Source organism: Platalea leucorodia (genome assembly GCF_965183815.1).
Source record: "Platalea leucorodia genome assembly, chromosome: 3".
Taxonomy (NCBI): domain Eukaryota; kingdom Metazoa; phylum Chordata; class Aves; order Pelecaniformes; family Threskiornithidae; genus Platalea; species Platalea leucorodia.
The window spans coordinates 9,445,148-9,588,710 of NC_138825.1; the positions used below are offsets into that span (position 1 = coordinate 9,445,148).

Sequence of the window (143,563 nt, forward strand, 5' to 3'; positions counted from 1 at the left end):
AATCAGCAGCATTTAATCTCCAGACAAGTTTGTTCTTTATACACCTTTTTCTAATTAATATTTCCATTTTGGGGCAGAACGCCAAAATTCAGAACAGGCCACAATACACTAAGCTTAAATATATATATTTTTATCCATTACAATGTCAGAAGATGCTGACAATGTGTCAATCCAGCTGAAGCCACAAAGCACTCTCATCTGAAGGTTTTATACATGAGAGACTTCCAGACTTTTCTCATGAAGCATCCAGCTTTCCTTTTCATAAGAAAGATTGAAACAAATATACTGAATCTTTCAGAGTCACTTTTTCATCTGTATTTAGGTAGCAGTTAGCACTTTCAGACTGCTGAGTAAAAGGATCCAAGAGCAAGTTATTACTCATGATTATTAGTTGCAATCCTGCATACAGCTTGCATTAGATCATTAGCGTTTGCGCAAGGCTTTCTGTTTAGTGCAGCTACTACAGGCTTTGGTATCTCCCACCATCTGAAAAAGAAGTAATACTGCTAAAGTCTCCATGCCCTACTAACACAAGTTAGGGAGGTTTTACCGGCTTCAGCTGAGGCTCTGTCCATTGGCTTGCAGATGCAGAGTGACCCTTAGTGATTCCAGACTAGTAGAGTATCAGAAAAACTCATTTATTACATTCTTCCTATAAAAGATGTGAACAGAACTTCTGTACAATGACGTTGTAAGTTTTGTAATACAAGGCTTTTATGTGCCTGCAGAGGTTGGTTTCCATTTGGTTAAGAGTACCTACCTCACTTGCTATGTAAAATTTTGACGCATGTGCTATGTTGAACAGTTCTGTTATTCTAGAGTCTCCCTGTAAAGCTTTGATTAAATAAGGACGTGGCACGTTGTAACTGCTAACCTCTTTTTGAGATCTGAAACAAGTGATGTGGCTTTCAGAATTCAAAGCATTGAGCATTGCCTTAATCGCTGTGTCAACCCTGAAGCACAAAGCAGCAGTATAATGAGTCTTAAAACATTCATGTTTTCCCTTAGCTCTACAAAGCTCACACGTGACGACTGGAAAGTCCCCTTAGTGCAGCTAATCCAGATCTTTGGCCAAGAGAGACACAGGCACTCCTGCCCACAGGCCTTCCCTGCTGCATGCTTGGCAGCTTTCGCCAGCATTCCTCGGACTGCTTCCTTTTCCCCTCTCCCCGAGACCAGCATTTAAGGTTTCAAATCCCTGTGAGTCCTGGCTTTCAGCCTTAGGAAGACAAGGCTACGTCAACCCTGGAAGAGTCAAACCAGTCTTGGCATCGTTTTCTCTGTCCCTACCTCAAAGCTGTTGATTATTTCTCTTATTAGTCGATACAGCTTAGTTCTGTGCACTCAGGAAGGATAATCCCATGACTGACCTTGTACATTACATATAACCTTCTCTGCCTCTTCCCACAGAAGAAATTCACAGGGATTCCAGCTGTATCCCAACTATAAATAAGAAGAAAATTACCAGCTACTGAAAAAATAAAGAAGTGAAGCTGGACTGCAGAAAGCACTACTGATGGTTAGTGGTGGAGGTCCTGCAGTGCCTGCCATTACAGTGCTGGAGAACTCGGACAACTACGTAGACTATTTCCACAGCGCTCTAACACTCACTGAATTTCTCTGTATAGTAAGATATACACAAGTGAGGAATCATAAGCTTTTGTGAGTTTGCCCACTGCAATCATTGGAGTTTGTAATCGTTTGACCTGCAGTGAGTTGCACCACCCAGGTATGAGTACACAGATGCAAACAGATCTCCATTGGAGACAAGGCTTAAAAGCAACAACAGCTTTTCCATCAATGTTGATGCCAAAAATCTTAAATTAAAAAATAATTCATAACAGCACATCTGCACTGACCAAGCGTAAGGCTCTGATAGTCTGTTTTTCCTCATTTGGACAAACTTGAGTCTCAATGCTGCTCAATACAAGTTCTTCATATGCTATTCATAAGGCCTTTGTTTCCCTCCCCCAGAGGGCAGACACTCCTAGTCCCTTTATCCCAAATAGCAAGCAACAGCCTGGTATCCCATCTGGTAACTTCTGCAGCCTTTGAACAATCCTGAGAGAAGCAATAATAAACTATCAGTTGATAGCGATGAAGGCAGCACAGGCAAGAACCATACGACTGTGTCGGAGGTAAGACGGACCTTCTGCCCGTTCTCAGCATGGTAACTGCAAGGTTAGGTGCCATCCTGCTGCTATGGGAGCGACTGTGATAACATCGTCGGTAATATCTACATCAAGCTACAGCGTATGTGCTACAGGGACCAAATGTTCTCAGAAGCTTGAACTGAATTGTTATGAGTTTAACGTGAATCCCAGAGGGCCTTATCTGCAGAGAAATGGCAGTAGCATGCAATAATATCACAACATATACTATTTTCTGACTATGATGGCACTCTTCCACTCAGTCTAAGTTGCTATGCCAATAGATTCACTTAAGGTACTTCCACGTTTCAGACTTACTGTAGAGAACAAGCCCTGGCCAGTTCTATGTATAGAATATATAGACTAAAGTTGGTGGTTTTCTTCTTTTTTTGTTTGTTTGTTTGTTTTTAATTAACTGTATTATTTTTATTTCTGGCTTCAGAGACATCTCTCTCCCTAAATACTACACTACAGGCAAGCTGATCAAATGCAAGAAATACCACTGTAAAAATACAACTGCATTCATCCCTGTTCTATATGGAAACTATGTGACTGCACTCCAAAGATTTAACAGCATTAAAACAAACAAACAAGCCTTCATGCATCTTTCGGTTCTGTTGCAGACTCCACCCTGTTCAAGAGGCTTGCAACATTTTGTCTATCAGAACAAGTCAATAGTCATATATATAAATGGGCTGATCATCTTATTTTCAAATGCACAATGCTTACACTGAACTTTGCTACCCTTGAGGCAGATGGTTAAGAAACCAAGAAAAGGTGCCAAATGCACTCCTGGTGCAAAGTTCCACCAAAGCGTATGGAGTTAACACGAGGGACAAATTTGCCCCAATATGCTAATACGTGGATTAACTGCCCTTGCTTAAAACAGAACTGTAAGAATTCAGACCTGTCCATCTTAATATAAATGAAATATAACTCACTGAGGGAATACTTCCAGGGAGGTTTTTTTTTGTTTTAAATACAGTGAAAAGATTTCCTCTACAGATCGTTTGCCCTATCTTAGAAAACCTTTCTTTTTCTCTAAGGATCAAGAACTAACATTTTGTCCTTGTATACAGGTACAGAATCAGTTACATAATGAGCTACCAGAGCTGAAAAGTTTCTTGCAGGTGTTGTTTTTAAAATAAAACCAGCTATCAATTCTTACTTCCTTCTGCTTCAGCCCTGCAATGCCAGCAGCAGCAGCCCTCAAGCACAAACAAGCAAGCAAAGAAGGAATGCTGCCACATACTTAGCTCCAGGACTGAGAAATGATTCAAACAGCACAGGAAGGGCAGATTATTGGCCACCTTGTCAGTCCTCCTATAGCCTTTATTCTTGGAGAACCATGACTAGGACAGGTAAGTACACTTTTTTTCCATGCACTCTCTTCTACAAATCCACAAGCGATCATGCCTCATCCGAGACACCAGCTTCTGCCCAGATATCTAAAGGGAAAACAGTGGAGGGGCATGAGCTTGGAGTCATGGTATTATAGAAGACACTGAGCTTTTGATGCACAGGCAGTGGGGGAAACAGTCACTAGGAGCCTTCATATGAAAATATAACAATACGAGAGAATCCCCTCCAAAAATTCTTTTGGTAGCCTCCATCGCTGTCACCTCTAACACACCTTCCAGGTTCTGCTAGAAAGACTGTTCCTAACCTCAAAAATCTCCTACAGAACTACCCATGGTTTTTATTGGTAAGTAGCTTTAAGCTTCTGGCTCACCAAGCTCAGTGTCAGTAACTTTCCACAGATTTCATACGAATCTCAAAACTTTCCAGATCTCACTAGAGAATTGTCCAGGCAGTCAGTAGTTGGTAGTGAATATTGTCACGGCTTACCTACCATCCCCTAATGTCCTGTGCCTCATCTTTTATCTGTAATGGAGAGACAGAAAAGGCTTTCTCTTCTCTCACCATTTGCTGTTTAATCTATTACTCGTTTGCCTTGAAGGCTCTTCAGTAAGTAGCTATTTACAAAACTTGTAAGGTCCTCAGTCATTCAATAACTTTTAATGTAATAATCCAAGGGGGTGGGGGAAGCAGCACTATATTCCATATTATGGGATGGGCAAGGAAGCCCTTATGCGGAGGGCATACCAACTGAGTACATCAATACCCTGTCAAAGCAGAAATTGGCACAGCTTGGACAGGCAGGGTTCATTGCTCTGATTTTGTGACAGCACCTACTCTGGTTCAAGTAGCACCACTGCGGTCTTTGAGCTGCATTCCTGCGAGGCACAGCTACAACACAAAAAGAACAAGTGGCTCTCAGAGAGCACTTGGTAGTTCCCAGGTCAGGGTACATGCCCTGCCTGAATCCAAATTCAACACCAGGATAAAATCTGGATGTGCAGCAGCCCCCTTCCTCCAACTGCTGCATCCTATTTTCTTACAGAAATGAAACCTTGGTGAACAGTTCAGGTGTAAATCAAGACTGAGGGACTTGCTATATTCTTACAGGGAAGCCTGGAGAGAACACAGTGTTAACCTATATCATACCATGGCCAGGCTAGCCTCTTAGCAACTGTCTCACCCGTCTTCATTCTAATCAAAATACCAAAAATCTAGGCATTAACCATGTTACCATCACAGCCGCCTTACCTGCTTTTTCACTATTGATTCTCTGGAAGAGCGCACTATGAAGAGAATAACCTTATACTGGAAGGGGCGGCACAGGTTCTTCCTGGTCAGCACACACTACCTGTTTTTATTCCTTTCTCTCTCCAAAGAAAAGATAAATCTAAACTGTTTACCAATCCACCTTCTGACAAGTACTTCACGCAACCTACATTTGGCTGTGAAAAATCAACAAACTGGAATCCTAAAATCCAAAGCGGTTAGTCCTGCAGAAGGCATCATTTTTACTTTGTTCTCCCTATAGAAAGGAAGTGTTTTCTCTGTCAAGACAGTGTGAGATAGGCCAGGAAAACTCAGACAAATTTCACTGTCACTGTTCCCATTTGCTTGTTCTAAAGACTGTATTCATCGTCTTGTATTTTTCAGCTTCTTCATTTCTGCATGCTGCAAATCTTGATGTAAGCTGATAATTTGTGTGGACAAACAAAGCAATTACTTAATAGCCAACTAGTTTTCTCATTTGCAATACATCCAGGTCTCACTTTCTGGAGAGAAAGATGACAAGAACTCACATACTTATATGTACGTTCATAGGCACAAGCACATGAAAAGAAGTGTTTTATGTGTTGAACATTAGCCCCAATTTTAAAGACTATTTACAAATAAAAAGGGGCAAAACCCAAGTTAACAGCAAATTTGAGTGTCAAATCCAGGAAATCTTCCTCCTTTATGTGCTCATTACAAGTGTTACGCAAACACCTCCCATTCGTCGAGGTTCAAGCTTGGTTTACTCCACATTTTGTTTTATGCTGGAGAACTTTGAGAAGAAAGAAGGTGGAATCAATTTTAGTCCATTTCCTTCTTACCTTCTGTGCCTTTAATGAAAATCATAGAAATGAAAGATTAAATGAGGTAATGGTCCTTAGGATGATGTGAAAAAGTAAGCTGGGTCTGTCATCTCTCAGATCAGTTATGAGTTACCTGCTGTGTAGCCCCTTTGATGCAGAATTCCTGAAGGAGGACAAGGCTTTAGTGCAATCTGCATCAGGTAATCCAAACCAGGGCTTTAAATTACTGCAAAAATACCAGAACATTTCTCTGCAGTTGTGTTTCATGTATGGTCTACAAATTTTCAAACGAGACTTCATTTAAAGTGAGCGGGTACAAATTATTAGTCATTACAGTCAAGAATAAATGCCCAGCTCTGGTAAGTTTTCTCCCCTGTATTTTTAGCATTATTTCAGTTCCCCCAGCTTCAGTAAAAGAAAATTAACTGCTGAGGATTCAGGGATTTGAAGCAATGTTCTTCCAGCTCACAGTTGCTTCACAGAAATCACTGCCATGTGAATACTAAAAACATAGTAAAACTTTTACTTTACTTTTGTTCTCGGTAGTATATCACAATGAAACATGGAACTTATGGAGACTAAATTTCCTGTCCGTCTCCTGTGGATTCTCCGCTGTTTTAATATTATGGTTCAACTCATATTGCAGCCCCTCTGTCATTAGGGACACTAGTTTCAACCACTGCACTCTGTTAAGATATGTAATTTCATAAAACTTGAAGCAACTCGCTATGGGACCTCAGCCTCTCTTTCGATTTTCAGGAAAAATATTTAACGTTGTGGGTGGAGGGGTGCAGAGGAGAAAGAAGAGCAAGACAAAAATGTGCTCAACACAAGCTTCAATTTCTTAAAGAAACCAGACTAGAATTGCCAGAGGGGAAAAAGCAGCAATCGAAAATACTCCAGGCAATCACTAGATGGTGCTACTAAGAGGAAATATGTACCACGAAGGAACCTTAAAAACCCAGAAGCCATCCGTAAGCTGTAAGCCACATGAAAAAGACTCCCCATCCCATTTGTAACTGTGTAGGCCACTTCTCCTCCCACGCAAACACACTCCAATCTTGCAGAACCTAGTGCAAGTACTTATACGCAAAAGGGACTCCCCTTCACTATTGCTGAGTTTCTTTTAATTCAAATTGGCACCTGAAGAGCAGCAGCCACTGAGTGCTCTGTGGTCCAGAAGGAGATCAGAGACAGACAGAGGTCCAGGGAGCTCACACACTACTGAACCTCACTAACAGGGCACTTCTGCCAGCATCCCTCATTACCCTGACTTTAGCTTTTGTTGCATGCAGCCTCATGAGAAGTTTCTGCTTTTCCACAAGTTCAGGAGCTTGCATTTCTTGACATGCACAACCATAAGGACTATTCATCCAAGCTATAGCACCTTCACAGTTCTTATAAATGAGGATACTACTTCCTTAATAGAGCAACTATTCCCCACTTGCAAGATAACTCCGAACTGTATCAAAATGAGCAGGTACACCATAAATTTCTAAAGACATAACCAAATTTCACTTCACCATTACATATCACAAAGAACGTGCCAAATCGCATGCTTCTGTAACCAAAGTTAGGTCCACGTTTCTGTGTGCCACAAGCTAGAACCCAGCTAGCTCTGAACAAGACCATAATTTAGCATTTTGCCATTTAACAGGTTCCCAATACCCAATCTCAACACGGCATTTTTCTGCAGTGGGTCAGCACGCTCTGTGCTGTCTCAGTCCTCTACCTGGCAATGAATCCGAGTTGGTAAATTTAAATCTCCACTGTAATGCTAAATGATCTGTCTCTCTCCCCACCCCCTCTGAAGTGCTTCATTCTCAGGGGAATAACATTAGCATTTATGGAAGTAAATGCCTCAGGGTTTTGCTAATGTGCTAATGAGCTAGAGCCTTCCACCTTCAGATCACAAGCATGAATCCTATATTCAGCTCAAAGGTAAAAATACTGTTTCTAGCAGAAATTTGATATCAAGATGAGTTCTAGTTCCAGCTCCTCCATCACAAACTCATCTTTATGCTTTCTGTGCAGTTGTATTTTCCAAGTCAGACGGGGCTTTGTGGTCAGCAGAGCCTTCTACCAAGGACCCCCAACTGAAGCAAGATTCAAAATCATTTTGATACAGATCTTCAGGGTATACAGATTATCACACTTAGAAAAGGGAAAAATAAAAAGAATTTTAAATAAAAAGTAATGTAAGTTCTACAAACTGGAATTCACCGAAGTGCCCAAAATACTGAGGTTTTTCAGCAAAGAGCTACAGAAAGCAAAATCTGTATAAATATCAGCCGCTTTAGACCCTTTAACACTAAAGATCCCACTGTGGCCACATTATATTATTTAAACTATCCAATTTTGCTTACACACAGCAATCAGCCATAACTGATATAGATTTTTAGAAAGAAGTCATACAAAATCTGAAGAACTTGCTTTGGGAAAAAATAACAGGGATCAGGGTTTTGAATTCCAGCATCTGCAAACCCCTACAGGGCTTGTGCCCTTTTTTCCTGCTAATTTAAAATCACAGTATTATGCGCTAACATTGCTCCTAGTCACTGCAGAGGTTCCTCTCTTCCACAGGAGGGAGCTTTTCTCTTGCAAAGATGACAATCTATTTCGCAGTTCTCATTTTGGAAACGTGTAGGAGCTCTAAACAGTTCTGGAGTGCCCCACGCCTGACAGCTTCCACATCGGATTAGCAAAGAAGATTCAGAAAATGAATAGGAAAAAAAAACAGAAAACGACAGATCAAGTATTTATAAGCTAAACCATTCTTGGACCCTTGTGTTACATCATGCTATTACTCCCCCCACCTCGCTAAGGCAATTACTTACATAGCAGAAACCCCTGAGAACATCAAGTCCAATGTCCAGACCTATCTGACATATATAAACTTCACTCATGTGACTGAAGGTATCAGCTATCCAGACAGCACTAGAAGAGGAACAATAAATCACAGTAATTCAAAGAACATAACAACCTTGAGACGAAATCTGGCCTAAGAGCTGAAAGAAATAACTGAATGTAAATTTGAAAATATATTTTAAAAGACATAGATGAAAAATCCTCTCTCTGGACAACCATTTATTAATCCAGCAAGTGACAGTCAGCTTTTACTAGGGTTAACCTGGATGGCTGCTTTTTCCAGAAAAATGGCTCTCTCCATCATTCAAAATTCTGTGCCACACTTGATCTGCAGCTGTGAGCTGCAATTTCTATCAAGGTAGCACCGTGCTATCATCACGTTTCACAGCTGCTACTTCCACTACTGTTTTCTTAGCAAAAAAAAAAAAAAAAAAAAATCACAAAATGCAGAGGTGACATGCCAAGAGGGAGAGATGCTTAAGTTGTGCTGATCTCACCACCTAATAGCTAGAGAATTTCATATTCCCTGCTGTCTAAGTTCTAATCCAACGGGTATACCCTCCTCCTGATGTGCATAGCTAATTCCCATCGTCAACAGCGGGAATAACACATGCACACAAAGGGGACAATGAGCCCTTGAGGCCTGTTGTAGTAGCAATTTCAAAATATCAGGGTAAACATATTTTGCATGTGATAGCTAATAAGCCTGGGCACCAGTTTCTGTGTTTAAGAATCTGTTATGGGTTTGTACACTCAGAGCACTAGAGAGACCCTACTCACCTCGTTTTCAGCTTTGTACGAGTTTCAAGAAACGGTTCTGCCATGAATAACTAACTGCTATACATACAGATCTATACACGCAGATCTAATCACAGATCAAAGCTCTGTGGAGCAAAATGGGGTAGAAAGGATTAGGCGAAATACATCTGCTCCAAAGGTCTTACAATCTTGATTTATGACTAGCCACATAAAAAATAGCATGTGCTGCTCAGAACTCTTTCCTCCTATTAAAGTCATAACTTAAAAAAATATTACCACTCTTCCCTGTCTCTCAATACTTGCTGTTACTTCAAAGCCAACTATGGTATAAGCATGCGGGCTGTGTTTTGGCTTACACATAATCAACACTAGTAAAGACAGATTCAGCTGCAGGCCATGGTCAGCTAAACAGAAGGCTAAATGTTAAGTCAGAAAAGCCAGCTCTGGTGTGATAACTTAGTAGTGTTAAAATTTCCTTTCAAAAAAGCCCTATCTAACATTTTAGAAAAAAAAAAAAAAAACCATCCAAACAATCTGCAGACCACATCAGATCACACTATGCTCAGGGTAATTTTTCCGAACAAAACTTTTCCTGTTCACAGGTAATTAACCCTGCAAAATTATCATGCTAGATGATAAATGTAAATTGCTAAAAAATATTAATAATGAAACAAAACAGGCCAGACAGCACAGTTTGAGAAAAGACCGCAAGTCCCAATACAAGCAAAGGCAACCAGAGAGTCTTGTTTGTATAATGCTTAATAAGTCCCAGAGGGAAAAGGGACAGCTGTGTAAAGCTGCCTTCGTTGTCCCTTTTTTTTTCAGCATAATTACATCTGTTGCTGATGTTTCATAAAATGAAATGTCCAGAGAATCTCCTGAAAGTTCAGTGTGAATACTGATAAAGCTTGAACATAGAAAGCAGATAAAAAAGCATCCTCAGTGATACATTTTGGAAAGTAGCCAAGATCATCTTGGAAGGTTAAATCTCCTCAGGTCAAGTAAAAATCTTTACTGAGGAACACTGCATTTTCAGCACTCATTTGACTTATTTTGAGTACAAGGTCTTAAAGTGAACTTGACATCAAGTTTCCCAGTAGGACTTGTAGATTACAAAGACAGCATGTCAATATTTACACTCACTCCATGACTCCTGTTCTATTTCTTTAAGTAGATTTTTTTTTTTTTTTTGCTACATTTGCAAAGAAATTATGGACTTTTTAAAGATCCTGAAAAGAATCACTCTCTTACAGCTTGAAACTGCAACTGAGAAACACAAAACACTGGAGTACATTTTACTCTAAGTTAAAAAGGCAAAGGATAGAGTACAAGGTAGGTAATTAGAATTCAAGTCTGGGAAACAAGAATTACTTGGTTCCACTCCAGTTCCAATAACCACTCTTATAAACTGATCCAGAATGTTTTAACCAAAGCTAGATACCTAGATATATAGCCTGAATTTCAGAATTGCTAAGCATCTCGCTGCTTTACTTGACTTGAAAGAAAAAGGGACGTTAGAAGCTGTAAGAATCAGAAAAATCTCAGACAGTTCTGAAAAGGGAACAATTGTCCCTTGTTATTTGAAGCATTTCCTAATATTAAAGATCCTTCAGGAGTTACTTTTCAAAGAAAGTTTAGAAAAACTCATGCCAACTTCAACTAAAACCTTACCAAAACCTTTTTATTTTCAAGCATATTTAGCACAAATGAAATATTTACACACAAAAAGTTAACTGGAAGTTTGGGATGCTTAATTTGTTTGATCTAGTAGCTGGAAATTCTTGTAACAGAACATTTTCTACAAAAACCTGTTTTGGTCTAAGGAGCTCCATAAACAGTATTTCATAACTAGGATTGTATATAACTAAGTAATATTCTAGACTACTTACCTCTGTATCATGCCTGCAAAATTACTATGGCTCATAGACATAAGTGATAAACGTCAAGTGTGGGTTTTTTTTTTTCTCCTTCTAAATATTGCTTTCTAACAAGATGAAGGATTAAAATAATCATTTGGCTCTCTAAAGTTCTCTTGGCCTCAACCCTTTCTCTTATTCCAAATTAGCAAAAATAAATGATAGGGTATAATTATTACTAAGCTACATATCTGCTTAACCCTGAACATTAATGAGTACCAGATCTTTTATCCCAATATGGTTCCTTTTTGTGCTCCTCTTGCATAGGAAGCATACCACAATTTTAACTAAAGAAAAGGGGATGTGACTGGAGAGTCCAACTGCAGTCTCCAGAGGGCATGATTTAACTCCTGCTTGGCAAAGCAAGCACAGAAAACCAGAACAGTTAGACTTTTCTGCTTCAATTAGACTGCTATTTGAGTGTGAAACTTGAACTTTGGCAACTACAGTGCCTCCAGCTCAGGAGCAAAGTCAATATATTGATTTGGAAGCTCACTTTTATGGAACATGAAACACTCACATGATGCTTGGACATCATTACAACACATATGAAGCTTTACAGAAGGCACTGAATCCTTTTAAACGTTTTACAATCCAGAATGGGCTTTATTTAAGGTATTTGATCTGCCTGGTAAGAGAGAGCATTTACAACATTCTATGTGACACACTGCCATTTCTGAGTAATTTGCATCTGTGAAGTATCAATGGAGACAAAAGCATTCTTACTTTCCATACTTTGAATATGACAATTAAATAAGAGCAGGAACCTGCAAATGTGCCTGCACTGAAGTGTAAGTGTAAGTAAATAAAATTAAAATTCTCCACATAAATACCTGATATTTAAGAAAAATTATTTAGAAAGCATATGGGCATCTTCACTGAGATTTGAAACATATTGATCATACTGAAGCAGAGGAATCAAAATTGATCCCTTTTTGGTAGTTCAGTTCCTTCCTGATGCACGTGAGTATCGGAATTATTCCGAATTGCTTTTAATCATGTCTATAATGGGAAATAACACTAAACCAAAAATAGATCAGCAAAAGTAACTGACAGCAGAAAAAAGGGCTAAGTCCAGTCGCAATAAAAGGTTTCAGACCCCATCAGGTTCACTGGGATTTGAGAGTACGCAAACCATACCGAGTCAGGCCGCAACTCTATTATATCTCCAATTCTAATACTGTTCTCTGAACTTGTGCACTTGTATTTGCAACACACCAGAAAGCTAGCACAATCATCCCCCCAAATACCAGTTGTCTCAACTCTTCAGGAACTGAAAACTGGGAAAAAAATGTCTCTCCATAGTACCAGAAATAAAGAAGTTTTGTTTCCCACACACTAATATGCTATATTTGGTTGACTCGTTTTTAAAAAGTTGAGACCTCCAGTTGAAGTTATACAAGTGGGACAATAAGGTGTTAGTCCTCCATGGATTTTTGGTGTTTAACAAAAATTAGGTTTATATATCTTCCCTCCCGTAAGGATAATACAAAAATCTTTCTCCTCTGCTCTGTGGCCCATTTTCACAGGGAACTTAGTATTTTGGAGAATTTTTCTTGTCAAATGCAGCTGATCATCACTGCATACACCTTGTTCCTTAAAGCTAGCTAAAAAAGGCTTCCCAAAGTGTCAGTGGCAGAATACTCCATCCCTTGGCTGTAGTTTGTTGGTTTGGTTTTTTTAAAGCTCAAATAGTTACTGGCATTCACACCAGCAAAGATGCATCTATCTATGAGATTTTAAAACAAAAAGGGCTATGTGGGTGTGGATGTCTAATCCAGAACGGTTATAGCCATAATGTAAGCTCCATCGCAGCTCACTGCTAGCATACTTCAACCCTCATCTGGGACGACCACATTTAGCCTTTGTATCCCTTCCCTGGAAGAGTAACAGGAACTCAAATGTTCCAGCAACAGCATTCTTTTCATCAGCAGTGCCAGAAATTTAATGTGCACAGTTCTTTTAGGAGGCTACCAGATCACTCAATCTGGCTAATAGATGAAAACCTTGCACAGTACTAACGCCACGTATGGAGAGCTGCAGACTCCAGTTTTCTTACATCTATGTTCTTTTTTAAACAGTACTCAGAACATGCACAAGGTGTTTTTAGTCGAGCTGCAGTCAAGGACGCATCAGCTATAATGAAACAGTAAAATTTAACTGCTGCCAACAACATTCTGCTTTGGTCTGCAGTCAGTTTGAGCTTCTGCCCAACATCCACTTGCTATCAGGCTCCCACAGAGTGACACTAAGCTGCTTCATCAAGAGTCTTAAAGTTTATTTTGCTTTTACTGAAACTCTTCACTACGCAGTTGCGCAGTAGTAAACATGACCTTAACATAGAGTAGAAGTTTGGCAACAACTTGATTGCAAATGTAATCTACAACAGCCACAGAAGTTAACCAAGCCAAAAGCAGAGCTACAGCTCTTAAAAACTCAGACTATAAATGGCCATACAAGATCACATTTCATGCTGCAGTTCGCTAGCATGATTAACTGTAGTGCTGTGTTACACCTGCAAATCATTTATCTTTTTGCAAATACTACAGAAGTAATGTAGATGCCCCAGTACCTGACTGTCTTCAAATCAGGTAACAGTACAGGAAGAGTAATAAATCAGTGGTACAGCTTGAAACATCCGTTGTTAAACAAGTGTGCAAGTCTCCATGGGATCAGGACCTTGGATGGAGAAACGATGATCTAAAGTGCGCTGGAAAATAAAATGGAACCATAACTTTAAAGGCTCAAAATGAAGGCCTGGTTAATGTAGCAGATAAAAAGTAAAAGCCCTCATTAAGTTTTTAGGATAAATATGCTTCAGAAGCTGAGTCTGTAAAGTTTTGTAGTTATAAAACACAATCTATTGCAATGGTTTATAAGGCAGAGGGAGCAGCCACAAAAGGAATACAACTGAGATTTATTTACAAATAGACTACAGAAGTAGCTAGCTATGACCCTTGCTGCTGTTAAAAAGAAAGCTGAAGTAAAAAGATAAGACATCTCTGAAAGCAATTGTCTATGTACAGATAAAAAAAAAAAAGACAAAACTGAAGATAGAGATGCAGTAAGTTGATTTTAACAGAGCTCCTGAAGTGAACATTCTGATAAAATACTGTGGCCACTTTTCAGAGGTCTGCATATGAGAAGAGACATCGAATTTCCATCTTTTTAGCCTTTTTCTTTCTCAGAACAGCACTTCTGTATAGGCAGTAGATACACTTGGCTCAGGAATATACTGCTAAAATCACAAAACCACTTCAAAATTAATGAGTTACATCATTTCCTCACTTAAACTGGCCTAACTCCCAACCCAATACCTGTTTTTCAATGATTTCAGCTACAGCATAGTCAGGCCCTACACAAGTAGCTTCAGCAGCAGCTTTGTAATCAGCTTAATTTGCAGCTGTCTCTCCCCACACTTATCACAATCACACATTCTTGACTCTTCCCAGTGCCTCACTAATGCTCATGCAATCACATGGTCGGCCAGATCAGAAGGACGATTTGGTGTACACTAATTTTTGGGGAGGTTATTTTTCAGTCACATTAGCTCCCTGATTCGACCACGCTTGCAGCTACAGGAATACAAATAGTGACACAAGGGAGAGGTCAAGAAGGTGTAGCAGGGACCGGCTGTGCCTCAACTAACTGTGAAACTGCACTTCCATACAGAAGTTCAGGCCTTGGCTCACTACGGTATTTGCAACCCTGCTCAGCAAAGCACGCTGACATGAGGCCTCAGTTACTATGGTGATGAGCATGGAATAAATGTTTATATATAATTGAATAAATTCTCCCTTCCAAGAAAGCAGTTGTCCTTCTCACAGGCAGCTACTCATTTTAACTAAACGGATGTAAAAAACGTATTAAAATTTTAAAGCTTAACAATCACTATTATTCATTAGTAAGTTAATGATAATTTAAACCTATGGCAAGAATTAAAAAAGCACATGCAAAATTAGTCAATGAGAATCCCATCTCTTCTGAAAACTAAACTGCTAAGCTCTCTAGAGATGAAGTTAGTGCTTGGTTTTATACATTTCAGGTTTTTGCTTAAGAAAAACAGGAATGATTAATAAAACTATCTCATTGTTTAACAAAGCTTAAGAAATACTTATCTGAATAAAAAAAAATGAATGTATGAGTCCTTTTCTTCTACGCAATCACTAAATCACCCCACTGGTAAAATATAAGCAGTATTTCCTAACTCTAAGCTTACTGTAAAAGCAGTAAGCTGATATAAACAAGTTAACTTAGTTGAAATGCTGAATTCATAAACTCATAACAAGTAGCCCACTTCCTTTTTCAAAAGATTATGCATCAGTAATTACAGTAGAACCATCTGCTACAAAGATGAATATTCTGCTTAGCATTTTGGGGAACCCTTTGCTACAACATTTATGTATAAGTTGGACTTTTTTTTGATTAAGAAAATCCAGTCCTAAAATGTGATCACTAGTCATATTCTTTAGCATCTAAAATCGCTTTAAATTTAAGGAATACTAAATACAGAGTAGACAAGATGATTTCCTAGGATTAATGACTATAAAAACCAATGGCAAAACTTAACCAAACACTGAACTCCTCCCTGAAGAAAAACAAATAATTGGCAAAATGTGGCAGAAGCATTGCCAGCTGATGAGCTGCCTCATTCTTTCCACTATGATGCCATCTGTTGCCAGCTCTTCCCTGTCCACATGCACTACACTCCCTCCAACTCTCAGCCTGACCCAGATCCAGCCCTGGTCTCAAGTCTGATAATGAAATCCAGTTTTACCCACCCAATGGGTGTCAATAACTACACTTGTGGTTGGAGGTGGTGCTTTGGTGACAGTGGGCAAGTAAAGAGGCTTCTACTCCCAGCCACTTATTACTGCTCCTTTCTTTCACTGAAATTTCCCTTCCTTCTCCCCAGTCTGCCAACATAACTATGTGTGTATTCGCTCCCCAACCCAATTGTCAGAGTAATTAACTTTAGAAAAACTTCTACATAAAGTGTTTAAGCTAAGAGGGATAATATTTCAAGAACTGAGTTAGGAAGCAGCCACACATGCTGGTTCATGCAAGTAGATCATGTGGGGGAAACTTCCAGCAAGAAGGGCAAATCCAACAGTGTATACTCTTCTTTTCCTGCAGCACAGCAGGAGCCAACGTACATACCTGGCATCTGTCTGCACACTATAACCTCGTGGTAAAGAATAGCGAGATCTTAACCCTAATAAAATCATTGAATAACATTTCAGCCTTTACCTTTAGGAGGCTGTGAATTCCTCCAAGGCAAAGACTTTCTTCTGTGCTTTGCACACACTGTCGATACACAAGAGATAATAGGAAGATGTACAGCTGTTCATGAAGAAGCAGAGCGTAATTTTGACTTGCTCTAAGAATAGGCCAAACGCCTTCCTCCAGTTCGCATGCAAATTTATTACTGAAGACAATGCAGGTCTTTGAGGGAAGAAACTCAGCTTAGAATCTGAATATCTCTTCACAGACCATCCAAATCAAAACCAGATCTTCTGAAACACCAAGGTTTACAGCTTTAGCATCTTCTATCAAAGGATTTTTGAGTGACAAACATTTACATATTTATAGAAGAGATCTTTGTTTCAATTGAGTATTTAACTATAGATGCAGGGAGCAGCAATGTTCTTGCAAAAGGCAGTAACTAGATAATTAGGTCAAACTAAATCTCCTTTTATCCTTAAAAAACATGCGTTACTATTAATTCACAAAGCATTCGTTTATGTTTATGAGATAATCCATAGCAAGGGACCAGACATCCCCAAACACTGATGCTAGAGCTATCAGTGCTGAGAGTCAGGTAAATTGCTTATTGTACAGCTAACCAATCTCAAAGTGGATTTCTTAATTAATACCTTTAATATTTTGAGTTGTTTTCAAACTTTTATGGTACACAGTCTTAGAGATCATGTTTTCATTTAAACATGAAACAGTAAAGACCTTAGTTCAGTATCTTTACTTAAAAAACTGGATTCACCATGAATTTAGACTGCAGTACTGAAGCAAAGAAAATATGCAGCTTTTAAGATTTTTCTCCCTTTTAATACCTGAAATTTTATTAGTGAGCTATTCTGTTTCTCTCTTATGAAGATTTTTGCAGATAATAAAAAAATTCACCTAACACTGTTGATACTACACTTTGAAACTTTTAAAAGTCAAGAAGAATCCTTAGGGTTTTTTTGTTTGTTTGTTTGTTTTTGTTTTTTTGTTTGTTTGTTTGTTTTTTGTTTGTTTGTTTGTTTTCTCTACAAAGAAAAGTAGTTAGGCTGGACATGTCAAGCAATGTTGGATTTACCATATATTGTACATATTTGAATATCATGGGTTTTTTGTAAGTAATTATGGATTATACTATGTAAATATCAATGCACATATAAATACACTACGTATTTGTATAATAATTTCTGAATCCTCCATCTAGTAGTGCTATTGCCTTTCAGAGGACATTTCAAAAGAGGCCTTAAAGGTTACATGCCCATGTGAGATACCTAGTGTGTAAGGTCACATAGCAAATGAGTGACAAATTTCGTGGTAAAAATCCTCTATTTAAACCCAGCGGTGTGAACAGAGTATGGAGTTGTCCCCAAAGTGACATCCAGAAAAGCACGTATACTAGAGAACTTGTCTTAGCCTTTGGAGTTAACACTTATCCACCTCCCAGATGTTAAAGTGATTGATTTGTTAATAGTTGTAGCAAAGAATCACTGTGGTCCTGATCTAGGTTTGGCATCCCCAACTCTACAGGAAACTTAGTACTGAAGTGCTTAATAATCCCATAAAACAGAACAGAAATACCAGGGCGTAAGCTAAACCTTATGCAGATAAGAACGTCTGGACCTGTTTGGTGGTCTTCATCCCCACAGCAGCAGGCAGGAGCACATTACTACAGATTAGGACACATTTGACCAAGATGTGGTTTCTGAGCCACACTTGGGGACAGTAAGGATGCTGGAGAGCCTATACACTAGCTCTAAGGGAGTGGGCAACAGGGGCTGCTCACAGCAACAGCCTTTCATCGGTCTGCCCAGGGATTCAGCACACTTCCAGCTCAATCTCATAGCTCAGTGGAACCAGACAATCCCTGGGAAACTATTTTCATCTCTTAACTGGAAGTTATCTGCAGAGTTACCCCCAACCCAAACTCTCTCAAATTATAATTATCCCAAAACTGTCATGAGATACACAGGAGAAGACTCAAAGCTGGCTACTCATGAATGGAGATCTTGAGCAAACACTTAAACTGGCTACTATGATGCCAAGAACTGAGTATTTTAAGCTTCCATTATGTTCTATAGCATGCATCTACAGATGTATGCATTCAGTCAGAACAAACACCCACATATTCAGAACAATATAAATGTACATGTTGACGAACAAATTAACCATTTGAGCAGTAAAATGTGCACTGAATGTTACTAATACCAATAAACTAAAGGACTTGCCACTGGGGAGGCGAGTTCTTCCTTAATGATTATACAAACCAGATACTTAATTGAACACTGTACAAACAAGCTATATTCCCAAACCTGGAGTTACAGTACTGCAAGTTCTTTTTTTTTTGTTTGTTTTTAATCCTTATACACATTTCACTCCACATTAACATGAATTAAAAGATGGCACAGTCCCTGGTTAAGTTGTATTTTAGTTCAGTTAAAGAACTCCCAAGAATCTAGTGCTTTATCCACATATCCCAAGCGCTTTAGAAGATTCCAGCTCTGACTGCTTCAATGATGGATGTTTTTCATCTTAGTACCACAAGCTTTACTGGCTTTAGACATTCTCTGCTGTTTCTTAGCACCTTCAGGGGCCTTGATCAGCTAGCAACATTTTCTCTTTAAGAAGTCCATTTGCAGGGTCACTCAGACTTTGCAGGAACTGGGAGGCTCTGAAAGGAACACAGCTCAGATCTGGGGAAGTCTTTTGTTTTATTTTTAAAAACACTGCTTACTCCACACAACTATTTCAAAGGCTCTGACCTCCCAAGGTTTGCAACAAACAGTTTTAGGCTGTATCCAAAGGCTTCTGAGTGTTGACAAGGAGATTATACTGAAAATTATTTCCCTGGAGAATTCATCTAAAATATGCTCAAATAGAGAACAGCAGTGCTTAAAAAAAAAAAACTCTAACAGCCCACACAAGAAGGGCTGCAGGTTGTTCAACATGAAAGGTAGATTTCCATTTATGTGTCTGAGAAAAAGAGGAAGGCTCCATACACACTGGACAAATTCTCTCGCTGTACCAGATGTGGGTACATCTAGCGCGTTATCAATCCAGACTGTACTGGTCAGCAGAGGGAGAAAGGGGTTCAGTCCCAAGATTACATACGTGCTCCTCCTCCTCCCTAACAGCATTCCTTCCCTCTTCCCTGACCCTAACTAAATCCAGTAGTAACTGCTACTCTATTGGATCAGCAGAAGACTAGGTATGTATTCCCTGGTATTGAGGCATTAATTAGTCATCCTAGGGTATGATCACAGGATACAGGCACAGGGAAGGAAAGCTCTCAGTTGTTTGCTAGTGAGGTCTTGCTCGAAGTATTGCTAGAGCTGGAGAGTTCATATCTAGCAGAGCAAGACAGTATTGATGACCTGTATTTATTCTTTGCTAGGTATACTGAAATCAGTAAGTAGCATGCTGCCTCACCATGCCATGAGGTGTGTTTCTCAGAATGGTTTCTATTCACAAGAGGGCCTGAACATAAACATTTCCCAGACATGTCCTACACTTTTAGCTCTGCTGGTTAGCAACAGGAAGATAGCAAAATACTCCTGTGAGCACAAATCAGCCAGAAAACTGCACATTACGTTGACCAAAAAGCCACTAAAGTGTTGTTTATTCTAGTCCAAAATTGGTGTGAGCTATAAGAGGAAAAATACACTGACTGCAACTACATTCAGACAGTTTGTCAGAATGGCAGTACTGTCTTATCCACCCCTGCTGTTACCTTGGGAATAGCGGATCCAGCAGAGCTGCATACACCTCACTAAATCTTTGTCCAGTTTCAACCCATGCAGTTGTAACACTACTCAGAGGTAACACGCTTATTATAACACTAAACAAGTTTCCGTATTTTTTTAATACCGAGATTTACATGCATTACAGAGCTCTCACAGCATTGTGAAGTACAGTTGTGTACTTCCCCTACCTATGCATTAACTCTCCATTGCAATTTTACCAGCTATCCCTAAGTCTGCAGAAAGGGTCAGGTGGCAACTTCAGCTAAATGGGAAAACACAAAGGTGAAGTTCTTTACACAATAATATGATTTTTTTTTCAACACAAACAGGTGTCGAAAATCTCATCTCATTGGTATTATCCTAATAATGAGTAATCTGCACTATTCTTTTCTGTGTGATACTGTTCTCTTAAACCTCTGTTTGGTTATTTATGCACAAACACATGCACCCAAGCCACAAAATGTTCTGTTGAGTTCCCCACCAGCTGAAAAGCTTTAGAATCACTACTGGTGTTATGCTTCTTGCCACAGACAAGGCTTACAGGAGCGGGTTTTTTGAAACTAGATTTCACATTGAGGACAGCCTGGACTATCTCTTGTTGTACGATATATGCTGCTTAAACTAGAGACAGCACATTTGAGGAGATTATCATCCAGTGGTAAAAGTGTTTGGGCTGTAGTAAAATTCCAGTGGTGGTGCTTTATATTACAAAATCTGAAGTTGTTTGCAGTGTGCAAAGCAGGCTCCAAAATAAAATGCACAATGTCCAGAGAGCAGAATTCTTCCCTATTGACAGAGGAAAGAATAATAGTACTCTATGACTAAGTCACCCAAAATTTCATGGTGTTTACTTAGAAATTTCACTTTCATTATGCATACCTCTTGTCTGCAGGGAGACAGAAATAGTGAGGGGGGGGAAGTCTGATATGAAAATATGAGCAAATGTCGTCATTCTGACTTTTGAAATCTCCTCTGGAAACTCTGCAGGTCCTTTCAGAAAAGGAAAATCTCCATTTTTCTTGTGGGAAATTTCTTGTGGGAGGATTCAGCAACAGCACGATTGATCAGAAGCTAATGTTAAATCCACTGAAATTATAAATCCATTCCACACCAGAAAGTAGATGGTACTTTGCCAAATAGGTAGGAGGCAGAAGCATCATGACTTACAGCGTACCACAGTAACAAGCTGCACCCCATCCCTGGCAAGTGCCCCTTTTAATTAGGCAGTCTTTTGCAACACGAAGGCCCAAAGACTTAAATCACACAAGATCTTCAGATTAACACAGATTAACAGCAAGTCCAGCCAAGTTATAATTCCTGTAAGGGATTCTTTAACCTCTGTGCAAAGCAAGAGCTCCCAGCAGCTGTAAGTACTTGGCACAAAAAAAGTTGCTGTCTTTTCACTACTCTTTCTCTGAGGAAGAGGAGGATGCCAGGAAGCTAAACCTTTTTATGATTCCTTAGGTGACTGTACTATGCTAAAAGTGCAAAGACCAAGCATTCAGTGGCAGAATCTATCCCTTCTGGCATCAGGGTGAAAGAATAAAACCTAGGATGTCCAAACACTTTGGATTCAGGGCCTGAACCTGCTTTATGGGAACAAAACACAGAATCCCCATCCAGCAGTGTGAGAGTAACTTCACTCTTCTACTGAAAGCAGCAGAGCAGGACTGCATCTTCACCCACCACCAAAGACCTGAAGCAATTTTCTAGTCCCATGATGCAGATCCAGAATATCTGAAGACTACCATGGTAAGAAAAAGGCAGTATCCAATGATGATCCAAACACTGACAGACAGGCACAGATGATAGACTAAATGTTTTGCACCTTGAGAACATCACCAAACCCAGTTTCACCATGTCTAAAGTAGTAAAACCTGTCACAGCTACAAAAATACAGGTGATGTTCTGTGTTAGCACCAAATTAGTTCCTTGGGAGTTCTTAGATGCACTTCTGAATTACTGTGGCAAAAAACTACATCCTGTGGCAAACAAGCCTAGTTGGGGTTATACATCCTCCTGTTTCTCGAACTGAAACTACAAACCACACAGGCCTCAATACAACCTCCTAAGAAAATCTCTGTATGGAACAGAGGCACAGAGTGGAGAATCACACGTGCACAGTGCTTACCTCAGTGTGGTCACATCTCCTTAGCTGAGGGGGCCTTGAACATCTACATGAATACACGTGATCATGCTGCATCATGTTCTCCTTGAAAGCTCTAACAAGCTACTTGATTTTTCACACAGATGACAGCACTGTAAATGAAAACAGATGACATGAGCACTGAGATCATGGCAATCAAAGCTATGGAAAAATGCATAACTAAGACGGATGCAATTTACCATATCATACCACAGACAGCATTTGTTAATGCAATTATTTTTCTCTTCCATGACAACAAAAAGGGTTAATAGACAGAGAACTTCACACTACATTCATTAAACTTCCCACAACACATACTGATATGCTAAAAGGTACTCCATGGGACAACAACATCTATTTTGATTAGTTTTGAAAGAGTCAGGTTACTTACTGGTATTCAAAACTTGTCCCCAACTCAAACTGTTAGGGGATCAACAATCAAGCAATTCCCCAGTTTTGTCTCTGCCACAAGAAAAAGAACGAACAAATTAAGACCTTTTGGCATTGTTTCAGTTCAGACTCTGTTGTTTCACTATTAAATTACCAGTCTAGTTTGCTGCCCGAGTCATCACCTTCAGAATTTGTACTGGCCCGAACCTGAACCGGTCAGCCGACACATGACCACTGATAAAACAGGTACCACGTTAAAATAGTTCAAGTGATTGTTTCCACAAGATTGAAGTTACATACATTAATAGCTCATTAATATCCTGTGCAGGCCAATCTCTACTGCCTAATCAGTTACTGCAGGAAGATAAGAACTTCACAAGTCAGACCGATGCATGTGTATCTCTAGCAGAGTTAAACAAAAGAAATAAGCCTTTACAACAGTGGTAGACAAGCACATCAGTGAAAAAAAATCAACACTGTACTTGTGCTTGCAGCACTTACTTCCAGTTGTTGCAAGGTCTTTGAGCAGTCAGCCCACAGCTCTTATCAGAGTTCCCAAGAACAAATGTCTTCAGAAAAAAGCAGCCAATTATACCACCCCTAGCTACAGCTGGATGCCATCAAGAAATCTTATCAGCTGCTAGGCAAATAAGATCACTACATGAAATTATTATGCAAACAGAAGAGTCTCAAGAAAAATGTAACCTTTTAGTCTCAATCTTTCTTGCAAATTGTCTCCATGTATTTGTTCTGCAGAGAGCTATCCGATACAGTGATGCGATTACAGGCACAGGGTCAAAGATACAGAAAGCATTTTTATCCCAAGTTTATCCTAGCCAGAACTGGCAGTAAGTCTAGGAAATGAGAAGACCACTCTTTATAACCCAGTTAAGAAAAAAATAAAGTTTCATGCAGTTATTTTCAATCTGTGGCTTCAAGTCCTTGGGGGCTGTTAATTACCACCAAGAGCTGAAAAGGGTACCCAAAGAAATAAACCTACTACCAGGACATTCAATTCACACCACCTTGGGCAGCAAGGTCCACAGATCAGAAGCATTTACAACCGCTGTTTCAGTAAATGCACATATGCTAGAGACAACTACACATCTGCACTTGCTCTAGCAATTTGAAATCCAGCATCCTGCAGTGATGCAAAATGAACCAACGGGTAACCAAAAATCACCCTATTAACCTACAGCTTCACAAGGCTTCTGTGGCCCACACCTTTCCTCTGGTCTTAAGGAGAGTCCTGTTCTTCATTTGCTAGGTAAAGACAGCAGGGTTCCCTTGCATCCCTAACCCTTTCATTTGACCAGTTTTTTCAGCTGTGCCTTACTGGATCTGAAATGTATCATCTCCTCCCAAATCTTGGCAATTTATACGTGCTCTCACAAATATGCAAGAAAATAAGGGCAGACTCCCTTTGATTTCTTTCAACTGAAACGACAGATGTAGGTGTAAGAGAAATACAATGAGAGGCACTTTATCTTTCCAATCATTTGTCAGTTCTAGTCAGTATTGTATCTTTAGATTTGCTTATTATTCTGCCTGTTATTACAAATGAAATGAGATTAATAAATATGGTGCATCAGTTTTACAGACATTAGAGTTGAGGACCTGCACTATTAGAGCTATTCAAACATTCTGAGAAAGGACAGTTTTCATTTCTATCTAAAAAGGCTTCCTCTTTTGCTGATAAAATACAGCTTCCCCCACCCACTGTAGCCGAAAGCACTTTCCCTCAAAGCCAGTTCACAAAAGGTATTTTCCTTTTTTCCTTCTAGAGCACTAAAGAAGAATAAGAGTTTATTTATTTTTATAAAACACTTCTGGAGCCCACAAGAACACACATATGCTTAAAAATCGTGTATTTTCAAGCTTTACTGCACTGTCCCAAGAGTCTACCTGCTTTGCTGGGAAAAGCTGCTTACAGCCTGTTAAGGGTCAGGGCAGAAGATTATTTAATTAGGTGGCAGCCCTCACCCTGGGTTAACAGAGAGGGGAATGCTCCATACAATTTGCATCCAGCTAGGTTTGTGAGTAAGGAATGTTCATATGAAAACCAGCACAAGGCAAGACAAAGAAGGATATGCTCAGGGGATCAAAGATACATAATATATTAAAAACCCTCAAAACTCAGAAACAGATAAGGCATCACAAATAACACTTTAAAAGAAGCATGCTATGAAAAGAACTGCAGCTAGAGTCCAGACACATAAGCAGGAGCACAGAAGTTGTTTTCCAGACATTAGGACAAGCACTATGCAAGCCACATCATTACTGTTAATAACACTGAAGAACCAAACAGGTACAGAGTTTACATACCTGTTTGTTTATCTGTAGCTAAACCAGCTTCCAATTACATGGAGATACATATTTATCCTAGTTTGAATGATTGTAATTATGTTGCAGAGGAGCTTTACTAAAATCAGAAACTAACAAAACACCTAATTGTCTGAAACTTACTCTAAAAAAACCACTCAAATATCAATATCTGCAAAAAATACTAGTCAGAAATACAGATAATATAATGCAAAGTGTTAAATGCAAGTCATGGTTTTTTACAGCCTCTTAACTACACACTAACAAATACCATCTTGCATTTTCCACCTTTTAGAAGTCAGATATGAAAGAAAAGCAACTATGACGCATTCACACAACAGAAAAATGAATTATAAATTAATTAGCTCATCTGCATACTGCATCTAGAGCTTCACAACTACTAGCAGTGACATAACTGCATTACAAGATAAAAATTATATTTTCCCAAGTTCTTGGCTCTTTCTACTTGGAACTTAAAAAGGTAACAATTTAGGTATTGTATTCCTCATTTCTGTTTATTTTAGTCCCACTACATTATGCAATAGAAATTCTAGCCATATTCAACTTCATTTAGCTGATTTTACTCCAGATTTGCATCTGCTAGATAAGGCTGCAGTGACAGAGCTGTAAGCAGCAAGACTGTTTTACATCAGAATTTCTTTTCCTTTTGGCGATCTTAAGTTATTACTTTTTATTTTTTGGCTAGAGTCCAGTCAGTTTTAATACTAGTTTTCAATGAAATCTAGAAATGTTTTATCCTGAGACATCCTAGCAACTAGAATTCTTTTTCCCCCCAAAGAAGAGTTGTCCTAGCCACCTGTATCTGTTAATAAAAAAAGCAGGAAATTCCTTCCCTGGATCAGACCATTTTACCATGTATAACCTCTCACTGTGGCCAGGCCCAGGTTCTTACCAGCAAGGCCTGTTTTCCTGATTTGCTATTAACTCAAAGCTTACAGTTATGCATTAGTGTTTGTTCTGCTTTCTTCTGGTGCAAATTACCTTTTGTTCACCACCACTTAGTTTCACTCATCACCACGTTCTTCATTTACTTATTTTTGCTAGATTTTTCTGTCCAATCTCTCTAATCCACTCTTCATTCTTCCCAGTCAAGCTCACCCATTTCTGCAGATATGAAGGCATGCTGAATATCAGTTTCTGAACAGAACCTTCGTCAGTCATTAATAATTTCTAAGAACTGCACATTTATTGCCGTGCATTGCTTCAGTCTTTTAGATGAGAACTTCTAATCTGTTCTTGAACTTCACGGTCACTCTTTATTTATCTAGTTTCCTGAGCAGGCTTCCGTATAGGAGATTCCCCATTCATCTTAGCATTTGCACATCAGCATTTGATTTCAAGATGTCAGGTTTCTCCAGGAACTCTTAAGGTAACCTTTGCTAGCCTTAGACCAGCTCCCACAGACAGGGCAACAGTGATGAGGCAGTTCCTTTTCCAGAAGAAGCTGAGGGGAGAGGAAATGACCTTTTTAGACTGGAAAGCTCATGCTTGGCTATGGTCCTAAAAAATTAACCTGGTTTTAATGTAATAATCCAGTCTTCCCTTCCCCCACAAATTAGGTTGCCATTCACCTTGAACTTGGCAGGACCTATTTGCATTTCCCTGGCAAAGTGTCGAGCTATTGTGAGCCAAATACCAAATGCCTGAAAAAAACAACATCAACATGGTACTGGATCTTCTCTTTGGCAGTATTAACACAACAATATTTTATATTAATTATTACTTTCACTTCACCACTTCATTTGTCACTGTGTTATGCGCTGTGTCATGGTGCTCCAAAATAAACATATTCAGCACAGTGAGCACAGAAAGAAGGGCAAAAACAGCAAAGGGAACGTGAAATCAACCCATCTTCACTCACTATTTTACTTTACCCTTCACAGAGGTTTTTAAAGGTGTCATCTGGCCTACTTAAAACTTTACAATATATAGAGATCACTCCCTGAGGGTCAGCCTTACTTATGCAAGCAGTTGCATTGCCCTAAATCTTGCCTCAAAGGGGTTACTAAGATGACATCTTCCATCTTAGTTTGCATTCAACTTTATCAGTCATTTTATTTTGTAAACTATCCAGGGCTACAAAACATTAACTACTGGCACAAAACCACAAACATACACGTAAACACTTTTAAGAATTATCTCATCACAGCACAATTCCTTTAGTTTTGTATAACTACCTATTAACACTACTGAAACACAATACCCTAAAAATCTGTTCAGTACTGATCACCTTCCAGCCTGGATAGCCTCTTAAAATATAAGATTAAAAACCTGCGGAAAATAACAGCCAGAACATAAGGAGAGCAGGCACCACTCAGAGCCACACTTCCAACAGCCCACCTGTGCTGAGCTTTCTCCCTGCCTTGAGTCTTTTTTCTTTTGCAGAGAGCAGAAGTAACACAAGGAGGAAGGAAGGAAGCTAGAGCAGCAAGGGCTCCAGCAGCACAGCTTATGAAGGAGCTGAGTGGAACCAGCCTAAGCAGAGGGTGTGTGGGAGAACAAGGACAACCAGCAGCTCTAACAGCTCCTGAAGTGCCTGAGGGAACCTTTCCCTAGGCAGAGGCCTAAGGGAGCAGGCACAGACCTATCTTCTGGTAACACTCAACATCCAGGGCCTTGCAAAAGGGACCTCCTGGCAGCAGAGCAGCCCCTCAGCCGAGACTCCCACGTCCCAACTTTCACAAAGCCTGTCCCCCGCTCTTGGGGAGCCCGGCAGAGCGGTCACAGCCGCTCCCGCCTACCTACACCCCCTCCCGCCCTCACCCCGCCGCCATTTTGTCCCCCCCTCCTCTCCCTTCCCGCCCCCGCCTCGCTCCCTGACGTCACAGCCGCGCCCCGCCCCCCCGCGAGGGCGGTGCTCGGCGCGGCGGGTGCCCGGATGTGGGAGGCTCCGCCCCCGCTGCTGAGCGTTAGCGCCGCTCGCGCCCCCCTCCCTCGCTCGCTGCGCGCCGTTGCGGGTCAGCGCGAGGCACTGCCGCAGTGAGGGGAGCCGGAGCCGGAGGCAGCGGCGGGCCCGGGGCGCGGCGGCGGCGACGCCGAACACGCTACAGCGAGGCCGGGGCTCGGTGGATTCAGCTGCGGGGGAGACGCCTGACGCCCACCCGCCGCCATGGTGAGGACCCTCCCTCGCTTCCCCTCCCCTCAGAGCCCCCCGCTCCCGCCCCGCCGGAATATTCCAGACCGGGACGGGCCGCGGGGGTGGGGGGGGTGTGGGGGGGCGAGGTAATGGCCCCGCGGCCCGGCCCGACCGCCGCTCCGCCTCGCTGCTGCTGCCCTGCCTCTGACCCGTCTCCTCCGCCTCCCGCCCCTGAGCCGTCCACGTCCTCCTGCGGGGGAGAGCCTCGCTGGGCTTCCCCCTCCCTCCGGGCCGCCGCTGTGGCCGCCCCGCGCCTCTCCCCGGGGGCAGGCGCGTCCCCCCGCTTCCCCTCCGCCGCCCACGGCCGCTGCCTCGCCCCCGTGCGCCCCGCTGCCTGCCCGCCTACTCCCTCCGCCGCCTCCCCCCCCGCCCCGGCAGCGCTCGTCGGGCTCGGCCCTTCCCTTTCTCCCCTCGTCCGTCGTCCCCGCCTCGCTCCCCGGCACCCCCTCACCGCACCCCCGCCCCCTCTTCCCCTCAGTCCGGGGGTTCGCCTTCCCCGGCCTGCGCTTCAGCTGCTTTCCAGATGTATCGGCAGCGCCCTAAGCGAGCTCGGCATTTTGGTAGCGGTGTCTTGTGGGGGTTGTTTTGCAATCTCAATAGGGTGCCCCCCCCCGACACCACCACCCCCCCGCCTTTGGTGCAGCAGCGTTTTTCTGTTCATGTGCAGACCGGAAAGCTATAATGCACGTAGCCCATGGCAGGGAGACAGGCTAGATAATGTCTGCTTTAATTGGTCCGGGTTTAGAAAGCTGACGCTTCAAATATGATAGGCATGTGGGTTTTGAGACTGCAGGAAGAAGGTATGCGGTATGTCCAGGTGTGTGTGTTTGAGTTGCTCTGTTTTTGAAATCATGACGATTTAAATTTCCCTTTGACTGCCGTAAAATTAACCCAGAGATACAGTATGGAGTCCTGTAGTATTTTACGTCGACACTAGGGGTGTCTCCTGCTTTTCACTGCTGCCAAGAAATCAACGCCCTTTTTTAATAAACATTTATTTTAGCCTAAATTATCCAGTACCCTGGCTGCAGGAAGACTCTGGCAATATTTTGGTTTTACAGCTGAAGAAATAGAAGTGCTTTAAGCTTTTTCGTTCTTAACACTTTAAGAGCAAGGCCAGCTGTTTATCACATTTCACATTAGACCTCACAGGGCCTGGGAGCTGAAAATGGGTTTCCTTTTGGTTTTAAGCAGGGGATTGCAGTCTTTCTTTTAAAAAAATAAAGTTGTAGCAGAAACTGATGCGTCTGCTCAGGCTGTCTTTGCGTGTACACTTGAATGCCTGTTAGATGTGCATTTGGAGAAATATTTTGAAATATATAAAAGTTTGGTTTCAACTGGGGACTAAACCAATGTGTTTGCTGAATGTCTTCACGCAGTCTTGGAGTACGTTAAGACTGTGAGAAAAGAAGGCTCTTATGTTGACAACAAGGTATTAATGAAGTTGAGACTTAAAAAGAAAAAAGTTATGATTGGAAATTACGCCATGGTTGCAATACTGCTAATTGCTGTGACTATATAGATGGAAAGCGATCGTCTTCCACACAACCGTTGTGCTCATACTGCCATTAGTTGGGTCTTCCGTGAAAATTTTGTTCTCAAAGACTTGCCTGCTGAGACATGCTAACATGCATAAAAGGAAAGAAAAAACTATTTAACCATGATGGCCGTGTGTGTTAGTGACTGGTAATGAACCTAACTTTCATGTACGATTAACTTTATTTTTTTTCCTCCATTCTGACTAAAGTTGTCCTAGCATCTTTTGATGGTATAATCATGTTGATTATTACTTTGTGACTTCTTGAACAGTATTTGTGTATGATCGATTGCAATGTGTAAATGCAGATGCTGGAAAAAAAGGTATGCTGGATATTATCTCTACCAGTAAAGGTGTGTGTTTGCTCATATAAGCAGTAACAACACCAGGAGAATTTTCACTGTATCAGTATGCTGGTTCTGATAACACCTGATCTTAGGTGCCTTGTAGTCTGAAAAACAAACTAAAACTAAACAGGTGATAAACATTAAAAAAAAAAAAAACCACAACATTTCATTTCAGTTGCCATTCTTTTTTACTGTCATTACCCTGTGGATGTTTTCACTGAAAGAGTTAACTTTTAATGAAGTAGTAGAGTAGACCTTGTTTCAGCCTTTGCTTTGTTAGAGTAGAGCAATGCTTTTTTCACAGTTCGGAGTAACATTTCTGTTCTCACAGGACCAGAGAGCTGACAGTTACAGCAAAGAAAGAGGTGAATGTATTGTTGTGTTCATAGTAGGTAGCTTAAGATAAAACATAAACATCTAATGAGTCAGAGAATGTAGTTCTGCATGTTTTGGTATAGCCAGTTCTAAAATAATCTATCAGGCAGAGCATAAGATGATGAGTCCATTACATAATGCTAGAAGTAATGTTGATATGCTATTTCTGTCAGATAGCAAGTTTTTCCTATGAGTAGTATTTTCTAGGAAAGGGTAAATAGCACAGATAGCTGCTATTAAATAATCTTGGTTTTAGATAGATGAATTCTGTTTTCTTGGGGTGGTCTGTATTCTGGTTCATATCCAGCTCTTGAGCTTTATAGTTGTAGGACAGAAGACGCAGAATTCCACTGGAATCACCCAAACCATGTTACACAGTGCACCCATCTTTTTAGCTAGACACTATTCAGTTGTTTCGACTCGCTTTACTTGAGTAATGGTGCTTCTGGTGCATTTTCTCCAGCTGAAGCTGATCTAACAGTGTTTCTAAATTGCTGAAGCCAAGAATCACCAAAGCATTTTTTGCAATAAAACAAAAAAACCCCAGAAGACCATCTTGAATCACTGTTTATTATTCAGCAGGGAGGGTATTAAATAAGTTGGTTTCTTCTAGCTGAAGAAAAAACTAGTTATTCCATTACCAAATCATAATTTCACTGCTATCATTACAAACATCTGAATAGTCACTTGAGTTTTGTAACAGGTGGCAGGAACTGAGAGGCACTCACATGGTCTGTCTTATGTCTTACAGCCTACTGGTGGAATAACTGGTCTAGGATTCAAACTGTGAAGCTCATGTGTAGGTCTTAAGAAGTATTTGGTAGGCTTATTTAAGCCAGTTTGTTTAATAAAATCTTTTATTTTGGAAATAATTTTCAGAGGCATAGTTTAGAGGCCAATTTGAATATGCAAGCTTACTTAACTCTGTGACCTACAAAGGAAGACAGCTCCTGTTGATGGAGGAGGAAAGAGACTCTTTAAAATGTAATTATATTTTTTCACTGTTTCTGCGGTAGAAGTAGAATTCTGTCTTTATATGGTTAAACTATTAATTTAACAATAGGAAGGAATGAAAATTGAGTAGTTTAAGGGAAAATGGTTTGTGGTGGGCATGCCTCAGGAGCTTCAGAATATTCATCTACTAAGGCATCTGACTGAACACTGAAAGGGAACCGTTAAGGGAGTGAGATTAATAACATCTAAACTGGGGTTTTTATTCATATCTGAAAGGAGATGGGACTATCTTCTGTTGGTCAGTGCCAGAAAAGGAGGCTTCAGTAATTCTGGTATTTCTCGGGAAACAAGTGAGGCAGAAATGCACGTTTTGGTGCCAAACCATTTCTTGGTCTGCTTCTGCCTCCTTATTTCCCTCATTTTTGTATGTCAGGAAGACACACAAAAAGCTGTTAAGCTGTAGCCAGGCTACTGTAAGAAAATTATTTATCAGTTTTGATTGACATAATACATACTTTCAAGAAGAAATGCATCTAGCAATGAATATCTCACAGCTTTCTTGCAGCTGGATGTTGAATCAGTGCTTACCTGACAGCGTTGCAGAAGGAATAGCTTTTTTTAATTGTCGGTATGCTTAATAGTGTTCTCCTACTGTAATTCATAAATTACACTTGCATAAGATTTTTCAACATTGCTTTGATTGCCCTGCTAGTAAAAGAATTCTTTTGGTTTCCCTCCCCTTTTTTACTGCCTGTGTTTAACTGAGTTTTGTTAAAGAAAATTGTATCCTCTCCTAAAATGTAAGTCTGAATGGTAGTTGAGCATGAAACTGTTAAGACTTTGGTTTAGCTATATGAAATGGTGACCAAAAGTTGTGTTCATAGGAAAAACTTTTTTGTAATTTGAGCTAATATATGACTTCCTGAAAGCAATTTGCTCTTGATTTCCTTGCCCCTCCTCTTTCATTCCAATCCTGTTCTCCCTGCTCTGGGTAGTATAATTTGTGAATTTCTAATTGGGAAGAAAATGACACTGCACTGTTCTTTGTTGATTAGCAGCCAATTAATTTAGTGACACATTTCCCTGTTTTCCATCCTTTCCTTCTTCTGGCCTATGTTTTTCTCTTCTCCTGAGGTTGTTTATTCCTCCGCGTTCCCTACAGAAAGACCACAGGGGCAAAGGGGGCTGGCTGTTCCCATGCTTCCTACGTGCTAGTTCTTTGCCAGAATCATCAGCAGAAATAGGGAAGGTGCTACTGTGTGATGTCCTTGTCACGATGAAACTCCTCTGCTCTGGAGGAGCGAGCACTGCAAGGATGGGGGAGTAAAGATTGAAGTGATGGGGAAGGAATGATGAGAGGTATGGATCTACATCAAAAGAGAGAAGTGAAGAGTGCTTATACTTTAAAGGTTATGCAGTTGGAACCTTCTGAGCAGGCTATTGTAAGAAAATAAGTATCTTGTTTTACTTGCATACCCCTGTTAATTAAAACAGAAAAAAAGGTGGAACACCTGGAAATGGTAAGAATTTTATTGGCTGACTCGATGATATAAATTACTTAAACATGTTCTTTCTTTCGCAGAGACCATAAGAGCTTATCTTGCTGTGCTTTTGTGAAGCTGGTAAATATTGTCCTTGTTCTACAAATGAAAGAGGTTGAGGTCGTGGCAGCGTAATAACTTATCCCATAACTTATACCTTTTTATTGTTTAGAAGTTAACATTAGTATGTGATGTCGGAAATGGATAACGTGTTTGTAGCGCTGAAAATAAAATACGAAGTCTAAATCAAATTGACTGCTACGAATTTTGATGTCTTGGGGCTGATGATTTATTGGAGTTAGAATGCAGCCACTAGAAAACGTGCTGTACACTGTCCATTCAGCTTAAGGCATGTGATGGTGTGTAGTGGTTGAAAGCTTGGTCATACACTACCATCTTTCAACATCTTTGTAGCATTGCGGTAGCCACTTAAAGGGACTTCTTTTAGAGATTAGACCTGGAAGTGGGCCTTTTATATCCCATAAAAGCTAATCGGTTTCTTAAACAGTGGCCTAAAGTAATCTTGACGCCAGCAGTTTGAGAAAGATCTGCTACAAAGGTTGCCTTAATGTGCTGAATGAAGTGGGACAGTCTTGGATACGGACTGACATCTTTTAACCTGGAATAGATAGATCTTTCAGTATACCAGTTGAAGTATTTTGGGAATGTTTTCACAGCTCTTCCCCTGGATCAATGATCAGGGAGCTTAAATGACTTGAAATTCATGATTTTGTAATGATTTAAGTACAAGACTAGAAGAAATATTTTCTGCTTGATGTATGATGTAGCTAGATTATTTTGGGCACCATTTGAAATACTATATTTCCTTAGTAATATTGAATATCGAGATAAGTTTAACCAGGGTTAAGCTTAAACTATGGCTTGTCTTCCTATTCAGGTCTGTTCTATATAATTTGAATAGCAAAAGTCTGCGGAGAGGCTAGGGTTTTTTTGTTTGTTTGTTTTCAAAAGTTTCAGGTGTGTGTAAGAATAAAACCCACATCTTACAAGTGAATTAATTCTTGGAATGACAGTTCTTCTAGGAAAATTTAATCTTGACATTTTATGTAGCTTCCTAAATGTGTAACTTGAAAATTTTAATTTGGTAACTATACTTTATTAGGCCTTTTCCACATACAGAAAGACTGTTGAAATGTTTTATATGTTGCTTTTAGATTGTACCTAGCACAGTCACAAGCACATTGTTACTTTAGCTGCTTGGGCAAACTACGTAGATGGTGCAAAACAGGCTGGAGACTATATCTGACTTGCTTGTAACTTGACAGTGAGTTGGCCCTGCTATTGATACTCTGTTCCACAAATAAGGAAGAATCCCTAGCGATATAAATAATAATCTTGAACTGTCTTAAAGAAGTCTCAGAAACCCTTTAAATGCTTTGGATTAAAGGACAGCATTGCTCATGAGCTGCCAATAAAAATCTTGGCTTCCAAGCTGTAAACAGGTTGTGCCAGTTAATACGCTCAGGTGAATGTTTGTGAGGTCTGTGTTGATGGATGTTTTTAAGCAACCTGTTAAGGCAAAGAACCGGAACTCCCCCGGTAAGCTGATACTGTGCCTATTTTAAAAAGCTTATGCAGTCGGCTTGAAGTTCACAAACACTTTATATCATTGTCTAGGTTAGGTAAAGTAGGAATTAAAAAATGTAGTAAGACACTTGTTAGTTAAAGAACTTCAGTCAGAATTTGGGAGGGGCAGGAGAGGGAGGGATGGGGTAACAGATAGGAAGCCAGGGTTAATGTGTTTCTGGGAAGAAACCCAGCTACTGGAAAAGTGTATTCAGCTGTGATTCTCACAGGAATATAATCTTAGGATCATCTTTAAATGCTGTGGAACTTCTTTTCTTCCTCCGGTATATTTGTGACAAATACAGAGGCTTTTTACCCTTTGTTTTAAGCAGCTGGAAACTTTGGGAAGGAAGACCTCAGCTACATCTCTCTTTTTTTTACCCCTTCTCCATTGTCACCCTGTGAATGCCTCCTCTGTGTACGTTTATCAGGTGTTTTGTGTTTTTTGTAATAGGTAGTAAAAGACAAAACAACTGTTGTTTCATTGCTGACTGTGTAGGTTCTGAATAGCATCACTGAAGGTGAAAGAAGTAATTTGAATTCCCTGTGCTCAGTGGTACTATGGCTTGCAGAGGGGACTTTAAAGGGAGTTTTTTTGAAACAAACTCCACGAATACGACTTTAGGCCTGAACTTACGAAGGAGAACTCATGTACTTTGTAGGCATGATGACTGAACAGCTTTTTCAGTGTTGTGTATGTAATGATGTTCTCTTGGGGAAGTTTAATTTAGTACTGAGCTGCTGCTTACCAGGCTTAGCACCTTGGTGTCATGGGTCAATTTTGTTGATAACAGTGAAGGAACACTTTGTAGATAGAAGATGCAATGTAGATCTGCTAACAAGTCTAGCAAAAAAATCATGATAAATAGGAGAACTTCTAAACAGCAATAAAAAAGGCCATATGAATAAATAGACTTGATTTTTATATTTGACTTAAGTAGACTGTCTTAGCACTCTAATCACTGTTCTTCATAGGGGTCTCTGGTGAAATATCTGCTCCCTACTTATTCTTAAACTTTTTTCAGGGATTCTTATAAAAAGGGTGTTAGTTTTCCTGAAGTATTTTATTCAAAACACTAAGTTTGGTTATTTTAGTAGTAAGATTAAAACATTTGCATTGTGTACTGCTGGCGTTGGTTTTTTATTTCAGACAGTACGTTGAAAAATCAGATTAGTGGCAAATGTAATTTATAAAATGTGAAAGGTTGGTAAGTTTGGATCTTGTAGTCTTGAATGTTAGAGTGCAACTCTGGTGTTGGTGCAGCTGAGTTTGCCAGAGTTCAATTCTGAAAAATTCTCTTTTGAGAGGCTTTGAAAAAATGAACAGTGAGCTAGAAGGTGGCCAAATTCCCTGTCTTGGTGAGAAGACAAAAAGTCACGTGAGTAAAAGGGACTAAAATTGAGGGGAAGTAGATGGTGGTTTAAGATTTAGGCATTGCATGTCATGATGTTGTAGTACTGTAATGCTCTATAGTGGGGGGCAGAGCAGCTAAAGATTCCAGAAAAATTGGGAAGAATCAATTTGAGTGAGAAAGTGGGTGATTTTTCGCAATAGTTTTATCTTGGTCACTTTCTCAGAGGTATTGTTTACCATCTGTGCAGTGTCATAAATATTTTGGGAAGTCAGTCCATGTTACCCAGCATCTCACAAAGAGCAGTTAAAACACTTATTTTAAAATTAGAGGTGTTCTTTGATTTGCAGTTCATATTACAGACTGGTGTACAAATGTATACATATTATATGCTGCCTTTAAGGTTTGCAAGCAGTCAATTTTGGGAAGTATAGCCTATGAAGAGATAAGATGGTAGCCTGTGGTTCTGTGGGCAGATGGTGTGTACGTGCACAGTTGTGTCAATTAGTCTTTAGGGGGTGGATGCAGTTATTTTTACTGGGCCTTGGACTAGGGTGACTAGATTCTTGATGGTGAGCCTCCAGAGCAACTGGTAATTATTACTGGAAGCCACTGGAGCTCTGCAGGGGTGCATCTACTTGACTTATTTTGGGACCTGTGGACCCTATAAATTGCAATAATTTTTCTAATGCTGCTTTGTGTGTACTTTTATGCCTGCTTTTATGTACATTTACAACTTATGAAAATTCATAGCTCTTCAGGACAGCTGTTTTTAATTGTATTGCTAGTTAAGGCAATTAATAAGCTTTGATTTCTGACAGGATGAAGGAATTTTTTTTTCTTTAGCAAATGCTATGAATCTTTACCAAAAATAATGCTAACATCTATAAGTAAATGATATTTTGGATAGTTCTTCAAAGATTTGACATGTGATTGTTTATAAGCTACTGACACTGTGTTGGAATTCTAATTTAATCTTTTGAGTACCCTATTATTAGCTTGGAGCAAAAGTGCTAGATATCTCTATTTGATAATGAATGTTAAATATTTGCATTCCTGTACATAAATATAAGAAACAAGTTGGTTCCTGCCCTGAAGAACTTAACCTAAAATATTCTATCTTTTAAATTGCATTTGAATATTACTTCATATAACCAACTCCTGAATGGACATCGCCTCAGCGTTATGATTAAAAAAAAAAATCAGTATTTTCTCCCGTGACACAGGTCATATAAGGAAAACTGTTTCAAGATTTTGGAATATTCTATAGCAGTGAAAACCTTAATTGAAAGCAGCGTGGTATTTTTCTGTGTTTTACTATGTTTCATTTTGCTTTCCTTTGATCGGATGCAGTGCATCTTTTTCAGAAAAACAATTCCAGAACAGTTTGTACCGAGAGAACTTCACCAGCTACGTTGGGAACAAATACGTTAATTTGTATGTTTGTCGGTTGCTGTCGGGGGATAACATGCTCCATTTCATTTCCAGCTAGGTTCTCATCTTTCATATTTGCCTCAGCCTGATACATATGTGAGATATATCTGATCAGTCACAAGGAGGCCTGTAGCCATTTCTTGCAGAAGTTAGGGAGGAGGTTTGTTTTCTCTACTGGGAGTTCTGTGACTACTGTACCTCCTTCTCTGCTTTTGGAAAACCCTCTGCAAAGAGAAGTATTATTACTCCTTTTTAATGCTCGCAGCGTTGCTGAGGAGCAGTAGTGTGAAACTGATCTAATGATTATCAGTTTTCTTCCTGCCTGTAGAGTTAGGGCTTTGTGTTACATCTGATCTTCTTAGTACAAGCAAAAATCAGGAAGTTCAGAAACTTCAGAAGACTGAGCCACCCTTAGTTTTATTCACTTTTTTGTATTTGGAGTGTCACAAATCATATTTCTAAGAGAGTTTTTGATTCTACAAATGTTGAGAACACTTGCCTTTAGCTTTTTGAAAATAACTCCAAAAGCAAGTTTAAATTTGCAAGCATGGTAACAAGTATTATATCTTTCAGTGACAGTAAGTTCCACAACATACTAAAGCATGTTTAAAAAACAACGCAGAGAAAAGAAAGCCTACCTTTCACACCCCTCATCAATCCGGTGACAAGACTGCTTGACTGGAAGTATTATTGAGAAAATAACAAATTTTTTGACTGTTTCTGTTAACTTTGGAGGGAGGTATTGAACTACCAATTAACCTGGCAGAGTTTTTACTGGGATTGTTCTAGAGAGCTGTTTGCTGAAGCTCCCTAGTTCTTCTTGGGTTTATAGTACCTGGAAGTGCTGAGAATTAAATTGGTGCAATTGAAAGCAGTCTCATGAGAGTATATCTATAGATAGCAAATTATATTTCAATGTGGCTTTAGGTCAAGTTCCTATCTTCTTGTAAAGTAACTGCTTGTTCCTATTTCTATGTAGGTCAGCCAGTGATTAATTCTCAGTTTTGCTGGACCACTGTTTTATTGCTTTGTGTTGGAGTGGAAGTTTTGAACGTTGTCTGTTTTCTGGGAAGGTACTTCAGAAAAACACTGTTCTATCTCCAAATAGTTGTGGAGAAAGGGAGAAGCTGAAAGAGCTTTAATTGCCTAATAAATATTTTACCTGTAGAATGGGTGTTTTGACTCTTTTGGGTAGTTTTGTGTTTCTTCATTTGACAGGCTATAAGATGCTAAATAATAGCCTAAGTATAATCTGTTAATTACTAGTGAAAACTGTGTGACTTTGTTCGTAGTCCCTCCAGGTTCTTTGTGATGCTTGCATACTTTGGCTTGATGTTGAGAATGAAGTTTTATTTCCTTTGTTCTATGTATTACTTTATTTTTCCAAATCTCAAGTTGTTCTCTCAGGCAAGCATGTACACAATTTACTGCTTGCAGTTGCTTGGATTTTCTATGTTCATATTCACCAGTGAAGAGAAAACATTCCTTTTTATCAATCAGACAAACCAGAGAAAATTATATATGGCTGATACCCAATTTATACCCATTACTGTCCCTAAGAACAAGATCAACATGATATGCTTTGGGTTTTGTGTCCCTTTAGTATTCCCTCAAGTGTAAGTTGTCCTTGATTTTGAAAGAATTTGTGGCCTATTTGACACCCTACCTGTTGTCATTTCTTTGTTATTAAGATGTTGACTGTTAACTCTGATAATCCCATGACACCTTAGTTACTTGTTATCATCTTCAGTCACGTTTTATGCTTTCTCACATACTGTTTATTATAAGCTTTTGCACTATATACTTACAAGCAAAATTTCCTTCTTTGAAATGCTCTCTAAAACTCTTCAACTCTACTTCTGTTATGCATAAAGATTTATGGTTTGTTTGTTTTTTTAAATTTGTCATTGATCTGTCTGTTGCCTTGCAATCTTAGCTGTATCTTCTGTCTTGTTTTGTACTTGGATTAAAAATTTTCTGGTTGGACAAGCGTGGTCTTGTTTTCTTTTTCACTAGCATGGTCTTTGTCAATGTGACAGCACAGTCATGGAGTGGATTGGTTGAGAAGATTTATTGCAATTATCTTTAAAGTTGGGAAAGAAGGCTGCTGTGGTCTCTTTAGCTAAGGAAATTGAATAAACTTCAGTGAAGAGCCTTGTGTAGTAAACCTAGTAAGAGGTTTTGTGGGTGAAACCAATATGTTAACGTAAGTGGAACAAATAAACGAGTGTCTTGCAAATTTTTTGTGACTTCTCCAGAAGCAATGGAGGACCAACCTGTCTCACCCCAAAGACTTAGTAATGTGAACTCTTAATTACATCAGAACTTACTTTGATTTAGTGGTGACAGAACTTTATTGTTCCCCTACCGAAGGTTGAGTTGCTTCAGAGTCTTTCTGGGAAACTCCTTTCCTTGGCTTTTGAAGAGTTCATTATTCATTTATGCACTTAAAATTACAGGGTTCTGAGAATTTTCAAGAGTGATGCAAGCTTTAGAAATGCCGCTCTGTGGTGATTGCATAAGTAGACTGGGTCATTGCCTCTAAAGGGTGGTAGCTGGGAACTGCTGAAAGTTAAATTCTCTACTAGCACACATAGAATCATATCTTAGCTCATAAAGTTAACGCTTTTGTTCCCGTGACTCTTTCTCTCAAGTTCTATTTGCAGACTGCGGTGCTTATGCAAGTTTTTGCAATGAGAGATCTTGTTATTTTGTATGAGAGTGTGTGGTTTCTCATATATACGAGGGTTTGCTTTTCTTCAAATAATGAGATTTATTTGTTAGTTTTCTAAATGTGGCGCAATCTTTTCTCTGCTTCACCTTGTTTTAAAAACTGCACTATGTTTGCCTCCAGCATTGATAATTATCTCTACCTGACATTGCAAGCTCTGTCAGTGAGATCATTAAATAGAGCAGAAAACCTTAATATTCACACATTACAGATGCCACAATGGACTTAAGTTTAAAGCAATCCAGTTATCCGTTAATTTTGTCTTATGTCTACATCAAGCTTGTGTAAGATAACTTCTGGGGGATAGACACCTATCTAGTGAATGATACTATCAGTGCTAACTGTACGCTCTGACTTGGTGGCTCCTTCTCTCCCCCAAATTCAGGAAAGGGAGTTTGCAGTAAAACTGTTATCCACCTATGGTTATGCCTTCTTCTTCAGCAATTTTACGAACTGTTTTATTTGGTGTTTCTACTGGGTCCTTATGTCTCATTCTGTCTTAGGTGACAATTTTTTTCTTGAAGACGCTTTTAGTTTGTCTGCAGATGAGTAAATAGTGTTGTGTGTATGTATAGGTATGTGATTAAACCAAGTACTTTATTGTACCTTCAAGGTCATGCAAGTTTAGATTTTTGCGGAAAGCTCTGCAGTTGTAACAGAGTTCAGACAGGAAAAGCTATGGCATTTATAGATATGAATATAAATCATATAATCCCTCCTATAACTGGACAGACTTTACAGATTGGTTTTTGATCCTGAACACTTCAAATTCAAAACATTAAAATTCAAAACGAGTGTTTTTATTCTGTTTGACTAGATACATGTTTTATTTCTATCTTTCCTTTAATATTAATAAAGCAAAAGGGCATATTAAAGATAAAGGTTGAACCCTCTTATAATTACACTCTTGATTCCTTTAGTTTTCCTGTCTGATAGAGGCTTTGGCAACAGTAGCTATCTCTAGTTTCGGGTTCGCTTCTTGCTTCTTTGGTCTAGGGCTTCCCTGTGGGATCCTAGAATAGCTACTTGACTGTGATGGCCTTAAGCCATTAATATCTCATTTTGGAGGAGACCCGTGGACAGTGGAGGATTTAAATAAAGCATAGCAGAAGTGACTGGCCAACTGCCAGCCAGAGGACAAGTGGCTTCCCTTAAAATGACTGACAGAGCTTGAGCAGAGCCATGGCTGGATTAGATGGTGACTAAGGAGTAAACTGCAGGCTTTTCCTAAGACTTGTACAGTCGTTCTTGCCTTCTGCATCCTGAGGGGGGGATGTGGTAGAACCCGATGTACATCCGAGAGGGGAGAATCTTCTAAAGAATCGTCACTTCTTTTGTTATGAGCAAATTGAATAAATGTATCCAAAATAAGGTGTTTTGTAGTAAGACTTTTTCTTTTTTTAAATGTGGCAAAGGGAATTGTAATGCTTATTCTGCATACTTGCAAAGAACAACAATGCCAGAATGCTGTAACAGCTTTAACCTGACCTGATCTCTACTGTAATCCCAAATCCTGCAATCCCCTTTGCCTGGGTTCATTATCTCTGATGTCTGCAATTTAAATGCCATGTTCAAGAATTAGGTATTAATCTTTTTTTGAGTTCCTTCAGTACTGAAGGTCACAAGAGTGTTTTCTTTAGAGGCAGGATTAACAAATTTAGGCTACTTTGGAGATAACACATGTAAAACTTGAAATCTTCTCCTTCCAAAGGTAAGTTAAAACAAGCTGTGTTTCTTTTCCAGCAGTGCCCTTTTTTGACTACAAAATGCTTGTAGCCTTCCTTAATGTTTGCTGCTGATTAGCATTCAGGTGAGATACTGAGTCAGAATATTAACAGCAGCTGTAAGACCCATCCCTTGTACCTTTGTATTTTCACCTTTGGGTTAAGGTCATACATAAAAACTGAGCACTGATACAAGTTCAGCGGTTTATCAGAATTCTAGTAAACCTTCCAAGAAGTGTAACTGAAAGTGTTGGGCAAAAAGTTACGTAGCTTCAAGGGACAATGATAGAACTGATCAGCCGGTATGGGGTAGAGTACAGTTTATGACGTAGTCCCAGAATGGAGGCTGCAACAAAAGGTGAAGGTGGAACGGGAGAGTATGTTGGCAGGCTTATGTCATTGGTTTTAAACAGCTAGGTGGAATTGTAAGAGAGATGCTGAGGAGTTGTGGATGTATCGCACTAGGTAGTTGTATCCTCTGGAAAATTGTGGCAGCCAGAAAATGGAAAATGCCTCTGCCTCCTCAAAGTAAACCATAAATTGATTGGACAGCAGTGTATTAGCTAAATATAATGGTAAGATTTTTTTAATCCCAAGTGAAACTCCTCCATTTTCTCTGGCTCTATTTTTTTTAAAGAGAAAAGGTTATTAGACCTTCTAAAGCATTTGGCACTTCAGTTATTACATTGTCTGGGCCATTAAAAACATGCTTCTCAGTTTTTTCAACTCTTGTAGAATCAACATTTGGATAATATTTGTGTATGTGAATAAAAAGTAGAGGACAACATGTTAGCAATCCCTTGGCAAATTTAGAGTTGAAAAATGTGTACATTTTTGCATTAAGGTACAAGAATTAGATGATAACAGTTCTCAGTTTCTCTCTGTTTATTGGACATGTTTGGTTTACTGTCTTCAACATGAGAAGCTTCAAGTATTGGGTTGTAGCTGAATCAGAGAAGTTAAAAATCATTAGAGAAATTCCTAAATAAAATAAACTCTTGGTACTAGAATAAATAGCCTTCCTGCAACTTTTTTTCCTCATGCTTCATGGGTTTTACCAGTGACCAACAGTCATAGCTGGGAAAGCAAATGTGTCCCAGAAACACTTGGAATAACTTAAAAGCAAGTTCGAGTAGTAACTAAATACCAAGATTTAAGGTCAATACATAAATTTTAGTTTGCTTCTGTAGATGTATCTTGTGTTCAAAGGTCCAGGAGAAAATACTGTAATGCATTGCTGTAATACGCACCTTATTAGTGGTTGACTGAAGAATTAAAGGAACAAATGGATACTCTTCCATAACAATACTTTTATTTATAACTGTTTATTCTTTTGCTTACATAACATTGCAAGATTTATTTGGTAAAGAGCATGTTCTGTGTTTTTCATGACCCATGCCATTCTGTGAGTTCAATATATGATGGCAATTCTAGCTGTTGGAGTATTGTTAATAATAAAAATTACCCATTTCAATGGGAAGTTTTACTTGAGTTATGCTCTCCTGCTCTTCTTCAAGTACCTTCTGAATACCTGAGTCATTTACTGTCACACTTGTGGTTTGTGCTACTTACTTGGTACCATTACTGCTGCTTCTATGTTTGTCTTACTTGCCTTTTCTTCCCTTATTTTTTTTTTTTTCTGTAACCCCTTGCTTTTCTGGATACCCTGTAAGAATTCCTTGCTCGCTTGTAACTTGTTTCATTCCTTCTGTTGCGCACCTGGACAGCTGAATGTTCACACCAAAGGGTAATGAGGTGCCCAGATTTGACAGTCCAAATACCAGAAGGGAAATGAGATGGTTTCCAGCTTCCAGGTACGATGTTGGACTTTTGGACAGACAGGGTGATGGCAATGAAATACGTGGTGGGACTCTTCCACAGCGTTGGTTCCAACAATGAGTGGGGCATGAGCTGAGGTTGTGAAAATTGTGTAATTGTGAGGGTTCAATAAATTATCATCTTAGTTGGATTCAGCTTGGAAGTCCTGCATCTTAAACTGCTGTCGTACTATTTTAGCTCCAGGATTACAGGGGCAAGGAATTAGGCTGCCCCTCAGAAGAGTGAATGGATTCGTTGACGGCCTGGAAAAGTAACGTAAGATTGGGAAGTGTAGTACAGCATACTGCTAGGAGATATTTAATTTTGGAACTTGCTGAATGTGAGGCAGGTGTCAGGTATTTGTATGTATTTCTTTAATTCCTTCTGATCGTGATCTTAGAAACTAGGTTGAGAATTTGGGGTCAACAGGGAAATGTCACTGCTCTTCAGTTGCTCGAACTTGTACATGTCTTCTAATGTAATGCCGTCTAATTTCTTGGCTTCGCTTAATTCTTCTGCATCACAATATCTGACTCAACGTTAGTATGATCGTAAGAATGTCAGAGGTAGATTTATTCTCTTAGTATTTGAGTAGAAGTCTTGTGCTAGAGAGCTGCTAATTCTGAGGAGCTAGTATTTGGGGGAGTTGCACTTTCTGTGCCTGGAATACTTTTACGCAAAGCAGGTACCTAGTAGTTGCTTTGCATAAAACAATGTAAAAGTCACCAAGTTGTTTTAAATGTTGATTTCTACATTTTGACAGTTAGTCTGCACTATTATCGGCTCTTGAATTAAGTCCAGTCTTGTTTTCGGGTAACCGTGTGGTGATACCCCAGTTTTACGTAGATTTCTTTTAGTGGCTGCAATGAAAAGCCTAAAAGGTGACTTAATTACTCCGAGTCAAACACAGATGCCAAATTCCTTAGCAATCTTATCTATGACATCTGCTTTACAAGTTTCGTTTTGTAGTGTGCAAATAGATATTCCTGTTAAATATACCGGAAGATAATCAGTGACATGTTTTTCTTGATTCACAGGCGCCTCTCAGGCCTGTATTGTATCTCGGGCCACACAACTTCTCTGTATTCAGTAGTTTGTTTGATGAGGGTATTTTGTCTTTTTCTAATCAGATTTAACCAAAAAAAGGCAAAGTATATTCACACCGTTTCTGAATGGGGTAGATGAAGGTGTTTTTATTGCTGCTTTTTTTCCAGTCAAACCTTATTCCTGTTTTTCTTGGTTTAAGCCATATTTGTTGTGGTGTCTACAGAAACCTTGGGCATGTCTTTCATGTGTGCTCTGGTAAACTTTTTGTAGGCTTTAATTGCTCTGGTAAGCTGCATGTGAAATGTACAAATTACACGAGGTGAGATCTTGCATATTTTTCTGATGATCGGTTAATTCAGAAATTCAAATATTAAAGTGGCTTAAAGCCTCTGGGCTTTGTCTGAAATTCATTTTAACAGATATTTAAACCACTGTGGTTGTGTCTGTGTGGCATGTTCTATTCGTGCAAAAGTTTTTGCAGCCTTGATAACAAATACCATCCTTTTCAGTTTGCCAACTTGCCTGGTGGTTGTTGATGAAGAATACAGTGCCAAACTATGACAACCAAAGTTCTAGTAACTTGGTGAACAAGGGCTATTAAAAAACAAACAAACAAACAAAACCCCAACCAACCAACCAAAAAAAAACCCCAAACTTCTCTTCACCAAGCTGGCAGTTCTTCATTGTTAAAGCTTTGTGAAAATCGCAGTGCATGGAAGATGAGCTCAAAGGACGACGAGGAGGAGAAAGAATTCTCTGCAACAGGTAATTTTCATTAATTGTTAATTTTGGTGGTATGGAGAAGAATGAGACGAGAGAGAGAAGCATTTTGTGTGTTTGTGGAAGAGGAAGAAGGGTCTTTTGAGTAGGCTCTTTTAAAATGCTGACTGCCAGCCTCTGCCATCTTTCTTCTTAACACTTCTTTTCTAGTTGTAGTAGTGGATGATGGAAGACAGCTTTTTTGTGTAACTTGAGAATCGAACTTGATTGTCTTGGTAATCCCTAGTTCTGACCCCCAGCTGACATGGCTTGGTTAACTGTTTCACTTGTACACTGTCGTTTCTTTCTTGTGATAACAAAGATAATGAGTAATGTAGAAGGTGCAGGAGCAAATGCAGGAAGCGCAACATAGGGCGTGTTGACAGCACCCCATGAGGTGCCCACGCATCAAAAACACGAACGCAGAAACATTAGTCATGGTGCGTTTCTGTGGGAAGCTTTGGTGCGTAGGTCTAACAGCCAACTGCAACGTCAAGGCAGTTTGCACGTTTAAGGCCATTTACAACGCGGATGAGCTTATTACACGGCTTTGTGTGTTGCTGCAGAAATCGTAGTCAATCTCGGACAGCTACTGCTGTACATGTGCTAAACAGATCTTAGGAGACCACTGTTGCTACTTGTTGAATTAATTCATTGTCTGGCTGTGGAAACAAATAAACTTTGAAACAGTCTCAATTTTAACCTGTTCCAGGAGACCATTTGTATTTGTAGTCCCTCGCACACCACCTTTTGAGAACTAAAATTGAGATGAGTCCTCAGCTGACATTGTGGCTTGCTGGCATTTAAACACGTTTTCTGCTTTTATAAAAGCAGAAAACTAATTGAAGGCTGACATAAAATTTAAGTCTCTGAACTATTTACCAGAAGAGGTACATCATGCAGAAAAGTAACATACAATTAAACAGTTCTAGAAAGTGTATTCTACTAATGTATGCTGAAGAACTGTTTTGCAGTCTGATGTCTTACTGTGTACAAGCTGTTTTGTATAAACAACTTGAGCTAAGAATTTAGCTTCTGTTAATGTTGCTAATTGCAAATTTCCTTTTTTATTTTCTAGCCACAGCTCTTCATGTCTTTCACTAAGAGGAAACTTGTCAAGATAATTGCCCTTAACTGACCTTGGAGGAGCATGTATAAAACTGATCTTAAGAAGAGAGAGCGATTAGTACTTGAAGTAACTGCCAAAGAAGGAGAAATCAAGAAGCACATTTTTATGGATAATCTACAGAAGAAATAAGACTAAAGCCCATTAATAGGTTATCCTTAATCAGTAAAAAGGCACAGCAGCTGAAAGGAGAAAAGGAAAATAATTAGTAGAGAATAAAATTGCAAAGAACATTTTTATTCTTAAAGGAACAAACTACATGTCATATGAACTTCTGAAATACTTTAGTGACATGTTTTGACTTCTCTCTAGTGAGCTGGTATTTCTGCAGTATTCAGAATTTGGTCAGCCTTCTGTTAGTAGACTCTGGACTGTTCCCTGATCTGTAATTATTTCTGTCTATAAGCCATGATTTTGCTGCTGTTTAACCAGGAATTAACTTGTAGGGATCTAACAGGATTAAAAAAAAATGTCAAGACTATTCTAAATGGATAAGGCTATTCAAAATATCTGTAATATTCCAGCTGCTTGTTTTAATTGTGTAACTTGAGAGAAAAGAGGCGAACTCTGGCAGTATGGTAGTAATACCCAGATGCAGCTGAGGAAAGCGTGTTTTATACAGGCGTAGGTGCCAAGTAAATCTGTTGTGGAGTGTTGATGCTGTACAAGCTGCATTTCTTCAACAAACCATGTGTCACTCGTTTCTAAATGTGCTAATATGGTGTATATGAGAGGATACTCTCACTTCATGTGAGGTGTGCTAAATATATATCTGGCAGGAAATACTAATATTACGAGTTTTTCTAAGTTGGCAATCTTAAGAGAGTTGTATCAACCTTGTCACTCTGCACATTTGTATAAATGAACTTCTCTGCATCAGAGATGCAATGACAGATGCTGTTTGGAGATTTTTACTGTGGCTTTTGTCTTTTCAAATGAGTATAATTTTTTTAAAACCTTGTAAAATAAAAAAAGGTCAACGCAGTGTTCTTTTGCTGAATAAGGTTTATAATTATGATGTAAAATTTTCTGTTAGTACATCCAATCAGAAAGTTACATTTTCCAGCATTCTTTGGAATGCTGCCTAGTCCTGGTGTTAAACTTTGGTAATTCTTTGCATTAAAACTGTACAGATGACAATGTGTACCTGATTTTTTTTTTTTTCCTTTTCTTGAAGGGCTCATTTGATACTTTATGAACTCTCATAGCTGTGCTTCCCTCCCTGCTTTTTTTCAGAACACATTAATGTGGATGTAGCTAGACCTTCCATCTTACTGACTACCTACCTGTTCTTAAACAGCAAGAAAATATTCAACCTATTTAGCACTTGTGTTTCAGGGCTTATATTGTGTCTCATACAGCATGTACACATACTGATTGTATTTGGGGACAAATTAAGTGACTTTTTTGTATTGCTGTTCAGAATACGATGAAAAAATGCCTGGCCCCAAGACCAAATCGTTAGTCTTCATTTCTGAGGATCAAGTTGTTGGTATAGAGGAACACTTTTGTGTTTGTCCAGGTCCCAGCTGGGCGAACAGGAATCTTGGCACGAGTAGCTTGAACATTTATTGTACCAAAAAAAAAAAAAAGATTAAAATCTTTTTAAAACTTCGTAGACTTTTGGATTCTTCTGTGAAGACGGACACTCAGCACATCAATAGCAGGTAACTACTTTTAAAAATACCTTATTAAAATACTATGTAGCAAATATTTAATAATTATGTCATTTTTGCATTGTCACTTACTAGATTTTTCTAATTTTTTTGTAGATATCCAAGTTCCAGTCCTGGATAGGTAAGTATTCTTAATGCTTCTTTTTAGCAGTAACTGTTCCACAGAAAAGCTAAGCTGAAGTTTATTCACTTTTTTCTCTGCTCTCCAAATATTTTTTTCAGGCTACTCTATGTAGATAACTTGATTATGGCTTAGCATCTGCATCTAGATGCATAGTAAGACTCCTTAATAAATATTGCACTTAGTTCATGAACTGAAAAGAGTTATTTCCATTTTTAATTTTTCCTGCTCAGTTTTCAGAAGCATTTTATGCTTCTTTAGGCAGATTGATTTCAGTAGCCTGTACTAGAAATTAACTTTCTCCCAACACCTGAACAAGGATGTAAGTGCCCAGAACAGGCTTCTAATGTAGTTATGATTGTATATTTGTGTGTGCATGTGCATAAGTGCACTGGTTTTAATTCAACTTTCTCCTTTAATTTGCAGCCTTCCAGTCTGGTGTTTTTCTTGCCTCTTCATGACCTCGTGTCTTGAGCAGCCTAGCTGGATCCCCTGGTTCCTGTTTCTTCTTGTTTCAAAATTCTGCTTTCCCCCATTTTAAATCCCCTACCCTTCTATATTCATATACATACACTAGGCTTCTACTACCTGTTTTGGTCTTCACTGTTTTGTTTTGTTGGTTTTTTTTTTTCCTAAGACTTCTATTGGGCTCTGTTCAAGATTTTCCATGTGGCACTGTTCTCCTGGCTTCCCTGCCACAGTGGAATAAGTTTCTCTTGTAGAGTATCTCAGTCATGCTTTTGAGGTTTAGGGACCTGATGATCCTCGACCACGTTTCTATTCTGCTACTTTGTCTTGCTATAAGTAGACGTTGGGGAAGAAGTTGAGGCCGTATCTTTTGCTGATCTACTTATAAGGCGAATGTATTAAGTTTTTTAAAGAAGCAAGAGAGCTTGTGGATTGTGGGGGATAAGCAAAGCGTGTGTGTTCTGGAGGTAAAAAAAGCAAACAACCGCCCCCCAACAACACATCTCCTCTCAGACATGTTTAGATTCATGAGATGTTTGTTCTGCCCCTTTCTGTCCTTATTAGGATATGCAGTCGCATACTTCTAGGCTAAATGTAGTTCTTCATTTTTTTTTTCCCCCCTTCTGTCAAGTAATGTCTGTATTTCTTTTCAATTTCGTGTAATTTTGAGGAGTCTTTCTGTGCGAGTGCTCAGCTATGGAATCCCTTATGCTCCACACCGTAAGAGAATCACTGCTGAAGAGAATGTGTCTGAGACTCGTCTTAAACATGTTTTTTTACCTTGTATAAAACACTCCCTTAAAAATAATTTTTTGGAAATGTTTGGTTATGAATCTCTTCAATTATCTGGTCACTCCTTTACTGACTGATTCTGGGAAAAAAAAAGCGTGTGTGCATTTTGATCTTCTCTGGCTTAAAGTGAGGCATTTGGGAAACAATACCAACTGTTAATTTTAGGATCTTTGGCGTTCATGTTGCAGTAGTTGTGGATTTCGGTATGTGCAAGTTCAAAGTGACTGTACACTCAAAGTTTTAGTTTTTCTTGCTATGACTGTTGTAGTGCAGCAAGGATTTAAAAATCTTAGTTTAACTTTCCATTCAGCTACAAAACAGGAACATATTAATATAGTGCAATACAAAAATATTTAAATGTAAAGCTGTTACATCTGAATTTCTAGTCATGTAAACCACTTTTTTGCATCATTCTTCCTGTGTGAATCCTTTTCGGAGGGAGTGGGCAGGTGGCTCTGGGGAGAAAAAAATGCTGCAGTTTTCTTCTGCTAATTGAGTAAGGTTTGTCATGGTAATTCATAAGGACATGTCTCTTTCTGTGTATAAAATGGTAAAGCAGATTATGTGAAGTCTTGAAATTAAATATTATTTTAACTTGAAAAGTAGTGTTTGCACAATATATAAGTAGTGAGTTTGACTTCTGGCATTTAGAATATGGGATTTTGAAGTTCTTATTGTGTGGACTGCTGACATTTTCATGGGAATTCTCATCAGAGGAGACCTCTCAATGGTTTTATATTTCTTTGTGTGTTTTGGTAACATAGACCTATCCAAATAAATCACTGTCCATGGTTGTTTGGTTTAAAATATATTTTTAAATAACTGTGTAACTTGTATTGCCCAAGATCTTTACAGTGCTGAAACTCAAAATAGTTCCTCTAAGCTAACTTGGGAATAATTACAAGTTTGTTCTTTTTTTGTGTTTCAGGGAAATGAGGCAAGCTACCCTTTGGAAATGTGCTCGCACTGTAAGTTTTTTTTAATTGCTACATTATATTGTTAGAGAGGTTAATCTTCTTTGGAGATTGATATGTACAACTTTCATGTATGAATTTACTGCTTGAAAAGTTATGCAGTTTATATACTAACCAAAAGAGTAAAATTAAAAGGTGACAACTGGAAATAATACAGCTTTTGCTGTTAGATGGTAAAAATCCAAAACCAGTCCATCTTTAAAAAAATCACTTATAAACTTTTTTATTTTTCTATTGGAATATGAAACACGATAGTTTTGATGTCTGTACAGCGAAGTGTTATAACTGGCAGTTCAACTGGTGGGGCTTTTCCATCAGTCACAGTTCCTCGGAGATGTGGAGCAGCTTGTGGTGCAGCATGGGCTATGTTAGGAGCGAAGTATATTGCCTAAGCTGTCTTTGCACCCTCAGAGGAAAGAGAGGTTGAGGCTAAAAGCATTTTTTTTTTTCCTGTGTGTGCTTGCAGCCAGGCATTTAGGTGAGAAGCCACTTGGTGTTATTCGCTTTTGGCCACCTGAGCATAAAATTCATTGCTCCGACTCATGGGATTAGTCTACACTGTAAAAATAACAAAGTATTTCTTGCCTAAAACTGACCAAAGAAAGGGTTGTCTTGTGAAGTGTCCCTGTGGGGTTGTGTTAACCTTACTTGTTTTTAACTCTTTTTTTTCCTTGACTGTTTTTCTTCAGCACTAAATCAGGTGTAGACCTGTGTATGTATGTATGGACTGCCTGATAAAATTCCCATTCTTCAGTTAATCGGATCTTGTTCTTAAACAGGATAATAAATTCTTCAAGATAGGGACTATCTTCTAGGCTGCTTTCACAATGCTAACCATAACTGAACTCCAGCTCTCATAAATCAAACAGTAATACAAAATAAATAATCATGGGGGAATCTCTAAATAAATTTTTCAGAGAAATGAGGCTTTTGCTAGCAATTTGCAAATCCTTTATGCTTAATATACATGTCCACATGAATTATAATTTGAGTCATCAGTTTGTAAACACTTGAGAAATCTTATCCACAGCACTACATTGCTGTGTTAGGCTCTCGGTGTATATTTTGTTAAATATGGATATGGGGGTGGAAGTTTTGTATTCAATGAAGGTTTCGGTAGTTTTTTCTGGATCATATATATTGACCTTAGGTTGCTGCTCTATTGGTGAGAAGATTCCTGCATTATATTTGTGGGTAAACTGTATTTTGAGGATGTCATCATGTAAATCTGAGGTTTCGCACGAGTAAAGCTCTTTCTGCTTTGATGGCCCTTCTCACAGTAGAGAGAGTCAGCCGCTTCTCTGGGCAACGTAACTACATACACTAGGGAAGATGTAGTTATCTCGGACGTCTCTTTGCTTGTGACTGATCACTGGAATGATGGCACTGTGCTTAAAGATTCTGCATGCCTGAATCTCCTGAAAGAGCAGGGTTGGTTTGGGGCACGGATGTGTACAGCAGCACGCCTGTGAGTAAGTCCATGAAGGAGGTATTCACCTTGTTCTTCAGGTGTTCAATGTTCATGCTGCTTCCAAGTAGTTGTCACTGACAGGACAAAAGCTTTTCAGGGCAAGAGCAGACAATGTTTTGAAGATCATTTGGTAAGGATTTTGAATGGTTAGACTTTCGGGAGACTGTCAGTTAGCAATAATGTATTTATGCTGGCTGCATGGTGGCATTGGGTCATAACCTCTGCCTGGCACTGCAGTCACTATTTTGGTGTCTTGTTTGAAAAGAATAATTTTGTTTTAAAGTTGACAGTTGCAGGAGGCAAATTCAGGATACTGTGCAGAGGATGCACACCATTACATAGCCAAGAATATTCTTTTTACCCTTCCTTCTAGAACATTAGTTCTTTTCAGTGGGTGAATTAGTGTTGCTGGATTCCTTGAAACAGTATGGTTTTGTTTCTCAGCTGTGCTGTGTCTGAGAAATTACTGAAAATCTAGTGCTGTTTTACATGGCGCCAATTTGATATCAGCCAAGCTATGTCAAATTACCAATAAGAAAATGTTATTATAGCAAGAAGCTCTGAAGAAAACTATTTTATAGTATAGTAAACAATATTTTATAGTATAGTATTTAATAGGAGAAAATAGTTTATAGTATAGTATTTTATAGTATAAACAATATTTTATAGTATGTTTTGGTTTTAGGATAAGGAGACTGTATCCCTTTTCTAACTTAGGAAATTGTAATTGACACATCTGAAGTCATGAAAAGGATTAGGCCAGCTGCGTGTAAGCATATACAAGACAAGTGGTTGAATGTGTTCTCAAGGGCGTCATCTTTTTGAAATCTGATCTCCAAGACTGAAATGGCTGTCTTGGTTGCTACTCTGAAACATTATATTGGTGAATCAGACAAGACTGTAGTTAGAGGTGAGAGCTTTTGCTGAAGGTCTGTTTTCTTTTGGGATCTCTGCAGTCCATTCTTATGGGGGGAAATTTTTTTTTTTTTACTTGGAAACATTTAAAATAAACTTCAGAACATGTTTTATTTACAAAAATCTTTTTTTCTAATACCGTAGCAATATTCCTGTTCATAGTGATCTCATATTTAAAAAATATGTGGAAACTAGGCTCTCTGTGACCACACTCTGGTCTGTTTTTTGTTTGTTATAACTTTGAGCCAGTATTAAGAGTATCTGCAAACCCAACCTTTTAAATACAGGTTTAATCATTTAGATAAACACTTGGATTTCAGAAGTGCTCAGCACCTCTTTGCTGAGAGATATATAGCTTTTCTAAGGTTTGTACACTTTGCAGATGCCTGCGTAAGTGTTGTGTACTGCAGCAATGGATGTACAGTCCTTCTGAATACGTAAGCAATTATCCTGTTAAATATCACTCGGAGGTCTGTATTTTTAAGGCATCCTTTACTTTTGACTTCCATATGAATAGCAATCTAGCCGTGCATCTTTGCATTGACGGGAAAAAATATCGTTAAAACAACTGTTCTGAAATTACTTTTTTCAACAGAGAGCACATTGCACTGCAGAAATTTGCTTTTAATGAAGCTTTTTGAGTTGCCACTTGAATGCTTTTTACAATACTCTCTGCGAATCAGTTATGTGAGTAACAGCTTGAAACAAACAATTGTTTTAAAACATCGTGGCTCATCCTCTGCTGCTGTTTTGGGGGAAAGGAGGGGGGTATTCAGTAATACCTATCAACAGATGAGAGAGTGTCCAGCTGCAAGATAAAGCTACTGTACTAAAATGGGAGTTACACAAAGCATTTGCATGTGGTTTCTTAGAAGCGTGGAGTTCTTGCATTTTAACCTGATTCATCTCATTTTTAGATGTATGCAAATGAATTCAAGACACAAAGCAGGTGTTGTTGGCTCTAGAATTTTAATACTTGGATAGAAGAGGAATCTTTTGAAAATACTGATAGTTGTTTAGCAAAAAATGCTTATTACTGGAAGCGCTTAAAAAACCCCACCTTGTTGTGTTAGTTAGAAGGTGAATTAAATTCAAAATGGCTTATGAAATGAACATAAATAATTCTGTGTGCTTTGAAACAGTGAATAATTTGATGTTTCTACAGGGCTACCAGCAAAGCCTTTTGAAGACAAATATTTAACAGGTAGTATTTCTAGCCAGTTAGTAAGTTTGTAAGCTGAGGCATCAGTGCCGAGCTGATGGGGTAATTTTTGATTCTGCCGAAAAGCATAAGAAGCACAGAGCCTCATGTGAGCAAAGCCCAGCAAAGGCTAACTCGAGTTTGAGGTTAGAAGAACGCTCACTGTGGCCAGAGCTCAAGGAAGCTCCGACCGCTGTGATGAGTCACAGGCAAAATCTGCCTCAAATGATGTAAACAAAGCTTGGTCCTCCTTATTTTGCTCAGTGATGTTATCACCCTGTTTACGCTATTGCGGACTTGGACCTCCTTGGATTTCCTAGTGTTTTCATCTCTATCCTGAGCTTGTCTTGGAAAATTCTGTCTGCTACTGCCACCATCAGTCCTGCTGGCTCAGAAACCTTCACTGCATCTGAACTATCCTGTGCCTTGTGTTTCCAGTATAGCTTCAGGATGTTTATGTGGGCACTAGGTTGCTTGTAAGGAGCCTCTTTAGAGGAGGAGGAAAAGTAGTATTTTGTTCAGGCTCTGAAAACTTAATTCAGTGCTCTGTTCTTCAGGGGTAGCTATGTGAAATTTAAGAAAGTCAGGCTGTTGCTAAATACTGAGGAAGAAGTGGTCTTGTAAAGAGGGCACGTCCATCATAGATGAGGACTGTTGTATGTGTGCATTTGGGGAGGAAATCTGAACAAAAAATGAATAGGGTATTATTAAAACTTGGTATTACACATAAATGTATGCTGTTCTCATTTAAAAATCCAAATAAAATTAAAAAAAACAAAACAAAAAAAATGCAAACCCCAGAAAACTTACATGTTTTTTAGGTAAGTTCAGCCCAGGCAGAGAGAATCAGCAGACATTATGCCCATGAATTGAAGAAAGAAAGAATAGACAAAAAGTATGCAAATCTGAAATAAGGTTTATACTGTAATGGATTCATCCCTTATTTTATATTCTTATTTTATTTCTAAAGCTGTTTTATGAAGACAAAGATGTTACTGAAATAAGAGTTTTTTTTAAAGTGCATAAGCTTTTTAAATTTCAGCTTGTGGAAAGGATTTTAAAGGTAGGTGGGGTGCTTGCAATATATTTAAGGAAAAAAATTAAATCGGATAGGCAATTCTCATACAGTCAGTTATGAAACACTGATCTGCAGATGTTGTTTTTATCCATGTATGTTCATTACGAACGGAGGCTTTTATGTTCGTGAACTATTAAAGGAAATTTTCCTACTCCTGTAATTACTTTGATTTTTTTCATTATTTTTTCCTCCAAGTACTCATCCATGGCGTGTCCGCTGCCAGAAACAAAATGTTGGACGAGAGGGATATTTGGTCAGCTTTTGGCAGAGGTACTGATTTTTTCAGTACTGTTCTTTGGCTTGTTTTTTTCCGCCCAAGAGTAGAACCTCTCTCAGCTCTCGAACGCAGGCAAAGCCTTTGCTTGAATGCTTCAAGGTTAGGAATGAGAAATTTGTAATACCTGTTTGTAGTAGAAACTGCTGCTCAGCACCTGTACCTGGACTCTCTATTGCAGGTGAACTGGAATCGACTGTATGAGCTGTGAAATTGGATGTGTGTATGTGTGGAGAAAGTGATTAACATTTTTTAAGTATGAAGACTCTAATTTCATAATTTAGGCAGTTGTTGCTTTGCTACAGCTCAGCAAAACACAAAAACCGTTCTTGAGAAATATTCTTACATGCCTCTCCAACCTCTTCCCCTTCCCATCATCTGATTCTTGTCTTTATCATCCATAATCTTGACCTCCTTGACTACAGTCTTTAAAAGAAAAAAATATATTGATGCTTTGTCTTCTCTTAAGCATTGCTGGTTTGTAAATTTAAGTATCTGGCTAATCGCAAATGCGAGGCTGGTTAACTGAACAGCGGTTCTTAGGCCAGCAGACGATGGCAGAGCATACATTTTCAGTGTAGCATCACTTGTTAACATTGCGTGCGGTGGATCAGTTTCTGAATGTCCCGCTAAAATGTTCTTTTAAAATTCATGTCAGTAGGTCCTGCTAGAGATAGATTAGCGCGAGATAAAATACCTTTCTGGCAAAAGTTTTTCTTAGCACATCTCATGCGGAAGATCTTATCTCTCTACGTTAGGAGGCCAGGGTGATGGCAGAGTTGGTCTTGTCTGTCTTTTGTGCCAGCTGTAATAATTTAAAGCCTATGTAGCAGCGTTTGACTTGCGTACGTGGTAATTAGCTCCACTTCATAGCAGAACATTGACAGAACTCTGGGTCTCACTTTCGGTCTTTGCTTATAGACTTGTGAGGAAAAATACTGTGGACTTTAGCTCCCAAACAAGGAAATGGACTGGAGTAATGAACTAAGACTTGGCTTAATGCTACTTCAGGGTTCTGAGCAGATGATGCTATCTTAGACTGCTGGTCTTCAGTCCTGGCTCAGGCATCTCTTTATTTACATCCCGATTTGTAAAAATTTCATTGCTGTGTTCTGACACGTGGGGTTTTCTGAAAGGCAAGTTAGAAATGTTTCAGAATTTGCAGTTAACTAACTCATTAGTTTTATGTGGCAAGGGGGAAGAGATCCAGCTATGTTAATGCTTCTTTCATTTTTCTCCATTGTGATCTTGTGAAATTACAGAACTGTGAAGTATTTCAGGTTCTTTAGGAGGCTTTAGTCTTTCAATTTTAGTCAGTACTAGTCTTTCTATTAGTATTGGAAGTGAGATTTCACTGATCTGATAAGAAGAGGACAGCGCGTTCTATACGCTATAGATAATACTTTCAGTTTGCTCTTTAGCTGTTCTAAAGTGAAGTTAGTTTTTCTAAAGCAAGAAATGCATGTACCTCTTATTTTTCTTCTTCTTTTCAGTAGGAAATAGTTCTAATAGTAACCCTCACAGAACTTATTTCAAGGTTTTCCAGCATGAGTCCTAGACGCAATTGCGAACTTCTGATTTCAAAAATAGGTCATTTATGAGGGATTTGTCTTAACAAAATAATGTTACTTGAAAGATGTTGCGATTGCTGAGTCCGGGTAAGGAAGCGGGAGAGTTGTGGTGGACCAGGACATCATTTTAAACGTGACTAATAAAAGTAGAGAGAGAGACCAATGTCATGGCTGGACAAGTCCTTATATACATTATTGTAATATAGATATAAATTATGTCTATTCATACATTCATTTTACATTGGAAAATGTGTTTACATATGTAGTGTGACAAGCCACGCTTAACGTTTTTGTGCTTTTTCAAATGCTTATGCTGTGAGGATTCTTTTAGGATATTAACTCCTTCTGTGCGAGTTGCAAGTCTGGAGCAGAGCTTGCAGTAAAAATGAGATTCCCGTGTTAACAGCTTGCCAAGGTGCTGGTTGGCATTCAACTGCAGTGGGTCCGGTAACTTTGGGGGGGCAGGGCAGGGAGCGGGGGTAGATAGCCCCTACCATTTCAAAGGCTGACTGACTCCATTTACAGCTTTAAGATTTTGAGGAAAACTGAAACGAAGGAGTTTCTGTGGACAGAAGCAAAGAGTTGGCAAATACCTTCAGTATATTGGTGAGAAGAAGCATTTTGTGCTGGTGGAACTCATAAGCAACTATTTGGGCTAATTGCCAGTGGAGCTCTGCTTTGCCGTTCTCTTTTAATACTTGTTTTAGTCTCATGATTATGTTCTACATATAGCTTACCATATGGTGATATGGCTCCTTTCGCATCATCCAGAGGGGTTTCTGTGTAGCTACGCCGACAGTGATGTGCTCTTGACGCTGCGGTGCAGTGTGTGCTGTTAAGGGCACACCTTCAGTCACGTTCTAGGCTTCTGCGTAAACTGGCGGAAAAAGGAGTGTGGCTTTACTGCAGTCGAGAGCCCAATTAATTGAAATACCAAATTGCGTACTGGAAACTGAGGAAACAACTGTAAGCCTCTGCAAATGCTGTTCAGCCTTATTTTTATAGCCCTAGAGGCAGAATCAGATCTGTCACTTGCTGGCACAGCAAAGGGAAGATTATTCTGGGAGTATCGACCCTTTTTTGCCCTCTGTCTCTCTAGTTGCAAGCAGTTACCCAGACTGACTAGCTGCAGAATGTCAGAATTTACTAGTCAGGCAAAATAAGTCTTGACAGAAAATCATCTTGTCCTTCTGGACTGCTGGAGTGCTCTCTCCCTTTCATTCTGCAATAGCGCAGTTATGTCTGGTTCATTTTTAGACAAGGATATCGACAAATTTAAGTGGAAGTTTGTTACTCGTTTCTGAATCGGCTACAATTTCCAAACGTAAAGCTCTGAATGCATTACCTTACGTACTGGAAAGACTAAGTGCTGTTTGTTTTTATGCTGCACTTTTACCAAAGCCTAAGAAGGTATTAATGTGGTGTAAAGGGGATCAGGTGGTACGTATGTGCCTTGTAGAAGTTAAGAAAAAATTTCTTTTACTATTGGAGCTAAGAAGTGCTGAGGAGGCTGTTCATGTTAGGAAAGAAATTCATATGGGGAGTGCGAAAGCTTCAGGTTCTGTAAGATACATTTGCTGTGGTTTGCTGTGTGCTGGCCACTGCCTAGGACTTCCTAAGAACCTCAGTTCCTCCTTCATACCCAAACATGGTGAGCAGTTTGTGAACTAACTGCGGTCTCTTAAATCAAGCTGCTGATAGGGAATTTTCAGGTTGTTGCAGGGAAAGTTTTCTAAGCTTTTCAGCAATAAGAGCACAAGATTTTTTAGCGGTGCTTATGGATTCATGGATTTGGTCTATTCCTGGCAAAATGAGAGGTATAAAGTACGGTACTAGGTATATGCTCTAATTGAGGTCCTCTTTAAATTTGAAGAGGATAGATGAAGTGGTACTGCTGCAGAACCTGAATCTGCTTTAGTTTCTGGGACAAAAAAAATAATGTGTGCAGGTCATGGCTACAGGTATGCCTTTCCTGTTTGAGATGGAGAAGAAAAATTATCTTGGGTCGGTCTGGGTGATGTTTTGAGTAGGTGAGTGATAACCGGTCAACAGTGGGACCGTGTTAACCTGCTTAACTTGGCCTGTATCCCAGGAGATGTCGTATGTTTGGTGTGCTGAAGAAGCACTGGTGTTGCTAACATGTTTACTAATATTATTGTCTTTCTGAGTTATTATGTTAGTCTAGCGTAAACATAATGCTAGCTCCTTCAAAGAAAACTTGGTCTCTCTTTTAATTTCTTCATGCCTGGTATTGGTAAGAGCTGTCTGACTAAGAACTAGCTAAGCATTCTCAATCCTTAAAAATGTTGTGTCAGCATGTGGTATTCAGTGAGTCACAAAGCTAACTGTATTATGGCTGGTGCAGGGAGGAAAAAAGGTAAGGTTTATTTAAAATAAAATGAGAAGGCTTGCGTTTGTCCTCAGAATTTGATGTTATCTTTATAATCTACCATGAGAGTGTTTAATAGTTGTAATAAAGTAGAAGTTCTGGTAGGAAAGCAATGAAGGAATCCACATCGTGTTTAACTGGCAAAGGGTTTACTGAAGCCTTGCTGAGAAGAGGTGTTGTTTTTTTCTCCTTTCAGTTGATGCTGATGAGATAAAACGACTAGGAAAGAGATTCAAGAAGCTTGATTTGGACAACTCTGGTTCTTTGAGTGTGGAAGAGTTCATGTCTTTACCTGAATTGCAACAGAACCCATTAGTACAGCGAGTAATAGATATATTTGACACAGATGGAAATGGAGAAGTGGACTTCAAAGGTAAGGCACAGTGCTTTGTGACAGGTGGTGGCATTTTATCGGAATTCCTGGAGCTTTGGAATTCAAATTTTGCTTCAGCTGAGAAAGGAGGGGTGATGACAACTTGTTAATCTAAATAAGGTGCTAATTCCTAGTGAAACCAAGTACCAGTAAAACTAGCTTTTCTGGTGCATTAGGGCAACACCCTCCAGAACAAAATGCTTAAAAGAGCAGATTGTTTAGTAATAGCTGTCCAGGTCATACTGATTTAGGACTGCTCATTAAGTATCTCTTAAAGTACATTAATTCAGACTCTCAGTGTGGTGCTATCTGAAGTATATTCTTAGGCTGAGGAGACCACGAAAAAAGAGAGGTAGACTGTGTCTGGTGTGTCCGTGTGTAAGTTGTATTTATCCAAATGTTATGAGATCTCTTTTGGAGTATTTTGAAAATAGTTTTCTAAATGGTGAGGGTGGTCCAGATTTTTCTGTTGATGCTTCCTTTACAGGATTTTTTTTATGATCTTAGGTAGACAATTCAAGTGAAAAAGAAAAGTTTTGATGTAGTACATTCCTCCAAAATTTTAGACTTATTTCAAATATTTATGATTGAAAGGGCCAGCAGGTTAAAAAAAAATCTTCATTACTAGTTTATGTTAAACCAGTCACTGACCTTTAGAAGTGAAGAAGTCTAACTTCTGTTCAAGGTAATGCTTATTATCTCTTATTGCTCACGACTAGAAAAGGTTAATGAGGTTTTCTTGAGATTTTTTTTTTTAATTTGGAGAAAGTTATTAAATCTCAATTTTTATCGACAGGCTGACAGTTGAAATAAAATGTTAAGATACAAAAGCTGCCACCCTTTACAAAACCCTTTAAATTTCTATGGGGAGAACTACAGGGTAACTGGAACGTTGAGTTTTGGAGACTTTCTTGGTATCGGTTTCCAAAGCACTAAATGTTGTCCAAAATTGTCTTATGAAAAATAGGCAGTGATGAAAGATGGTGGTATGTTGTACGTGACGTTGAGCTGTGACTAACGTAATTACCAAGACCCGTTCCTCTTGGCTGGGAACAGGCAGTTGTCAAAATCAATTTTTGTATAGGAAAATGATGCTGCTGCAAGAAGTGGCAATGAATTCTATTGTCATCTGGCCCAGTTTGATTCATTTAATTTCTTTATTTCTGTCTCAGAGGGAAGCTCAAAGGAAATACTTTAAACTGAAAGAGAGTAGGTTTAGATGGGATATAAGGAAAAATCTGTTATGATGCGGGTGGTGAGACACTGGCACGGGTTGCCCAGAGAAGTTATGGATGCCCCGTCACTGGACATGTTCAAGGCCAGGTTGGATGGGACTCAAAGCACCCTGATGTAGTGAAAGATGTCCCTTGCCGCAGCAGGGGGGTTGGACTAGATGATCTTTACAGGTCCTTTCCAACCCAAACCTTCCTACGATTCTATGAAAAGGAAAATTACTAGTGTGAGAAAACTTGCATTCTTTGGTTGAAGACCTAAACATTTTTTAGATTAATCTTTAAGCATAATGGTGGGGAAAAAAAAAATAATAATAAAAAAAAAAATCAATAAATCACATACAAATTCTTTAAATAAAGAAAAACTTGTTGAAATGGTAGTAGGCCTTTCAACCTATATTGCTGTATTTCTGTTATATCTCTATACTGTAGTTTAGCTTGCAGTTTTGCACTGTTGTCATTTTTACCACCCAAAGCTCTAGGAAGTCTGGTTACAGGCTCTCATCCAGAAATGTCACTTGCCAGGGTTTTTTCTTTTTGTTTTGCTTTTGGGTTTGGTTTTTTTTTTTTTTGGCAACTCAAGAGTTTGCTTGTGGGATAATGACTTTGTTGTTAAACAGTATAAGTTTTCTTTTTACCCTGTTTCTTATAGATTAATTTTTTTTTAGGAATTTATTTTAGAGCAGTTTTCAGTTTGATGTAATTCTTGCTTCAAGTTGAGAAACCAGTCTTGAGAGGAGCTGTACAATTAGAATCCCCGCTGGAGGAGCTTTAGGAGAGATCTTGATGGAGTTTTATATCGGATTCTGGTAAAAGTCTAGTTCAGAATTACTTAGATACTGGTGTGAACAAGTCTGTTCAGTGAGCGCAGTATTGGATTTGAAGTACTTTCCCCTAAAGAACATTAAAGTATCAATGACTTCGGTGTCACAAGGTAGAAAATATTTTAAAGATTTTAGGGTAATTAAATTATTTTTACAACTTCTAAAAATTTCTGAATGTTGATTTCCTTGGTTTATTAAGAAATACACTTTTTACATGTCTGTCTTGTATTCTTTAGAATTTATAGAAGGAGTCTCCCAGTTCAGTGTCAAAGGAGATAAGGAACAGAAGTTGAGGTGTAAGTATTTTGATTTTCCTTAACAACAATTTTTTGATCCTCAAAAAATATACTTTTGTTAGTTAACGTTGAGAAATCGGCAAATCCAGGTTCTTCTAAAAAGTGGGAAATCAGGAAGGTGGATCGTAAGCTTTTGCACACATTGTCACTTGTGTGAAGAATTTGCCAGCACTCTTTTCTGCGGGGAATGTTTGTGGAGGTTGCCTTCTGAATATCTTCAGTTGCTTCCCATTTAAAAAAAAAAAAAAAATAAGGATACTTAGTTCACAAAGCTGTGTAGCAATGTGCTTTGCTTTATGGGAGCATAAGAATAATATTAATTTTTTTGCTACTACGGTAGAACAGCATGAAATTCTTGTTTGAGAACGGCATCTCAGGAACACAACGTGACCCAGGCTTTCGGAGTGGGGAAGGGATAGGTTCAGTCATGGGCGTAGCTTTTAATAACTAAGACATAATAGAGGTTTAGGACAGAAATCTGCTGTACTGAAATGTTTAAAAATAAATTCAGTCTCAATGCCAGATTGCTTGCAGGAAAGTAACCAGGTGGGATTTTGATTCATCTGTTCCTTGGAAGGCTGTAATTTTTTCTGCTTGCAAATGAGCCGCTACCTTGGGTGCTTTACTTGTGGTGGTGAAGACTTTCCAGTTCAGTGTTTATAGAGTTCTTTTACTGCTGGTGCTAAAACAATCTTGATTGACATTTCTAAAGTGAGGTTTTTTCTTTTAAATTCGATAGTAGCACCATTCATTGTATTGTTTCTGATGTTTCATGTTTTTCAGAACAAAATTGAAAGGCTGTTGGAAATATCACTTAAAATGCAGTATTTTTCTCAGTTTGTGCAGGATTGTGTCATCATTTATTGTTAAGGCAAAGCACATGAATGTATACGTGAATGTGTATGTTTTACATATATATTTTACTTCTGCAGTTGCTTTTCGCATTTATGATATGGACAAAGATGGTTATATCTCAAACGGAGAGCTCTTCCAGGTGCTGAAGATGATGGTTGGGAACAATCTCAAAGACACTCAGTTACAGCAAATTGTAGATAAAACCATAATTAATGCAGATAAGGATGGCGATGGAAGAATATCCTTTGAAGAATTCTGTGCTGTAAGTAACCTCTATAGTAAACTTTGATAATTTGGAATTAAAAAGGAGGAGAAATGCTCAACAGTACAAAGGGTAAGATTATAAAAGCTGAGTGTTTCTTCTGACCTGGTAACAGTCACCCTCCGACACAGCTTTATTATAGATGGTATTTTTGTCTTACGGCTTCCCATAGAGCAACGTGTTTTATGACGTAGGAGCAAGTCATGAAAATAGCATCCTTCAGGCTGCAGGCTTTCCCATTGAATCCAGCGTGCCTGAAGAAGATTGCTTCGTTCAGAGCACAGCACCTTTTACAAAGTAATTTCTGTGTCATTTTATGACATACTACACACAAGACCAGTTCTAATTATTTTTATCTATAGACAAAAATGCGAGCCTGACATGAAGACGTATATTGGATTCCAGTCTCTTTGTCGATAGAAAATAGCTTTAAAGATGAGTTGCGAGTGACTGGCTTGTCGTAGGAGGCTGGTTTTCCTTGTTTCCAACAGTTAATTTTGATTCAAAAAGAAACGGCGCTTTCCAGTTGTCTTAAATGTCTCTAGCTGCTTAATAGAATGCACTGAGTGAAAAAAAATCAAGGCATGGTGGCAGGCAGGCAGAGTCTGCCGAGGGGGGAAAATGCTTCAAACCAGCTGCAAAACCGGAGTACGTCACAGCGGATCTCTCGTCCCAGAAGTGTCGCTATCGGGGGTGGTGTGTGGAGGGGAGAGGTGTGTTCAGAGGTGAACTTTAGGTTAATCTCCCAGTCTCTAAACTAGGTGTCTGCTCCCAGTCACCCTTTGGAAAGGTTTATCTTCGCAGGCTGTGGAGAGAGCCTGGGGAGATTATCACCATCTGCAGAACGCGGGGATTTTACAAAGGCCAGGGTAGCCGGATTTGTGTCAGTTAGAGGGAGAGCGAGCCCTCAAGCGCCGCTCTGGAAAAGGCGCAACCAGCTGAAAGGCGCATTTTAAAAACTCTTTGGGTATTGCTGAGCAGAATGCTTGAATGTAGCGCTGGAGACCTGAAATGGTTGCTTTCCACCCATGTTGTGTATTTGTTTAATTAGTTGACAGCAAGTTTTAAATTTCTTCTCTCTTTAAAAACAAGTAAATGACACATTGAAACATTTGAAAATTGCAATAATGAGTTGTTTACACATTAATTTTAAATGGTGTATTAATGAGCGTACACCTGAGTGGCACAGTTTGAGTCGATAGGCACTCAAGCATTGCTTTTGTTTCCTACTCTTTGAATTTACAACTTCAGTTCAAACATAACTTTTTCATACTCATGATCAATGCAAGTTCTAAAAAAAGGGGGGAGGGGAAATCTGCCCCCCCCCCCCCCCCCCCCCCAACCATCAAAGCAAAAAGTTTCTATTGTCTGCGGGGTTTTTTGGCAGAGTTTATTTTTGTGGCATCATGTGAAAACGCGTGGTCATCTGCAAAGAACTCGGAATGAGCTGCAGACACCTAGATTAGTGAAATATCTGTTTATTTCTTGCACTGGGCTGTTGTCTTCTAGCCATCCATCGAATGCGATGTTGCCCTTTCTTTCCTTTTGTCCTTGGGCTTCTGCCCAGACGTCCTGTCTTGTACTACTATTTGATTCTCCTCTGTGTTTCTTTTAATTTCTTCAGTTTTTGTTGGCCTCATGACAAAACACCTTTCATTCCTACAGTCTCTTATCCTCTCATTCTTGCATTTTACCTTCTTTGAAGTGCCATCTGTCTGCAAAAATATGGCATTTGGCCGTACCATTTGGTCTTTGAATTTTGTTTCCGCATTATAAAAAGTTCCTCTGACATCGCACCTTTCCTTTTCCTTTCTCTGTGCACAAACTGTACGTCTTTGAACACTGTAATTCTTTTTTGGGTGCACGCAGTTTTGTCAGAAATGCTGCTGCCTTTCCTAAGGCCCTGTGCTTCTCACGGTTTTACAGGGTGTTGTAGAAGTAAAGTCAGCATTTCATTTAACGTGCAGAAACATAATACAAGGCCAGAAGATGAGATGGGGGAGGAGAGCCCCGATGGTGTAACTTAGGCTGTTTTTCAAGCCCTTGAGTGTGTAAATGGTACTCTCATAATTGCCTTGGTTCATACATAATTCATTCGCATACCACACAGTACTTGTGAAATGTAAATTAGTTTGGGGAGGCCGGGGAAGCGCTGTAATTACGATTGACCCGAATGCATCTTCTGAATAAGGTGCGTTCTTTGTATTCTCGCTAACTTCCCGTTCTCGTCTATTCACGAGCACTTATTTTTCTCCCAGGTTGTAGGAGGCCTAGATATCCACAAAAAGATGGTCGTAGACGTGTGACTCTGTAGGGCACCACCCAACACTTTTGCTTTCTTCTCCATCTCTGAAGATCTGCTCAAGACGTCCAGCAATGCTCTCTGTGTATTTAAATGGAAGTATTTTTCTCTGTGAAGCCACATTTTCCAACATGAGCCTCATGAAGCCAACTAAGTGTTATTGAACTTTGATTCTCTCAATAACTCAGTGTAGCACTTTAAAGTCTGAAGGACAGCAAAGATGGAAAGAGCATATCAGTGTGGTGGAGAAAGGGAAGGGGTTGGCTTTTTAATTTATTTTTCTTCATCTTTTATAACAAGGAAATATCTATCTATATATATATATGTGTGTGTGTATTTATATATAGATATATATGTAGCTTTCTATATGTAGTAGCTAGGTGGGCTTTAATTTAATATACTTGATTCAGAAACAAAACTAGAGTACAAAGTGCCAAGCAGAATATTAACAGTTCAATATATGGATATACATCCTTACTTTTATTTCACACAGTTTTATATATATAGTAGAAGAATGTAAAATTTTAACTGGGTGTTAGGTCAACTCTTTTCCTTTTCCTGTGACTGTTAAGATGTTTCTATATATTGACTGGCTGACAAAGCATTGCTTCTTATTAATTCACCTTAATTACATTTTTTGTAACACAGGAGACTAAGTTTATTTATACCTGTTAATATATTACCAGGGACTGTGTCTCTTTGCTAAGTAACTTAGTACAGTTCTACTTAATATGAGAATATAGTTTAACGCTACTGCCAAGAACTAGCCCTCGCGCGCGCGCACGCAGTAACTGCGGAATGCTTTGACGGCCGCTAGATTTCGTCGCCTAGGAATGCGGAGCAGTTACAGCTGTCCTGAAGTTAAGGCGACCCTGCTGTTCTGGATTCATTTTAGATGCAGCTGCGCAAGGTGTTAGACGCATTCATGATTTTCTCTTGTGCTTAGCTTAAGGAAATTAGGATCGACATAACTGTGCAGGATTCCCATCTACTTATTTTATACAGTACTTAGATTATAAAATGTTCTTGCCATTTAAATTCTGTTGTTTCAACCATGATAGTTTCCCCTCTGCATTTAAAGAATACTGCAGGTAGCATAAATAACTGGTAATATTTTATATATATATATGTACATAGGATTCATACAGGGGGAAAATCTTGTTAACCTATGCCATAGAGGAGGAAAACTTCACACTATCTAAATTTATACCTCTTGCGGTTCTGCGGGCCTTTGCCCGGAGAATTTTTTCTTTTCTAGATTTGTCCATATCATAATTTGTAACGGATGGTAACTTGATATATTTGTGTGATATAAAAGTAGCGAGCCATGTTTTACAACTTTATATCATCCCTTCCCTTTTCTGCAATGGTACTATTGGCTGGAAGAAAAACATTTGCTAGATTTTTTAGGACAGTACATCTTTCCTGTATAGTAGTTTTTCTATTAAAAAACCAATTGTTTTATAATCAGCAGTGGAAAGCGCAGGTTGTCTGAACCTACTTCAATCGAGCACCTGTCTGCCATAGCTGTTCCTTCAACTGAGTGCTGCACATCATGGGCTCTGTCTGTGAGAGAGAAATCCAGGTGCTTGGTGTCCTTGCATGACATGAAGTTTTGCATGTAGATCGATTTGAAATGTTCCTCTTGTTTACATAATTTGCATAATTTAAAAGATAATGTTGCCAAACTTTGGTAAATGTTAATGTTCAAAACAAAAATCTCCACTACATGTAACTTTTCTTCCTCTGGATCAGTACGTGGCTTATAATCCCAGCCAGTGGTTGCATCTGTTCCAGTGTCAACTGCCATGTGCTCTGCTTCAAGGGGGAACTAGTCTTTTGTGAATTTTTTGTACATAAGTATTTGTTACAAACATTTTAGCAAATGCTTTTGATTTCTCTTACTTGCTTGTGCATATCTTGGCCGGCATTATAGAAATTAGTGCTAATGTTATTTCCTTAGGGGGATTGGAAGGGGAGGGATGAGGTTTTTTTGTTGGTGGTTTTTTTTTGTTTGTTTGTTTTGGGTTTTTTTTTTTTTTTTTTAGTTTGTGTGGGGAAAAATGATTTATGTTGAATGTTTAGTTTTTCCTCTGCATGCTACATCATATGTTGTGGGAACTATAAGAACCTTCATACTATATGAATACAAAATAAAATATTTGAACCTTGGCTGGGTGCTCCAGTACTTACCTAGACCTCTCCTGTTCAGCTTCAAGCAGCTCTGCACCCTGCTCTAAAGAAAACTTGCTCTTCGTCGGTTTTGTCCCCTCTGATTGTAAAGATTTATTGGAAAACTGTACAGGGTGCAGACTCCCCCAAATACTTCCAGGCTTCACTTCACTGTTTCAAGACCACTTATGTATTTTTTTTTTTTCTTAAAGCCACATCTGGTTCTCTTTGCTACATGTCTAAATGGGTAAAATACCTTGTTTGAAGTCCTACTGCATTCAGAATGATTGTGGTAAGTGAAGGTGGTTTAAAAAACAAGACAAACAAACAAAAAAACCCTGACCTTAGTGTAGGTGGGGAATGAAAGGCAGCTGCTTTCTCAAGGAAAGAGGTCTCAAAGACCTCTGCTGGTGAAACCAGTCCTCCCTGTAGCAGGTCTGTCCTTCCCAGAGGCTGGTCGCTGTTGCTCTTTGTGTTGCAGTTGCTGAGCCTTCTGTCTGCTGCCCTCTCCTTTCCGCTGCCTTGAGTCGCTATCAGTATGCACCTGCCTTTGGACAGAGACTAGATTACTTTTGTGGGCCCTTGCTTCGCTCTCCCCTTGTCTTTCCAGCTCATTGAGATAAATGACATAAGCGACCAACAAACAGAAAATGCGCTGACCAGGTAGGTGCCTGGTTTTACCTTGAGCTGCTCAAAATGGCCACGCTCTCCCCTGTACACCTCAGGCTGTTGAGAGCTGTGCATTCGGGTAACTTGGCATGTCTTAAATCTCGTAGCAATGGAAGGCTTGAATGAATGTGGCTAGAATAACAATCCCCTACTGCAGAGAGAAACGGTTACTCAGTTTGTTAGTGGTTTTGATAATCTCATTTCAGTTTTTGTTTTCGTTCACAAACCTAAACTGAATTATTTTGCAAGAGACTTGGTAACAAATTTGGCTGGCGGGCTCAGGAGAAAAGGGCCCACATTTAAGTCAGACTGGGAGTGTGGCTGGGCCGTCACCTCTCCCCCTACTCTGTTGTGCACATGTCATGTTTTAAGGAGGAGACACAGCACGTTATAGTTTGTGCACCGGCAAGTATTGAACCTGGAGGTTGGCTTCACAAACCCTTACAGATCATTTGCAAGAGAATTAAAAAAAAAAAAATCGATATAGGTGCAGATTCTAGGATTAAGTTCAAATACACTATTTACCTCTTTGTCATCTTACCATTTTTAGTGATACATGGTCCCATCGCCAGCAGAGACGCGCTGGGCAGCCTGCCATTGAACTTTGCATTCCAGTTGACGCTTCCTTTTTCCAGGAAGACACTGCTCTGTGATGTGTGGTTATGAACACTTAACTATGCCGATTCCTTTAGGCTCCATCTCAAAGGCTTTCCGAAGTCCTCACAGCAGTCTCTTTAATACTTTGATGTTCAGAAAGTCAGTAATGAAGCATGTTTTTGTGCGAGGATAAGTTTAAGTACAATCAGGTACCCATACTTCTGATATAGACACAACCAATTTAAAATAACTTTTAATTAAAAGTTATTATACAGAAACACTAAGTGTGTTCAAATCAGACAGCTTCTCTGAATGAAATCAGACTGCACAAACAGTCCCAGCTTTCTGGGCTTCCAAATCAAGCGGAAGACCGAGCGCTTGTGTAGCTCCAAGCCTCTCGTGCACGCCGAAACCACGGCTCCCAGTCCTTGGTGGTGCAGCCACGCTGCAGCTCAGAATCTTTCAGCTGCTCTGCTGGCCACTGCCCGAATGTTGCCATAAACTTTTGATGGAGGACTTCCTGCAGAAGCAAGCACAAATTCAGTCAGCAAGCAAGATGATGTGTGTCACAGAAACAGAAGTTTTCCTCTCGTGTCTGTGTTAAAAGGGGAGGAACGAGCCCAGGGGTGTGAGGGATGGTCAAGGTTACCACAAGGGCAGAGTTAAGCTGCTGGCATGGCTTGCCCCTTTGGCTTTCTAGGCAGTGCATTCGGAAATTCCTCAGGGAATGCTGCAGCTAAAGCAAAAACCAGAAAATCATCCTCCTGCACCATGGAGAGGGGTTTGGAGCCAGAAACCAAGCCCTGGGCTCCCTGCTGCTTCCCCAAACCCTTCTCTTAAGGGCAACATGACAACTCCCAGCAAGCTACTGGCCCCAGACACAGGTGTGGACACGCCAGGGAAGAAGGTAAGACCCACAGAAAGCAGTTTCTCAGACTGCAAGACCTACTTATAGGTAATGGAGAAGATGAGGTAACGGGACTCACCTAAAATGAGATTGCAAATTGCTGTTCGTGCCATTTTAATGTTCTGAAAAGATCCCAAAATATGAATTTTCCTGGAAAAAAGCAGTCAAAGCAGCATTAGTTAATGGAGAAAAAAGGTCCCTGTGATTACACAGTTAACAGACCATCTAAGCTGGAGGTGAGAGATGAACATGGAATTTCAGATGAGTGTACCAGTTCCCTTTCCACACTTGTAATTAAAAAAATCCCACACAGTCAAAATCAGAAAACCTACAACATCCAACCTGTGCTCTTCTAAATCCTTTATAAACTAGATTTACAATTTGCAAATTTAACAGTGTATCAGCTTCAGGAGGAAAATGTTGTTGCAGGGTTGGGGGGTTCAACTTTGATTATTCATAGGAAGGAATTCTTAGGCTGCGTAGAATCGCTAGGTGTGCTGGTGACACTGTCACTCTCAAAAGGTCAAATAAATACTCAAACAGTTAGCGTTCATTAAAAATAACACTTAAATCATTTGTCTTACTACTGCTCTACAACAGTTTCAAACAATTCAAGTTATCTTAGTTCCTGGAAGGGGACATGGGCTCATTTAGGGACCGTGCTTTGTCTAGAAGGAAGTCGGTCAATACTTACGCGTCAGCAAGAACTATTCGTGTCCTGGTTACGTTTTCTATCGTGAATTTTGTCTTTCCGCCTTTCCCTGCTATTCTCCCTATTGCTCTTGACAGATGATCTCCTTTCAAAGGTTTGACTAAAACGAGAATAACACACTCGGTAAAACAGCGGTGGTGTGTATTTCTGTAATGCTTCCCTTGTTCAAGTTACTGGAAACGACTCATTTTGATATGAAAGCAACTTTACTATAGGTGAAATATATATGTATCTATATCCATCTATATGACTAGAAGTGAAAATACCAGCCAGTGGTACGTGACCATGGGCATCAGGGAGAAATTCTCGTACAGAACTGCAGCGGAAGGCATTCTCTTCACTACTGAGCCATTAAGATTGAGGAAAGAAACAGAGGCAGAGAGTGCACAGTTAACACCCGCAGAAATGGAACAGAGCGCATGTAGGTGCCGTTCCCCTCAGAGCCTGCTCCAAGGAGTCCTAGTAATACCTGAGATAATAAACGTTGCTGCTGCCTACTTCCCACCCCTCGCTGTCGGGATAGTGGGAGGAACAAAGCCCGTTCCAGTTTAAAAATCGAGTGGATGTATTCCCCAAAACGCTCCACGTCACCTTTAAGTTTAAAACAACGTTTACGCTGTGACAAGAAAAATCCAATCAACCTGACAAAGTGACGTGCTTCTAAGGCTGAAGGTTTGGGGAGGGTGTTTGGGACATCTTGCCAAAATGACAACCCTTTCAAGCTGCCCGTACCTAGACAGTAATTCTGTGTGTTGGCATCAAAGTTTTCCTGCTCCCTGAGGAAAAGTGACACAAGTAAGGGGGGGGCGCATCCAAAAAATGCATTCGCAGATGGTACACACAACTACCTGATTACTGCAGCAGAAACTACTCACCATCCGTAACTTCAAACGATTCTAGAAAAAGATCATCTAATCTGATGAGAGCAAGAGCATCCTAAAATATTAAGAGATTAGTTATCGGCACGACTGTTACAGCACCACAGCAGAGTTGCAAGCTTGTATCTTGTCTTTACACATACAAACATGACATCAGTAGTATTTCCCTATTTAACATACCAAACAACAGTCGGCTGAAGTCAGATCGGCTATTTTTTCAATAGCAATACAAGTATTTATTTCTGTGTAGAGAACGCTGCAAATGCCTAGACCCCCCGCACTCACCGCGGACCCACCGATACCAGTGAAGTCAGTACAAGGCTGCGGCAACCAGCAGCCTGTACGATACTGCAACAGGCGGTTTTGCTTCCTCTAAGGAATTTCTGAGTTTTGAACAGATTGACGGTTACTGACTGGGACTAAAGCAAAATGAACAGTCTCTACATACGCAGAGCACCTCCGAGCCAGACAGAATATAACTTCCTGCTTGCCTCTGATGTACCAATAAGTATTCCCTCCATCTCGTAATTTTAATTACGTGCTGTTTGAAGATGACCTTTTTATTCTGCATTAGCTTAAGAAATTAGACTTCCACTCCAGTCACAATTTCAAACAAATTTACTTCTAGAAAGCCACCTCAAGATTTTTCTTTCTTTTTTACTGTAATTTGCAGAGAGGCCAAAGACTTTGTGCAAGCAAATTCAAGCAATCTCACAATCGAGCTGGTGGGAGACTCACCTCTACTTGAAAGCCAAGTATAAACGCTTTCACAAAATCGGCTGCTTTCGTTAGGGCACTGAGATCCTTTGTCTCTTGACAAGTCTACAAGACAAGAAGTTATGTTTGCAAATTAAGACCACGCAAATAGGATCCGGACTTGAAAAATCTAAGAGATGAAGGTTAACCATTAAAAAGCCATGCTCCTATAATTGCTATAATGCTCCTATATTATGCTCCTATTAAATGCTCCTATAATCCTATAATGCTCCTATATTATGTTTTACTGAAAGACCCAAGCGGTAACTTTGTGCTTCCTTATAATGTTGACTCTCAGCCACAAGAACGCACCAACTACCAGAGCCTGCGTTCGGAGGGGAGGGAAAAGAGAAACTGCTGAAAATCCCCGCCACCGGTGGCCAAGAAGAACCTTTCTTTATGAAGAAAACACAAACAAACAAACAAAAACCCAACCAAAAAACAAACAAAACAAAAACCCAAACTAAACTGCAACACAGAACAAAAGAGAAGGATGGCAGGAGACAGCTTGAGGAGGGAAAGTTATTCTAATGACAATATCCTGAAGATGTTTTAGCAGGTGATCAGAAACACGGACAGGTTCAATAAAACACATGGGACGAGAGAAACAAGATACTTGGAACAGGAACAAATCGACCTGACACATCAGCAAGTGCTGGAGTGTTTAAGTTTTATATGTGTCCGTGTGTGTCCCCAGCAGAGGCCACAGGATTTGTTGCCAGGGGGCATTTCTTCAGCTCATGTTTTAAAACTGGGCCAAAGCATTCCTCTGCCACCAGGGGAAAAGTCTGGGCGCATCTGTGTTCACAGATCCTAACAGGGACAACTTAGAAAAGAGCAGTCTTTGAAGCTGCAAGAAAAGAAAAGCAGGAAACAGTAATTAAAGAAGATAATTATGTTAACATCTAGAATAGATAAAAGGCATTCTGAAATGGCATTTACAGCTTCCACGCCGTGTCAAAGAAATGACAGAAACTCATTTCGAAGTTTTCAGTTGTTTTATACTCATGATTGATACGGACAAAATTCAGTCAGCTTGATCAAGAACACGACTACCTGCTCTTCAGCCAGACACCATTCCGTCCCAAAAAGCGGTGTTAAAATCCCAGGTTGTTCACCTGTGTCGTTATTCAGTGGAATTGCAAGAGTGTTCCTGCTCCGCCCTAACTTCCCTTCAGGTTATTTCCAGGGGGTGTAAATAAGGGATAGGTCTCTCACCTTTCCTAATAAGCTGGCCAACTTGTCACTGACGATACATTTTTTTTCTCCTCTAGTTGCTACCATCAAACCTGAGGTAAGATTTCAAGGCTAGGAAGCAAAATTACCGTTGGTGTCTGTATTTTCACCATGACGTTATACAATCTCATAGACCAACACTGCTAATACAGTAACTCGTATGTCAAAGGCATAGCGTGAGCTGTGGATATACAATTGAAAACAGCTACTCTTGAATATTCCCGAGAGGGAATAAGAACGAAGAATGAGCATCTACAAGATTTACACTTATATATAGGTATCTGTGCCCTAAGCTATTTCAGTGCAATCCACTAAAGAAAAATCAAAAACTACAGGCCCTTCTGCCACAAACAAAAGACATTAGAAGATTTGGCAGCCCCCTCAAAAGACACCGTTAACTCAAAATTGTCATGTAAGTATTTAGTAGCCTTAAATATCTGGAAAACATTGCATTCCAAAATCACATCTAACACATTTTCTTCCTTAATTCTCGAGTACATAATTTTCTCCTACAAAAACTGAACCACCCTCCCCCAGCTTATGCTGGCCCCTTCTAGAAGAGATTAACACTTCTGAATTTTACTTACGTTAAGCACTTGTTTCTAAGCGCTACCTGACAGCTTTCGGTTTGATGCCCCGTGAGGGGTTTCTGGCTAGGTGAAGGCACGCAGTTGCCGTTCTCCCGAGCACTACGGGGATTTAGAGCCCTTCCCCCGCCTCTGCCCCGCGGAACCAGCAACCTGCGTGCCGGGTGTTAGCTGGGAAAGCAGGAGGAGGAGCTCTCTTTACCTTGATTTCAACGTTTCTTGTTTTCAGATTAAACCGGATTTGAAGTTGCAAGTGCTCCACGATAGGCGTGAATATTTTCATCCAGTTCTCTTTCAGCGGAGTGTACCGGTTGGCCGGCACCGGAACCTTCCTCATCTCGGCTTTCCCAGCCTAGCGGGGGGGAGAGGGTGGTGAGGCCGGGAGCCGGGCGCCGCTCCAGGGGCCAGCGGGCTGCTCGGCCTCCCCGGAGCGGCAGCCCCGGCCCCTCAGGCCCCGAGCGCTCGGTTCCTCCCGGCACCGCGGCGTTACCCCGCCCGTACCCCCAGCGCCTCGGCGGCCACCGGCGGGAAGGCCGGCCTCTTGCTGGGCCGCGGCTCCGCCGTGTCCATGGCGGCCCCGGCCGGCGGCTCCTCGGCCGCGGCCGCCCGCCGCTTCCGCCGGCTCCGCTTGGACGAGACGCTGGTGAAGCCGCCATCGCCCGCCGCCGCCTCGGTCTCCATGGCGACGGGCGGGGAAGCCGTTAGAGGGGCTCGCGCGGGGAGGCGCGGGGCGACGGTTGCAGCGCGAGCCCACGTGCCGCCTCAGAGGCCGCCGGAAGGGGCCCAGCCGCCTCTTCCGCCCCGCCCGCCCGCTTCCTGCGGTGCCCGCGGCGGTGCTGGAGCGCGCGGGGCGGGGCGGCGGCGGCGGGGGAGAGAGAGAGAGATGTCGGCGTCGGGGGGCCTGGAGCGGCCGCAGCTGGTGGCGCACGTGCAGCAGGCGCTGAACTACACCCTGTTCGACTGCAAGTGGGTGCCCCGCAGCGCGCGCCTCCTCTGCCTGGGCAGCGCCGCGCGCGGCACCGGCGTCCTGCAGCTCTACGAGCTGCGCGGCGGCCGCCTCGCCCTGCTGCGGGAGGTGAGCGCCGGGCGGGCGCCTCGGCCCAAGCCTGCCGGTCCCCGCCGGGGCCTGCCCTGGCGATGGGGCCGCAGCCCGCGGAAAAGGGAGACTCGGGCGCTTCTCCGGAGCCAGCGGGACTCGCGGGGGGGGGGGGGGGGGGGGGGGAATTAGCAGAAACCCACGGTATCGGGCCTGGTTTGCGCGTTAAAGTCTCTGCCCCCGCAGCTGCTGCCGCTCCGTTTGCTCACGCTGGCCTTCGTTGGTCTGTTGCCATGGTTTGCGTTACAGGGAAAGGCGGAGGCGCTGGGCTCCGGTTGCGGTTGGTTTTGGGGGGGGGGTTGTTTTCTTCTTTTTAACTCCAGCTGACCCTCGAGGGTCTGCTGATTTCCAGGGGTAACCGCGCCGCGGGCGCACAGGGACCCCGCGGGCCGCAAGCGAACAAAGTGCGGGAGCTGCCGCGGCTGGGCGGGGGCGGCGCTGGTGCCGGGAGCTGCCGAGCGGCTCGGCTCCCCCTCTCCGGGAGAGCGGGGCTCCCTCCGCCTTGCGTCTGCAGGTGGGTAGAGACAGCAGCCTCTCGAGTAGCATTAGCAAGCTGAGGTGAGAGGGTTTTTAAGACCAATGAGTCGCTGCTTCTCTGTGCACAAAGCAATAAACACAAAATGCGATTTGGTAGCGTTTGGATTGTATTTACGCCAAATATCCTACGTACGTTTCACTGAAGTCTGCCACCCGTGGACTCTGAAGAAACTGCCGCCGCAGTCTGTGGCTGCGTTGTTTTTGCCCGTGTGCTGACGCAGAACGTATCCTTTCTTAAAAGATTGAAAAGGCTAAACCTATAAAATGTGGAACTTTTGGTGCGACATCTCTGCAGCAAAGATACTTGGCTACAGGAGATTTCGGTGGAAACCTTAACATATGGTAAGCACGGCTCTTCTTTGGAAGCCTTTTCCTTTGCTGTTGTATGTGTCTGTCTGAACTGATCTTTCTGTGTGCGCTGGCTTTGTATAAAAGGCTCTCTGTGCTGCATGGGGCTGGGACCCGCTCCTAAGCTTTGCTGGCTGCTGCACTGGATGGGACACGCCTGTTCTGTACAAACAGCGTCAGTCCTGCAGAACGGTTTAATTCAGTGCTGTTTCGCTTGCGTCTGCTGTGTGCAGCTACAAAAACCTGTTCAAGTTCTGCTAGGCCCTCTCCTGAAAAGAGGCTTTTGAATGGATGCATGAGTACAAATAAGAGGTGGCGTTCAACCTAAATTTGATGTCTAGATTAAATACATATTTTTAATCTTGACGTTTCAAATGTTTTTTCAGGTCCCTGAATGATTTGTAGAATTAATTTGTGTAGATAAATTGATTATCCAATAAAGTTATAGGGTAAGAAGGGGGTTGTTTGTTGTTGTTGCTGTTATTATTATAGTTGTTGTTATTATTATATTTCCCTTGCCAAGGAACTATGGGTTCTATTTTGGTGGAACAGCAAGAATGACATGGATTAGTCACTGTTTGAAATTGAAAATAAAATTCTCAAGGATTCTCGAAGGATGAGAATCAGCGGGAAGAACCCGCAGCTGGATGCAGCTTTCATTTGAAGCTGAAGAGCAGCAGGCAGAGCTAGGTGGGGATGAGTGAAGAAGGTCGTTTTATGCACTCACTGAAAGCAAAGCTAACTGGAGTATTTTGAGCTGTAGTGCGATCCATTTTGAGCCCAACATAAAAACTGGTTCTTAAGGGTTGCTGTGGTGAATCCCACAACTGCCTTTACGAACAGGGCAGTCCAGAACTGAGCAAAAACTTTCAGACTGGTCTAAAGCAGTAGCCAAAGAAGGAATCAAGCAAAGACTCGTGGTTCTTAACGGTGATAGCCATATTTTGTTCCTGCTGTTAATTTGAGCTTATATAATTTGTGCTCAAGTTTCCTCTCATTTTTATACAAATCCTGAGTGTCAAGGAAAATGCCGCATTATCTGTTCTTTTCTTTCTTGCCTAGGAATTTAGAAGCTCCTGAAATACCAGTGTATTCTGTGAAAGGTCATAAGGAAATCATAAACAGTATAGATGGTGTAGGTGGCTTAGGAATTGGGGAAGGTGCACCAGAAATTGTGACTGGCAGTCGAGATGGTGAGTTAGTGAACTCTGAAAGTCTTTTCAGTTATTCTGAGAAAGTAGTCTGCAAGCTTTGGTGGCCGGGCACAGCCTGCCGTCTGAACTAGTTACAAATCTGTTGCAACTAGTTCTTCGTACACTGTCTCTTGAATCTTTGAATTTTCTCTAATTCTTTTAGAAGCTGTAGATAAGCAAATGATACTGTTGTCCCCGAGCGTGGGACAGAAGGAATACAAAACAGAACAAATGCAAAATATCAGCTAGAGAAAATATATCCTTAACAAATACTCTTGCTTTATTTGTGTTTTATTTTTTTTTCTATCCGCTAAATGCAGTCTGGCTTTCTGGAATTGAAAGAGATGCTCCTGTGTTTTGAATGATGAGGCTGAAAAGCAAAGGCCTTCCCTGGGAAGATGAACGCAACGTGACAGTGTATCCATAATACAAAATCCGTTGTCCTTCTTTCGCAGGAACCGTGAAGGTCTGGGACCCGAGGCAGAAAGATACTCCTGTGGCTAATATGGAACCTGTGCAGGGGGAGAGCAAAAGAGACTGCTGGACAGTAGCATTTGGTAATTTCTCAGATTATAACCGTTGCTCCCTCTAATATGACTGTGCTTTGACAGTTACCAAAGTATTTCAGGATGTTATGGAATAGTTTATTTTGTGTGGACCAATCAGTAGCAGGTTTTGCTTTTCAGCGTTGTCAAATTTCTGTGTTTTTTCCAAAGAAAATGTGATGGCTGGGGTTTGGACTCATTCTCTTATCACCTTTGGTCAATCATTGCACAGATCAGTTGTGCAAGCTGTATTCCTTTGCCTAGGAGTGTAAGCACAGTATATCCAGCTGCGTTGTCCTGAAGGAGTGTAAATGTTGCAGTGCACAAGGAACCAATCGCTGTTGTAGCATAGGTCCAACTATCAAGCATTAAGGCATTAACTTAAGAGAAGATCCTTGAAGCTAAACGCTAATTAAAGACAACCAGAGATGCTTGGTGTGCGCTCTGCGATTTTCAAGACAGAACAAGGTGCTTGTGTTCTACACAAGCTGGTATTTCTGGATTAGCTCCATTTTTGCCTCCAGAGTCAGGGAGTGAGTTTTACAAACTGCTAATAAGTGCATGGATTACAGTAACAAAATCGATAGTAAGGAGAGGACAGTTTCTGGCAAGTAGGTGCAACTGTAATGCTCATTGCTATTGATAACTTTGCCTTCTGCTCTGACGAACGGAGAAAAAAGCGGCCTCATATTTTCTTCGATTTTCTTTTGAATTACTGGCGCTTGAGCCAAGGCCAAGTTCATCTGGAACTACGTGCTCTGGGCTAACTTCTTTCAGACACTGATGTGCTTCCTCGATCCTGTCAGCTGAGAGTTTTTGGAGGCAGGCTTCTGCATCTGTCTAGTGATGGCCATGGTAACGCGCAGGGCCTCCCTACAGGTCTGCGTCTGCAGAAAAATCTCCTTGTCCCGCTAACATTTCGTGCTTGAGAGGCTGGTTAAGGAACTGCTTTCTCCCCTGGTGCTGTCTGGGGAGCGTGGTTTAGAGCAGATGAAGATTTAGAGAAGGAATGTATTTGTATAGGTTTACAAGAACAGTCTGCAGTACTTAGCCTGTGCAGTTTAGGCAGTGCTTGGCAGGGGGAATAAGAATTTTGTTCATCTTTTTAAAAGAAACAGACTGCCAGTTTTGAAGCTGTATTTTCTGTACCTTTCAGGTTTGAAAACCAGACTGTTCATTAAATCTTAATATCCCCATAGTAATATTTTGCTGGCATAAATGTAAATTGGGATTGCAGGCTTAGGAGGTCTGAAATTTACAGACTAAAGAGGGTTTCTGTATTCTGATGAATTCTTTCTCTGTCTCCAGGCAATGCTTACAATCAAGAGGAACGTGTTGTATGTGCTGGATACGACAATGGGGACATTAAACTGTTTGACTTAAAAACCATGTCGCTACGATGGGAGACCAACATTAAGAATGGGGTAAGGAAACCATAAAAGTATTTTTCATTCCAGCTCCTATGCAGGATGGAAAAATTAAAAGGACTCTGTCTACCTGAAATTTACCCAGAAGACATTTCTGCTGAGATTGTACCAAGGAATCTTTTTCTTTAAGTTCACCAAATTGTACCCCTCAAGTTCTTGGTCTGGATAGCATGGGGTATTTTTCAGTGGATTCATGTTTTCAGATGACTTTATTATTTCCAAATTGGTGATGTTGTCATTGTAAAAATAACCAATGATTAATATATATTTACAACTCACAAAACCCTCATTTTTTTTTCGCAGTGGCTGAATGTATTTTTTTTAATATTTCCAGGTTTGCAGTGTGGAGTTTGACAGAAAAGATGTAAATATGAACAAGCTAGTGGCCACATCGCTTGAGGGAAAATTTCACGTTTTCGATATGAGAACTCAGCATCCAACCAAAGGTTTTGCCTCTGTTTCAGAGAAGGTATGGGGAGATAGAGAATTTCTAAATAAGAGACAAACTTTTTGAATATATACTGTCAAAGTACTACAGGTCTAAAACTATTGTCTTCGGTAGGTAATAGATGGCCAGGTTACTGGGGCACAAGCTGTGCGGTAGCGTGGCTGGTGTGGCCCCAGGTGCATCCAGCTGCCAGCACTCACCCAGGTTTCTTCCCTTTTATAACCCGATATTTGGGCTTCTCCGGTCTTTGGGTCCTGTTGCAGTTGCACCTCTGTGCACTCAGTTGTGCCCGTAGTCTGGGAGTCATGTTTATTGGAGGCCATATTAAATTGTGATGAGCGTGCAGATTCAAATCTTAAATATATCCCAAAACAGAGTGAGCCCTCTGCAAACACTTTTCATCCTGCAGTCACTGGATGTCATATGAGACACAGAAATCATTGTTTTTCTTGAGAACCAAACAATTTTAGATTGGGATTTTGAGAGTGAGTGAAGGGATATATAGGAGAGACTTAGTGGCGTGGAGGCTGTTAAATATGGAGAACTCTTATAACCTTTCTTCTTCTACCTGTGACCACTGCATTGATTAGTTTAAGTTCTTTATAAAACAGTATTTTTTTTTTTAGTGAACAAAATCTGATGGTAATTAGAGAAAAGGAACTTTTGTGGTGAAGTTCTCCAGGACTGCCTAAATTAGAAAAAGCCGAGTTTCAACTTATTATCTTTAAATTACTAGTTTCCATATAACCATGCAAAGCAGATAAGATGTTGGAAGTACTTTGATTAGATAACACAAAGTATTTACTGAATTAGTGTTTGTAATAATCAAAACGTGAAAATGGAATTTCTTATCTTTCATTGACTGCTTTTAAGCTCTTCCTTTTGGAGATTTTCAGACAGATACGCACTGAGTCAGAGTACGTGTGTTGGGCTTTTTCCCTAAGTGATTTCTTCTGCCGTGTGATCTTGCTGTTCCCTAGCTGAGATTTAAGTTTGAATTGTAGATTGTTTGTTGTGTTTGCACAGTGTTTGTAGTATATTCCCTTCCAGTAAGGACTTTAAGAGATGTCAGACATTGACATTAACCTTGTGGTGACTGTGTCACCTAAGAGCCTGAGACTCCTGTCGTTCTAGAGCAGTTCCTAAAGACAGGCTTATGCAGCTACTTTACCTCTCTTTAACCGTGCTCGCATGGCCAGTCCCGAAGAAGCTGAAGTACTAGTGAGTGGTAGCCTTGGTCGGGCTGCTGCCTTATCCCTGCGGAAGAATGGGGTGCGTTGGAGGCCTGACTTGGCTTCTGCTGTGTGGGAACTGGCCGCTCCTGTGGCAGCAGGTCGCAAGGCTGGAGGAAGGGAAGTTCCAATATCCACCATGAGAAGGCCGGGTTCCCTTCATACAAGCGATTGCCGTTTAAGATTCTGTGTCCTTTCTTGTGAAGCTCATCTGTAACTGACTTCAGTACAATGCTGATTTTTTTTTTTTTTTATTTTTATTTTTTATTAGGCGCAAAAATCTACCATATGGCAGGTTCGGCACCTACCACAGAACAGAGATATATTTATGACCAGTGGAGGAGCTGGCAGCCTTCATCTCTGGAAATAGTAAGTGATCACTCTCCAGCCTGCGACAGGGGGAATAAGAAACCAACCATTTATTGTTTTAAGAAAGAATCTTCCTGAAAATGATGAGTAGGGTCCTGCTTCCAACCTCAGAATATCTAGTTAAAATTATTGCTTATGACTGCAGTAGAAAGGGTGATTTCAGTGTCAGTACTTGATCTGGAATCCTGAATTAATCCCTAAAAGAATGTGACAACGGCACAGGTGAATTTTGCCCTTGTCACTTTCCTTAACATAATCAAGATCTAATAATATCCTCGGTTAACAAGGTAATAAATGGAAGAAAATTATTTCTTAAAATTCTCATATAGTAGCAGTTACATCTGAGAAGAATATTGAAAGCCTGGTCTTTTAATGATTCTTAATACATCAGATGGCAAAATAATTTAATCATCCTAAATGCAAAGTAGGTGCATTAAGTTTCAGAGGGATAGCTGAGATGAAATTTTCTTGCCTGTGGCACAAGCCAAACAGTTAAAAAATGAAGGGCTGTAGGAGAGAGGTGTCAGGATTCAAAACTTACTGCCTCTTTTTTTCTTTCATGAAATATTTACTAAGCATACAGTGTGGATACAGCTGGATGTGATTATTCATTATTTTTAAGACATTTATCTTGAGAACAGAGGAAACCCTTCTCTGTGTTCTTTTTAAAATAAAAAGGATAACGTGTTTTTATCAGTAAATTCTAAGTGCATGTTTTACTTTTCTTTACTTCTTGCCAGTGAGTACCCAGCTCAGCGCTCAAAGAAGGATTCTGAAGGAGCCGAGATGGGGGTGGCAGGTTCAGTCAGCCTCTTGCAGAATGTCACTCTGTCAACGCAGCCAATTTCTAGCCTAGACTGGAGCCCTGACAAGAAGGGACTGTGTGTTTGTGGTGCCTTTGACCAAACTGTGAGGGTGCTGATAGTTACGAAGCTTAACAAAGTTTGACAGGAAAACTAGAATTTCTGATGAGAAAGCAATATAGTTTGCAGTCTGTAAATATAGGAGGGAGAGCCCTCCTTTTTCTAATTTAATTTCTTCCGTATTAAAACTGGATTAAAGAAATAGAAACCAGATCTTTCTATTGAAAGTTCAGATACATGCAGTTAGAGCTGTTTGACTGATTGTGCCGCAATGACTTGAAGTTGCCTGGGCACAAAACTTTTACCTTCTAGAAATGTGAATTTACATTTAAAATAAAATGTGCCTTTGTGTTAATGCAACCTGTAATTTCAGAAATCACTTTAAATTGTGTGTGTGCTCAGTTTAATCACAGTGCAAATCTGCTCACACTTGTTAAATGATTTGGCTTTATTATATATAGTATTGTCCGTATGCATTCATGCAATGGAAACTACTATATACTCCCTCACAGAAACTTTGTGTTATCGGGCACATTAATTAGAACGTTTCTTAAAGTGACTTAGGATTCTTTAATACACTATAGAAGCTATAATAGATGCTGAAATATTCAGGTTTAATGGAGTAAGCTTTTTATTGAAGATCGTATTGAAATTAAACCATTGAGCAAAATGCACTGTTTTATTATTTTAGTTTGGTTTCGTAACAAGTTTTTATGTTCTGTTGTTTTTACATCTGTTTGTAACTTGGTATTCTACAAATAAAATTGTATGGAGTGATGTCTTAATATGAACAAAGTAGCTTTGTTACTATAGTTTCACCTGAACTTCTCTTTGTAATTCCCCTTATCTCCAATGTGTTTCTTTTCTGATTTTACCAGTGCGTGCTGCTGCCAGTTCTTTTTAGCAGGCACATCCAGTTACTCTCCTCTATTTCTGGATGTATGGTGGGGGCTTTCTTAATTTCAGTAAGCTCTAATGATTTCATTTGTTGCTCCTTTGTCTGGTATTAGCTGTCAGCTGACTTGTATGTGCATATGCAAGTTTCAGTATTTAACTATTTTTCAAACCAGATTGTGATGGGAAAATGTCGGTTTTGTCCAGGTTAACGACCAAAAAGCCCCTGTGTGGCCATTTGCAAAGAACCTCTGTTTTCTTAGGCTTCCGAATGAGGAATTGGTATCTGGCGAATACAGGTGAGTCACCTGCACTGCATCAAGCCTGACCTTCCAGAGGCTGCTCTGCAGAGAGAGAGGCACCAGGGCCTTATGCCTGTACTGGGCCTGCCACCAGCTGGCGCCCAAGCAAGATGCAGGAGGAAGAGGAAACGGCCAAATACCGAAGGTTAAGGTAGGGAAAGTGGCAAATGGGGGAAGCAGCGTGGAAGCCAGAGACTACTGAAAGTAGAACGGGAAACTGGATTGAAAGGAGAGGTGAGGAGCTGTAGCAGAAGGGCAACGCTAAGGCTGCAAACCTGGCACTATGTGATGTCCTCAGGCTCAGACTTTTTCTCTGATCTCAGATTCCAGCTAAATAAAAGTGAGACAGAATTGTCCTTATTAACTCCTGGCTATGTCAATTGATTAAACCAGCTGAGGAAAAAGAGAGCAGGCACCTGTGGGTAGAAAAGGCTCACAGGCTGTTATACCTTAAACCTTGCAGAATGGAGAAATTGTTAATGCTTTTGTAGCAGAGAGGGGCCAGCAGGAAAATTGCAATAGACCACAAACCCAATGCGTCTGTGGAAGTCCATGGGTTCAGTAGGTCAGTGATCCTCAGCTCTAGCCTGCCTTCAAATGTAGTCTCTTGTATCTCGGGCTCAGCAAGGGCCAGCAGGGATGAAAGCACAGTAACTGATAGTAACAAACTGGGAGGTATCTGAAACTGTAACAGAAGTTTATTTCCAGTAAAGGAGCCTGTAGGTTTGACCAGAAGGAACCCATCCCCCTGGGAAGGGCGCCTCTTACCCAGCAGCTTGGGACAGAGAAGGTGCCCCAGCATGGCCAGAAGCATGGGGGTGCCCCGGTGAGGAAGGTTCCCAGCGGTGTGGGCTGGCACCAGAGCTGCGAAGGCTGAGCCCAGAATTTCAAGATCCCTGAGCAAGGGCTAACGAGGTCTGTCCATCTGTCAGAAACGTGCTGTGCTAACCTCTGGTGCAGGTGTACGTGCGGGTTTCACTCTGGCTTGGCAAGCAAATGGCAGGTTGTGTAGTATGTTAGATGTACATAGGCCTGCAAGTGCTCTTTCAAGGGATGTAGGCTAAATATTTGGTGGAAGGCAAAGATATATGAGATCCAGCTGTCTTCCCTAAGACTTGATGGTTTGCTTTCAAGTGTAATATTTACTATATGATTTTTTTTTTTGACGCAAGTAATCCCATCTGCTTGTGTGCATAGCATAATGCTGAGAGCATATTCTGAAATTATTTTAAATGTTGTCCCTCTTAGGGTGCATCCTGGCAGGAGGGAATAGGGGGAACTACTGCTCTGCAATCTTGGCTGCAGCTTGCTTTGAAAAGCTTGGGGTGTGGACTTCAAAGAATCAATTCAAGCGCTCTGAGTCTAAAATGCACTGTTCGGAGATGGCCTCCATTAGCTTTGTGCTGTAAATAAAATATACTTGCTGAAAGGTATGCTAGGCAGCGGAAATTTGTGGAAATATGGTTTCTGTCTTTAATAGCAATCCTGAGTCACGCACAGAGTAAGGGAAGAAAAAGCTCTCGGTATAGGTACCTGACAGGGAAAACAACTCTGAGTGCAGGACTGGGCTCTTGGTGGTATTTTTATTATGTACTTGGAGTGCAGCAAAAGTGTCCCTTCCTTATACAAGCCAACTCCAGGGAGAGCTCCTAGTGAGCCTACATGATGGTGATACAAATTAGAGCAAGAACTAATAAACAACACTTCTTAAAGCTCCAGGGCCCTCCAAAAGATGAAACGTGTGTTACCTCTGGGTACTTAAATTTGGGATTCATTTTATATGTTGCTTTGAAAAGGAAGGAATGCATTTCCCTCATGAGTAGCTTGGTTTCATGAAAATACATGACGGTTTGCATGGCAAGAGTTTGCAGAAAGCTAAGAGAGCTGGAGGGAGGTATAGATGAATGGCAGTGCTGTCCTAGTTCAGGAAAAGTAAGTGGCTGTATCTGTGCACCTAAAAAATGAAAGATAGTTACTGGCTGGAGACAAGAGCTGTTGCTGTGCCTGTACTGTGCTATACCTCCGCAGCAGACTGTATTCCTGCTTCTCCCAGGCTAAACAAGAAACTTAAGCAGACCAAAAGCTGCCTGTGGCAGCCTAGCCTGCTCTATTTATAGTCCTTCCCCCCCTTGCTGAAGACTGGCACCTTGCCTCTGCAGCCTGGAGGCTGAAGAACTAAAGTGTGTTCTAAATAAAATCATAATGCATCAGAGATGAAATGCACAGGGCCAAATCCTCTCTGACACAGCACCGAGGAGCACTCTGGAAAACCCCTGCCTTGCCCAGGGCCAGGGAATGGAACGAGCTACCGAGTTTGATGACTACCACGAGTGACCACATTTAACAAGTATATCTGCTTGGCAGCCATCGCTTGTTTCCTGTGCAAACTGCCCCTGTATGCTCGTGGAAGAGAAAAATCTGTTTAGGGCCATGACTGCAGCCAGAATATAGGTATGTGTTACACGGTTGGGTTGGGTGGGTTGGTTGGTTGGTTGTTTTAGCAGGTGTTGCCCAAATCCCCAGCTATTACAGATCAGGGTTTTTTCTTTCACATCAATATAGTTACTTTGACTTTCACCATTTGTACAGGTCCCTGGAGATTACAGCCCTCCAAGATTTCTGTGCAGGTACTCTATATTTGGCCTACAGTATATAGTTTTCATCACAAAAAAAAAAAAAATATTTACAGCTTAGCCATGACTTGGATTGAATTTTAAGCAAAGTAAGGCAAGTTATAACTGTGTATGGGAAGCTACAATACAGCGTGCTGTCAAGGTGGGTGAAGCGTCACCTATTGTCTCTGATTTTCCAAAGTTCAGCTGTGATCTAGAAGGCATCCAAAACCAGAATCAGCAACAAAAGAGCCATGACAGAAAACAGGGAAAAATTAAGTAGCATGCCAGCATTTGAGAATTTACCCAATGAAGTCAGAACGGCTCATGTGTGAACTGCATTAGTTTATAATTACGTATTGCTTGTGCCACCCAAGGTAGCAACTGTAACTCTGAAGGGCAGAGTTGAAGCAGGGAATAAATGGTAAACCTGCGAGGTGCACAGCATATACTAACATTTGGAAGTGCACGTGCCCTTGCCCCTTCGCAACCACTGATGCTTTTAGGGACGTTGTGGAATTGGCGCACAAAAGGAAGATGGGGAATTGCGTGGAAGAGAGATCTGTCCTCCAGTGATAACTTCAGATACAGCTTGCCAATACAGTTCAGTTTGAATTATTAATTCTAAATTATTGCCCTCAAATATATTCAATAGCAAATAGGGACAGTTTGGCTAAGCTGACTGATGTATAAGTAAGAAGCTACTACTGTGTGGCCTGCATATTCATGACTGTATTAATAAAGTTGTCTCACTGTAAAGTTGGTATCAACAAACTGCCAGAAAATGTGTTGATTTGCTACTTTTTTTCAGTTATTAAGCCTGCATTTTCTTGCTCCTGATGCTGTTACTGCTGTATTTTCAGTAGTAGGCACTCTGAACAGAACAACTGCCCACTCCTCAAAGAATCTCCAGATCGCAGTCTGAATATCTAGAGTGTATTTAAAGCTTCTGTGCATGCAAGATATTTTGCAGTAGGAAACACAAGTCCCAGTACTCTAGGCAAGGGCAGCTGTTAACTCAGGCAGGAGCTGAGAGCTGAATCCTTTTGCGTGCAGTGTGCGTGCAGTGCTACAGGACTGCCTGTGGCAGTGCAGGTTCAGCCCAGAGGAAAGACCAGATGGGACTTCTGTGGAACTAGGCCAGAGCTACTTGGTGACTTGGTGATGTGGCCAGTTCTAGCCTTGGCCGTAAAAGGTTTTCATTCCTTGCTGGCCTTTTTGGGAGGATCTGCTTCTCGCCGCACAGCCTGCCCTTGCAGTTGCACAGCATTGTCCACAGAGGACACTGGAAGTGGGTCAGTGTTGCTTGATGGCTGCAAGAGTATCTATGGTCTCAAGGGCAGTGAGTAGCTGCCCCATGCTCTGGCCCTCCTCCTCCTCAGCCACCAATAAGGCAATTGCCAGCGAAGAGGCAGAGAAATTTTTCAGGACCCTGCAGCAAAGGGGATCATAGCAGAATCTCTCTTCCCTATAATACTCTTCAGCGTTACACTCTTAACTAGTTGACCTGGGCCAACTAGCAACTGGCCCAATAATTTGCTGGCATGATTCGGGACTGTAGCATGAGCAGGAGCTGTTCCCAATAGGTAGCCCGCATGTGGCTGCCCTGCTTTGGAGACCAGCTCAATGTAACAGCATGGTCACAAGCTATGCCCATTAGTTTCTGAGCCACAGAACAAGCCCGTCACTGTTCAGCTTAGTAGTACAGCTACAGCCTCTGGGACAGATATGTCTGCTCCAGTTTTCTCTACTTCCAAGAGATCTCCTTCCCTCCTGCCTGCACTCCCTGCCTCCACAATGTTAGTAAATCTTTAGTCACCATCACCATGTCTGGGGATGTGCAGAGAGAGCTGAGCTGCAGAACCATGTGGAGGCACCTGGAAGTTCCCTCCTCTACTGAGCTTAGCAGTAAAACCAGCCTGTGCAGAATGGCCAGACTGGGGTTCCCTTCCCAGGCCGGTGGCTTCTTCCTCTCTTGTCAATGTGCAAGAGGCCACCCAAGGTTGCCAGCCTCTCAGGGTATTTCCTGATCAGAACGTTACACCCTGACCTTCTTAGGCATGGCAGTGAAGCTGTTTTTCATCGCTATGAAAAGCCCATTAGCAACATAAATAAAACAAACAGGCAAGCTCTCCTAGGTTGCTTGGGATTTTAAGGTTATGAAACATTTAAGATGTTCTCTGAAGCCAGAGGACGTGTGGGTTGCAGAATCGCAGTAAGGCCCACAGAACTGCACAGCGATCAAAACCGCATGGGACCTTTTCGTGTGGCAGTGATTCAGAAACAGTAGCTCAGCCTGTTTACCAGATTGCATTGTATCAGTTGCCCGCTGTTAGACTGACTGTTACAGTCTAGCAGTTGAAACTACTCTTTCTTTCAAGTAAATTACTGGTTAAGTCTCCAAGTCCCAGCTGCTCCAGTTTCTTCTCTTACAGGCGGAGGCTGCTTACTTTAAAACCCACCACTGGCAATATTTGTGTTCCATAAAATACTGAGGACCTGATTTTTTTGTGCGAACATTTCCATTAGCACAGAAATGCTACTTTATCCTCGCTTTGCACAGATGTGAATGGCTACATGTGGCGCAAAGCCTTAAGTTGTTCTTATTTGTGGATTTGCTGGGAGGGCTAAGGGAGCTGCACCCTCTTGCCCCCTTCCCTGTGTGACAGAGCATAATGGAACCGTGCACCTCTTCTACTGCAGGTGTGGCTGTTTCTGGCTCTGATCACGCTGGGATGTTGCTCCAGCCCATCCTGCATCTGTCTGCCAGAAATAATCCAACACTAGTGATGTCCTCTGTGTACTAAAGGCTTTTTCCTCCTACTCTTTTCATCTTTTGTCTTTTGCTTATTGTTTAAGATTTCTGAGACAATCTTCTTATGAGTATTTCCAGCTTGGAGCACCATGAGGCTTAGGCTTCTAGGCGGTGCTGGAGCAACAATGAAAAATAACAATAAAAGGTAGGTGCAGCTAATGAAATCTGCTCAGTTCAGTTGCATCCCATGCTAAACCTTTCATTTTCTGAATCATCAATCTTCCTGCAGAGATGACAGAGTCTCTCCTTCATGTTTCTTTCTGGCGTAGCTCGATGGGGCAGGACTTTGTGGCCTGTTCAGCAGATGTGGGGGACAGACCCTTCCTGCTGCCTTGCAGAAGCGTGCAGTGGCACGGGCCTGTGGCATCTTCATATCCGGCAGTGTTTTCCCTTCCTGACATTCAGATTCCCTTCCTCCCACATCCTGCTGTTGCAGAGTGTATGAGAAACATAAGAGCAGCCACACTGGGTTAGACCAAAGAGCTTTCCAGTCCTGTATCCTGCCTCCTCAGGGGCCATGGGCAGATAAATAAACATAAAAACCCTCTTTAAAATGACAATTGCAATTTGGGTCCTAAGTTTAATTTACTCCTAAAGTTGTCCTAGGCCTCCTGCTAAAATGAAGTTGGAGTATGAAACATATGGCTTATTGAATTTATGCACAGAAGCTAACAAGTGAGAATGGTGGAATGCTAATGCATTTAGAAATAAACCTCAATTTCTAATACAATTTACTTCCACAATCTTAGCGAGAGAGACAGCTATAAAAAATTACAGCTTTACATACTAATTGGAAGAAATGCAATCTTACAACAGTATCAGAACAAATACTCTACACATGGTAGATTGCTTTCAATTTATTTCTACAGTTTCCATATATAAATGCATATAACCTAATTGATATATCTACATTCAGCGAATAAAGCTTTGTATGTAAAGTAACCAGATATGGTACCCAGCACTTCACCACATCCTGTCATTTAATCTAGCTGGCATGAACACAAGCTCTTTTGATCTGTACTAACTATCTTTATCTCAGTGCAGATCTCATCCTCCTTATCTGTTATGTTAAAAAAGCTTTAATCAGAGGGTTTAAGCTAGTCTTATTGAATTATATTCTTTTTCCTCCCTAAAACAAAGCTACATCAAGCTCAGTTTCCTTCTTTCCATGTACTTTTACATCTGTATTTTGATTAGAAATGTTATGTTTTCAAAAAGGAAAAGAGTCTGTGTTTAGTAGGTTTAAAGTCATTCTAATTTAATTTGAGTGTAGAAAAAAGAAATTTCCAGAACTGAAAGGTGAGTCTAAGTTCACCTAGGCTTAGGCTGCCGCATACGCTGTCCCCAAGTCCAGCAAACTGTGTCACAACATGGAAAATTTTGGAGGTTACACTTCTTTTCCACTGTCCTAAGTGTCACTGCTACAGTTTTTTTAATTCATGAAGATGTGAGACATCCCTGTGGGTTATCCTCAAGACTCTGTTCCCCTTCTTACCCTATCTAGTGGCTGGGGCACAAACCTGGCAGCCAGATATCTTGGGCTCTCTTCCTGGACTCACCACCCGCCTTGCAATAAATCACCGTACACTCTCTGTTCCTGCCCCGCCTCCCTGCTCCCGGCATGTATCTGGTCTCTGGAGAATACAGGCAGAGACCTAAGTTACCATAAACAAGCCATTGAGCCAGACAGCTGCCTGTAACTGTCCTTCTGCAAGTATTTGTCTTCTGATATGCCAGAGGAAACATCGGGTACTCACCCCTCTTCCACTGAGTGGCAAGTGCATGTAGGCAGGTAGGTACTGGCGTGCCGATGGATGTTCATGCTTCAGCTTATTCCTGCTACACCCTCTTCTGGTAACTTGCTGGTCTGCCCACACATCAGATTGCAAATGCATTAGATTACATTGCAAAGAAACAGGCCTCGCAATCACAAAATGCCTATCCCAGAAATGCCCAGTGTGGCCGAGGCCCTTCAGACACAAGTGAACCACACATACTAACATCTCCCAAACTGGTCTGCTTGCTCCGACCTGGGATTTTAAAAGGTACCGTCTCATACTCTGCTTTTTAACGACTTTGGCCATAACTCGACTTTAAACATGCTAGATCAGGAACTGTCATGAAACAGTCTGCAGCTCAGGTTACCCAGGTGCAGACTAACTCACTTTTGAAATAGTTTAAAACATGACGTTGCACAAGTTTAGACTAATACATTTTAAACCCAAGCTACAGACTGACCAGAGGTACCACAAAATTTGTCAGTTTAGTTTTAACATAGCATAGCTGTATTCTCACTGACTTAATCTTATTTAAATCTGCATTGGTTTAGCATTTTCAGCATGGTTGCTGAATCTCTAGAGGTTTAAAACGGAGACTGACAGAATAAACGGGAATGTTCTCCGTGTTTGGATGTACTGGCTTTCTAGTAATTGATAGAAAGGGCTTGTGGTGGACACCTGATAAAAGTATCTACTTAGAAAGGTTGAATTATTTAATGAAGTATCTCTGCTGCTCTCGTTAAGGCTCACAATAAAAGGCCAAAAAGAGTGTTTAGTGTCAGAAGCAGCTGGACCTGCAGACAAAGCAATTCTATTGTTTTATTTTCTCCCTTAGGATGACTGTAGATGCCTATTACAACCACCTTTTGCTTTTGGTCTGATTTTAGCATCTGTATTTTTATTCTGCCAATGATTCATTAACACTTTTGTTACAAGTAGCTTCTAGCATCCTTCCTTGTATTCACACAAGATTTACAGCAGAAGAATCGAGGTTGTTTTTTTTTTATTTATCTTGTCTTCTGCATGAACATCTCCAAAACCTTTTTCAGTGGCATTGTTTCTGGGAGCTGGAGTTGCCACAGCTGGTCTGTACGTCAGGCTGTGGTGCTCTGCATGACCCAGGCTGTCAGCAAAATGTCTCCAGTGAGGTCAAAACTACGGGATTTGGCCTCCATGTCTGCTCTGCAAAGAACATTGACTCCACAGGAGTCGATATATAGTATGGACAATGAATGAGATACATCATAATAAAGGAGTGATTATGTTAAAGATGTCTGTCACCTTGACTGCTTTGGAGAAAATATTCAGGATTGTTTTCTGTTGTTTTGGGAACAATAGAGAAAAATCAATAATCATTCATAGGCCTCTCAAATGAAATGGCTTCCATTAACTACTGGATGGCAGTATAGCTTTTCTTGGATAGATTTTTGTATAGATATCCATATATAAAATAATAATATATTTTCAGAGTGGCCCCAGGATAAAACAATTGAATTTATATGAGCCATGTCTCAATCAGATTTTGGCTGGGATAAATGTAAATCCTTAACTCCTCACTCTCTGCTCTTGAAAACCAAAGAAGCAACACAGCCATTTTAAGCAGAAAACGAATGCTTATATACCTAGTAATCCTCTGAGTGAACTGCCTCGAGAAATTCCAAGACCTGTGGCACTCAGTATAGGAACGCCAATTAACTGAACAAAAGTATAAATCTGTAGTAGTTTGGAGTCAGTAGCAAATCTATAACAAATGTAAACCACTAGAAGGAGACAAAGAGCCACACTGTGTGATCATGAAATACTCTGAGTCCAACCTGTACTGCATTAATGCTATACATGGTTACAATCTTCTACAAACAGAGTTGGTTGAATCTGAACATTGATCAGCATGTGTTGCATTTTCCTTTGATCTTGTAATTGAAAGAAAATATTGGGTTTAGGCAAGAAGACTCTGGCAGAAACTTCCTACCTAACGTTTGGTAAATCAATTAGTCTATGAATCAACTTCCCTCTCTATTTCCCAGCCTGTGACACGTGAATACTGAGGTAAGGATGAACTAAACATATGTCAAGTGTTCTAAGGTCCTTGTAGACACCTGGCACACTGGAAGTGCAAAGTCTTACCTTATTTAGGAGTTCAAGTGTTCCTATTTCTCTGCTACCCTTCAGACTTGCATTTCTGAATTTTATAACAATGCAACTCCTAAATTCCCTTTTACCTACAATGCATAATTCTGTAGTTGTATTGGTAAAAATGAACTAGATAAAATAATTAAGACTGTGTTTTTTGAAAATAAGAAACGGGTATGAAAATTCAATGAAACATTTTATTATTACACTAAAATATTAGCATACAGTAGGAATACCATTCCCTACTCCAGTGGTTCTACTATCCTTATGGGCGTCCCACATAAAACTGAAAGGCTCTTAAAGAATCCCTGTGCCTGCTGCTTTCATAAATACTCTGTTATTAAAAAAAACATATAATTATATTGCTTTTTCAGGCATTTTTGGTTGAAACTGAAAACCTAAACCTCTAAATCTCCTGGAGGAAAAGGAGATGACAAGATGTAAACAAGTAACTACTCCATCTGAAGATCTTTAGATATGTTTCCAACTGTGGGTAGGGAGAAAGACTCTCATTTGCAGTTCATACTGATTTAATTAGAATAGACATAGTATAGCACTTAGATGTAAACCAACCTATTAAAAGGAAGTTCACTTTTGCAATATTTTAAATTGCATCGAAGGCACAGAGAAGTGCACTGAAGCTCGATAAGACCTCAAACTTCTAGCCCTGTTCCTCCTACGAATACACTCTTCCACTTTCCCCAGCCTTCACCTCATCCTTCTTCAGACTGGACCTGATTTTCCTTTCCTTGAGAAACCCCGATGCTGAGTAAGCTGGCTCGGCACATTCCCTTCAGGCAACCAGCCACGATTTAATCAGCCACATACAGTTCTGCGTATCCTATAGTTGAGAACAGACCCTCTTCAACCACACTGAAGGATTCCAGTGATCCTATCTCCGTCTGCCTTGGCGGGGATAGGCTGCAGACTTTAGTTGCAATAAGCTTTGACGAGGTTATGAACAGAAAGGAGGCGAAAGAGGTCTTTGGCTAGTAATGCCGATACATTCGATGCAGATACTGACTTCTGTTTTACTGTTTGTCAGAATGTAAATCTGTAAAATGCAGATCTTATCTTTGGGAGCCACAGATGTGTTTGTACAACCTTCCAGTCAGCAAGCTCTCGCAGTGGGGAAATATTAATCCACTGCATTTCGAACCCTGATTGATTTGCTGAAATCTTGAGGAGAAACACAGTGGAAATTACAACTAATAATGATGTCAGAAACCGACCCTCGTTCGAGGATGAGGGGAGGATGCGCAACGTGACAGGAACTGACGCCCTCCCCCTGGGATGCCTCCGTGTAAGGACGGGATCTCTGGCATTAAGGGACCGTCTCCGACACCAGTTTGTGCCTCCCTTGTTCCAGGAAGCAACTGGAAGTGTTTGGGAGCAGCCGGAGACACGCCGGCTGTTTACCTCCGCCACCTAAACGAGCTGGCTGCTGAAAAACATGTTTTCTGCCCTAAAAGGGCGGCCTCGTTCTTTTGGTTACGGATGGAAATCGCTGTCATCACCGTCACTGGCACGTCACCGCTATTCCGGCTACAGGCGGTGAACACCCACCGCACGGGGAGGGACGTGTGCGAAGCGGTTACGTGCCGTGACGCAGCACACGCCCCACGCTACGCGGAGCCGCCCCACGGCGGCCACGCGTGTGGCAACGGCCGCGCCCAACGGCCCTGGCACTGACGTCACCGCTGCGCGCCGGAGGAGGCCCCGCCCCCTCGTCGCTCTCCCCCGCCCCACGCGCGAGGCCAGGCCGCCTGCCCGGAGGTAAGCGCGGCTCCTCCCGCCTCTCCCCGTCCTCACCCCACGCGTGGGACTGCACAGGCACTCCCCCCCCTCCGCTCCCCGAGATGGGCTCGCCCGCTCCGCCCCCCCCCCCCCCCCCCCCTTCCCCGCCGCTGGGCGGTGCGGCTCGGGGCCGGGGCGGCGGTGGGCCTGGGCCAGGGAGATGGGGGGTCTGCGGTTGGGGTGGGGGTTGTCACCCACGCAGTCAGATCGCTCCGTCGGGCTTTAGGGCTTTCCCGAGGCGTTTGAAAAGAGGGGAGGGCGTTGTGGGGAGCCAGTGGTGGCTGTTCACAAGCGGGGTGTCTCGACCCCCTCGGGTTTCAGTCTGTTGAGAAGCGACGCGGAGGCGAGGCTGGCAGGAAAGGTTGGTGCCAGAGCAGGGGGTCTTCCCGCGGGGGTCCTCAGGGGGACATCCAGCTCCTTTAGGGACTCCTGTCACCCAGTGCGTTTGGGAAGTCGGGTCAGGTGCTCAAATCCCATCTTACCATGGCTCTAAGGGATCCGTAAAGTGTTCCATCTTCCACAAAGAGGTGTTAGAAGAAGAGATTTTGGGTATAAACTGTTGGGAAAGCCTCGGTTTGCCTGCATATCTACTTCACCTGGTGTGTGAGTGATGGAGGAGCCTGTGCGTGGCCGAAGAGCTGAACTAGGCTTCCAGGGGAGCTGTAAGCCAGTGCTGAACAGTCCCAGTCGTTCTGCGGTCGCTGCCCCAAATGCCTGGACACCCTCCATAACCTCCCAGAACCGAGGGCCGAGTTGTGTGCGGTACTGGTTCTCTTAGTGAGCATAAAGACAGTTTAACGCATAACTTGTTTAACTACCCATGAGAAGGAGAATATGGACTACAGGCTTTCCAGCTGGTGTCGTGCCTTGAGGATGGTTGTACCTAGGAAGGTTGTACTGTAGGCAGTAAACGGTTACGTTCTTATTAAAAATCAGTAAAATAGCATTGCAACTTGAGGAGCCTTGAGAACTTGGTAGTTGTGGTAAGAAGAGTGTGTCTTTTTCCAAGAGAAGATACAGTTTGCACAAACAGGCCGTGGTTAAAATAGTTCAGCAGCGCTCCTTTCCCTTCACAGAAAGGCAGGTGATATTTAAAATTACTAAGCTCAAGTACTTTGTAATGAAGTAGAGCTCGTTACGGTTCTCTCGCGTTGCTGCAAAGGTGAAGATGTCCCCTTCCTTACGCTTTGTCACAGCTTTCTGACTGCTAGCAACTTAACAAGGGACTTTGACTTGCAAATTAAACTTTAGATTATGCTAATTAAAAGGCCTCATTTTTGAGACAAACAAAAATGGGAAGACTTGATTGTAAAATAAATAAAAACTGAAAGGTGTCCGGCACATTTCTTGGTTTTAAAAATGTAAAAGAACACTTCCAGTCTAAAATACTTGGATATTGCTAATCCTGTGGCAGTATGACCCTTGCTAAAGAAATCAGAAAGCACTTAACCCCAGAACATGAGAAACGTGAAAGTGCATGTTAGAATTCTTAGGCTTCCTATCAGAAATGCGGTGCAGAAATCACACAGACCTTTCTGATAAACACATTTCTCTTTGAAGTGGCTTAAGATTTTTAGAATCAATTTTTCATCTGTGCACAGTTGGTCTGCTTTTCATATGAACTGCCAGCATTTAGTAAAAATTGTTTGTTTGTTTGTAGTGGCAGCAGTAGAAATTTGTAGGATGTACATGGAATGGAACGGTGAACTGAGAAAAACATCAGTTCCTTTAAATGTATAAACAGGGCACTGGAACGGTAGTGGTCACCACAGCTCTGGGTAGGTGTTGCAGAACGAGAGCTGGAAAGGGCAGCACAGAAAGAAGGAACAACCGTGACTGCTTGAGGGGTAACACTGAGAGTGAAGGTTGATATTGTTAACTTTAGAGATGATGCCAAGGCGATGTGATAACAGACTCGGAAAGCTTTGAGGTTACAGACTTTATTACCTTTGTCTGAGCTCTCTTTGTTCACTGTAACCATTTGCTTTACTCCATTCTTTCATGCCGGCTTGCTATGAGGCATTCTGCTGGCAGTGTTCCCCATGCATGCTGTTCTGTATAAGCTCCATTTTTCTGTGCTGGGAAATTGCTTGGGTTCCTTTTTCCCATCTTTCTCTATTCTCCTGGTTGTTTGTTCTCCCTTCTGTGTCAGGCTGTGATTACTGCCATGCCTATTCTTCTGTGCACCTCTCTTCTCCATCCTACAATGTTTTATTTCATCTATTTCAATCCCTGTGAAAACTCCATGTCCCCAAATGAGTTTTCCCTATTACTCCCTCACTTCTGTGATTTTGCTCATCCCTTTTCTTTGCTCATAGTAGTTGGTCTCCTTTTTGTCAGGTTAGCAGCTGTTAAATTCTATTTAGTAGAGAGGCGGAAAAGATTTTCCCTGTTTTTCTCCTGAATCAGTAAGGTTGATGCTTAGAACACAACATCCCACAGTTACTGCATTATGTTCAACCAAAAAATGGGTAAATATGCTTCTAATAGTTGATCAGAGGCTTGTTAGCACAGTCAAATAATGAACAGCCAAAACCAGATTGGAGTCACTTTTCTAAACAGTAGAGAAAGGTACTGCATGAAGTGTAAATACAGGAAATTGAATTCTGATAAAAAGAAGTTCTTTTTCATGCATTGTGGAACTAGTGGCTAAAGGAAACAAAGGACGTCACCAGTTTAAAAGGATTAAAAAACTCTTTGGCTTTAATACTGCATATTCGTGGTGCTGATACCAGTGGAGAGTGGCAGCAAATTTTAGAAGGGGTGGTAAACTCTACGGTTTAGAGCATACAGGAGCTATAGACTGGAGGCAGGTTATTTCCTGTTCCCTGCAAATTTGGTAGGACAGAAGTATTCAGTATTGATTGCTGTCACAAAGAAAAACCCACTGGAATACAGACGTACTGAGTTTCATCCACTCTGATGATGTGTAAACTGTTTTATGCGAGGAGACGGTATTTTGCTGTACGAGAAGTTCTTGCTAGGTTCAGTGCAACCAAGAGTGTATATTTTAAAGACCAGTTTAGATGTACAAATTTAACATCACTTTAAAGCCCCAGTCTTGAACTGAGCTGTGGTAGCATAGTCTGAGCGTGAGAGCTTTTATGAAAACCTCTCACTAAGAAGTGTTCTGGACATACCTAAAGAGAGCCGGTTTTATCATTGTACTTGCTGAAGGGTGTGCTGACAGGTTGGAGGTGAACAAGAGCCAGAGTATATTGGATTTGTTCAGAAGAGGAAACAACTGTCATCAAAGATGTGGAACTAGGACAGCTGATTACAGAGAATAAAAATGTTTTATGAATCATGCAGATTGAGTTGAAGGTTTACATCAAAGTTGGTTTGTGTGGATATAGATGGGGCTGCAGTGAATATGGGTTGTTCAAGCCAAGCTGAGATACCTGTTTTCTCACGTGATGTTCCCCATGGGCTACAGTGTAAGTGAGCCTCAAAAATATTATTCCTTCCCTTTAAATTTTAATTTTCTTTTAAGACAGATCAGAATAATCTTTGCCAATCCTCTGAGGCTGAAGAGGCTTTATCTCAGTGGCATCAGCAAGAGCCTGATGGCTGTGAGCTGTTTTGTAGGGTTCTTCGCACGCTGGGATGCTGACTGGAGCCTAGCTTTGAAGGCAGGGTTAAAAATGATTGCTTGGCTGTTGCCCATTTGTACTATAGTGCAAAGAGTGCATTGGATAACTACCGTGGCTTGAGTTGGGATATTTTTAAGGGGATCAAGATAAGCCCATTGGTGCATACTTGGTATTTCATGGTAGGTATAATTACTTTTGCAATGGAAATCTTTCTTGCAAACAAGATTGTGAGTTGGCGTTGCAAGAGTGCTCTGACTAATTGTACTAGATGTGCTCTCCAGCTGCCCCGAGCTGGCTTGAAAAGCATTAGTAGCAAAACAGATCTGTGGACACAGTGATGACTAGCGGGCAACTAATTATTTATTATGCAGCAATAATGCTGAGAAATCTCCGTCACAGATTACAGCCTATCATTGTACTTAGAGCTTTGCAAACATGGAATAAAGTGGATTTCTCTGCCCAAAAGAGGTTTGTGATCAGAGAACTTAGTCATGATCTCTGGTAGCTTTAAATTTAAGATGCTTGTTCCTTGTTGCTCTGTTATCCCATAGCCGCAGCAGTGAACTACAGTGTTAGGGCAGAAGGGACATCTCTGCTGTGCTTGCACATCAGTACATTCACTGCAGGTTGTGTCAGAACTCACAAGGGAGGAAAGCGTCAGTTTGTAGGAGCTGACAGAGATGGTTTGTCATATTGATGTTGCTAATGCATTTGTTTTGAATTTGAGAGCATTTTTATATGACCTGACCAAAAAGTTTGGGGTTTGTTTTGGTTTTCTTTAAATAATCTGTAAATATCCATGAAAAGGAGGAAAGTGTAATCTGATTTTTGTTAGATGAATAATCTGGGGGGAAAAAATCTGAGCTCAGTATGAAGACGAGGCTTTCTAGTGCTTAAGAAATAGGTTAAGAATTAACATGAAGTGTGAAGTGAGTTGCAATATTAAGCAGAATGAAGGATGCTAAATTACTTTTGTGTCTTCTGTTTGCGTGTTACAAAATATTTGAAATACCCCGTTTTTATCCTGAACTTGGCAGTTTTAATTCCAGTTAAAAACAACGTGTGTGACACTGAGCATTTTTTAATTCTATCTTTTGGGGTTTCCTACTGCCACGTTGATATGTGTGTGTAGCTCCCATTACTTTCGCCATGCATCTTCAGCAAAATCTCTCATAGAGGTACCCAGGACCTAATCAGAGTTTTTATCTTTCAGTATGACAGATAAGAGTTTTGCTGTGGGGGTGAGCAGAAAGGGAGGTTTGGTTCTGCTTTTTATGCCAGCTGGCAATTACTTTCTAAGGCTTGTGTTAAAACACTAGATATATTCAAAGATTATTCATAAAAGCCACCTGCAAATTGTCTGCAGTTTCCCTTTTTCCTTTTCTTACCTTTGTATGCCAGTCATGGGTGTGCTTTTCTTGAAAGGAGTCTGCAGAGTTCTTCTTTTCATTCTCCTGAAAGATAAATGTGAAGATGGATGATTTTGCTAGTTGTATTGTCCACAATCATCTGTATTTTATTTGTTTTTATTTAAACTTCCTTAATACAGCATTTAACTCAGTTGGATCTTAGATCAATAGCCACATTAGCACTACGGCAAACTGCTTCTGATTGTCACCTGTTTAGTCTTTTATATACAGTCTGCAGAAGATGATGTATTTTCTCTTGGTTTCTCCTGTTCGTATTTTTCTCTTCTGCGGTTCATAATGTCTGATATTTCCCTCCCTGCCCTTTTTGCAGGTTGAGTGTATTACTTGGTCTGCTTTATACTAAGTTGACTGGAGAGAAGGTGTTCCTTGTTTTCTAAGCAGAAGTTTACATAAATGTAGTCTAGCGAGTTCCTACTCCTGCTGCTTAATAATAAATAAGAATTTATTCAGATTTTTTAAGAAATTTCAGAATATTCAGAAATTTTCTACCTGTGGAAACTCATAAGACAATTTTTGATCAGACTTAAATGCAATGAGTAACTTTTCTCATGAAAATGGTTTACTTTTGTGATTTCAAGTTCTTTTCTTCCTCAACTATATTTTTCTTTTATGCTGTTTTCCCAAGAACTACACGGCAGTTTTTGAGCTGAGGGTTAAAAGGGAAAGTTGTTTCTGGTAGAATGATGTTATGAAGTCATACCACATTTTTCATCACTATTTGTTTGCCTTGGTGTCCTTAATCGAAGTAGGCCTTTTCTATTTTATGTTTATGGGTTGTGAACTTTCCCTTGCGTTCTGAAAATTAAAGATCTTATAAAGTATTATCATCATGCATACAACCACAGATTATGTGTTCTGCATCATAAGTGTTATCACTTGATAATGAAAATGCTGTCTTATCCTTTTTTCCCTTAGACTTTCCCATTATTCACATGCTTACCCAGCAAGTATTTTCATAACTTCTCTTATCTGAATATTTGTACTGTCCTTAATTTTTTTAAGCGGAATCTCTGTGCCAAATAAAATTTGGTTGAAAGTCAGCAAATCCAACAGAGAAAATCTGTGTAGTAAACATCGACTTCAGGAACTGAATTAAATTTCTGCTTGTTCCAAATATATAGAGCAACACTTTTAAAACTTTGAGGAAAATTTTGGTTGTGGTTTAATAACTGAAACATAACTATTGAGGGCAGTATAGCCTTTAGGTATGTTTAGAGAATCACTGATGTGGTCTTAGTTCCTCCCATCCTTGGCTTTGTCATTCTGCAGGTGTGACTGTGCAGTCTGTGTGTTGATTTTGGCAGAAACAATTTTGTGGAGTTTCCAGTGTACACGTTTTCTAATGTAGTGTAAGTTTGCTCTTGTTGATTTAATGTTACCAAAACTATTTTAGGCTGTTGACTGCTGCCTTACTGTTGGCATGTGCCAACACTGTAACGTATCCTGCTTAGAGATTAGTAATGCTGAACCAACAGTCTAATGAAAAGAGAGAGGTCCCTAAGCAGCAGGAGTAGGAACTCGCTAGTTCCTGTTGAAATGAACAGAAAACACAAGTTCAACAAATTCTTCCCCCTCCCTGGGCAGAAGGAGCGGACTTATCAATGAAGGGTACTGTACACAGGCTAATGTGCAGCCTTGTTCCATTGAAGGCTGATGCATTTATTTTCCCGTTCCTTGCTAATTGACAGTGTCAAGTAAATACTTCGCGATACAAGGACAAACTTAATTCTTTCCGGATCATGAGACAGCAATCATAGCAAAATACATTTTGGAATGTATCTGTTCTCTTTCCTTCCATCTTGCTATTCTTCTCTGTCTCATTCTTTAGGTCTAGCTTGGGATATTGGAAAGAATTATCACACATGCTCTAGGGACTGTTTATCCTTGCAACTGCTGTAAAAGAGCTCAAATTAGTTTTGATTGGTAACATATTCCTGCTACAGGAGGTTTGTTTTTTTTTTTTTTTTTTCCTGCAGTTGCTGGTGCTGGATGCCCTGATAAAGAGAAAAGTTGGAATTTATCGGTACGTTCATGCATGTCCATCAAATTAAGACCATAGTAGATTAAGTATTGTAGTGATAGTAAACTCTGTAGATGATTGTTGGATTGGATTACACCTCTCTCCCTATATGTGTAAATGTGTACTGACGGATACCTTCTAACCAGGCTTAGCTGTATTAACAGCTGGGAAAATCTAGTTTCTTCTGTAGCTTTGAGTATTTTTTGTGCTGTATTATATGACTAAAAGTTAACAACAGTGTTTCTGGACTCTTTTAAACAAGGGTGATTATAATGCAGGTGGCCAGGACAGAACAAAACACAAACAATACTATTGTAAATGGTAGAAATAATTGTACTGGTATTTTGCCTTTCTGTGGGCGGCATCTTGTAGGTCCAGTTCGGCTTTCTTGCTTAGGTCTGGTGCAGCTGCGTGAAACGGTATTTACATGAGCGAGTTACATGCTGGGGTAGGGAGGGGACCTTCAACGTGCCATGGTTAGCGTTGTGATTCTGTACTCAGTCTGAAAAACAGCTCTGACCAGGATAAAAAATCATGCAGCTGAGTAGGATTATAATTCTAAACTATGCAAACAACAGCAAGGAAACTGGGCTTGTTAACTGACTGATCATATTTCTGGAATCACGCTGGCTTGGTTAAAACTGGAGCTGCAGACAAGCTTGAGTAGCTCCACACTGTTTTTCCTCCCAATCTTCCTCCTGTTTGACCTCCAGGAGACAATATAAATAAAAAGAAACCTCTCTCACACATACTGCGCTCTTGCCAGGAAAAGGGATAGATCAAATCTTTATCTAAAACAAACTCCAGTGATGTGACAGCTGTTTGCTGTTTCCTTGCTGTTTGCACTGGCTGTGTGGCTTGGTGTTCATAGATCAAATTTTCAAAGTGCAGTTTCTCCAACTTATGTTCCCGCCCTCTGTACTCAGCGGCTGGGTAGTGGGGTTATCACGCTGATCCTAAGTAGGAAGAACTGCAGTGATCCAGGTGCTCCCACTGTTCTTGATGCAGCTTACGAAATGGGCAGGAAAATTATATATGTCTTCCTCTCTTCCCTTATAACGTTCAAAAAATTGTTGCTCAATCAGTAGAAGTTGTAGAAAGTAACATAGCTTTAAGTAACATTAACTTCCCAAGAGAATATGTGATTTATGATTTCAGAGGAATTAAAGATACCGATTGTAAGCCCACAGCCAGACGGCTTGGCAGTAGCCATGCCATGTTACTCTGAATGCTGGGATCAAAAAAGGAGTGCTTTGGGATTTTTCACATCTTTGCTTATCTCACGGTTGCTGTGCATAGATGCATCTACAAGATTTCCAGAGTATTTTGAAATCCCCCCAAATCAACTCAGCTTTGTTAGTTATATCGCAGATTTTAATACCCCACAGAGAATTCAGAAAACTGGATAAAGGGTTCATAAGAAGAATTTCTTGGACCAACTCCTAAATTTAGCATTGGAAGATGTAACTGACCCTGACATAACTGGTGCTGCATAACCGCTTTAAAGGTGAAGTAATGTCTGTTCTTAAGACAGGCTGAAGCCATATCCCCGTTTTGTTTTGGTTTTTTGTGGTTGGTTTTTTAGTTGGTGGTTTTTTTTTTTTTTTTTTTTTTTAGCATCCTGCCTGTTGCTTGGTGTAGCTCTTTATATGCTGTGATTTATAGAGCACTTCTTTTAAACAAGCAAATAATTTCTTTCTATCACAGACCATAAAAGCTAAATACTGGTTTGGGACTGTTACAAGAATAGGTACTACAGTCATGTCATTTGTAATGCTGCTTCATGCCATTTTGCACAGCAATTAGGAGATACCTCTGAAATTATAGGACCTTTAACTGTGGCACTATTGACATTGCCTGCTAGAACTCTTCAGAAGTGGGCATTTCTTACAATGTTTAATGAATGAATGGTAATGCTTTGTATTGTAAAATATAGTCTTTTGACTCTGTAGGGACTTAATGAAAAGGATTATTAGTTTTGTTTCCTCTTTCCAGATGGATATGTCCGAAGATGGTATTAATACGGAAGATTACCCCACTGAAATTCATGATTATCTTGCAGCATTTGAAAAATCTCTTGGTTCTGTAGATGAGATGCTGAAGACAATGATGTCAGTTTCCAGGAGTGAGCTTCTCCAAAAGGTAAATAATCTTCCTTTTGACCACCTTTTTGTTATTAACACAAGAATACCTGGGAACCCCAACTGAACTAAAAGGGTCTGTTAGGCTAGCCACTGCACAGAGGAATAACAAATACGACACTTCCTACCCTTGATAACTAATATTTGAAATTCTTACATTCCTGAGATATCCAGACGGTCTTACAAACTAAACAATGAAACATATGCTCTTCCAAGCTGAAAAGTGATGATCCTACCAGTGAGTCATTTAGGTAGAGGACATTCTAGCTTATTCCTGACCTTCCTTAAAGTGCATGCTGAGTGCTCTTTCATAATGGAGAGGTCATTCACTTTTTTTTTTCTGAGACCTTTTCACAACAAACTTAATGGAACTTGGTATACCCAGAAGGATGTAAAGGTGAACTGGCAGCAGTGAGAATTGATCTGATTCTGGAAGTCTAGACTTGCAGAACCTGGTGCTTGAAAAACTGAGCTGTCTCCTCTAGCGATGTTATAAGTACAAGTCTGTAAAATGTGTTCTTTTTTTCAGGGCAAGGTACTGCCTGAAGACTTCATACAAGCCTCTCTATCTTTTAACATTTAAAGCTTAACATGTAATTTCTTTCTTTAGGGCAAGAAAAAGCCAGCACAGGAGGGAACTTCTTTATCCTCTGAGGATTTCTAACACAAATAAATTATGAAGAAAACAGTCTTGACAACACCAGTCTTTTGACAGTATCCATGTCAGAACTAGCGAGCTGTACAATGATGTTATCAGAGTTTCTGGAAATCCTATAGGACTAAAATAATAAATTGACTTTGACAGTCGAGGAAAAAAAACCCTCATTACCTTTATTCTTCCTTTGCTTTACAGCCCTAAGTATTCCAGCATGCGTTGAACACAGTGTACCATGTGTAGTGTTAATGTTCATTGATTGTAGTATACTATATTCATATTTGAGCTTCAGAAATCCTAAGAGGTTGGTTTTTTTTTTCTTCCATTGATAGCAAGAACTATTTTGAATTAAGTTACTGTGGAAAAATAGAGACTTATTTCTGACTATGGAAACAGTAGTCTGAGAGCCACGTGTCAAGAGATTTTTGTGCTTTTGGCCATATGGGACTGTGGCATTTGACATCAGACTGGGAAAATGACATGAATACTTGCAGAGGAGAGAATGGTTCTGTGATGGCATGGAAATAGGTATAGACATGGTCTCAGTGAACTTGTGGTGCAAAAATGTCCTCATTCAGTATGTATTTTTTAATGAATACATTCACAATTATAAAATGTACATATTAATAAAATCTGTGCACATCTTGCTTAAAAATGTGGGGTTTTTTTTCCATTCTAGTTAGAGCCTCTTGAGCAAGCAAAGATGGATTTGGTTTCGGTGTACACGTTAAATTCAATGTTCTGGGGTAAGTATGTGTTAGGAGGAAAAAGTAATACTTATGATTGCCATTTGAACACCTTCTAGACAGCTGCAAACATTAAATAACCATCCTTCATACCCAAATAATTAGAAACTTTACCCCGAGGACCCAAATTATTGCCATCCATAGGATAACTGATGTTGAAACTCCAAATCAAAAGCTGATATTTACAAAAGCTGACTTTGTACATGCATGAGGATGTTTCTGTTTTTTCATGGCAACCTTTTCTGTCCTTTTAAAGACAGAAAGTTTAACCATGTTAATTTGGGTTTTTTTAGCTGCAATATTTGATGATAATAGTTTGTCAGATACTTAACAACACAGTTAACTCCAATTCTTATTAATGGTTTTATGTGGACACTACAGTTTTCCTATGTGACTGATTGATTGGGTCCTCAGTCATGACAGCCTTCAGTTTCAAAAAACCCATGTTTTTTTCTTGTAGTATACTTGGCTACTCAGGGAATCAATCCAAAGGAACATCCAGTGAAACAAGAACTGGTAAGATTCTTACACTGCATGCACTGCAATATCTAACTTGCCCAGGACAGTTAACTCATATAGAAGTAAAAAAATGTATCTATGCTTAAAATTGCTATGTTGCCATAATAGCATGCATATGCTACGTGGTGTTACATAACTGTTCGTATGCCCTCCTGGGCTCTCTAAATTAAGAAAGTCATATTTTTAGTTCCAAACAGTACTGTTTAAAACAAAGTTGTAAAGTCTGCTGAAATTAGAAAAGAACAAGAAGATGAATGGTGTCATCTTATCTTTTCTCCACCTTTGTTTGAGAATTGGATTCTGAACAGAGCAGCTTTTCACTTGTTTCTGTTAAATGGAAAAATGTTACATGTCTGATAATAATTTATAACTTCCAGTACGGCATTTTTTTCTTATAAATACTTGAAATCACGTTAATCTCTGAGGCTGCCTTTTCTTACTTTTGTATGACTCTACAGTGTGGTTGATTTACTAGTGAAGACGGGAAAGAGCCCCCCTCCCCCTTCCAAGTCCTCCATTAATTCATTTTCTCAGCAGTAAAGAATCCAGTTCAGCAACAAAGCTAAAAGCTTTTTTGGCACCAGTTGTATGTGTATTGTCCAGTAATTCTGCATTAGTGACATATTTACAACCTATAATAAATCTTTTGGGTTTGTCTTTATATTCCATTTAGATGCCTGACTACAGTATAGAAGGCTGGCTATCTTGCAAGTTCTGCTGACTTAAAAAATCAAATCATTTAGCCTGCAGAAAAAATAGAAATCAAAACTTATAGCTACCCATTTTAATTCCTGTATAAATGAAAATATTAAATCTGAGCAATTGTAAAATACTTAGCTTAAATGTAATCCTTACATAACCAGTGGAACGGAAGATGGGACTGAAAAATGTGGAAAGCTAGTCTGAATAACAAGAATACTTCTATTTTTAATTTTGTGAGGTTTTCAGTAGTCTAGACTGTATCATATTAAAAAATGGATCAGTTAATATTTCATGAACTTTCAGTCAGTTTCTTGTTCCTCCTATATTAAATAGTGTCTGAATACTGTGTTAATTTAGCGATACTAAAAAATAAATTTTATCTCTTCTGCTGTGGATGTTTTATGCTGGTATTTTACTTCACAATTGCCAGTCGTTTTAACTCTAAAGAATGAGTGAATTGTCATAGGCTAGATTCTTACCCAGTTCTCTTTGCCTTTTACAAGTATCAAGGTGAATGAATGCACATTCCTTCCTTCCAAGAACATTGTGATGTTCTTATTCATGCGGAAAGGGAATAAAAAAAGACTTTGCCACGATAGTTTTGTTTTTAGAATTGCTCTCCTTGTGTACATACAGGCAATACACGAGGATTCAAACTGTATTAATAAAACTCATATTCAGGCTATCAGAGTTCATTTCTTTTGTCACATTGACATTTGTCAGCTCCTTTTTCCCATGTTGATACATGTAGGTTTGCTATTTGTTCTCATTAGCCATCTCAGTCACCAAAGAAATATTACAGTCTATCATGATTTCAGACCCTGTAAAGCTCTCCTCATTAAAGCTATGTTTTTTGATATGGAAAGAGTGGCCAACTTTTTGACAAATCAGTTGCTTATAATGGTCACTGAAGAACTGAAAATCAGTTCAGTAGCGTAGGTCTCCTAACTTTTGTTCCAGATTCAAAAAGCTGTCAGTGGCTGTGTGAGAAATGTGTGGGTTACATAATATCAACACTTATTTAATTAGCAGTATCCATAAATGTTCTGTTAATCCACATTTATCATTTGGGTATCAGGTAGAGCACTCTATATATGTGTGTGTATATATGTCACTGTTGTTTGTTGTTTGTATGACAGTAACACCTAAAAGCCCTAGAGTTGAAGGCCATATTAGGCTAAATACGTAGACATGAAATCTATCAACCAAACTTTTACATATTTTACAGAATTACTGTCAGTGTCCTGTCCAGTCAGTGAAGAGAAGCAGGCAGTTAACAGAGGGTGATTCCCATCTTAGAGGGGTTTAGTTACCCTCTCAAAGTAATTTCCTTTATTGATTGCAGAAGTAGATGAGGATGAACAGGCACATAAATGAGATTGTTAAGCTGGGAGGGTACTTAGGTGGGGCTGAATCCAAGCCACGCTTTGTTCAGAAAAAGCTCTGGACGCCAAATGACTATGGTAGGCTAACATGGCAAGGAAGTACCCCCTTGCTTTATGGAATGGCAGTGGAAAAAGGCTTTTTTTTGTTATCTATCGTCATAAAAGGAGCCTCTGGTACAGCTGGAAATTCATCAGGCTGCCTTAAATAGGTTCACTGATAAGCCCCCTTGACCATTTCAGGATCTTAACCACAAGACTTGTGTGTAGTTGCATGTGTAATGCTCGTAACATCTTTGATTTTGTGTAAGATTAAGATGCTTTTTGGCTTTGCTTGGACATGCTGAATTTTCTTTTTTTTTTTTTTTTTTTTTTTTGTAGATAGTAGTCGGTATAATTAATCTATAAATATATAAAATATCTAAATATTGTTTTGCCATCTTTATGTAGGCCAAACTCCAAACTGAGTTCAGTATTTTGTTTTCTAACTTTGCTTGCAAGACCAGTTCTCGTCTCACTGTAAATTAGATGTAGAGTCTTCACCTCTGTAGGACTTCATGTTGCTATGATGGTGGATATCGTGCAAATATTAGTATGGTAGGTACCTGTGATGGAAAATCTGCTAAAGGGGAAGCCTAAAGTTTGCAAAGAGCCTGGTACATATATTTAAACTATGCTATTTTTCTAGGTATTATAGTTATAGAAATGCACACTGTGGAGAGCTTCTACATATTGATTTTATTTTAGCAGCAATCTTGGGAGAATGATGTGAAATATACTTTTCCCTTTTTTTTTTTTCTAGGAGAGAATAAGAACATACATGAACAAGGTCAAAGAAATAGCAGACAAGAAAAAGGCATCCAAACTCGATAAAGGAGCTGCTTCTAGATTTGTAAGAAATGCACTTTGGGAACCAAACGCTGAAAATGAACATACCTCCAAAACTCCTGCTAAAGGAAAAAAGAGAAAGATGGACTAAATTTTTGTTTCCCCTTATATAAATTAGAGACACCTAGAACTTATTTCAAAATTTGTTTTGCATATTGTATGCATCTTGCAGGGGTGCTGTATAGCAACATCTTGATTAAGTTATACTTAAGAATTTTACAGTATTGTATTTTGTCCAGAACACTTGTCACTGAGGTAATCACATTATATGTGTATCTGAAAGTGCTATTTGATGCGAGAGAAGTAACATTTCATTATTCAAATAAGAATGACCTGACATATGCTTGCTTGTAATAGATACTAGTGATGTTTTGCTGATAATGCCTAAGAATTCCTTTTTTTTTACTGCTGAATGAGTGACACTTTTTTATATGTACTTAATCTCCTGAATATTAAAGTCTCAAACAATGTTATCCAGTCTGTGGTCTTTATGCAAGAGCCATGTTCACTTTCTTATTACATCATTGTGTGAAACGCTGTATTTGTAGAGTCTTGTAAGGTTTATTCACTGTGTTAAACTGTTTCCTTTTCAGCTTCTGAACTTGAATGTATGCCATATTTCCTTACTTCTGTTGCCTCTGAGAAAACCAAGCTTCAAGGGCTACAAGCAAACAGCCTGGATTCCACTCTAAGCCACTGTGTCTAGTCTATGGAAAAAACAGATAGCCCCAAAGGGCAATTTGTAGGGCCTGAAAAAAGGAGCAGGCTGGGGACAGCTATTAGGAAACAGCACATGCAGGAACTTGATTGGAATTTTGGCTGCAGTGCTCATCCCTTACTGCTGACACTGAGAGAGAGAAATGTGCTCTGAGGTGGTAGGAGTGTGGTCATCCGTTGTGATTTCTGAAATCTTCATCAGGGAAAGCATTCTCTGGTGCCATAAAAACTACTGCTCTGTTTTGCAAATATGCTATTTGTTTTCCTAAAGATGTGAAGCTTAGTTGTTTAGGAGAGGTGGTGTGTTAGTTTCTGCAGAAGAACCTCACTAGTTCCTTTTTCAATACACTGCAAAGCAAAACTTAATTATCAGCCCAAGAGCTGTTTAACAATTAGCAGTAACCTAACTACTTATGAAGGAAAACCAAACAATTTAGTTCATCAAAATGCACTATGGGTAGCAGTCAACAAAACTGGTTGGGAAATACTGTTTGTGTGAAAGACTAAATTATAAGAACAAATGAATCCAGTATACCTATAGTACTGCAAGCTGAATGATGTACAGTGGATGGTTACTGTCCTTACAGAGTTGTACTACATCATGCAATCCAGAATATGGACTAAACTGAATTAGGTGCTAAAATGAAGGTTCTCTTGTCATTGACTATCTAAAACATATATTTGAAAGTAAAAGTTCAATACATTGACAAGTTTAATAAACTTAAATAATTGTTGCATATCTCTAGAAACTTTTTCAGTGACTAGTATGAATTTACACATTTTTCTTTATGATAAACTCTTTGAATAAATAGCAATTCCTTCAATCCAACTAACAAGAAAACTTGCTTGTATATATGTTCATGTAGGTACCTAACTGCTGCCTGAAATCTACAAGACTGCTCATGTGAGTATGCATGTCAAAGGCCCATAAACATTTTCCAGCTGAAAGCCAAAATGAGAATGCCTTATTTCTATGGGTTAATGTCACAGTTATGCAAAACAAAAGAGCTGTTGGTTAAAAATGCAAAAGACCTCAAGTGTATTCTTGACCAAAGGCAGTAATACTCGTGTAAAGCAGTTCTTCTGTTAGTGTGCTTAGTAAGTTTGGGCAGAGTTTATTTGGAAGCCTGTGTGTCCTGTCTTCTACTCCTTTCAACCTGATACTATAAACAGATTTCTGTCCTTTGTGTGGATGTAGAGGTCTGTGCAAAGCATGAGGTTCAAAATGTTAATCTCAAAACCATTAATTTAAAAAAAGAAAAAAGGCCAGGTGTCCTATGAACTAACTGGGAAGACAATAACATAGAAGCAGTCTGAAGTGGCACAAGCCTGAAGCACTTTAATATAGAGATTTTCTGGGAGATAACGTCTTATACTTTGAGAGGCATTGTCTTGAGGAAACGAGTAGCTCAGCTTGTATTTACGCACAGTGCTGTTAATTAAAAGGGGACTGAAGGACATTTCCATTACATGATTTTCCTCTTAAGCTTCAATTATAGCTTTTGTTTTAAAAGGATAATTTCTGAAAAGGATCATAATTCAGTGTCCAGTCAAGTACACAGGTTTCATTGGTAAATGTTTAAACAAGAATAATACAAGGCTATTAGCTAAGACTTACGGAGGTAGAAGTCCATCTGGTATAATTAATTATACACAGGTATTTGGCATTTGTGATAGGGTAGTTTAAATAGATGTAACAAATGCAACTTTGTAAACTTTTTTTTAAGGCTAATATCATTCAGCATGGCTGTTCACAGCCTGGATTTGTGGCTTTTCTAACAAAAAGAAAACAACCCAGACAAATGGCCCACAAAATAAGGAGCGTTACCATGTGCTTGTTATTCACGAACAGCCCTATTAGAAAGAGGCTTGACATACAAGATCATGAATGCTAAGTAGTTTTATATCACTGAAGTGTTCTTGGAACATCTAGACTTCAGGATAGGTATTTAACTTTACTGAGGTCTCAAATATGAAATGACTTGACTGAATGTTGTTTGTGAAAGTTCCTCCCTGGAAAAGCTACGTGAATATTGGAATAAAAAATGACAACTTTCCTGCCTCAAAATAGGAGAGGCTGGCAAGAAAAGAACATTTATTGCCCTGGCTCTGTGAATAAATCTATATGAGCCATAGTTTGTAAAATGGTTCTACAGGGCCTGAAAGGGAAGGAAAACATCTGAGAGACTTCCAGTCTCACTGCTGCATGTGCTGAATATGATGCAGGAATACCAATTCTGCATTAGTTAATGCCAATGTAATGCAAAGAGTTGCTATTATAATAGCAAAAGTTATTAGTACCAGTGAATTAAAGTATTAATGAACTTAAGATATTTGAAGAGAACATTAAGGTGTGTGACGCCTCCCTGCTTTGTCTTGATTTTGCTATATTACGGGTTAATGAGTATTAGACATACCAGCTAAGAGAAGCACTAACAAAATTGCTGTTTCTGAGACTGTTTTTAACTAATGCAATGACAAAATTATGTAAAACCCTAAGCTATGGTAGAAATATATATGTAGTTGGACTAGAGGCTAATTGATGTCAAAATTAGGGTGTTTTGTGTTGTGGTTTTTAAGTTAGAAGTGAAAATAGTATTTATTTTGTTAAAGATTGTGTTTTGATACATGCATTTAATGTGTTACCTGTTCTTGGAACTTTTGCTTTCTAGTCTCTGCACCAAGACGGTGATGAGGTTGGTAAGAGCATGTGAGGTTAGCAGCTGTGACTAGAATTTGATGTGAGGTTACATGGGGAATTTTCCAAGCTTACCGAAAAAACCCCTTAGGAACAGAAATTAAAACGCAACTCAAGATTTTAAGCCCCACTACTGTTAGTGTTAAATAGCTACATTAAAATAGCAAACAGCACTTTGGGGCATCTCGGAAGCTCTGTGCTTGGCTAAATTTGGAAGTCATTGGATAGCAGGGACTTGCCTTGACTCATTGACTTTAAAGCCAATGGGAGGCTTTCCACTTGGCCCTCAAGGACTTTGGTCCTTGAATTAGCATGGCTTCATTGAACTGCTGCAGTTGGACAGGAAAAATAAATTACTCAGTTATCAAATCAATGGCTCAGGACTTTGTAGTAGATGTCTGGCCCACTGCTCAGTGTTTTTTAAGTCCATGAATTGTCTTTTTCTTAGATGCATCTTTAAATGCCTAATGAAAGATTTCCTCCCCACAGATAGGCTTCTCAAAAAAATATTGCAGGGAGAAAACTCCACGTCATTAACTGTCCCAGCCATGTAGATTTTAAGCATAACAAAATGGGCATCTTTGACCTGAGAAACTACGTCTTCTCCCAGCCGTGTAAAGTTTCTGCAGATGTACTCCCAGAAAACCTTTCTCTCTGACAGAGTTTACTGTGGTTGCAAGCATTTCTACTCCTTTAGTATTTTTATTATTGGAGAACTTCATCCTCAAGAGTGGATGTTTTATTAAGTCATCCTATTTTTTCCTGGCCTTGAAAATCAATACTAGCATGAAGCTTTGTCAAAAAGTATTAATGTTGCAGTTTCATTGGAAATCTCCTCAAAACATAGTTACCTGGAATGATAAAAGTGAAACAAACTTAATTCTCTCAGAATTAAGAATATTCTTGGATTTAAGAGGGTAGACCGAAATTCACTTTTTAACTGTGGGGCTGGGACTATTACAAATGTAAAGGGCAATCCTGGTTTCCATGGTAAATGACATTGCCCAGGGACTGAGGAAGAGCTGGTTCTGCAGCCCCAAGAGACCTTGGTTACCTGGAGTAAGGCTTCTATCAGCTGTTGGCCACAGGAGGGCTTTCGAGAGTTGTGAACAGCAAACTCCAATCTGTAACTGGAAGCATGGGTGGAGGTATACTGGTGTAAATGGCATTCCGTGGCTTAGGGTTCCTTCTGGCAAGATCTCACTGAACTTTTGACTCAATTCATGCAGATTCTCTTCTACTGAAAGCAACTGCAAAACCCCCTTATACCTTGAAAAAAAACTTTCCTCTGTTTAACATTGCTACAAGCTGGGATATGTGCCAAGTTATCCATAAAAAAAAAAAAAAAAAAAAGAAACAACTTGATTGGAATGTCATTTCTTTTTTCCATCAGACATGGCTGGCTAGTAAGGTATACCTGCTTTAGAGAGTTAAGGTGTAATGAAACAATAGCAAACTATTTTTGATGCAAATCAGAAGTTGAAAAAAAAATTAACTTCAGCTAAACAGTTACATGCAAATCAGAACATAATTGAAGAAATGATCATGAGGCTTTGCGGAGATGTTCTGCTTCTCCAAAAGAGTAAGTCTGACAAACTTCAAGCCAAAGAAACTATCCAACCCAAAAGGGCCAAAATAATTGAACCTGGTTGCATCCCAAATGTGGGCAGGTTATTCCTTTGTCATAAACTGAGATGTAGAGATGCCAAAACAGGACATTAGTTAAAAAGATTATATAAGTTTCTTAGTTACAAGTTTACTTGCCAGCAATTAAAAAAAAGTGTCAGGCTACAGCAATTTAGGGGAAATATTACAGAAAGTAAATAATGCAATTTGTCATTTTAGAATCATATGTGACACATATTAGGAAAAAATGCATTAAAGTTCTGCAGTGTGACAGTGTAATTTTTCTTTTTGTTAATTTGCTTTGATATTCCTTGCAGAGAGTTCGAGAAAGTCCACATCAATGTTTTTGTTTTGCAGATCACTCTTAGCATTGTTAGCATTAGTGGTAGTTTGGGGTTTTTTTCTTCAATTTCTGCTTTCCAGTATGATGCACTTGTAATATTTTACTGATAGAGCGAACAGTTTGCCTTTTTGCTGACTTTTCACCTTCCCTGCAGGAGAAGATTACAGATCTATGGAATACTTAGTGCTGGTGATCTAAGCAGCAGACCTTGAACTGCTCAGTTTTCATCAGCTGTACCAAAGGGAAAAGAGCAAAAGCTTGTTTTTACTACTAAGCTGAGTGAATATGGCGTGGAAATCTTGTAATGGCAAGGTATCAATTTTGTAAAGTGATATATTTCAGAGGGGATACTAAATTTGACTGTGAATAAAAAGCTTTATAAATGGAACATTTAAGAGGCTATCTTTTACTTTTCAGTGTAGGGTTGCCTTGACATGCATCATTTCAATTTGGCAGACCCAGCAAGTGGATGGAAGCAATTCAGTATGATAATTCAGTATTGCCAAGAGGTTTCTCCTCAGTCTAGTGTGGACACATTCCATGGACGAATTTAAAGCCTATATTAAGGGATAGAAAATGGATCTAATTCAGCACTATGTTGTTGCAGCTTTACATCAAGACAATCTTGATATCAAACGTACCTAGACTGGATATCCAAAGAGTACATGAACAACAAAATTTTCAAGCTAAGGATCACCTCAAATTCATGGTGATAGATCTTGCTTAACAATGACCCAGAATAGGCAGAAAAGAAATGAAACTCAGCTGTGCTTGCAAATAAACTCTTTTAAAGTAGTAATTCTAGGGGCAAATTCTTAGCTGCTGCTTACCAGCAGAGTCTGTTAAAGTAAATGAGCAGCTGCTGAGTTATGCAAGTGAAAAAGTTGTCTGAAAAAGCAGTAGTCTTTGATATTCTCTCATTTGATATGAATGTTCATTTTCATGAATATGTTGTAGTCTTTGTTTCCTAGAATGTTTATTTTTTCTTTGTCACTTGAGTGTTCTTGGCCTCATGGGAACAAATTAGTCATTGTTTAAAGCCATGAAGTTACTGTCCCCATTATTAAAAGGTGAGGAGGAGGAATGCCTAGTAACAAACACTGTCAAGCTGGATAGCATAAACAATCTTTTTAATTTGTTGGCCTGGGCTGACAAACCTACTCCCCAACTCACACACAAGACAAAACATGTTTTCTCCTGCAAAGTTTTCATGGAGAGAGCGTTTCCTCAAGGCAGTTAATCTCATGAGGTGCTGTCCATATATGTACACATTACACATCCACCTGCATGTTATGTATCTCCTGAATGGCAGTAAGTTCTTCTCTCAGTGTGTAACACAATACAAAGTGCATATTAGTGACATGCTGTTGTTGGAGACTGTGTATAACATCACAGGCTCAATTCTCTATTGCTTTAAGTCAGTTTAACTCTTGATTTCATTAGGACCACAGTAGCAAAAATGCAGCACAAAAGAACCAAGAATTTGGCTTTATATAGGTATGAATGTCTTTATGTAACAAAAGCAACACTAAAAATCTAGCCAATTCAAAGTCACTGACTTCCAGTGAAATTTACTTGTCTGTTAGTTAAAGTCTACTTTCTCCATGCTTTGACAGTGTTAGTTAAGCTCTGTTTACCTTTTATTGTATACTGGGCTTACAACTGATACTTCCACACAGTGCCTCAGCTTCTTATGGTAATGTTTTGTTCCCAGATGTTTATAATTTTGCCAGCTTTTAACTACTTGTATTGGACTTTTTCATATTTGGTTTCTGCCATGGCTGATCCTGCCCGCCCTCCCCAGAAAGGTTAAGCAGTTATTCTTACAGTTGTTCAAGAACATGGTTTGTAAAGTATAGGCCACATTGGCAATACTAGCTAAAACTTCTGACCATGTTTTTCTAAGTTGTAACTCTCCTTCATTGAGGTAAAAATTTGAAATGCATTATCAGGATGTTAAAAAGAAAAGTTATCCCAGTGAAAATCTATCCAGATTAGGGCTCTAGAGAAACCTCAGAGAATTGCATGCTAGATACTGGCCCTTAATTTGCTTGTGTTCCAGTTTTCCCATGCATGGTCATCAGCATTACTGAGCTCCCAGCACAGTTCTGAAGCCACAAATAGCTTAGGGAGGAATATGGGCTCTGCAATTAAAGTCCAATTTATCTCAGATGATGACAGGGCTCTGTAACATACTATATTTGCAGAAGATCTAGTACAACTTTGCAACTTTTAACAGCATTGTTTCTATGTAGCTTTATTTGGATTTCAGATTTTAAAAAACTTAATGTAGACAAAGGATGTTTTCATAGGTATCTGATAAATTTACATTATGATTACACTGGAGTTCAACTTCACACCAGTTTAACTAAAATGGAATTAATTCACATGTGTCATGTTCCTAAGAAGTAACTCCAGTGAGAGTGTACCTCTTTTCACTGTTTAAGTATGCTGAATGTATCAGAAATCTGAAACTTAAATTTTTGTCTCAACTCAAGCCATAATGAAAAGAAGGGTTACAGCTGTTATACTGGGTGATTGTGGGGTTTTTTTCTTTCTTTCTTTTTTTTTTTTTTTTCCTTTTTTTTAAGCTGTGAAGCTGCTCCAGGTTTGAGCTGGTAAAATGAAATCTGGTTCATTTAATGTATTCTTTTTAATAGGTGTTCTTGGGCTGTGTAGAATGAAGTATCCTATTTTCTGGAAGACACTCAGAGCATTAAAGACTAAGAATTCAATCTCATCCCTTATATATAGAATTACACAGAAGAATTTTGGTAGATAAATGAGTCATTTCTGGGCATAGGTTAATATTTCTAGAGGTACCTGTACCTTATAGTGCCTTTTTTTTCCTTCCTGAAACCAGGGCAAACTGCCCAGATTGAGACTTGGCCAACTTAAAAAATTTAACAAGAACAAAATAAGCTTGGAAAAACTTTTTCTTTTTGTCTTCTGCCACCTAGGTGAGGTTGTACTATCAGAAAAATTAAGGGCTAGATTTGCCCTCAGATTTGCTTGCACAGGTTTTCAGACGGCAAAGAGGGCAGATTCTGACATTAGCTACAGCGACTTCTGACTTGCAGAGAGTTTCCTGACCCCATGGCACTTCCATTCCCATAGCAAAAAGCCAAGGTATAATTGAGCCAAACCTTCAGTTAATGCACAGTGGTAAGCTCATCTGTGTCCAAAAAGAATTCGAGGTTCAAAGTCATTTAAGACAAAGCCTGTATTGGGTAGCCTGCTGGCCTCAGGAACCTCAGTGGCCATTACCTCAGCTGGCAAAGATTAGTAATGATTTACTCTATTCAAGCATCTAAGCTGAAGTCCCACCAACAGCAGGAAAAAAAGAACCCAAATGCTGATTCTCAGCTGGTGTTAACTGGAGTGACTTTGCTGGCACTGTGTGTGTTAATGCATCTGTAGCCCCCATATTGTTACGATATCTGAATATTTCTTTGTGACAGAACTGAAGAACACAACACTTAGGTTTTGAAAAGCATCTGGAAAATGAACTGAAAACCACAGGCTTAGAAGTTTGCAATTTTTCCCTATTTAGTATATCTGATACTTCCTTACTTTAGTAGGTTAGCTATTACTTGTACAAATTTAAGAGAGGCGAGCGTTTTTCAGTTTGATTACAGCACAACAGAGAAGGCATGTAAGTCCTCATGTTTAATTACCTTTGTGCTTAAAGGCCATTTCATCTCTTTTTCAGTCTTTCATCTGCTTTTCCTATGTCCGCCTTCAACATAATTCAACCGGGTGGCTCTTCTTCTGCTTCTGAAATTAGATTGAATGAAAGAAATACTGCCAGAAATTCTTCAGGGCTTCTTACAAGTTTGTGCTCCTTGGGCACATCTGTGTGATATTACCTAAATGACAGCAATTGCTACAAAAACAAGATCTATTAATACAGAGAGAACATCTTATAGTAGGTTAAATTAGTTTAAATAAAAAGGGAAGGTGAACAGCATATATATCCCTTGAAACCAATACGCACTGTTGGATTCCTTTGCAGCATCTGCACAGAAGTGTCTCTAAGCACACTCCAATCTCCTCTGCACCTCTCCAGAGTGGACAGCACTCCTGAACCCAAACCATCCCTAACACAATAAAACAGATATTTGTTTCTTTAACCACTTGATACATCTCAGCAAGAAGTGGTTGACTCATGAAAGTTGTAATACTATAGCTAGATTTTATCTTTCATGGAATATAATCACTGATGGTATCTGCTTTGGCATGGGTTACCTTGTTTAAATACAGAGGTGTATCGTGCATGGTTTAAGCAAACACAGCAGCCAGGCTAAATGGTTCACCAAAAGACATTTTTTTTTTTTCTTCCCCCTTTCCTTTTTTTATTTGAGCGTAACAAAACTCACCCCCTCGTGGGGTTGTTACTTGCTTCAATCACCACTGCACTCCCAGGCTCAGGAGCTTAAGGGAGGCCATTTTGCCGTACCTCACAAAACCCTACCCAGATGTCATGGCCACCACCTAACCTCTGCCCCTTCCTCCCCCAGCAGAGCCCTTCAGAGAAAGACACACATCCCCTGCACATCCTAAAGGCATATAAGGCTCATCCTGAATTTGGTGGTTTGTATGTGTCTGGTTTTGCCCCTCTCTATACTTGCCTAGAGAGTAAAGACTCACTGCCCTACCTTGCCTGAAGTAACTCCAGCCTCTGTGCGCCATTTTGTGGTCAGTCACCGCCCAGCCCCAGGGATAAAATGGCGCCGCCGCCTGGCGGGACTCAACCACATGAGCACAACTGCGGGGTGCTGTGTCTGTCTCCCGCGTGTTTTGACCTGTCCTTCGGTCCCTGTACAGGGAAAAGGTAGAATTTGCTCTTCGTTGCACTTCTTATATCTATGGAGTACACCTGTATCACTTAGTGGAGGAGCAGCTCTGTAAGGAGGTAAAGTGGGGGTATGTTAATGAGGAAATGCATTTAATGCTTGAGGACCCCCTCCCTTACAACTTCTGTTCGAGGTCTTGTGTGGTGATACTGTGCATTTTTTATTTCCCCAATCCTCTTTTTATGTTTCTCTAGCATGTGCCATGGGTGGGAGTGCTGTGGCAAGCTGTTCAGGGTGGCTTTGCTGGGGACTTCCCTGTGATTAACATGGCGGCAGCTGTCACCTCCCTCTCCCCACAGGCAGCTCCGGAGGAGGCAGAGGCTGAGGGAGAAACTGGGAGAGGAAAGCGGGAAACCAAATTTAGACGAGGCCTTTGATACATGGCGTCAGTGACAGGCTCTTTCAGCAAATTTTAGCCTTGCTTTTTATTTTCCACTTGGTGGCAGCAAAGGAGCATCAAACAGGCCGGGGGCAGCGGCGAGAAGTGTTTATTTTAAAGCCTTAGAAATCAGCTCCTGAGGTTCAGGGACAAAAAAAAACAAAACAAAAAAAAAACAAAACAAAAAAAAAACCGAACGGAAAAAGAACCCAAGCTTTCAAAATCTAAAAATACAGAAATGTTGCATTTCTAAGACAAGTGAAACTGCTGCTCAACCCATCAGGTAGTCATAGTTAAAAATGCTGCTTTTCTTACCTTATTTCTTTTTAACAAGTCTGTGTAGTAGATTGTACCGTGTCTTTTAACTTTGGCAGATTTTAGCAGCTTTTTATGAGCAACCAGTTAAATTTCCATATGCTCTGCTTAGTTTCTGTCTGATTTCTTGGAGAGGTTTTTAAAAATGGTGTGTGTATATGTGTGTGTATATACATAATGTAATGTAATCTCTGCACGATTGGAAAGTAATACATTGACTTCTAAATTAAGCTGAGTTTATAGACCTGTTTCTGCTCTCACACCTGTTTTATACTCATGGAAGGCTGCTAATGCTGATAGGTTTGTTTCTAATTTACAATGGTGCAAGCAAGAACCAGATTAGGTCCTTTATTCTTTTGCTCAGGATCCTGATAGATTGCATTGGAAAAGGGCAGTATTTCTCAACTGCAGACTGGAGGATGGGACCCCAGCTGGTGCAATGAGCCGTGCTCCGTGGACTCTAAAGGCTTTGCACTTCTTTGGCAATGAAGTGATGCAGATTTACCAGAAGGGTTAAAAAGGTGTTGACTTGTCTTCTCAGCTTACTGCCTATCAGTCCTAGCTGGCATGACGGGTCATGCTAGGTGTGTTGTTTCAGGTGAACACATCTGTGCAGTGCCCCATTCAGATTACAGTAGTGTCCCTCCCAGTGGGAGGGAAAAGATGGTCAAGGGCTGCAGTCCTTGTGGATGTTCTTCTGTTAACAGAATGATGCTGGTTTTTGCCAGCACAGGATGGTAGCCCCAGATACCTACTCTTTTTTTATAACTTTATCTGGGAAGCTTTTCAAGGCAAGGTCTAATTTTCACAGTGTTTATTCTCTGCTTAGCATCTGGTTACTGGTGATTTTCATGCCTGTGCTTAAACTAGCCAAGGAGCACATCACAGGTCCAAGAAACTTGTATGTTAAAAGTCTTGAATCTTGCTTTCACTTATACCATTGTAAATCTTGGATAGCCTGACTGATTCCTGTGGATTTACACCATTAAAATAATAAAGCATTAGTAAAGACTTATTTTAAGGGCTTCCTTAGACCTGAGGTTTGATTCTGCTTTGAAATAAATCAGGGCTGGCTCTAATGAACTCACCAGTATAACGTAGTTGTGAAATCCCGATGGGGGCAATAGACCTTGTGTTCTGTTTTACATTCCTTGAGCAAAACTTCTGGTGATTCACCCCTCCTGCCCCAGTTTCCCCACTGAATTTAGGAGGAATGCAAAGTCAAGTCCTTTAGCTTCAGTCACAGCCCATTGACCCATGTAGTTACTTACATATTGGTCATTCCTTTTTTCTCTCCAGAATTTCGGCAGCATGAGTCTCTTTGAAGATTTTTGCTCCTGAATCAACCCATTGGTGTAACATTACACTGGCTGAGTCCCAAGATGAATTCCCTGTTTGTATCTCAGAGTGTGAATGCAAAATACTCAGCTCCCAGAAGAAACCCAGTAGAGAATGAATACTAGCTGCCACAGCGTTTAGCTTTTTATGTTTTTTTTTTTTAGAGGGAAAACAGATTATTATGCATATCCGTTGAGAAAAAGGGGTTTTTACTCTTTTCCCCCTTCCTTTTTCTTCATAAACAATGTGTCTATACCTGTGCTGCCTTCTATAACACTCCTGAGTAATACAGGGAGGGCATCAGTGTAACAATTAAGATGGATTTTAGGACAGGGACATCAAGTCCTCCACTAGACAACGATGTTGCCTAGTCCTGTTAAAAAATCCTGTCAACATCCTTAGCTAGTTAGGTTTATTGACCCCAAGAAAGTTGATCCAGAATTGTATTCCTGTATTTAAGCTGTTGGTTTAATAATATCTTTCTTATTTTAAGTCAAAATGTGCCCATGAGCAACTTAAAAGCCATTTGTTCGTGTGTCAAAATACTGCTTTAGTTTAAATAGAAAAACCACTTTTGCTCCAACTGAAGTGAATTTTCCCTGATTTTGGTTGATTACAATCTCTGTTAATCTTGGATTTGCTCTGTGATGGAGGGACTAGGGCTAAAACTGGTAGAAACTGGTCTGTAGGTGCTGAAAATACCATACTAACACTCCTTTGATCTCAAGACCTGAGCGAAGTTCCCAGTGACTTTGGCTTTTGCCATTGTAAGTTTCAAAATCCCTCAATTTCCTGGATCTGGAGGTGAGTCTCTGCCTTGAATGCAGAACTTAATTCACCTTTCTACTTTGTAGTGGGTGCTATTTTCATCTAGTGAAAGAGTCATTGGATTTTTCAAGCTCAGCAGAAAGGCCCAAAACTTCAGTAAACAACTGGATTGGGCCCATCATCATGAGTTATTGGAAGAAAGGGGGAATTAAAGAGCGAAACTTTTGAACGAGGCAATTAGCCGAAGGGGAATAGCAGTTTGCCATCTCGTGAATGTTACAAAGTGAGACTTCGCAATGTTATCTACAGGTGCAGAGGCCTACCCCTCCTAAACCCCCCAAACCCTCCTGAAACAGCAAACAACCCTCCTGGGCTTGGATTCCAGCCAGTGGCAGAGAAAATAGAATTGGGAAAAGAAAAGATTAACTCTTTTCACTTCGTTTCCCTGAAAGGGCAGTTAAGCTCAATTCTGCCCTGTACGGGTAAGTCCCTCTGGCCCTGCAGTGCCCCAGTAACATCCAGTAGGCAGAGCCCTTGCCACTGTGGAATAGGTTGTGGTTTTTTTCCCCACAATCCCTATGAAGCCATTGTTGCTGTTGTTGTCTACTATAGACACACATGGAAACTTTTTTAAAATTTTATTAAATTAAACCCATTAAGGAAAGATTGGCAGCTACAGCTGAAGTGATATCATTTTGATTGTAAGTTTATTATGCCTTGATGATGGATGAATCAAGTAAACAGACATTTTTCATGACAGCACCAGGTTAACTTGCTGGTTGTAGCTAAATATAATTTTCCAGCTGTCTTCAGTGCTTATGGCACTAAGGCCTTTAAGTATGAAGCTGTAAGTTCTGCTCATATCACTGCTGGCTAAAGGAGCATTATATTGAATTATGCCAGTTGCAGATCTTTATGTGTTGGGGCCATGTTGCAGATGGAACAGTCTTGAATGGCAAAGTTATGTTTTTCAGCAGTGTTTTATTCAAGTTTTAGCTGAAAAGCTAAAGCACTTTCAACTTAAAAACAGTGCCTTAAGAAGCCTGAACCTTCTGGCCTAGAGGACAGGACATCTCCCTACATATATCTGTCCTACATACGTAATGAGACCCACACAGTTGCCTGAGGGGAGGATGAGAGGGAATGGGTTTAGATGATCCCTCATGTAAGGGGAGGGGAAAGAATGGTTCATGTCAGAGGTGGTGTTTTTGCTGTGGCAGCCTTACTGATACTATGATTTTAGGGGAACTCTTTTAAACTTTGGTTTTAGTGATAGATGTCAAGCAAGGTAATCCAGACTTCAGCATTGTCCTTGTTAGTGTAGCCAAGGCAAGGCTGTTACTTGTGATACTTGTGATACATCTCATTCACATAGTGTTTCTTAACATCTGCGTAGTCAGTAGTTACAGGCTTCTCCCCTTCCCTATGTACAAGTTTGAAGCACTTTCTTTTTGAGGGAATGAGAGCTGTTTGGCGTTGCTTCAGCTTTGTTCAAGGACTGTCAAAACATCTGTCAGAAAAAGGTGAGAGAAGGTAATGCCTACACGCCGCTAGACACCTAGAGTTGCCTTCTAGGTGCTATTGCTTCTCCGTGTGCTGTGCTGCATACCTAACCTGGCTTCTTGTACTGCCTGTGGATATTGTTTCATTGTCTGAGGGTGTATCCTCTCACCAGCAGTCACCAGACCATCAGAGTACTTCTCTGTAAAACTGAAAGCTGTAAAGAAGTCCTTTATGGCCCTTCTGGCTTTGACATTTTGTTTCCAGTCTTCAGATGCATCTTACTGTGTTCGGCTCTTGGTTGTGATTTAAAAAATGACAGTAACCCATTTCCTTTTCTCTTGGCTTTGGTTGATGTAAGTGTGAGCATGGAAAACATATTTTGCTTCCATGAATGTCATTTTAAGGCTCTTGAGGGTGTTTTCCATGCATTTTTGAGTGTGAAACCTTGTACCCTACTTACAAATAACTGATTGTCTGAATCGCTGCTCCCTCTTTCACTTTGAAGAGGTTTGCTTTCTGCACTGATGCAGGTGGGGACAGATGGTCACCAGAGCAGTGCCTTGAAACAGAGTATTGTGTTGCCCTAGATTTGAAAGAGGGTAGTGCTTATTTTCTATGCAAATAACAGAATAGCTATCTTAAGTTTTAATTTAATTGGCTACCAAAAGTGAGCCACACAGCTTCTTACTGTCCTTCACAGAAGGGATAGGATTGCTGGGTCAAACCATTCCAATCCATATGTCATTTTGTCTGTATGTCATAAGAGAAAACACTGCACTTGTGGTTAGACTAGAAGGTTTATCTTATTTAATCTATATTGTTCCTCTTTTTCCTTTTGTTTCCCTTTGTTCTTATTAACAAACAAAACCCATGGTCCTAACATGAAAAAGTAAATGCAGTTGATGTTTTCTGGAGATGGGGATGAAGGACAACAATTCTGTTCTTAAGTAGTCACTAGACATGAGGTGAAGAGATTTATCCAGCACTCCTCAGTAAGTCCTTGTCAAGGTGGGACCCTGCCGCAGAGCAAGTAGTCACAGTTTCACTGAGACTATATTTCAGACAAAGAGTCACTGGGCTTCTCCAGGTTCAACCAATTGCTCTTTTTCTGTAAAGACTGACCATATTACAAGGGTTCCTGTTCAGAGATTATTGCCTAAAGATCACAAAAGATGTTGTAATACTAATAAGAACATTAAAAAGAAGAAAGTAAAGAATTAGGCAAGAAATACAAAGGAATGGAATGCATAACCACTCCTTTTCCTCAGTGTTTACCCTGGAGCGTTCCCCTCAGAGATCATCCTATAATGTCAGCTCTGTTTACTCCTTGAGTAAATGTCTGGTGTCACTTTAATAAATCAGATGAACTCTGCTCAGAGAGATATGAAGCCTGTCATTTGATCATTAAGATTATTTACTATAGGGTATGTAGTTGAAACACAATAGTAATGCAGACATGCAAAACCTTAAACTCCTAAACAGGAAAAATTAATGGATGAAGCCTGCCATAGTATGTTTTAAGGTAAAAGGATGTTGACATAAATCAATCAATACCTAGTTTAGATCATTGTGGTGGTGTTTGATTCAGAACCTTCTGAGTCGATCCGAAATAGTATGACCTGTTTTAGGTAGATCGACGTAATAGATAGGGCTAATTATTATGGGCCATCTGTACGTGACAGGCTTCCTTCAGATACTTTTTCCTGTACCGAATGCTATGAGATGTAACTTCCAGCTCACAGAGCAGCGTAGGCAGCATGAGCCTTGGGTGTAGGCACGTTTACAATAGCAAAGCTGTGCTTTTACCCATGGAGTTCGCTTTCCTTAGGGAATAGCAGCATGATGTTGCCACATTATCACCTGAATTTCTTCATTTCTCTTCATGGGTTCTTTACATTTTGTCGAGTTCATTTGCATCTTCACAATTAAAATGCTCCTAATAGAGATATGTCCTCGGTTGGCTCCAGAGGTTGTAGTTCGGGAGTATTAAAATTTTGTTTGTGTGCTTCTTGCTTTCAAGCTGCAAATAGTTTTTCAGTACACGTATAACTGTTGCCAGCATGATTCCTTGAGAAACCAACAAACACCGACAGAGATCTGGCAGATCTAGGACTTTGCAGTTTGTGCCGCTTAATCCTGTTTGAATTCCTCTGTGGCTAAGCAAGGCTCAGAGCTAGAGAAAGGCTCTGATATCTGAATGTGTAATGAGATGGCGTAGAGGGCCAGCCCTCATTCTGAGGGAGGATCTGCAGGGCTTTTCTGACAGTGATCTGTATAAGCTGTGATCTGGTGTGCACCCTGATATTGTTCAGAGGGGACAGTTTTAACTGTGAGGGATCATGATGTTCCTGATGACTTCTTCAGGATAAGCTTGAGTGGAGAATGATGGACTAGTGTGTGCACATTAAGAGCCAGACTCTTGGGTCTTGTTCTAGGCAGCCTCTGCCTCTGGCCAGGCAGAAGGGGGACCTGCCTGCTTATTACAAGTGTTTCTTTCCCCACACCAGGAATACCATAGGACTTTCACCCTGTGATCCTCAGGTCCTCCAAAACAGCCTGGAGAAGTAACCATAGAGCTGGGGTGAATGCTGTCTTGCTCCCTAGATTTTTGCGAGGCCACTGGGGTGCAGTTAATGCCCTCAGGAGCTGAATTACACCACGGATCTGTTGGCTGCAGAACCTTGTGCGCTTGTGGGATCCAATTGCAGGCCTCTGTCTAAGCTGTATTAAGTTTCACATGGAAGCCTTGTTGTTCAAAGTCTTGAGCCCTGGTGTAGCAAAGCTGTTAAAAATGTGCTTAGCTTTATACATGTGAGTAATCCCCACCTCCCCTTCCATGAGAGCAGAGAAGTGCTATTACTCAGAGCAACAGAAGTCACAGTGAGCAAAACACTGACATGTTGTACAAAGAGCTGTTTTGTAAGCCCTTCTCTATCAGCAGCACGGACTAGTGTCCTAATACATCGGTAATATGTATGATTTAAACAGGATTTGTTGTTGTAACTAAACTAAGGCAGGTTGGGGAGAAAAGAATCCTATTTGGAAAGAAAGCAGCTGAGGTGTTATATCCTATGTTCTTCTGTTGACATTTTCATTTTTGTAAAATCTCACGGTTTGACTTGTTGATCCCATGAAATCATCAAGGGAATGAAATAAAATACCTGGAAAGATTGTTTGACATGAAAGCAGACTGTGTGAAATGTACTGGGCCACTCTGCTAGTCACTTGAAACAGTAAAAAAAAAAAAAAAAAGAGAGAGAGAGAAAGGGTGGTGGGGAAGTGACACAACGAGCAACGGGAAATACCGTTCTGAATTTGTGTGGCCTAGGATCTCTAATGATAGGCTTTTATCCCATTACATCTAATTGACACAGAACTTTATCATTAACAAATTGAGAAGTATTTACTCCCTGAAATATTTGGGACATTATAGTGACTTTCTTTTCATGATAGGCTGTTGAAAGGACTATTATGGCCTGGCTCACATGTAACCTGGGAAAATGATCCAGCAGTCTTCAAAGTTAATGAAATGTCATTTGTCATAGGCTTTGCAGGTGTGACTCTGTTTCTACATTATAATACATGATGGAAGTAAGTGGCTGGATTGCAGGCCTGTTGCCAAGCGTAATGCACATTCTGCGAGTGTCACTGGTGCAGCATTGCATAAATCTTACTAATGGTGAGAAGTCTTGAAATGCATGTTCTTTCTCTTCTAAGGTCAAGCAAGACTACTCCACAACTTAATTTTAGCCTTGCTATCTCTGTAGTCAAAATGGTAACATTCAACATTTGCTTTTCAGTGTCCTCTGTTGAATGGTTAATTTTGAAGGGCTTGGTTTTTTTTTCTTTCTTTCTTTCTTTCTTTTTTTTTTTTTTTTAGTTGGGGTTTCCCCCTGCCCCCCTCCAAGAATGGAGTGAACAGGCCCTGGAAAAGGGTTTCTTGAGTAAGAAATGTGTTTTGGTTCACTCCCAGGCAAAGCACCATGTCAGAGCAGAAGAGGTGGCATTTATTCCGGCTGCATGACTGGGAAAGGGAAAAATTTCCAGATGGCCGACAGTAGCTCTACCAGGACTTTTGCTGGGATACTGCAAAGGCTGAGATACAAAAGCTGCTGAAGTAACTTGCATACAGCAATGTGCTGTTTGCCAGAGCTCTAATTACAACAAAGAGTGGTATGTTCCTTTTAGGGGCCAGATGTTTACTTGTCTAAATCACTGACTGTAAATATCAGAGAGATGGAAAAGGGAAAAAAAAATTCCAACCCTCTTCAGTTTGTCTGTCTTGTGAAAGATCTGGTCTGCTATTTCTTGAAAATGATGTTTTCATGTGGTTACTGTTTGGATTTGTTACGTGTACTTGGTCTCTCTGATGGAGCAAGAAAGCAAAACAATGGAGACGGGTAGGTTTGATTTCTTGTTGCTGCTGATACGCAGAGTTGACACCCCCGTGTACCATTTTCTGAATTGTTTAGTCAATTATACCCAAGTCTTAAAATCCTCCAAGCTTGAAGTACTTAACATACTTGTTTAAACACCCAATCTGAGGTCCCTGGCACAAGCCAGCTCATTGAGAAACCTGGAAATGCTCACTGCTCTTTTGCTTGTTTCTGCTACTGCAGATTTGTGTCCCTTTGTGTAATATTGACTCTCACAAATATGACAGGAACAGTTTACCATCTTGCTTTAATAACCTCTTTTGAATGGACAAGCTAAGTACAGGTTTCCCCCCCCCCTTTTTTTTTTAGTATTATTTATTGCAGTATTACACAGGTGGTGAAGCCAGTCTGTATTGCTGCAGGCTTTCATACGACTGCAAATGCATGGAAGTTTAATTTTGCTGAAGGCCTAAGCACTAAGCTTCCCCCCGTGGGAGTACAGCAGTACCCTGTTGCACACACTTTACCTTCTAAATAATCTTTCTAAGGCAAAACTATTTCCATAGCACCCTTGGTGCTAGGTGTTGAAGGACAAGGATTGATTTTGGAGGTATGTTTAGCAGGGTTGGGTCTTGTGTTGAAATCTAGTTGTTACAATCAGTTATGTTGTTGTTTTGGTCACACTAAAAGTCATCCTTTTTTCCTGATACTTCTTTGTGTATGTTCACTAATAAATATACCTTTAAAGATTCTTTTCTAGTTCAGGAAGGCCATGGATTCTGTTGTCCTGAATTTTATTTTCCTTTAGAGGGTCTGAAAGGATCTTCTAGGGCTATGTGGATGCTATGCTTTGAAAGAGTCATGGAGATATAGCTCGCTCATGTAGCCTTTTTCTAGCTTGTATAATCCGTAAGCCTAATTCATATTTTTAAAGGTTTAATGTTACAGTCAGCTTTTAAGTAACATGGTGTGTACCTTACAGGGAGACAAGTGAACAAAAACACTCTTTTTTGCTTTCCAGTCGTATTTGCCTCATCTTTAAGAATCTTAGGCTGGAAAGAAAATTAAAAAGTTACAAAATATGTCCCCTGTGGCCCCTCACCTTCCTCCCTCATTGGTGCTGAGATCAAATTTCAAAAGAATTCTAGAAGGATATTGAATTTCAGGTTTTGTTTTCCCATAGCAGTGATTCTGGCCAAAAAACTTTTTAATCAAAAGGACCAACTGTAACCTTGTTAATAACTAAGAAAACAATGGCCAAAGGGAAAAGACCTGCCAAAAGCTACAAGTCATTTCTGTTGGCAGAATAATGGGTAGATCGTTATTTTGGTTGAAAACAATGTGATTTGTATTTCTAATTTTGTAAAATTACTTAATTAATAACACATGGTCAGCAATGTTGATTGCAGAGTGGCTCTTGACAGAGGACACTTTTAAAGCAGTGTTATGGGGGCAAAGGTAGGATTATGCAATACTTCAGCAAATAAGGCTATGACTGCTGCTCAACAGATGATTCTGCTTGTCTTCGGAAGGCATAAATCATTACGGTATCCTTGACATTGAAACACAAGTCATTGTTAAAAGGACAGTGGGATATATCCATGACCATGGGATCATGAGTGGATGCAAACTGGGTTAATTCCACTTGTGATGACGAGTGGATTGTTAGAGGAGAATGCTGCTGCGTGGTTGTGCATGGGAGCATTTGGGTATTGAGAAAGTACTTGAAGAGGAACTGTATACCCAAAGAAAAGAAGTCTAGGGAATAATGCTGGTTCTGCACTGGCTTTGTTGTTGTTCACGTTGTGTAAATATTTAGGCTGGCTTAGGCTTTACTGTTTGTGTTTGTGAGTGGAGAATGTGGGAGCGTTAGGGGAGAAGGAAAGTGTGGAGTTACAGCACTTGCCTATAAGGAGCACATGGTTCACAAGACAAAAGATCCAAATCCTTCGCTACAGTCCAAAAATGGTAATCCTTAAAACTGTCCTTGTTGCTTCGCAACGGATGCTTTTCTTGCTTTGGTTACTGGCTGCCATGGGGCTGAACTTACAGCACAACTTTCCTCTTGCTTGTTTTTTCTTCTGTGCGATCTGCCTCAGTTCCTTCCCCTGAGGAAACCAGCTCACACCAAGTGTGTGTGGGGAGGGGAAAGGGTGGGAGAGAAGGAAGCAGGATACTGGAGTTTTACTTCTGCTGAAACCATACAACCACCAAGAAACTTGCTGCAATTATCCAGAACATTGTGGCTCTTGGGATGCCTGTGAGTGCTTGTCTGCTATATTACATACAGTAGTTGATTAACTATTGTTTCACACTGATGAAAGAGGTTGTTCTCTCCATGATTCAGATCCTCTTCACAACCCCTTTTCTGTAAACCTCTTCTTTTTTTTATTATACGATCGTAATTATTTCCTTTTTGTAGAGTGCATAGCCTAACACCTATGTACATTGAGTGCCAGGGCTTGAAACCATAATAAGCTGAATGCTCACCTTAGAAGCCATTATTCCAGTCATTACAACACAGTTTATTCCTCTAGAGGACATTAACATTTGAAAATGTGTCAACTAGAGTATGAAATTTATCATGATCATGAACTACCTGCCAACTAATTAGAATACAACATTCTGATTTCCTGTACTCCAGTATTAATCTAATGCTTCACAGCCATTTATATTTTTAAGTTGTTTTAGTTTCTAGCAAACTGCTTTTGAAGGCCACCGCAGTATGTTATGATGTGTGAGCGATCAAGTAAGGAGAAGGTGAAGGGCCAATTGAGTGATCAAAGTGCTGCTTAGAAAGGCTCAATCAGTAATGCAAGCAATGGCAAAACCACTGGGACTGGGGCAAAAAGGAGAGGAAGAGATCTTAAAAACTTCTTTATATAATTAAGAAGTAGTTTTAAAGTGTTCTGTCTCTTACTTTAAAAATATATCAGAAGATGAACTCTTCTGCAAGAGTGGAAGTGGGTTAAAGCTGGAAAGAGTTTCAGAGTATCACCTGGCTAAAAGTCTGAAAATTCCCGGTATCTTTTCCTATAAGTGAAGGCTCTCACCTTGAGCTGGAGTGTAATATAGTAGTTTGTTTGTGGTTCTGCCTATTTTTTCAGCAAAATGTTTCTTGTAATAGTAATAAGTCTGGTATTGGAGTGAAAAGCTTTCTCAGGATTTGAATAAATGCTGTATATGAAAATGGCTAAAGCATGCAATGACTCTTACTGGCAAAGTCAGACTCCCTGAAGATACCTTGTAATGTTTTTGTTAGTACCTGAAGATCCACTCAACAGGTGATGTTTCAAAGCGATGTCTTTTAGGGTGTCTCAGTTGATTAAAAAAGTGCTATGCGATGTTACAAGGCTGAGAGAAAGTGTTCTTCGGTTTGAAGTTGGAATTTACATCTCAGCTGAATACTCTTTTCTCCACCTTGCAATGACCGAGCTCATTTTGCAATATGATTTACCATACTTCTCAATTTGCCAAAGGCCTTAATATGAGAGAAACATTTGCAGAGAGGTATATTAAATCCTGAGTGGTTCATTATTTGCTGTAATTGTGATCTTAGCTGTATGCTTTGCTTTTTCATCACAGTAATTTCTAGTTAAAAAAAAAAAAAAAGCACAGCACTGGGATGAAAATGAATGTTTGGGCTTGCCATCAGTAGGTCTGCTCTAAGGAGTTAAAATAACTCTTAGGCATACAACTTCAAACTGATGCTTAAGGAGCTGAATGATCCCAGACTAGGCCTTTTCTGTTGACCTCTGCTCAAACGCATGGTTTTCTCCAAAACACTTTTTTAATTCTTCGGGAAGAGAGAGAGATTGAGGGAATAATTAATGCAAACAGACAGAGCTGTGCAGAAGTGGAAAGACAGTGGCAGGACGAAGGGGGAGAGGGAAAATAATTCCTTTCTTTACTGTGTGAAAACGCAAGACTTTAAAACCTCTTCCTAGAGAAAAGGCTCATGCTTTAGAATAGCTTCGTAAACAGGACTTCGTAATAAAAGCTTAATTTATAAAGGATGACTAGATGTTATATGTGTGTTACAGATGTGAGTACATCGTTACAAGCCCCCTGGTTGAAGGGGTAGCACTGCATTGCCTCAGAGCCATTGGAGAAGCTAGCAGCCTGCCGCAACTGCTGGAAGTGTTACGTGTGGTCCAACTGGTGGCCTGCAGGCCAGCTCCAGGCTTCTGCACTGATCCACCCGGCCCACTGGCTCCTTCCCTGGAGGAGATGGGGAGCAGCTGTTTTGAACTACGACTGCACCCTCCAGCAGCTGAGCTTGTCCTCCAACACAAAGCCAAAAGGCCGCTGCTGTTGGCAGGTGTGTGTATTTTGGGGCGTGCTGAGAATCAGTTGCTACCGAGGGGCAAATGTCCAGGGCTTTTTACCCAGCATTGCGGGCTCCATCAGGCTGCAGTCCATGGCGGTGCCTTGCTGCTGGTGGTGTGTGGATGATCTCGAGGCTGCACTTGGCAGTCCCTGCTGTGGCGGGGGCGGGAGAGGGCTGGTCACTGCTGGGGAGGGAGAGGCAGGATGCAACCCATGGTGAGGAAGGTGGGAGGGGGGATTGTAAACCCAAATCCGTCCCCCACAGCTGTTGAGGTTAGACCACCCTGTACTATCTACAATAGCAGAGTTCAGTCAGGAGTATGTGTGTGCGTAGCAGGCATCCATTAGAGATGCTGTGGCGTTACATTCTCTGAGAAAGAGAGTGAGTCCGGCTGAGAGGAGCATGATGTCCTTGTCCTCAGAAGAACTGTCCTGGCTGTCTCTTACAAGAGAAGGGCATGTGCTACCCCCACTGGTTCAGCAGCCCTGGGCCCTCCCTTTGGAGAGCTTGTGCCCCATTGAATTCCAGCCAAAAGGCATTTGGAGAGTCTCCTGTGGGAAACCTGCAGACATGGGTGGGCCCAGCAGGGAGGTGAGAGAAGGAGAGGAAACTCCTGCCCAGCCTTCCTGCCAAGATATGTGAACCAGCAATAATCCTGCCTCGTGAAAGGGTGTATGAGGAAGGGCAATGGTAACAGAGATCTGTTGCCATGGGGGTGAACAGCAGCCAGAACTCATGACAGACTCTGAAGTAAAGTCAAAGGTGTAATTTTTTTTCTTCCTTGCTTTGTTTGTTCATATCTGGACATACAGAGAACAGAACAGAAAGCCTTTTTTCCCTGAGCCCCACTTGTGAACATGCATCTATCAGTGCAGGCAATTTGTGCTTTGTCTAGGGATGTTACTGGCTGTTTGTTTCTTCCTCCCTCAGGGATGCCACAAGTCCAGTGGAGTGATGAAGGCATGGGTATAAACAAAATGTGACTTTTACATCTGCTTCAGGATATGTTTATATTATTACCAATTTATTTTTTGTTAATTATTATATATGAGCTCATTCTCTGCTCACCACCGAAGCTACCAAATTTTGCAGTTTGCCATCTATCAGTTTTATAGCAGATAAGACGTAACTGCTGGAGCCCGCCTCCTTGCCAACACATTGAGGGCTCCATCTACCCCAGTAGTAGTGAAAGGAAGAGATGGAAATACTTGATCCTACTCTCAACTGTCTTGCTGTGAGCTAGAACTAATCCCTTAGTGAAGTTACACCTGCAGTATAAGCTGTGCATGGGCTATGAGGATCAGATCTCCTGCATGCTATAAGGAGACAGTTTGTGAAGGGGTTTCTGGTTTCCCTGCTTTGGAAGAGAGAAGGAATCCTGCTGTTAACGACTCCTGTCTGAGCCCTACTAAATTAGAACTACTTCTCTAAGTACAGCAGGAAGGCTTCCTTCTTGGATGGCACATTAACTGGAAAGGAAGGATCTAAGTTGCGTATGTTTATTTGCGGGACCACTTACCTTCGTACAAAAAGCCTTCTGCTGGATCCAAAACCTTTCTTTTTCCAATATTGCTGTAGAACAGAGGTTCTGATTTTTTTCCTTGCCTGGTGCCATATGAGGGCCACTAGCAAGGGGGAGTGAAGCGCAATGCTAGGTGTACTTCTCAGAAGTGCACAACAATGCAGTGAAGGGGCTGAAGTCATGGAGAAAATGGCTTACTCTATTTTTAGGCATTTTTTTCCATGACTTGCCCAATTCTGTGAAAGCTTTGGGTATGTAATCATAGTGGGTGATGCCTGAAGGTCACAGCATATCAGGTGATATCAGTGCTGGTATTTCTTGTCTGAGTTTATGCAGAGTACATTGGTCTGTAGCTACCAGAGCCTATTCTCAGGAGCTAACGTAAGGCACTTCATGTACCCCATAAAAACCCCATAAACAGGTTTACAAACAAGCCCTGTAAACAAGGAATTGGCAGACGTCTGTGTTGATATCACTCACCACTCTGCAGCTCCACTGATGAGCTCTCCTGGCTCCATCCCAGTTAAGTGAACTCAGTCAAACAGAAGAATCCCACCAAAATATCTGGAAGGGACTTCTGACATTATTCTTTCACTGCTGCTAAGTCTATTTGGGGTGTGTGGAAAATTTCTCCAGCTCAAAAGAATGGTGTAGTGTAATGCGATAACAAGCCCTGTGAAGGTTATCAGCGATATAATCAAATCTATCTGTGAGACAAAGACCCTCACTGTACAGCTAATTAAAACTTGTTTCTTCTCTGCCTGTTCTTGTTTGGTGGCCATTATTTAGAACTGAGCTGCAAGGCACTGGAGCGGAAAGTTAGCTCTCAATATTTTAAGACCAGCCCTGTCCAAAATCTTGTATTGAAAGAAACAACATACTTTTTTTTTTTTTTTTTTCTTCTTCTTGTGGCCTGCATGAATGGCAGATCATGAAGCCATTTGCAGGTATTTTCTCTCTGCGCGTAAGGTCAGTTATAAGACAGACATTTAAAAAAAAAAAAACCAACCAAACAAAAAAACCCAAACAAACAGGAAAAAACCCCAACCAACCAAACCCCAAAACTTTTCCTTTTTAACTTTCTTCGAGTTGGCTGGATCATTGTTGTGGAAGTATTTAAACTTTGTCTTGTCCCCTAATAGAATGTGCAGCTGGATCTCAAAACATTATCTCCAGCGTTGTCGTTTTGCTTATTACAATAATATTTTTTTTCCCTTCTCCCCTTAGTGTCCATACAGCTACTTCATCAAAGGGCCATGTATGGGACAGGAAACTGGTCAGTTTTGAGGCCAAACTCTGTGAATGCAATGCCTGTAATTTCCGTGGCATTATGGCACAGTGTATGGGGTGTAATGTTGTTCCATATTTGGTACAAAGAAGAGATCAACACCTGTCACCAGCATGTGAGCAATCCTTCCTTGTACAGCAGTGCTGTGACTTTGGTTCCCAAAAGCAGGACTCGTGTAGCCTGGTGAGGTGACAGCCAGCCATGCGGTGTTTGCTGGAGTAGTATTGGTCTGTGAACGGTATTAGTAATAGCATTTGTACCGTGGAAATGCCAAGGACCTCTTGCCCTGCTATGCTAGGCACTGCACATATGTAGAGCAAGAGTCACATGATGCTCCCCAAGGCGTGCAGAGGCTGACAGAGAGTCCTGGGGAAGTGAAGGACTGTTCAAGGTCATACAGCAGGTTAGTGGTTCAGCTGGGAGTGGAATTCGGAGGGGAAACTCTGCTGCTATGGCAGCTCCCCTGTTGTATTTCTTGAAGCCAGGGTTTTTCTTCTGGACCTAGAGATTGTTTTGCTTATTAATTTGCTTGAGCAAGACAACTTTGGGGACCTGCTTCCCCATTCCCTATGTAAGGCAGGCATAAATAATTCTCCATGTATATGGATTGTATGTACTAATTCCTGGTTTGTACCTCAGTGATGAATTCCCAAGACCTGTGCTGTGCTGCTTCTCAAAGGTGATGGCATTGTTGACCCTCTCCTTCTTCACAGTGTAAATGCAGGGAATGATACAGGGAATTCTTCCCTCCCCAGCTGATAGGAAGGGGATGTGGAGTACCTGTGTTGTCTTTTGTCAGCTGCTGTCAATATGAGAAACATCAAGTTCTATTGGCGTGATATTTTTGACAGATAGACCCCTGCATTCTTTGCCACTCCCTGCTTCCTCTTCCACTGTGTGGTTTCACACCGGCAGCTGTTGATGGCACCTTTCTGTTGTCTAGCTTCTGGTGTGTTTTCAGTGGTTATGTGATGTCCAAGAGGAAGTAGCTGAAATAAAAGGTTGGAATTTGAGAGCTTGCTCTTGACTCAGTTAAAGCCAGAAGAGTTTGACATTGAGTATGACTACAGACTGTGCAATATGAGTAGTGATTCTTGTGTGAGGCCTGTGACTTCTGGGATACAGCATCTCTGCCTTTTTAGGCAGACATTCAGCTCTATTTCAGTGCCTCCAGGAGTTGGAGAAGTCACTGTGTCCCTACGTACCAGTGTAGCAACTATAATGGCCTACTTTCCCCTTTTAGAAATGGTCACCCTTCATGTCTCTGAATTGCCTGGCTTTGGCTCCTGGCCATTAGATCTTGTCATGCCTTTTCCACTAGATTAATGAGACCTTTAATACCAGAAATATTCCCTTTGTAAGCAATGATCGTATCTTATGATATGTTTAATAGAGTCCAGTTCCATTTTCTTTCCATAGTTCAGACCCTTTGGCTTAACTCATTGTGACTTCTAGCAGTCTGCATCTCCATCCCTACTTTTCAAGGTGGGGATAATGATACTCAGGGTCTTGTCTCCCCTTTTTCTATCACGTTTGTTTTGCAAGCTGTTTTATGCCAGGGACCTTTTCCTGGGCTGGGACTTGGACACGGTTACTGGGATACAAATAACAAAATAAATACGTTCGAACTCAGAGCTTGCTGTGTTCCCCTCAAGTTTTCATTCTCATTCAGTTAAGAAAATAGCACATTCCCACAGTGCTACTCAACTTAAATTAAAAAATCATAATGTAAATCATATTTGTATGAATAATTTAATTTCTAGGAAATGCATTAGGGAAACCCTTTCAGATAAGGTTCCAAATTTGCAATAGTAATGATCTGAGAGGAAGAGATTGTTTGCCATGAAGTAAATTATGCATTAGAGGAGCCTTTTAATATTCTTATTTAACACCTAATATTGATATATTCATTGATCTACAGAAGCTGTAGTACTGTAATATGCAAATCAATTAAAACTATAATTAAAATGAATATTATGTACAAGCCCCAGGATTTGTGACAATACGTATGTATATATATATATATATAGTCTTCAATTTCCTTGTGTCTCCACTCTGGAGTGACTGATGCTATTTTAAGAACAAAAGGAACTTCTCTGGGCATAGAGGTTACAGTAAACAGAGTAATTTGGCTGTTAGCCTGTGTGAGCTGCAGTTGATGCATAGCTTCCATTAGCTCTTTTTAAATAAGTCTGCTTATGGTTTGGCCAAGCATATAAAGAAAGGCCTGGAAGGAAGGGCATCCTTCACACCTTTCACATTCTCTGGCTAAATGAGGACTGTTCGGTCAGGATTGAAAAAGGAGCTGGCGGGCTATACTGGACACAGGCAGCTGGCTTTTCATCACTGTTCAATAAGCGGCAGTTCCCATGGAATTGTTGGCTCTGTACATTTGCTGTGTGTCATTTACAGCAGGTTTTTTCAAGCAGACAGAGGCCAAGGACTGCCTTGCTCTAAAAGCCATTTTCAGCTAGAATAGCTGGATGCTGGAAGTTGTGGAGTTTTTGCTCTTTTGCTGAGGTACCTAAACAGGAGCCATCATCCAGAAAATACTGCCCTGCTTCCTTTCCTGTTGAAGGTGTAGCTAGGTCCTTACACCTGCTCTGTACAAGTGGCAGGTCAAAAACCATAATATCCTTCCCAGTGGTTTGGAACAAAAAAGTGACTCTCGCTGCTTCAGCTTCCCCAGAATTACAGTAGTAATGTCTAAGACAGAGGCACAGCATCATGCTGTAGTACAGGAGGTCTCTGTGCTGGCTGTCATCCTGGAAACACCCAGAAGGAAATGCAGGAAAGTCTGCAGCATGCGCTGCAGGCCCTTGGATGGAGACTCCTGGTACACCCACATTCCCTATGGGTCTGGCAGTGGGGGAGCAGGGCCCATGACTTTCCATGGAGCATCATGTGCTGGTGGACTTAGCAAATCCATGCAGGGCACAGCTGCGGCTTCTGTTTGGCTTTTCCCAGAGTACAGGGAAGCCCCAGTGAATGTTCCCCTTTCATGGGAAGTGTCGATGCATTTAGACTTGTTTTGTACTCCCAGAGGAAGGTGAGGTTTTTGTTCCTTTGAATCTTCACCCTTATTAATTTACAGACTGGCGTGTGATATTCCTGCCCTTCTGGAGTAGCACTGTACAATGAGAAAACATGTGGAGAGCACCAGTACCTCAGCCTGAATGGTTGGCTTCTCGCACCCCACACAGTGTAGCAGAGAGGGTTCCCAGAAGCACACTCTTCTTTGACAATAGATGCTTTTCCCCGCTTCCTACTGTAATGATGTGCTTATAGTAGCATTGGTGTAATTTGTATAGCAATTTTCTCTTCTTCGCTGTCTTTGTAGACCTGGAGTGTTTGTAGGTCATTTTCCACTTACAAGCTTATGTATTTGAGGTTCTTCAGCAAATAAAATCCTTGCCAGACCAGTCATTAGACTATGGTAAGAATTGCAAAATGTTGCAAAATGGTTTTGACAAGGATCTGCCACTTTTGTCTTTTGCTTGGTTTGTATCAGAAACACCCTGAATGCTTGTGAAACTGCTTCCTCACCAGTTCTTGCCTAGCAGAAAGCTTTTTTTTTCCTCCTGATGACTGTTCAGCTGACTTTAGTCAGACTTTGCTCTAGTAGCTAAAGCAATAGATAGGTCTGGTCATATTCCACTTCAAATATTGATATACTTTATATGTATGTATTTACAGAGAGAGATACTTTTTAAAAATGCGTGTATAAACATCCAATCAAAAAGAAGAGTTTCCAGTGAAATGTCAGTAAGACCCAGTAAAGTTTCTTTTAAAGGAGGATTTATGCTTTTGACCTGTTTGTGGGTAGGAAATACGAAGAGCTGTAGATTTGCTGGAGATGGTTTCAGCTGAACAAAGCTTACATGATTTGAGGCCATTAAAGCAGTTTAAGTAGTTGAGTCCCAGATCCGTAAGAGGAGTAAGCGATGTGCAGCTCAGTGGCTGGTGGATGAATATATGCTGATCAATGCTTGCTTCTGTCCCACTGGTCAGGTTGTGTTGTAGGTGTGTACAGTAAATGTCTTTCAGTTTGCCCAGATCTCTTGGGCAATGTTGATATCACTGTAGCAATGTGGGCCCACTCTGGCTGGCTTTGTGCCGATTTGATGTTGGCAAAACTACACACAGCCTTCCTTGACATTCCTTGCCCCAGCATTTAGGAAAGCTTCTGTAGTTTTCCATCCCCAGTATCACGTAACTCTTGATGAACCCTCAAGTGTGTTGGCGGCCGCTTGGGATTTTTTTCTCTTTTCCATTGGCCCGTTGCAGGTGTGTGTGTGGGGGAAACAGACAAGGTGCAGGCAATCTCAGGTTTGTGGGCAGAAGTAATTTGCTATGGGTGAAATCTGTTTTAATGTAGTGTGGAGGAGAGGATAGGAAGGCAAGCTTTTGCTGGCTTCTTGTGTTTTGAACTGGAAAATCAGAGCACTAATCCTAGGACCCTCTGAACCTCGCTCCTCTTGCAGCTCCCCCAGCATATCCCAGGGATGTGTGGCAGACTGTGCCTGCATTCTGCTCTGTTATGATTCATGGCAGAAGTTCAAGAGATCTCTGCTTTTGGTTCTTGGTTCAAGTACAGTATTTATGGCTGAGTTTGCTTGTAAAAAGAGCTATGCCTTTAAAGGTTATTTTGGGGACAATTTTTTTTTAAAGCAGAGTTATTATAAGAGTATCTTGGAGAGTTTCAGGGCTCTCTTTCAAACTGGGTTGATTGTAAAGCAAACAATAAATGAGTTTGGATCCAAGTGATACTTTTTGGTTTGTATCTGAATTGCAACCAATGAGCTACCTAAGTGAAATTAAATACAGATCCCTTTCTTGACCCAACTTCTGTTATAAAGGAATCTAATTAAAAACAAGTAAAGTAAAATCAGAAAGAAAAGGATGTCTTTATCACAATGTTTTCCCAGAGCTCGGGTCCACTTGGGATATTACTTAACCTCCAAGCTGGAGTATTTGGTCACAAGTAGACAGTTTAGGTGGAATTTCCTTTCATTTGTCATTTTGTGTTAGTCATTCATGCTGTTTAGAGGTTGCACAGAGTATTGTATCATCCCTAGGGCCCTCTTTTATGAGTTCACTAAAATTAAGCTTGGGGAGTTTCTGGCCAAAAACTAGAGCTGAAAGCCAGGGTCCCTTGAAGGATCACGATAACAAACAGGGAAGGATAACCTTTCATCTGCAGCTTACATTTCTAGTCCATGTGATTTTTATTTTTTTCCCCTCTAACTTCCCTCCTCCTTCCCCCTCATACACCCTCATGAGCCCTGGTTTGAAGTCATCCATATGAACTGCAGACCACAGTTGCCCTTCCAGATGCAATATGCCTGTTGTTCACATTTTGGGGTAGGAGGGAGGTGGGGGAAGACAGAGGAAAACAAAACAAAAATCAGCAGTGTTGGAAAGCAGTTTTCCTGCTTTGTTCCTTTGTGATTGCCTAACATGCCCTCAATAAACAAGGCAAGGGAAGACTGTTCTTTGTGTGCAAGGCATGTTGGGAGCTCCACACTAAGTGCTGAAGGCAAATAGTGAAATAAAAGTGTTCTTGGAGACAGACATTAATTCAGCTGGACTTATTTAGCTAGCTGCTATGGTGCATGGAAGAGAGAATGTGGAAGTTGCACTATTAGGAAGGTGACCAGTAGACCTATTTCTGGCAGAAGTATTTAAGCCAGAGACACCTAGAGCTGAGAGCTTGAAGAGCTGCTGCTTAAAGTAAATGCTTGTCAGTGGGAGTAGCAACAACTCTTGTCTCCTCTAGTTTTCAACTCTTTACCTAGTGGATAGGTGCTGAGAAGCAGAGTAGGTGACCATCTCAAGAATGGGATTAGTAACTAGTCCTTCTAACTGCTTGCATAGTTCTCAGTGAATTTCTGTTTACCTTTTTTTAATCAGTTAGTGAATCAGATAAAGATGGTTGATGTAGTGACTGAGATGTGAAGTAGGAGAAATGGTTGAGGTCATTAGACTTCTTGGGGAAAGGGAAAGACAGCTAGGTCACTAGGCAGGTTGGCCGTGTGAGGCATAGAGACATATGAACATCTTTTAAGTCTTTAGCAGCCACTGTGTTGGGAAGTTTTATTTTTTAGACTGATATTTGAAGGTCACTTGTAGACTGAGGATCCTAGAGGATCGAGGCTGAGAGGGCAAGAGTGGAGTGGCTGTATAAAGCCAATGTTACGGTTAGCTTGTTTTTCGTTTTCTGATTCACTGGGATTTCATCCTGGTGGGTTGTGCTTGTTTGCTTTTGCCTGCATGCTTGCCTTTTTCAACAAAAATGAAAACTCTTTTGTGCAGAGAATACTATTACAAAAAAGACTTTTTTATGGGAAACTTTCTTCTAGCTTTTAGTGGGAGGATTGATTGATAAATTTTAAAATGAAGATGGAGTTTTGTATAGGTGGTGAGATGAATCATCGTATGGGAGAGAGATTAAAAAGTGCCAAGGGATTTTGGAGCATGATTTCCAGTGAAAGTTGCTGTACTTCTTTCTTATTATGAGAACTTGTAATTTGACTCTTCTGGCCCCAGAGGACTCCAAGCTGTGGAGAGATCTTCTTCCAGAAGCAGAAGATGGTGGTAGAAGAGATGAGTGCTTTCACCAGTCTCGGAGAGATTTGTGTGAGCTGTTAGCTGGCTAGCTTTTGTCTCGGGCATGATAATGTGCCCTCATAGAATTGCTGTTTGGTGGCTAGTCACTGTGTTTACTGAACAGGGGATGGTAGTGGAAGCACGGGGAAAAATGAGGGTCTGGAGACAGAAACCTTATATTGTACTCTGCAAGGAATATTTTTCTATTATTGCTACGGAAAACATAGATTATTAGACTGCAGATGTCCGAATTGCTTCGGAAGCAAAAATCTGTTGCCTTATATATTTGTCTGTTACAACTGTTCATTTTTTTTTTCTTTAAAAAAAACTTCAAATGCAGGGGGGTAAATAACAGGGAGAATGTTGATGAGATATTCCTGAACTACTCTGCCTGGAGAGCTTTGACTTACTACTCCATAACAAAATCTTTCAAATACTAAAAAGGCTAGGAAGGTAGCTCTGCAGTGATTTAAACTTGCTATGGTTTTTTTTTTTTTCTTTTTTTACCATTTTCTAATATTGCTCTTTGAACACCCCCATGCATTATACAGGTAGTTAGAATATATTTTTATGTGTGAGTAAATGGTATTTCCTGCAAAGAGGAAAGAAGGGAAAAAGTGTTCTGGAGACTGACAGTTTGTCCATAAAGGACAAACAAATGAGTGTTTTTTGTAAATCTTTTGAGGAGAGAATTGACGTTCTTCTTTAACTTAAATATAATGACAAGAGAACCCAGTCCAAATAGACTCTATATCCAAGCCTAGCACTCAGGAGAATTAAGACACGGAAATGTATGAGTAGCAGAATATACTTCATGAACTTTCATTGCACTCAAATGCACATGCGCGTATTTTATTTATGTATTAACTTGAGACAATGAGAGCATAAAGACTGCTAGCTAGAAGGATTTTTTTTTTTTAATCCAGCATCATGAGATGCAGTAAATGCACCTAAATATTTTAGTACCTTGTTAATACCTTAGCCCCTGGGCAGGTATGTTACATCAAGCCTGCGCTCTAAGGAGGTGATGTATTTTCAGGACTGGGTGTGAGAGGGGAAGTGAGAAGACCTGCTTTCTCTTCCTCCCTGTCACTGAGCTGTTCGGTGAGCTTGGAGCAGTTGTTTAATTTCCTCGTGCTTCTGGGAATTTTAGGGCAAAATCTCGTGTGTTAGACTTGTAATCCGTCTTTAATATTTGTGCACGCAAATTTATCCAGAGTTGCCATCTGCTTGCTTCTGCAGTACCTAAATAGTTTTCTCCAGGTAACTGGGATCAGGTATGTTTAATGCTATTGCTGACACTCTGAATTTGTGTAAGCAAAGTCTTTGCAAGGAACTCTAGCTGCAGCTGCTCTTCTGAAATAAGTGAGTCCTATCACAGCCATTTAATAGTATGTACAGAACAGTTTAGGGAAAACAGTTAAAAATGTAGTAATCTGAAATGAGTGGGATTTAAACTTGTAGTTCAGAAGCTTGCGTTCTAGATTTGGCTTTGATACCAGCAATCAGGCAGCTCTCTTGAAAGCGCAAGTGGATCCCAAGGATCCCTGTGAAGCAGGAATTTGGTTTGACATCTCTCGTCAAAGACGGTGGCTGTGCATCCCCTACCATTCTTTTGATGCGTCTGATCAGAAGAGAGCACCATGTACAGAACAAATGACCCCCTTTTTTTTTTTCTTCTTTTCCTTTCCATGCCTGTTTTCTCAGCTGACACTTGACCAGACTTGAACTTATGTAGCTTGTGAGCTTTGGAGGGATAAAAGGACAAATAATGCTGTAGGGAGAGGAACCAGGTCAGATTTTTTTTTAGGCTAACATTGCTGTTACTTCACTGGGTTTGAAATCTTAACTTAATGGAAGGAGAGTAAATCATTGTGGAACTGAGACAAAAGAATGGATTTACAGCCCAAGGTGAATCCAATGCAAACCACAAGGAACTTCAGCGCAAAGTCTGCCAAACAGATTTACAGTATGTTTTCAAGGTGTGTGGGTTTTATTTTTTTATTATGCAGTTCCTATGCCCCTTTGACCTGATGGGAAATCAAAAGAAAATCACATGTAGTAGTAACAACATAAGAGGTAGATCATTGAGTAAGAAAATAATGGAGAAAACGAATGCTTTCACAAGATTGATGCATCTTCTCCATCTTCTGCCTCCCAACTATGCACACGCGTTAATCTGTTTAGAGGATCAAAAACAAGAGAAGAAAGACAGTTGCAGCTCTTGCCAAGCCCAGGGAAAAGGAGGGGGGAAAGGCAAAAAAAATCCCAAGGCAGAGTGAATGACAACCCAAGCAAAAAGCTAACACTCTTGCCTCTGGCAGTCAGGCAGGTTTTGTGAGATTTTTCCCTTCCCTTGGCCTTAAACTAACTAAATAAATAAGTACATCAAC

At 40.4% G+C, this 143,563-nt stretch overlaps 4 protein-coding genes across 8 annotated transcripts; 3 read left to right on the forward strand and 1 right to left on the reverse strand.

Annotated features, from left to right (window-relative positions):
- Window positions 1-27,863: 27,863 nt before the first annotated feature.
- Window positions 27,864-67,698, forward strand: PPP3R1 (protein phosphatase 3 regulatory subunit B, alpha). Of its 3 annotated transcripts, none has more exons than XM_082307968.1 (7): window positions 27,864-28,096; window positions 48,225-48,249; window positions 50,438-50,477; window positions 59,579-59,755; window positions 62,048-62,107; window positions 63,040-63,224; window positions 65,483-67,698. In XM_082307968.1, exons 3-7 carry the CDS (start codon window positions 50,465-50,467, stop codon window positions 65,528-65,530), a joined length of 483 nt encoding a protein of 160 aa, XP_082164094.1. In that variant the 5' UTR covers window positions 27,864-28,096; window positions 48,225-48,249; window positions 50,438-50,464; the 3' UTR covers window positions 65,531-67,698. The 3 variants fall into 3 exon arrangements, with proteins under 3 accessions (XP_082164094.1, XP_082164092.1, XP_082164093.1); XM_082307967.1 differs by lacking the exon at window positions 27,864-28,096 and adding an exon at window positions 47,890-48,119; XM_082307966.1 differs by lacking the exon at window positions 48,225-48,249.
- Window positions 67,699-69,017: 1,319 nt separating this feature from the next.
- PNO1 (partner of NOB1 homolog) lies at window positions 69,018-74,785 on the reverse strand. The gene is made up of 7 exons (XM_082305928.1): window positions 74,542-74,785; window positions 74,243-74,392; window positions 72,200-72,283; window positions 71,459-71,519; window positions 70,566-70,683; window positions 69,951-70,021; window positions 69,018-69,484 (listed from the first exon to the last, which is right to left on the reverse strand). Exons 1-7 carry the CDS (start codon window positions 74,719-74,721, stop codon window positions 69,417-69,419), a joined length of 732 nt encoding a protein of 243 aa, XP_082162054.1. The 5' UTR covers window positions 74,722-74,785; the 3' UTR covers window positions 69,018-69,416.
- A 92-nt stretch (window positions 74,786-74,877) lies between these two features.
- Window positions 74,878-83,465, forward strand: DNAAF10 (dynein axonemal assembly factor 10). Of its 2 annotated transcripts, none has more exons than XM_082307909.1 (8): window positions 74,878-75,115; window positions 75,915-76,015; window positions 77,084-77,214; window positions 77,670-77,771; window positions 79,068-79,183; window positions 79,521-79,655; window positions 81,138-81,235; window positions 83,256-83,465. In XM_082307909.1, coding segments are annotated over exons 1-8 (876 nt in total). In that variant the 5' UTR covers window positions 74,878-74,923; the 3' UTR covers window positions 83,257-83,465. The 2 variants fall into 2 exon arrangements, with proteins under 2 accessions (XP_082164035.1, XP_082164034.1); XM_082307908.1 differs by lacking the exon at window positions 83,256-83,465 and adding an exon at window positions 81,976-83,248.
- Window positions 83,466-88,809: 5,344 nt separating this feature from the next.
- On the forward strand, window positions 88,810-113,997 carry C1D (C1D nuclear receptor corepressor). Of its 2 annotated transcripts, XM_082307911.1 has the most exons (8): window positions 88,810-88,866; window positions 90,226-90,513; window positions 93,004-94,405; window positions 101,426-101,472; window positions 103,465-103,611; window positions 104,945-105,011; window positions 105,472-105,527; window positions 108,417-108,975. In XM_082307911.1, exons 5-8 carry the CDS (start codon window positions 103,465-103,467, stop codon window positions 108,591-108,593), a joined length of 447 nt encoding a protein of 148 aa, XP_082164037.1. In that variant the 5' UTR covers window positions 88,810-88,866; window positions 90,226-90,513; window positions 93,004-94,405; window positions 101,426-101,472; the 3' UTR covers window positions 108,594-108,975. The 2 variants fall into 2 exon arrangements, with proteins under 2 accessions (XP_082164037.1, XP_082164036.1); XM_082307910.1 differs by lacking the exons at window positions 88,810-88,866; window positions 90,226-90,513 and adding an exon at window positions 109,096-113,997 and having other exon boundaries at window positions 92,924-94,405; window positions 108,417-108,506.
- The last annotated feature ends 29,566 nt before the right edge of the window (window positions 113,998-143,563 follow it).

Bases quoted from the DNA above. Each gene is read 5' to 3' on its own strand.
- PPP3R1 (XM_082307966.1), top strand. The intron at 50,478-59,578 runs GTAAGTTTTTTT...TTCTCCTTTCAG, and splicing joins TTTGGAAATGTGCTCGCACT to TTGATGCTGATGAGATAAAA. The intron at 63,225-65,482 runs GTAAGTAACCTC...TTTTTCTCCCAG, and splicing joins CCTTTGAAGAATTCTGTGCT to GTTGTAGGAGGCCTAGATAT.
- PNO1 (XM_082305928.1), bottom strand. From the start codon at position 74,721: ATGGAGACCGAGGCGGCGGCGGGCGATGGCGGCTTCACCAGCGTCTCG. The intron at 74,393-74,541 runs GTACGGGCGGGG...CCCCCCCGCTAG, and splicing joins TGGCCGCCGAGGCGCTGGGG to GCTGGGAAAGCCGAGATGAG. The intron at 69,485-69,950 runs GTGAGTCCCGTT...TTGCTTCTGCAG, and splicing joins AATTTGCAATCTCATTTTAG to GAAGTCCTCCATCAAAAGTT.
- DNAAF10 (XM_082307908.1), top strand. From the start codon at position 74,924: ATGTCGGCGTCGGGGGGCCTGGAGCGGCCGCAGCTGGTGGCGCACGTG. The intron at 77,772-79,067 runs GTAATTTCTCAG...CTCTGTCTCCAG, and splicing joins CTGCTGGACAGTAGCATTTG to GCAATGCTTACAATCAAGAG. The intron at 79,184-79,520 runs GTAAGGAAACCA...TAATATTTCCAG, and splicing joins AGACCAACATTAAGAATGGG to GTTTGCAGTGTGGAGTTTGA.
- C1D (XM_082307910.1), top strand. From the start codon at position 103,465: ATGGATATGTCCGAAGATGGTATTAATACGGAAGATTACCCCACTGAA. The intron at 105,012-105,471 runs GTAAGTATGTGT...TTTTTCTTGTAG, and splicing joins GTTAAATTCAATGTTCTGGG to TATACTTGGCTACTCAGGGA. The intron at 108,507-109,095 runs GTAAGAAATGCA...TTTCCTTTTCAG, and splicing joins AAGGAGCTGCTTCTAGATTT to CTTCTGAACTTGAATGTATG.